At 41.7% G+C, this 144,179-nt stretch overlaps 1 protein-coding gene across 1 annotated transcript; it reads right to left on the bottom strand.

Annotated features, from left to right (window-relative positions):
- Positions 1–86,070: 86,070 nt before the first annotated feature.
- On the bottom strand, positions 86,071–131,355 carry TMEM47 (transmembrane protein 47). The gene is made up of 3 exons (XM_081950240.1): positions 130,985–131,355; positions 94,839–94,979; positions 86,071–88,118 (listed from the first exon to the last, which is right to left on the bottom strand). The coding sequence occupies exons 1-3, from the start codon at positions 131,208–131,210 to the stop codon at positions 87,940–87,942; spliced, it is 546 nt and encodes a 181-aa protein (XP_081806366.1). The 5' UTR covers positions 131,211–131,355; the 3' UTR covers positions 86,071–87,939.
- Positions 131,356–144,179: the final 12,824 nt, after the last annotated feature.

The following is a 144,179-nucleotide window of genomic DNA, read 5'->3' as shown; positions in this document are numbered from 1 at the left end:
ATTTCCTGGGTTGTTACTTTAAGGTATAGCAAAGGAAGGAAGGAAAAAAATAAAAACTTCTCTTTATTCTGTTTTTGTTGGCCAAACAAACACAAAGTAAAGATTCACGTCTCCCTTCACTCAGTTTTCTGGGCCCAACAAACTGAGCGAAGGCAATTTCTGACAGTTTACTCTTTTCTTTCTTTGAACACTTTAAAATTCTTGTCTTTTGGATTGGAGGCATCTTAGTTACAATTACCTTGAGGGTGCACAAAGACTTAGACACACATTTACACAAGGACAAGGAAAAAATAAGAGGGGGGGGGAAGTCTCAGGTTTACACAACCTAGTCATTCCCAGCACAAATCTGTTAAATTAGGGAAGGCACAAATCTTAACAAACAAACCATGTGGTCGCATAGAAGACAGAGAAAGAGACAGACAAGAGAGAAAAAAAGAAACCCAAACATTTTCCCTTTTCTTTTAAGTACCTTTATGTAGCCAAATTAGTTTTTCCTGTATCATCTTTCAGCAAAGCCCATTTCTCTACATATCTGTTTTGCTTTCCTTTTTTTTCATTCCAGCCAGGACAGGCATCTGCTTTTCGTCCCAGGCCCCCAACAGCTTCCCTAGGAGGGTTTCTGTGGACTCCCTTGAGCTATCGTTTCCCATGATCTCGCTCAGGTGTGGGGCTCACTTCGTCCTAGCCGGGCTTGCTGCTTCGTATTCCCCGCTTCAAGACCATTTCGCGCCCTTATAAAATTCTTCAACATACACTGGAGAGATGTCTTTGGGACACTCCCTCCCCCATCCATTTTCTAAAAACTCTACCACTGACCTGCGGTGCCGGACACTTGATGGTCACTCAGCAGGAACTGCAATAGTTTAACTTTCCACACAACCTAACACGAACTTCTTTAGGATCGATGTCGAGAGTCCAGGGTGGTGATCAGGCACCCTCTTCTACTCTCAAGCGGAGTAGGTACACAACACTATATTATACTCACCTGCCTGCAGGTTTTCCTCATCCTCTTGTCCTAGCCATGATTTGTTCAGATTCTCTCCTTTCCCTTCACACAAAGGGTCCTTGGACTGACTGGAGGTGCCCTCGGCGGCAGAAGGCATCCTTTCCCCGTTCCTCTGAAGCAAAAGAGCCTCGTGACACCTGAGGTACCTGGGGCTTGGATTCCTTCATCGGCACGGGGTCCTAGTTGTCGGGAGTGAAAGATAGCCTGGCAGTCCCTTCGTGTGTTGCCAGAAATGTTGCAGAAATGAGACCAAACCAGCTCTTGGTCGAAGGGAAAGGTTTATTGCGCAAGGTTAAGCAGCAATAGCTCAAGCAGAATCTGAACCCTGAAGGCAGTTTGTTACAGATTTTTATACTTTATCAGGCAGGATATTGATCATTCTTCTAAATACACATTCTTCCCATGTCACGTATGCCTTGTGCACATTAACCCTAGTGACAGGATATCTTGATTGCCTTATGAGGATAGAATAATACCAATTTCCTAGCTAGACCTAGTCAGGTAGATAAGGTATTTAATCCCCTGTGGAATGGAGAAGGCTCGTGGCATTCTTGTCCGGCTTAACTTTACATTTTATGTTAACCCTTTACTTTAGAGTCAAGCTTGAGCCAAACAGAATTGAACACATGCTGTGGTCTGAGTTAGCCTGCAATACTGCATTTTAACCCATGCACCATCAAAAATATATTTGCACTTCCATTTTCTTCATTATACAATTATTTGAATCTTTTGTGTTCTAATTTATGAAATGTAAAATATATGTGACATTTGACTTGGGAATAAATACACTACCTTGCTTTCCTATGAAAGATTTCAATAGCTACCATTTCAGAAATTTTAGCAATGAACCTTTCTATAAATAAATAAATAAATAAATAAATAAATAAATAAATAAATAAATAAATAAATAAATAAATAAATAAATAGTGTGTGTGTGTGTGTGTTGCATTTGTGCTGATAAATAAATAAAGGGAGACTAGTATAGATCTATTTCAAGATATTTAGCTCTCATCAGCTAGCCATACCCTTACTGGGATTTGAACCTGGGCTGTATTACATATTAGGCAAATGTGTTAGCCAGTAAGCCACAGGCACTCCTCCTTATCAGGGAAATAGGTTTGTATTTGTGTTACAACCCCTGGTATGCCCAAATATGGGAGGGAGCTCACTATTCCCCCTTTCTGTCCTTTGGCTCATTACAGAAGACCATCCAGGCAGAAAACCATATTTTTATTTTTAATGTTGCCTTTGCTATGTTTGTGTTGTATTTGTGCTGATAAATAAATAAAGGGAGGCTGGTATAGATCTATTTCAAGCTATTTAGCTCTCATCAGCTAGCCATACCCTTACTGGGATTTGTGGCTTAGTGGCTAACACATCTGCCTAATATGTAATACAGCCCAGGTTCAAATCCCAGTAAGGGTATGGCTAGCTGATGAAAGCTAAATAGCTTGAAATAGATCTATACTAGTCTCCCTTTATTTATTTATCAGCACAAATACAACACAAACATAGCAAAGGCAACATTAAAAATAAAAATATGGTTTTCTGCCTGGATGGTCTTCTGTAATGAGCCGAAGGATAGAAAGGGGGAGTAGTGAGCTCCTTCCCATATTTGGGCATACCAGGGGTTGTAACACAAATACATACATATGTACGTACGTGTGTGTGTGTGTGTGTGTGTGTGTGTGTGTGTGAAAAAGCTATACATTTAGCTGGGAACGGAAAGTGATTTCAGTATAGTGCTTCAAGAGAACTGTTTCCTTATGCATGTACTTTTCAGGAACTCATACCATTTCTAGTTTCATGAGGTTCAGATAACTCCTTGCATTTTCAACACAAATGTATATTGAAGAAGAACGAGAGCGTGGTTTAACTGGATGAGAGAAAAAATGTTCATAAATCATTTGCAGAACATTGAGCAGGTTGAAGTGATTAAGGAGTGGAAAAGCAATAAATATTAACAGCTGCCAAATTTAATAAGGAAAAGAATAAATTTATACAGCAATTTTTAATGTCTGGTGTGGGTGTGGATGTATGGGTATGTGGATACGTGAGAAAAAATAATTAAAAATATCGGATATCAGGAGTTTGAATGAACAAATGGTGAATATTATATATTAATTACACAGTGTATATTAGATCTAAATAAGCCTCTCTTCTGCAGACCAGATGTAGCCTACTAAGGATTAGTTTCATATAACTAAAAGGCTATGTTCTGCAAAGTGACCCAAAAGTGTGCAATTTGTGCAAAATGGCACAAATATTGCTATATTACACCAGTTCAATATCTGATTCAAAGAGAGGAAGAAAGGGAAAATATCTGTACATTCATCCATATATCTCAGAATAAAAGTATTTGATTATGTATTGTATAAATAGAAAAAATATAATTTTTTATATTCCATACATTTATTTTCCCTAAAAAATATTTACCCGGATTTCTCTTTTTTAATAGCAACCTAATTTCATTCCTTTATAGAGATTCTTGCCTATCATAATAATATAATGGTCTAAACTAAACTCATTCCAGAACTTCTAAATTCACTCATTCCTAAGATATCCGATTTACTACCCTTCATATTTCCTGTCACAATTTCAGATTTTCTTTTGTTTTATATTCTCATATTCCATGTTCTAATTGTAAAGAAATCCTCTTTCAATACTGTAACCAGGGTGAAATAGTGTCACACAGCACAGCTGATCATTGGAACCTTTTTTTCACTTTTTTAAAGCATTTTTATACTACCAGTTTGGACAAATAGATAGTAAAAAAAATGCTTTAAAAAGTGAAAAAAGGTTCCAATGATTGTGCGACACAGCTAATTGTCACAGCTGCTTATGTGTGAGATTGTGTGCATGTCAGTTGTGTAGCTTTTGTGTTATTTTGTGTAAAGTGTGATAGTTTGTTTTTGAGCTCACTGTGACTCTGTGAGGTTTCTGCTTGTTGCCCACCCGGTCACATGACCACCAAGCCACACCCACCCAATCACATGCCCACCAAGCCATGTCCACAGAACCCATAGGGAAAATTTTTGAATTTCACTACTGACTGTAACCATAAGCTATTTAGCTCTTATCAGCTAGCCATACTCTTACTGGGATTCAAACCTGGGCTGTTTTTGCATGTTAGGCAGTTGTATTAGCCTCAAAGCCACAAGCTCTCCTTCCTTATCAGCTGAGCCAAGGAAATGATTAAGTGTTATGTCAAAGCACTTGGTATAACCAAATATGGGAGGGAGCATACTGCTTCCCTTTTGCCTTTCAGCTCCACCCTAGGAGCCTTCCAGGCAGAAAACCATTTTTGTGTTGCATTTTGTGCTGATAAATAAAAAAAATGGTTTTCTGCCTGAAAGGCATGTGTGTGTGTGTGTGTGTGTGTATTGCTTTGAATTGATTCAAATTACTGAGTCCTCCCACCCTGTCAAAGTATTAATTCGTAGTAATAAGTCAAAGTGAATGAGAATTATTTTCATGACATATTTATTTTCACTCCTTTTTCTCTAACAGCCAGACATGGTGATATTTTCAATTTCAAGTTTTATCCTAATTAGCCTGTGGGCCAGGTGGCCTAATAGATATTGACTGGTTTTAGAAAACTTCCATGCCTGAGGGTTGACATGTAACTTAGTCTCCTTAGTCCTTGCTCAATATTCTATCCAATGTACCACTCTCAGTTGAAGATTTAAAAAGCGGGGGAAGAGGAGGCTTTCAGAAAAGCACTAATAGTTAAGATGGACAAAGTCAGAATGAATAACAGAACAACAGAGTTGGAAGGGATTTTGGAGGTCTTCTAGTCCAATCCCCTGCTCAAGCAGGAAACCCTGTATCATTCAGAAAAATAGTTATCTAATCTTTTCTTAACACCCTCCCCCCACCAGTGTTGGAGCACCCACAACTTCTGGAGGTAAGTCTTTCCACTGATTAATTGTTCTAGCTGTTGGGAATGGATAATATAAACATTTGTTTTCCTGGTTTCAGTATTTCCTTGTTCAACAGGTAATACATTCACATACCTACAGTAACATATTTTTCAAAACGTTTTAATAATTTACAACAGTTTCTTATGCATTGACAGTAAATAATGAATGTTTTGATTTCCAAGACTGACATTAAAATAGTTGAAATAATTATTTTTTACAAGATAGCCAATGAATAAAGAATAATGTATAAAGAATAAAATAATGAATAAAAATATTCAGGGGATGTGGTGGCTCAGTGGCTAAGACACTGAGCTTGTCGATCAGAAAGGTCAGTAGTTTGAATCCCTAGTGCCACATAATGGAGTGACCTTGTCCCAGCTTCTGCCAGCCTAGCAGTTCAAAAGCATGTAAAAATGTAAGTATAAAAATAGGGTCCACTTTGGTGGGAAGGTAAAAGCATTCTGTGTGCTTCGATGTTTAGTTATGCTGGCCACATGACCATGGAGACATCTTCAGACAGCACTGACTCTTTGGCTTTGAAATGGAGATGAGCACCACCCCCTAGATTCGGGAATGACTAGCACATATGTTCAAAGGAAACCTTTACCTTTCACTTTTTAATGAATAAAGCAAGTATGCAAAATACAAAAAAAAAATACACTGATGTGTCTTCAAAATAAAAGTGAAAGAGAACAGTGGGAGATTATTCTTTGTAAGTAATGTTATTCAGTTGATCGCAGAATTAAGCTTTTAACTCAGATCAGTTGATGAAAATTAACATATATTAATGAATTTGTATTTAAAAGTTTCATATTTATCTTTTTTCTAGATAGAATGTTATTTACAATAACATTATTTACATAAAATCAAACATATATTTATTAGCAGGCAGTGTAGGTCACTTTATATCTAATTCTAATATTCTTTAGAAAAAATTAAGTTTAATAAAATGAAAACATCCTCATTATCAAATTTTATAAGTGTGAAGTAATCTGCAGTGGACACTCAGTTGGAGCAAGCAGAATCTGAGAGAGATATCCAGTGAGATAACTGACTGGTGAAAGGAACTACAATTTTCAGAGAATTGGTCAGATGTCAATGAGGACAGGAAGAGCTGGAAATGTTATATGGAAAGAAGTCTCTTTAGCACACTCCTCATGATCTACTTTAGAATTAATAATAAATCAACTTATGTTTAAAAAAAATATCATTTACATTTTTTACAATTCTAGTATTATACTTTTAGCATTTTTGTTATTTTAATATCTAACACACACTTTTTATGACTTGACATTACTACTTTATGACTCCACTGCAGATTTATATACTTTTGATCCTTAATGCATGTAAGGGTTCCTCTCCTAACTTAAGAAAGTGAAGACTCTTGAAACAGAGTATTTCAAAAGGAACCTTTTATCAAGAAGAATGGAAAACATTAAGTTCAAAGCAACATCTGAATCCCCTTAGACAATGCAAGAAGAATTAAAGCAATAGAAACCCCTCCCATTAGTTAGAATGCAGATTTTAGCCAATACACAAGTGTGAGGATGTTTCCTTTATCAACTGCCCTGAGAGCTGAATAAACATACATTCCCATGGCTATCTTCCATTAGACATTAAAGTGAAACGTCCCACATGGCTATCATAAATCCTCCCCCAAAAGGTGTGGGGATCTCAAGGCACTTCAGCACTAGGAAACCAGTTGTAAAATATCAATTGTCACAGACACTGCTAATAAATTGACTCCAAGGCCCCCCTCCTCCCAATTCAATGGCAGTATCACTTTTAGGGATCTGACAATGCATTTTGTTGCTGCTGAAGTTAAGAGATCATTGTTTTCTTAACAGAAAAGAGGATAGGTAAAAGGAAGAAGAGAATGGAACACAACTTTTCATTAAGCCATGACAGAGTCCAGAACTGAAGAACATTTAGCACATAAGAAAGCAGCAACTTTAAGTAGTAAAAATGGTACACATACCTCAATCAGTTATGAAGCCCTGGAAAGAGATATGCTGGCAATGATTGACAGCCAACAAAAAAGAACTTTCTTCTTTTATAGGAAAAGAGAGCTTTCCTCTTTTTTTAGGAGAAGAATTGACCCCCTAGGAAGGACCTGCTGCTTTAACCTCATCCATATGTGAAACAGCCATTGAATATTTTGCAGTACTTCTCTGGAAGACCATGGGAATATAGATTCAAAAACAAGGAATACAATTGACCTTGTAATCTGACAATGCTTATTCACTGCAGTTACTGTATTTCTATTTTTGAGCAGTAATCAGAAGTAAAGGGAAAGGTGGAGTCTTAAAAACTCGCATGGTATTAATTTGCAAAAGCCCATCAAGTTCAGTTGTTAGAGGCTGTAGCAGAGGTGGGTTGCTCCTGGTTTGGCCCGGATTGAGCTAACCGGTAGTAGGAGGCTCCACCCACCCACATGTGCAGAAGTGTCATGTGAGCATGCGAGCGCACCCGAACCCGTATTTTAAAAATTGGCAACCCACCACTGGGTTGCAGAGACTCTCCTATTCCATGGCAAATGTAAGCAACTCTCCTTTAAGAAGGAGAGATCACCTCTTTCCCTAGAATAAAGGGGCAGGAGAGTACAGAAGGAGGAGAACACATCAATCAGGAGGCTGTAAAGGAGGAGAGTGAGATTAAAATAGTCACTCCCTAAGAACAAACTAATTAGATGATTTAACAAGTTACCACTAATCACACTAATAGAAGCCAATGGGGATCAGCAAGTCTATTGATCTTTCTCTGAACCAATGGCATTTTTGCTCATTTTGTCAAAACTGAATAGTAGCCAAGTAAAATGGGCTGAAACAAAAATTGTTAATGTTTAAGCATTCCACTATTTCTTATATACTATTTAAATGAAATAGTTCTTGCATACTTTTGCCATTTTTTTCCATTCTGGGTCATTCACAAAGGGACATGCTGCTGAATTTGTCCCTCCATGACTGTGTGAGCTTTTAAAATGCTAAATATGATGCATCAATGGCAGTCTCAGTGAGAGCCTCTAAACTTTGGTAGGAAACTGCTTAAATAAATATTCATTCAAGCAGGAGCAGGTAATAACCTTTTAGAAGAAGAAGCAAGGTTAATTAACTCATTCAGAGTTCTACCAAAATGTGAATAGGTGGGCATAATTAAAAACCTAGATAACTTAAGCAAGCAATATTAGCAGTTTGATTCATGTACTATCACAAGTGCTTTTGATATCTCCAACTTCGAAAATGCAGACATTTCAATATGAATCCTAATTGAGAATGACACTTTTTGACATAAAGATAATTGAAAATTTTGAGCAAAATAAAGTACAAAATGTATAGGATCAACCAGGCTTGAGTTTGGAAAAATGCCTTATATGAAATATGATTTTACTACTATTGTAACTGACAGACTTGTTGAGATCCTGGGAAACAGGGAGTTCAAGATTTTAATAATGAGTTTATTTCTATGGTCTTGATCAATGATCATGCCAGATCCAGTACATGCTACAGCAATATCCTTGATTCATATTTTGCATGCATGAAGGATCAGATGATGGAATGTATGTTCAGATGAGGCCTTGGGGATCAGAAGAAGGGCCATATGTGGCAATAGGATCCAGATGTGGATGGAATGGACATGAGAGAGAGGAATATGAATTCTGATAAAACATTTTCTATTGTCTTTATTTCTTTGCCTTGACAATTAAGAACTTTGCTCCTTTCCTGTCTTTCACTGAAGAAGGAGGGAGGTCGCGGGAGAGCTGCCTCAGATAAAACTGTTTGTTCTTTTATTCTGTTCTGCAATAGGAAGGAGGGGGAGGCTGCACATTAAAAACAAGACAAAAGCACCTTAAAACCACTAGTCAGGATGTTAGGAACAATAATAGCTCACTTATGAAACAAAACCCAAAACCCACATAGAGGTGGTACACTTTGCAAGATACAGGCGACATGAAATCCAAATAACCAATAAATATTATCTGTTATGTATACATTATTAGGGGAAGGGCAAAGGGTTAAATGCGACCATCCCTTGACTATAAAAACTGCTGTAAGATTCTAGTCTTGGACCTTGATTAGCTTTTCAAACCAGGGTCCTTATATCTTGGTACCAAAATAAAAGTACAGTTGTATTTCACCCCTTGTGTCTGGTGACTTATTGGCTTTCATACCAAGCAAGAGCCCAGTTTTGGGGACAACAATTTGGTGGAGAATGCAGACAGACTCGTTTGGATCCTCCACTGCCTGAGGGACAAATCAAAGAGGAGGCCTCCAGGTCATGTAAATTGGCAGTTGATAGGAGAGTGAATGGTTCCCAAGAATTATATCTGTCCAGGTACCTTGGCTGTGTGTTCATCCGGGGGCAGCTGCCCTTAAATCCTTGCGAACTTGTCCAAGCTGTGACTGGGGAACTTAAAATGGCAAAAGCTCCTGGAGTGGACACGCATGCCATCCTGGCCCAAAGAAAGTGTGTCTGAATGACTATAAGCTGCCTACTTTTGGACTTGGCCCTGAGATAATTCCCTGGACGGTGTGGGGCTCAAAGGTCAAAGCCCAGAAAAATCAAGGTGTGGACAATTTCATCAAAGATATTGGAAACAAATACCAGGCTTCCTCAGGTTACATAGCAGAAGTTGACCATCCAGAGGACGAGGTAAGATATGAGGGAACGCCCCCAGGGGTTGTAAGGTGTGTAGTCCTGGGTGGACAGAATACAGCACTCTTAGGAAAACCCCTGAGACATAGTCAGTCACCAGGATGGATCATAAGCCTCCAGGAGGAAGGGGGGGAAGGGTAGAATCTCAGATTGAGGCAGCAGGAGAAGACCGTACCTATGTTAGCCAGTCAACCTTTAAGTATAGTAAGCCCCTGCTTTCCCCTGAAGAATAATCAGAAAGGCAAGTAGGCATATTAATTGTAGTCAGCATATTAAAAGACTAATGACATCTTTTACTTCAGGCTTATTGCAAATTTTACTGGAAGATGTTGCAATCCACTTCTATGGAAGGACACAGGAAACTAATGTCTGTGTAAGATACAATGCGCCGGAAAAAACATATTAATAGATGATAGCATGTCTAGTTGATGATACATCCCTGCTGCTGCTGATATATCAGTTTTTCACTCCCTTTCCTGTAACTTCCCTGTAACCTTGAAAAATACAATTTCTGTATCTTCTGTAAAATGTACGTTTTGTCTACGGACAAATATGCAATGTATACTTCTTTCTTTTGATGAACAAATATCTGTTTGAACGCCCCCTCTCTAGGAGGGTATAAAACTCCTGTCCTGGACAAAGCCAGGACAGTTCAGAATTTGGTGTATGAACACGCTGAACACAGATGCATCAATAAACCTGTCTTCTCTTGCACCTTCGTGGTCTCACGTCCTGTCTTTGGAGTGCATTGGGGTCCAGGCCCCAATCCATCGCAACAAGATAGCAAATCTAAAACTGGAACAAAAAGAAAGAAAAAAAGGAGAGTCTCAACGGAATATTTAGTTCCTGTATTGCTTTAACTTGCGTGTTTGTCTTTGTTGGTGTGTTTAAGGGTTTAAAAAAGGGGAGAGATAGTCTCTGACATTAGTGCCCTCCACCTGTGTATCCTTGACATGAAGTGGTTGACACTGAAGCGGTAGGAGACCCAGGGAGACAAAAGGAGGAATCAGATATCAGTCAGGAAAAACAAACGGTCCCAGTAAGTGGGGCCGGGAGGAAGGAAACCAAAAGGGTTCCCCAAGGGACAGATCAACTGGACCACAAACCGGGTCCAAGGGAGCAGTTGAGACAGAACTCCAATTGCCCTGTAGAAAGTTAGCACCCACACCTCCCCTAGAAGAATGAAATATCCTAGAAAATATTGAAAAGGCAGAATATTACATTTCCCTTGATAAGAAATGGAGAAATGTGTTTTAGGCAGCAAGCAGACTCACTCTTAATAGCCCTACCTTTCTCAATGGGCCATTAGGGGCCCTGAGCTAGTTCACTCTGCATAACAAAGATAGGATTAGTTTTCTTAAGAAACTCACCACATGGCATCTGGGAAATCAACCAAACTTGGGACTCAAAAGACAGCCTAGAGAGTTGCCCCTGCATGGCCCCATGGGAGCTGGACAACCAATCAGACTACATTTTCTTACACAGGAACAGGAAACAGAGAGGCGGGGGTGTACAGAGAGTATAAAGCCAGGAACTTTCAGTCCTTCTCCCTCTTCTCTTCTTTTTCATCCAACATCCGGAAGCATGTGATCACCTTTTTCCCCAGGACCTCAAGCCATGTGGTCCTGTCCATCATTAAACCATTTTTCCAAGCAGTATCCATGTTTCCAGTGTCTTTTTCCCCACTTGGAGCTGAACCCAGAAGGACCTTTCTCCCAACAGCCCCTAAGGGAAATTGTTTTGCCAGGAGTTGAGGGAGAGCTACATAAGGTGTGGGTGTATGCTCCATTCTCAATGGCTGATTTATATAATTGGAAAAATCAAATTCCTAATTATAGAGAGAATCCAGATCAGATGCATGCCCTTTTGCATCCAAATTCTGAACTCAGCAGCCTACTTGGACAAAGTCTAATGGAAATGTTATTAACTCCAGCCTCACCAGCCATAAACCTCACCGCACGTCACTGGACTGCATCATGGCCTGGAACTGGCTAACCACCTTAGCTCACTGAGCCTCCAGGCACTGGTACCTGGCCTTGCACTCCCGCAGGTCTTCCCTCTGTTTGGAAAGCCTATGCTCATAGTTCTCAGTGAGGTGCTTCTGCTGAGCCTCCTTCTCAGTCAGATCCAATTTGAACTGAGCTGTTTTGCCAACTCTTTCTCATGGTGGCTGCTTAGCTCCAATAAGTGCTTCCTGTTGGGGCCCTAATGAGTGACATCGAGTTGGCCATGCCCACCCAGTCACATGACCACCTAGCCATGCCCACTCAGCTGGTCCTTAGGCAGATCATATTAGTGGTCTGTGAGATTTAAAATTATGAATTTAGTGGTCCCTGAAGTCCAAAAGGTTGGTGACCCCTGTTTTAGATATATTAGAATACTACAAAATACATCCAGGAAAACAAATGGCATTAATCTTTTTAGAGATGCTCAGAAAGCCTTTGATAACATGAGCTGCGAATTTATGACACATCACCTAAAATATATGGATTTTGGAGAAAAAAATATAAATGTAATCAAGACTATATACCATAAACAAACAACCAAATTAATTATAAATTATACAGAGAATTTCAATACAAAGAAATAAATAAAACAAGGACACCTGCTATCACCTTTACTATTTATATTGACTTTGGAAGTCTTTTTTAAAATTATTTTATTTTTTTTTAAACACAAATAATTCAAACAGTACATATACAACTGATTACAAGAAAGAAAGAAAAAAGAAAAAGAAATAGAAAAAAAACATATATTACAGTGCACCCCCCACACCATAGAGACCTCCCCCCCCTATTTCTTAGATATACAATAATCCAATTGTGCCCTTATACCCTCCAAAACAACATATATTCTTGAGTAATTTATTCCTTTTGCTTCCACCAACACTGATTTTCTAAAATCCCCCCATATTTCATTATAATTGTTTACTTTCATCATCCCTTTTTAAAGTTATTGTTAGGGTTCTAAATACCATGCAGAAATAAATCATTGTCCAAGGCAAAACATCCTTTAAGGTCCAATTTATTCCGCAGGCAATTTAGCACGGCTATGGAAATTCCAACTCTGGAAGTACATGCTCTGGTTCACCCAGTTAAAGTTCATGATCTCTCCCCATACCCACAAATCCATCACATGTTCCAATCATGATCTTCCATGCTGGCATGTACACCCATCTTCTTCCGGCCAGATGTCGAGGTGCTGAGACAAAAGATGACCTTGGCTTCTACAAAAGAATGTCAACAATCCATTCTACAATCCTACTCCTTTCTATTCCCCCCTCCCAACTACTACACTATTGAAACAGCATAGAAAATTATAAGAAAGTGTGGCAGGCCAAAGATCCTAAAAAGAACATAACTACAGGCCTGACAGGCGGCCTCTCCTCAAAAGAAAAACATTTCCTGCAAAGAGAATAACATAAAAGTTAATATAACAAAATTAACCACCTCTTCTCCACCCAGGGGAACCCTTTGACTTCTCGGGAAACTTCCCATTGAATTGCTTTACTAACTTCTCCACTTTTAGGTTCCCACTGTTCACCCAATTAGCTTCAGACCAAGGGTAACCCTTCCAATGCACTAAGTACTGTAAGCAACCCCTATTCAGCCTGAAATCTACAATTTTTTCCACCTAAGATTGTGGTTCCCCTTCCATCACTAAAGGAGGAGATTGAGCTTGGGTGGATGCTCTTCTGTTAGACCCAATTACTGGTTTCAACAAGCTACAATGAAATTCTGGGTCAATTTCCCCTAGACTTCTGGGTAGACTGAGTTGAACTGTAACTGAGTTAACTATCTTCACTATTGGGAATGGACCTAGAAATTTTGGACCCAATTCCTTGCTAAGCATTTCTAATCTTATGTATTTGGTAGATACAAAAACATTGTCCCCCACACGGTAGGGGTTTAGGAGTGAGCGACGTTGATCATCTTGCTTCTGGTAGGCTTCTGCCGCAACCGCTAGAGCCTTCTTCGTATTCTCCCATCCTTTCTTTAGCATGTCCATCCATTCACTCAAAGACATGAAAGAAGGAGGTTCTCTAGGCAACTCAGGCATGGCAACAACTTCCATGCCACTGGTAATCTGGAAACCCGCTAATCCTCTGCTGCTGTGGACTGCATCGTTGTACGCCACTTCGGCGAAGGGTAGCAAGTCCGACCAGTTGTCGTGCTGATAGTCCACAAAACACCTGATGTATCATTCCACCACCGCGTTGGCTCCCTCTGCTGCGCCGTTCATGCTGGGATGAACCTCTGAGCTCAGTTCTTGTGTGGACCCAATGGATCTCAGGACCTCTCTCCAGAACTTGGCTGTGAACTGGACTCCGCGGTCTGAAATGATCCTCTTGGGTACTCCGTGCAGGCGATAAATGTGTTTCACAAACATTTTCGCTAATTCGTTTGCGGATGGCAATCCTGAGCAAGCAATGAAGTGTGCCTGCTTAGAAAACAAATCAATAACAGTCCAAATTACTTTATGCCCACTGCTGTCTGGGAGTTCCATGATGAAGTCCATTGCGACCTCTTCCCATGGCCGTTTCGGGCTCTCTGCTGCAGGTGCTGTAGGTTCTGGGCTCTTGGATCCTATCATCCACGGCTGGCCTTGTTCCTCCTCCGAGGCCTCCCCCTTGGTAGGACTCTTCGTCACCTGAAGTTGGGGGTCCTCTTCCAGAGGTCGGTTGGGCATTTCCCCCTCCGAGGCCTCCCCCTTAGTTGGACTCTTTGTCACCTTCAGTTGGGGATCCTCCTCCGGAGATTGTTTGCCCTTTTCCTCTTCCGAGGTCTCCCCCTTGGTAGGACACTTCGTCACCTTAAGTTGGAGATCCTCTTCCAGAGGCTGTTGGCCCAGATGACTTTTCTGTGCGGGCATCTGGGGCCCTCTCTTAACCACCGTGGCAATTGGTACACACGTTTGTTCTTCGGCAATTCCCTCCTCCGAGGCCTCCCCCTTGGTAGGACTCTTTGTCACCTTAAGCTGGGGATCCTCTTCCAGAGGTCGTTTGCCCAGATGACTTTTCTGTGCTGGCATCTGGGGCCCTCTCTTTACCACCATGGCGACTGGTACATACATTTGTTCTTCGGCAATTCCCTCCTCCGAGGCCTCCCCCTTGGTAGGACTCTTCGTCACCATAAGTTGGGGATCCTCTTCCAGAGGTCGTTTAGGCTTTTCCCCCTCCGAGGCCTCCCCCTTAGTTGGACTCTTTGTCACCTTAAGTTGGGGATCCTCCTCCGGAGAATGTCTGCCCTTTTCCTCTTCCGAGGCCTCCCCCTTGGTAGGACACTTCCTCACCTTAAGTTGGGGATCCTCTTCCAGAGGTTGTTGGCCCAGATGACTCTTCTGTGGTGGCATCTGGGACCCTCTCTTTACCGCCATGGTGGTTGGTGCGCACATTTGTGGCATTGGGGCTGGAGCCAAGCACTCTGATGCTCTGTGGCCAAGTTGACAACAATGGTGGCATTTAATTGGGCCCCACGAGGAATGGAACCTAGTTACATCTCTAAACTCAGGAACCATTTCATCACACTGCCTTGCTCTAACTTGCAGCTGCCCCCTTGGTAAACCCTTCTTCCATGGTGGAGATTGCTTCTTTGTAGGAAGGACTGGTAAGAACCTTTTTGGGCCTTGCAGGGGAGACTGGAACCGGTGGGGGAGGTCAATCCCTCGGTTGGCCACTGCCCAGCTTTCTGCCATGGTGCCATCTGCTGAGGGAGGGCAGGTGCCCACTGGCATCCCTCCCATCCATGACCTGGGGTTAAGACCCATCCCGGGGTTGCCTGCTTCACAGGTTGCAGCTCAACCAATGATGGCTGGCTAAGGGGTTTTACGTGCCAAGGACCCTCCTGCTGGCTTGGAGGAGTTATGGGCCAAGTAGGTGCCCTTTGCTGGCTTGGATGAGTTATGGGCCAAGTAGGTGCCCTCTGCTGGCTTGGAGCATTTCCCCATGCTGATGGCAAAGGAGTTGCTAAGTAGCACCTCTTCCATCCAAGTCCTGGGAGGAAAGCCCAATTTACTGCCCACTTTGCTTCATTTACTGGTTGCAGCCCCATTTGTGGTGGCTTGCAAGTGACAGATGCTGGAAAAATTCCTTCTTCCTGCCTCCTTTGAAATTCCCATTTTGAAGGGGAATCCTTCTCCCAGCTAGTTACAGGGCAACAAGCCATTTCATTTATTGCCGTCTGGAAGGAGCCCAAACCTCTGTTCTAGGGGTTTTTTTTCCCCAAGCCTTGTTTCCAAGCTGGGGGGAAGGAGGGGGAGCATGCACTCACAATTTGCTGAAGAAATATTTCTGCGACCTTCCTTCGTCTTGTCGTGTCTCCTCCTGCATTCCTCCTGATGCAATTAAACTGGAAGCAGCATTCCATTGCCTTTGAAGTTCCGCACTCAGCTTCTTATCACCAAAAGCTCCTCATTTATTCTTCGCTGATATTTACGCTGTCCCGGTCAGCATTGGGAATGCCGAGACCCCATCACCAGATCTTCCATCACCAGCCCTTCCCCCTTGATAGGGGGAGGGAGCTAGTGAATTATTTTAAAGGTGCAGAGTTGGAATAATGTTAGGGTTCTAAATACCATGCAGAAATAAATCATTGTCCAAGGCAAAACATCCTTTAAGGTCCAATTTATTCCGCAGGCAATTTAGCACGGCTATGGAAATTCCAACTCTGGAAGTACATGCTCTGGGTTCACCCAGTTAAAGTTCATGATCTCTCCCCACACCCACAAATCCATCACATGTTCCAATCATCATCTTCCATGCTGGCATGTACACCCATCTTCTTCCAGCCAGATGTCGAGGTGCTGAGACAAAAGATGACCTTGGCTTCTACAAAAGAATGTCAACAATCCAGTCTACAATCCTACTCCTTTCTATTCCCCCCTCCCAACTACTACACTATTGAAACAGCATAGAAAATTATAAGAAAGTGTGGCAGGCCAAAGATCCTAAAAAGATCATAACTACAGGCCTGACAGTTATACAATATATTCCAATTGTACCCTCCCAAATAGCATATATTCTTGAGTAGGTTTATTCCCTCTTCCTTCCACCAACACTGATTTTATTTTTAAAAAACCATATTTCATTATAATTATTTACTTTCATCATCCCTTTCTTAATGAAGGACATGCTAAGCCACCTGGCAAAGGGCAAAGTGTTCACCAAGCTAGACCTAAGAGAAGCCTATTACTGCATATGATTTAGACAGGGAGATGATGGAAGACTGCATTTAACTGCCTGCTGGGTAGTTTCCAATTCAAAGTCATGCTATTTGGCCTCCAAGGAGCCCCTGCAGTCTTCATGCAGCTGATTAATTAGGTACTATATGATCACCTGTACAAGGAGTCCTAGTTTACTTGGATGACATTCTCATATTCAGTAAAACACTAGAAGAGCACGTAAAGCTAGTGTAGCAAGTGCTGAGAAAACTCCTAGATGCAAAGCTCTATGGAAAACTGTCAAAATGTGAATTCCATAAGACCTCCCTAGACTACCTAGGCTACTGAGTGTCAAGCGAAGGAGTGAAGATGGACCCAGGGAAAGTGAAAGCAGTGCTAGACTGGCAGCCTCCAGGCACCCATAAACAACTCTAAAGCTTTCTGGAGTTTGCAAACTTCTATAGACAATTCATCCCTGCATTCACAGAAGTGGCCCTGCCCTTAATGGAGCTATTAAAACAGGGCTCCCTCCCACAAACCTGCACCTGACACAACTGCTTGCCTGGTCACTGGATTGCCAAAGGACCTTTGAAAAATTAAAGCAGCTTTTTGCTGAGGAGTCAACACCTCAACACTCCAACCCTGAAAGGCAACTCATCATCATACAGAAGAACCCACAAGGTCAGCTTTTGCCCTGCATGTATGTGTCCAAAAAACTCACTGACACCAAGAGGCTGTGGGCAATTTTGGAAAGGAAGCCTATGCAGTCTGCTGGGCTCTCTTCTCCAGGAGACACTTGGAAGGGAGCAAGGTACCTTTCAAGGTTTGAGCTAATCACAAAAACATCAAAACCCTAAAGCCCCCCCAGAAAACTCTTCCTTAAGCAAGTCCACTGGGTGCAACATTTCCAACTGTTTAATTTTGAATTAAAACACATCCACGGGGTGGGGGGAGGGAAATATGCTAGCCAATGCTTTATCAAGAAAGCCACAATTTGGACTTCCAGTTTGACATCGTTTTGATACAGACACAGAGGAACGGGTCTCCACATTCCCTATGCTGAATTCTTCTTGTTTGGGGGCTCCGGAGCATGCCTAAGTCATCCTGAAGGGGTGATAAAGCAAAGGGGTGCACCCTGTGAGGTTGGGTAGAGTTGCAGTTCTCCTGTCTGGCCTGGGGTTTTCCTTCCCCTCAGCCAGAACAAGAAAAAGAAGCAGCCTAAAGATGGCCACTGCAAAACTGAGACAAACCAATGAATAATAGTAAGACTGGTGCTGAAGAGAAGAAGGTGAAAAAAAGAAAGGAAAGCCACAATTCGATAGCCAGAGGGAAGAGGTCATCCACGCCATTATCCCCCCCTCACAACAAGCAGCACAAGTCACTACTAGGGGCCAAGCTAGATGTCAAACCAATCCCATGCGGGACAAACTGACAGCTGTGCTGAAAGCAGCACTCCCAGCCGACCAATGGTTTACAGACAACAGAGATGTTCTAACTATGAAAGATGGGCTAGCTTGGAAGGGGTCTAAACTATATGTCCCTAAGGCTGAAAGTCTTATAGCGCAGCCGTGATTCATGACTGGAAGGCCACTTGAGCCTCCTGAGAACTCTTCACCTGGCCAGAAGACAGTTTTGATGGCCCAAAATGAAGGGCAATGTAGAGGACTATGTAAAAAGTTGTGCCACCTGTGCAATAATGAAGATGTGACCAGGGAAACCTCCTGGGCTCCTCCAACAAGTGGCTGACCCCAGCTGGCCCTGGGAGGAGATTGCAATGGACTTTATAGTCAAGCTCCCAGAGAGTGGAGGAAATAGCATTTTGACGATAATCTGTTTGTTTTCCAAGCAAGACCACTTTACTGCTTGCTTGGGATTACCCTCTGCAAAGAAGCTGGCTAAAATGTTTATCAAACAAATTTACTGGCTGCATGGAATGCCCCACTGGATAATCTCAGATTCAGGTGTCCACTTCACCACTAAGTTCTGGAGGGAGTTCCTGAAATTTTTCTACTCAGGGGCTTAGCTCAGCTTTCCATCCAAGCATGAACAGAGCCATGGAATGAGAGAATGCAATGGTGGAGCAATATATAAGGTGTTATGTGGATTACCAGCAAGAGAACTAGGCAGACCTAGCGCTGTTCACAGAAGTGGTTTATAATAATGCAGTACACAGCAGCACTGGATTGACCCCCTTTCAGGTCATCAGCAGCATGGACTTTGTTCTCATGCCCAAGCTGCCCAGAGAGCCACTATCCTCCATGACTCTGATTGAATGGATGGTGTCAGAGTTTGGCAGCATGACTATTATTATGAGATAAGCCCAGGAGCAAAACAAATCACACAACACATAGAGCCTTTATACAATTAATAGTGGTTTATATATACAAATATATACAGACATATATGTGGAGATAAATTCCTTACCACTCAGCTTGGACACAAGGAGAGAAACAAAGATACATGACAAGAGAGAGAGAAATACCCTCTAATGGCTACCTATATATATAGACACCTCTTTGCATCATCTTCATTGCATCAGCTTACAAATTACAATTTATAATCTTACATCAGATGGCAGCTATTAAATCCTCAGTTACCTGACACGCCTCCTATTTAAAGCTGTACAGCTGATAATCCAAATGCTTTGATATAGTCTTTGACTAGCCAGAGCATGTAAAAATGAAGTAAGGAAAGCTAAGGCTCACAATGAAAAAGGCTTGCCACAAAAGTAAAAAATAACAAAAAAAGCTTCACAACATGTTAAAAACAAGAAAAAGGTTAAGGAAACAATTGATCCATTGCTGGGAGAAAGTGGCAAGAAGGTGACAAGCAACAGGGAGAAAGCAGAACTATTTAATTCAAGTTTTGCATATGTCTTTACACAAAGGAATAAAACAGTCCAATCTATCAAAAACAGCATTACAAAAATCAGATTAGGAACACAAGTTGAAATAGGGAAGAAAATGGTAAGTGAGCACCTGTCTTCCCTAGATGAGTTCAAATTACTAGGACCAGATGGATTACACCCCAGGGTTCTGAAGGAACTGGCAGACGAGATCTCAGAACCACTGAACTATATCTTTCAGAGATCCTGGAGCACCAGGGAACTACCAGAAGACTGGAAAAGAGCTGATGTGGTTCCCATCTTCAAAAAAGGGGAAAAAAACAGATCCAGGAAACTACAGACCTATCAGCCTGACCTCGACACTAGGAAAGATTCTGGAAAAGATAATCAAGCAACGAATTAGCGAACACCTAGAAGTAAACAAAGTAATAGCCAAAAGCCAACATGGGTTTGTCAAAAAACAGATCATGCCAGACTAATCTTATTGCATTCTTTGACAAAGTGACAAAATTAGTGGTCCAGAGGAATGCCGTCGATATAGTTTACTTGGACTTCAGTAAGGCATTTGATAAGGTAGACCATAACCTACTGCTAGATAAAGTAGAAGAATGTGTGTTAGACAGCATCACCACCAGATGGATTCGTAACTGGCTGATCAACCGCACTCAACGTGTAGTCCTCAATGGAACTGCATCTACATGGAGGGAGGTATGCAGTGGAGTACCCCAAGGCTCTGTTTTGGGCCCAGTACTCTTCAACATTTTCATCAATGATTTGGATAAGGGAATAAATGGGGAACTCATCAAATTTGCAGATGACACCAAGCTGGCAGGAATAGCCAACACTCCAGAAGATAGGCTAAAGATACAGAAGGATCTTGACAAACTTGAACATTGGGCACTATCTAATAAAATGAAATTCAATGGTGAAAAGAGTAAGGTTCTACATTTAGGCAACAAAAATGAAATGCACAAGTACAGTATAGGTGGTAGTATAGGTGGTACCTTGCTCAACAGTAGTAACTGTGAAAGAGATCTTGGCATCCTAGTGGACAACTATTTAAATATGAGCCAGCAGTGTGCAGCAGCTGCCAAAAAAGCCAACACAGTTCTAGGCTGCATCGACAGAGGGATAGAATCAAGATCACGTGAAGTGTTAATACCACTTGATAATGCATTGGTAAGGCCACACTTTCCAAGTGTGCATTCAGTTTTGATCACCACGATGTAGAAAAGATGTGGAGACTCTAGAAAGTGTGCAGAGAAGAGCAACAAAGATGATTAGGGGACTGGAGACTAAAACATATGAAGAACGGTTGCAGGAACTGGGTATGTCTAGTTTAATAGAAAGAAGGACTAGGGGAGACATGATAGCAGTGTTCCAATATCTCAAGGGTGCCACAAAGAAGAGGGAGTCAAACTATTTTCTAAGGCACCTGAGGGTAGAACAAGAAGCAATGGGTGGATACTAATCAAGGAGAGAAGCAACTTAGAAGTGAGGAGAAACTTCCTGACAGTTAGAACAATTAATCAGTGGAACAGCTTGCCTCCAGAAGTTGTGAATGCCCCAACACTGGAAGTCTTTAAGAAGATGTTGGATAGCCATTTGTCTGAAACGGTATAGGGTTTCCTGCCTAGGCAGGGGGTTGGACTAGAAGACCTCCAAGGTCCCTTCCAACTCTGCTATTGTATTGTATTGTATTGTATTGTATTGTATTGTCATTATACTTTTCTACAGATAGAGATTTCATTAATGTATCAGCTATATTACAATCGCTAGAAAGAACAATGCTGTAATCTGATCAGTTTCTCCTTTACAGCTTCTCTCACGTTACAGCATTTTATGTCTATATGTTTACATTACATCAACATTGACATCTATCAGTAATTGCACATACCTTGGGTATTACCAACATTTCCTGGTACTGTTGAGGTTCATATCTAACACCGTATGCTCTGACCTCACTCCCAGTAAACCATTCATTAAGTCCTCACTTCCTGCTTTGGTTACTACTCTCCCTGATACAAACGCTACTAGTACCATTGCTATTATTGATACAGGCACTACTCCTATGTTCGTTATCTACTGCTTCTTTACACTCTGTCTCATTAATCTCCATTACATCCTGTTTACTGGATACCTTTACTTTCTCGTTTCACTAGCTCATTTTCCTCAGTTTGGTTTATCTGCCTATCTTTCTTTCTCTTTAACTTCAGCTTCCTCCATTTATCTCGTTGTTCCATAGGCAATGACCATGACCATATCTTTTGATGATTACAGGGTTCATTATGAATACCACCTACTCTAACCCTACTTGCAGTGAACCACTTAGGAGGTATACCTTTATTATACCATTCAGGTCTCCTAGGTATAACACTGTTTGCTTGCCTTGTGTTTTTCCTATTCACAGGATACACCTTGTATTATGCCTCCTTACAAACAGCACACTCTGAATAGTTCTTACACAGTTTTGTCTTTTGCTTTGTCTTATGCCACCTAGCTGGCATCTTCTTCAATATGTTAAAACTTGCATTCCCCAATCTTCTATGTAATGGGTGTATACAATTGTCATGTGTAGGACTATTTTTAAGTACATATGCACAATTATGTTTTTGCATTTTTAGAACATACAGATCATCCTTTTTAACCCCTTGTGCACATACCTGTCCGTTTTTCTTAACGGTATATATTCAAGAAGGCGTTAGCTTGGGTGGGAAATAAGCTGCATGTCCCACCTAGGGGAAGGCTGAAAACTATGCAAGCTTGTCATGACTCCAAATTAGCTGGTCAGTTTGGTTTTGCAAAAACAATACATTTACTGAAATGGCAATTGTGGTGACCCTCATTTAAAAAAGGACATAGAAAGTTATATAGCAAGCTGCCCCATTTGCGCTGCCACTAAATGCAGGCAGAGAAAAACCCCAGTCTACTGCAGCTGGTGCTGACCCTTCAGCAACATGGAGTTAGATCTCTATGGAGTTCATTGTTGAATTGCTGGAGGGTTCTAAAAACACAGTGATCTAAGTTGTCACAGGTCTTTTATCAAAACAGGTTCATTTCATCCCATGTCAAAAGATCTCTATAGCTAAAACCCTGGCTAACCTGTTTTGGGTCCACATTTACCACATGCATGGCGCCCCACAATGTATTATTTTGGATAGAGGGGTTCAAATTCACATCCAAGTTCTGGAAAGCTTTTTTGAATCTACTTGGGACTGAGCAGGGACTTAGTTCTAGTCATCTTATGCAGACAAACGGGGCCATGGAATGAACAAACTCAGTTCTGGAACAGTACCTGAACTGTTTTATTAATTTCCAGCAGGACAACTGGACCGAACTACTGCCTTTTGCAGAAGTAGACTATAATCATGTAGTTCATGCTAGCACAGGTTTTATCCCTTTCAGAGTGGCCACAGGGCAAGAATTTAATGCTATGCCTGAGTTACCCTCACATGAACCAGATAAACCCTTTTTGAAACAGTGGATCAGTCATTTGCAAACCATTTGGCCGATAGTCCACAAAGCCAGGAATGAAGCCAAGGCTGTCTATAAAGCACAAGCAGACAAGAAATGAACAGAATCTTATACCTTATAAAGTGGAAGACAAAGTTTAGCTTTCCCCAAATTTCTAAAATCTTTGCAGCAGTCTAAAAAGTTGGGTCCTAAATATTATTAACCCTGTTGTGGTGGAATTGCAACTCCCTAAGTCATTATGGCAAGTCCATCCCATTTTTCATTGTAGCTTATTGAAACCTGAAGTCACCTTTGAACTTTGTCTGGCTACTACTCGTGTTCTGCCCCCTATTATAGTAGAAGGTGAACAACATTTGGAGGTTCAGGGTTCCGGTTCCAGCGGCTAACAGTGACGGGCAACTAGTTGCTCGCTCCAGCTCCCCGGTGGGCTCCCCTACTTCTTGGGGGGCACAAGACACCCTGCAGAGGTGTCCTGCTGGAGGGACGGCACCGCAGGGGATCCCTGCATCAGCGGCAGCCGCGGGAGGTCCCCCGCCTCGCCCAAGGCACCGGGGAGCAGATCGGAGGACGCGTGGGCGTCTTCGCTAAGAAGCTGTCCGGAAAAGAAAACTGAAGGATGCGGCGGCGGAGCGGTGAGGCGTAGACTCTCTTCATTCCTACTACCAATTTAAAAACTCGTCAGTTGTGCAAACCTTTTTTTCGGTTTGACTTAAAGATGTGCGGCTGGAGGGGAGGGGGATTTCCCCCCCCCTCGGACAAGCGGCTGGAAACAAGCTCTCAGCCCCAAGGGAAGGAGGTGGGGGAGAGCCAAACCAAAGATGACACATCCTAATTAAGTGGATTTTTGGACTTAAACCTACAAAATAATGAGATCTGGAAGCTTTGGAATTTTTTGAACTTTGAAAACTTTATTTGTTGCCTCGAAACCCGAAGCTGGCAGGGCAAGATGGCACACTTCCGTTGTCTTTATGAAATGTGAAACTTGACTCCACCTTCCAAACTTCAGGCTTCCGGTCTTTGTCTCCGTGCTACTTGGATAACTCTCTTGTGGACTGTTTGCCTTTGAACTCCTTGGAGTGGAAAACTTTTGCTCATCTGCCAGGGTGATTAGAAAATTCCCCTCTGCTTGGACTCTCTGTCTCCTGGACTCTCCTGGCTGTTCTACTCTTCTGACTGATCCTTCTTTATACTGACTGGACTCTTTACTTTATAAACAATGGCATCTAAAAGACCACCTCCTGGAAAGTCAGGCTTTGCTGCCTCAGCCCCAACATCTGCAACCTCCAGTCCAAGCACACAATCAACGTTAACAGCCTTCAAGCAACCTAAATCTACGGACCTGGAGCTTCATCAAATGTTACAACAACTTCTACAGGGACAAGAGGAAATAAAGAGACAATTGAAGGAGATGAAAGAAGAAATTAAAGAGAACCAGGATAAAATTAATAAGAACTCACAGAGACTGGATCTTTTGGAAGATGGGGCAGCTGAGATGAAGGGAGGGATAGAGGGTGTGCAAAGGGGAAACAAAGAACTTGACACCCAACAAATGAAAATAGAGTTTGAGAGAATGTCTTTTTATCTTAGATTTCAGAACGTGATGGAGACAGATGATAAAAACATAAGAGACATCATGACAAACATTTTGGCTGAGTATATTCAGAAGGAGAAAGAACAGATGGGGTGGGAAATAGACCTGGCTTATAGAGTAAACTCAGCTTATGCTAGAACACACAATGTTCCCAGGGAGGTACACATTAAATTTCTTAGGAAGAGTACAAGAGATGAAATCCTGAATGCACAAAGGGGGCAAGCCTTGACATATAAAGATAAGGAGATAACCATTCTGAAACAGATCCCCAAGAAAGTGAGGGAAAAAAGAAAACAATATTCACAATTGGCGAATAAATTATACCAGAAGGGGGTGTGGTTTAGATGGTTGATGCCTGAAGGGATGTTAATATTCTGGGAGGAGACAAGAGTTAGGATTAATACACCCATAGAGGCGCAGGCCTTTATGGAGAAAAATAAACTGCTCCTAGAAAAACCAGATGATCCTTCAACAGACATACAAGACACGGGAGGGGCCGGAGCTCTGCCAGCGGGGGGAGATGGGGCGACAACAAGAAAGCTCAGATCACACAAATGAGTAAGAAAAGTCATCTGATATAAACTGATCGAAATTACCAATTGAATTTACCACACTGACTACATGTTATTATGTTATTACTTAATATTGAATTTTATGCAAATGTATACTATGAGTTTGGAGGGCGTGTACATCTACCGTACTTCGCAGCTGCCAAAATTTGTAACTTTTCCCGTACCTTTTCCCTTTGTTAAAATTAAAAAAAAACCAATAAAACTTTGTTCAAAAAAAAAACATTTGGAGGTTCAGTGGGTTCTTGATTCTAGGAAATTCCACAGGACTACTCAGTACCTGGTGGCTTGGAAACACTTCCCCTTCTCACACAATGAATGAGTTCACAAAAAAACATGTGCATGCCCCTAAATTAGTATATATTTCATCAATTGTACCCTGACAAATCTCATTTATTTTATGGTTCCTTTGTCTCCCCTTCCCTCTTTTGTTTTCTTTCAGGTGGACTTCCCCCTTTTTCTGGGGGGGGGTGCATGTCAGGTCCCAGATTTTTCTACAGGAACACTGGCATTTTGGTGGGAAGTAGTGGGGAGGAATGGAGTGATCTGTATATGAAGTTTCTGTTTCCTGCATTACTGTGCTAATTTCTCCTTTGGGGAGAGGGGGCGGTCTAGAAATCAAATCAAATAATAAATAAAATAATAATATGAAGTTTCTGTTTCTTGCATTACTATCAGTGGTGGGTTTCAAAAATTTTGGAACCTACTCTGTGGGTGTGGCCTGCTTTGTGGAAGTGGCTTGCTGGCCATGTGACCGGGTGGGAATGGCTTGCCAGCCATGTGACCGGGTGGGAGTGGCTTGCCGGCCATGTGACTGGGTGGGAGTGGCCAAGACGATGTCACTGAATTCTTTGCCCCAATGGATGATCTACAAAAAGAAGATATAAAAAAGGAAATTTATTATTTTGTGCACTTACTATTTAAATAAGATTAAAATGTCACTGTGTTAATTGGTTTGCTAGCTGTGCTGAGATTTACTGCACAGGTCACAGTTCTTATCTGCAAGTGATTTAGTATGCATGCTCCTTCACATTCCTTAACTTTCTCTTCTGATCTTCCGTTCGCCTGCCAAGAAGGTGGGCAACATAGCTCTTGCCAAAATGTAGTTAATTGAGTTAGCACTTTTGTATTTTTATTTTCTTTTATATTAAAAATGTTTTTATTAGATCTTGCTTCAGGTTTATTTTCGCTTATTCAAAAGTATGCTACAAGGAATGCCAAGATCCTCACCTCCTTAATTCAGGGCGAAATTCACACCCTAACAAATGGTAGCAGAGGATGGTTATATAATATATGGCTTTCTCCTTATTAGCTACTTCCAAGAGATAAGCATAATAGGCTAATTAGACAGGATGATTTAAGAACTGAGGAACATTTTAAATCATTTCCTAAGATGCCTAAGAAAAGAAAAGAAACAGAAAGATTTCTCTTCAAGACATTCCAAAGGCTTCCTCCCCTCTGATGGAGAAGCAAAAAGCATTTTACGCTGGCTTCCAAGCTTTCAAATGCCGATAGCTTCAGCAGCCACGCTGGATGAAGACCCTGCTATGGGAGCAAGATCTCAACAAGATGGAGCTGCTGCTCCAGAAGATGAAGCATCCAGACCAAGATCAGTGATACTGATTATGCATGCTCCCGAAATCTTACTAATTTTGAAACCCTCAGCGCCAGGCCACAGCTCTTGCGGCAGCAGGAATTTCACTCCCACACACAAGGAGATATGTATGATTCTCCCCAAACTTTTGAGCAAGCTATGAAAAGCTATGGTAATCATATAGAATTTTTTGAACGCCAACCTTTTCAGACCAAAATAGATTATGTATTACTAGAGGCAAATAAGAAGGGTTTTCCTCTCTTTCAAATTTCTGAAAATGCCATTTTGCCTTCTTCCCCAAAGCCTAAAACACACCCCCTGGAGGATATTGTGTAAGGCAAATCAGAACAGAGAGATATGCACACGTCACAATTGCCACGTGATCTCCTTTGTTCTTCAACTGTACATGCCATGCAGGCGGAAATATTACAGCCAAAAGATGTAACCACAGCACCATCTCCTGGCAGAAATAATTTACTAAAAACAGCTGACATGCAAGCCAGAATCCAAGAGCAATTCAAATCAATGCAGCAAACTCTCTCACACATGTCACTAGATTACTCAGATATTCAGGCTGCAAAATACCAAATGTCTCCAAAGGCCCAATCTTCAGCACCCATTGATGGTGCATGTGCCTTCTCACATGGAACACAACAATACTTAATGCAGCAAAGGCAGATACCTGCCACCCAAGCAAGCCATATTAATTTTGCTGACCAAACACCAGCTCCAGCTGTAACACAACAACCACAGGTTAGATTATAGCAACCCCTCATGCAACAACAAGCATTTTTACCTGCACAGCAAGCCTTTCAAATGCACATTCCTCAACAAGCATTCTTTGCTCCTCCATTGACTAGTGAGTCCAAATTAAAGATGTCAGGACAAAATTATAAAGCCTGGGTCAGTGAAATTTCAATTTTGCTTCATAGAGAAGGTACCCATTGTATGGTGTTTAATCCTCCTGCCCAGACATAGACTCCTGCAATAAGAGACTTAGAGACTAAGGCTTGCACAACATTATTAATGTCCATGGAAACTGAACTGCAGGTTATTTTTTCACCTAATGCAACAGTCCAACAAATTTGGGCCCATCTGGAAGATTGCTACAGGCCCATTTCAATTGAATCTTCATGTTTGCTCATGTCTGAGTTCCATGGTTCGAAGTTGAAACCTGGTGAACAAATTGGTGGACATTTGACCAAACTGAAAGGAATGAGAAAAGAATTGAGAGAAAGAGGCCATTTTATTGATGATGTTAAATGATCAGCATTATCATTAACTTATTGAATTATGAATGGAAAGATGCTATTGCAAATATTAACCATGTGCCTATTGCTCAATGCACAGTAGATAATGTTTGCAGGCTCTTAATTGAAGAAGGATCACTTATGTTAGCCACACCGCATTTACGAGGGCCACCAGCATCAAGAGCTCCAGCTAGACGTCCCTTCCAAGGAAGAGCCTACACTTCAAGGATGCCAAGATGCTACATCTGTAACCGTATGCGACATGACACCCGGGATTGTCCCCAACGAGTTCCAGCTCCCGTCACATACCAGCCCAGAGGAACAGACTCCAGAGGCAGAGGTATAGGCAGAAGACAAGGTCGTCGTGGTCCAAGGCATGATCCACAAGCTCCACTCACCACATTGGCCTTAACCAACGATCCACAACCTGATCCAGAGTATGACAGATGTCTTTTGTGGACTTTGGACAGTGGTGCAGCTTTACACGTTACTTACAGAAAGGAACTTTTCACAGAGATGCATGAGCCTGAATCTGATCTTCGGGAATTATATTCCTTCTCCAACCCCCTTTGTAAGGTCATGGGAAAAGGAACTGTTTATGTTGAAGAGCTCAATACATTCATCCTGATGTTTATTACATACCACCAGCAACCAGTAATTTGCTTAGTCAGTGTCACTTGTCTGGAGTGTTAAGGTTCCAGGTTCACCACCTCGAGAAAGCAAGTTACATAGTTAAATGTTCTGACCCCCCTTCCTCTGTTGCACACACAGCACACACAATCTGGAACAGTACAAGGGAACAAGGTTTATTACACGAACAGACAAGAGGTTTCGTGGCAACAAGCCACCAAGACAGAACTCACAGGGACAGAACACAAAAGCAGCTATCCAGCTTGCCAGGATCCCAGACTAGAGTTGCTGGCATAAGTCCTTTGTTGACTGCTACGCAGAGCCTCTCCAGAGTCAACCCTTTTATAACCTAAAAAGGGCGTCTCACAAACAGCACCTGAGAGCTCTTTACTGCCTATAATTACGCCCACGCTCCTTGCGTCTGTGGGCGCACCGGAAATGGGCATCTAGAAACGCCCTGCTAAGTCCTGAGTCACTGTCCTCCCCGCTGCTCCAAGGCAGGGCATCGGGAGTCCTCCTCCTCTGGCTCTCACTGCTGCTCCATGCCTCTGGCGCCACCTGGTGGCCAACCAGACTCTTGGATTCCTGCTCAGCCTCCGAATCCTGTCCAGGATCGCCCATCTCCTCTGGAGCTGACTCATATGGACTATCACTCTCGGAGTCTGGTGACAGCGGCACCGGCTGGGCCACAACACTATCCCTCACTGCAGGGCCCTTCCCCTGGGCCTGACGCTCGGGATGCGGTCGGGAGGGAAATCGTCCATGATAGGCCCGCACCAAAGCTGGAGCATGCACAGCCATCGCATCGGTCCAGGTCCCCCCGTCCGAGTCCTCATCCGCCCAGTCGACCAAATACTGGAACCGACCCTTGAGCCATCTCGAGTCACCGATCCGGGTCACTCTGTGCGATGGCCGTGCGTGCACCTCAGGCGACGACAGCAGGGGCGAAGAGGGACGTCAGAAAGGACAATCTGACCGCTCAGGGATCAGGAGCGAGCAATGGAACACCGGGTGTACTCGCATCGAGCACGGGAGGGTCAGGCGATAGGCCACCGGATTGATAACAGCCTCCACAGGAAACGGCCCCAGATACCGGTGGTCCAACTTCCTCGTAGGCCGGTGGGATGGAAGATGCCGTGTGGACAACCACACGCGATCACCCACGGCCAATTCCGGCACCGCGTGGCGAGACCTGTCCGCCACCCGCTTGTAATCCTCCTTCGCCTGATTCAAGTAGCGGCGCACCATCTGGTGAACCGCCTGAAGCTCAGAGAGGAAATCCTGCGCTGCGGGGACCGGAGAGTCCATGGGGGGTGAGAGGGAAAAAACGAGGGTGGTACCCGACGTTCGCCATGAAAGGCGTCGTCCGTGTGGAGGAGTGCTGCGAGTTGTTGAACGCAAACTCCGCCATGGCGAGGTATTCCGCCCAATTGTTCTGCTGCTGGTTCACGAAGCAGCGCAGATATTGTTCCAGAATCCCAATCACCTTCTCCGTCCCTCCATCGGTTTCGGGATGGTGCGCCGAGGACAGACAAACTTGAACGTCAAGAGCGGCCATCAGCCCTTTCCAGAACTGGGCCGTGAATTGGGTAACACGATTGGAGACGACCCGGTCAGGTAGGCCATGCAGCCGGAACACGTGCTGGATGAACATGCGGGCGGTGGCGCGGGCTGTCGGCAATCTCCGGCAGGGGATGAAATGCGCCATCTTGGTGAGCATGTCCACCACCACTAGGACCGTAGTGAAACCAGACGACGGAGGCAGTTCCATCAAGAAGTCCATGGACACAGCTCCCCAGGGTCTGTCCGGGGTCGGCAATGGCTGTAGCAAGCCTGGAGGAGCTCCCGTCGCTGATTTGGCCTGTCGACACTGCACACATGACGTGACGTACGTCTGCACGTCGTATCGCAGGCGAGGCCACCAAAACGTACGGGAAACCAGCTGCAAAGTTTTGAACAGGCCAAAGTGTCCCGCTGCCGGAGTGTCATGACATTGGGAGAGAACCAATCCACGGAGCGGTCCTGCAGGCACGTAGAGCCGATCCCAATACCTCAAAAGGTCCTCGTCAAAGGTCCATGGGGATGTCGGCCCTACCTCTGTCTGCCATTGTTCCACCCACTCATCGTTTCGCTGCGCATTCCGTATCAACGACCGTAAATCCAAGGGTTCCTGGATTGCAGCGAAGGACTCGACGGGTAGGACTGTCCGGGGGGGCAGTGAGTCAGCAGGGTCTGAGTACTCCGGCTTTCTAGACAGGGCATCCGCCCTCTGGTTCAAGGCACTGGGGATATACGTGACCTTGAAGTGGAACCAGGCAAAAAACAGAGACCACCGGATCTGGCGTTGATTCAGCTTCCGCGCTGTTGTCAAAAACTCCAAATTCCGATGGTCTGTCCGGACTTCGACCTGATGCCTGGCCCCCTCCAGGTGATGTCGCCAGGCTTCGAACGCCGCCTTGATAGCCAGCAACTCCTTCTCCCAGATGGTATAATTGCGCTCGGAAGGATTGAGTTTCCGAGAGTAATAGGCGCAAGGGAAAAGGGTGCCATCAGGGGCGTGAGCCTGCAATAACACCACCCCCACCGCGATGTCGGACGCATCCGCCTCGACTACAAAGGGGCGATGGGGATCACGGTGTTTCAAGATCGGCTCCTTTGTAAAAGCGCGCTTCAAGGCCACGAACGCTTGTTGTTCCGTGGACCCCCAGTGAAACTGCACTTTCTTTTGCAGGAGCCGAGTGAGGGGCGCGGTCAAGAAAGCAAAGCTGGGGATGAAGGACCGGTAGTAGTTGGCAAACCCGAGGAGTCTCTGAACGTCTTTCATCCGTCGAGGAGATTGCCAACTTCGTAACGCCTCCACCTTTCCTGGCTCCATCGCAATTCCTTCAGGGGATATACGGTGCCCCAGGAACTCGATGGTGGTCTGCCAGAACTGACACTTCTCCAGCTTGGCAAACAAGCGATGCTTTCGAAGGTGCTGCAAGACCTGACGCAAGTGCTGTTGATGATCCTTCCGAGACGTAGAGTAGATCAAGATGTCGTCCAGGTAGATGACGACAAACTGATCCAAAAGGTCCCGAAAGATATCGTTCATAAAATGTTGGAAGACAGCTGGGGCATTGGTCAACCCGAACGGCATGACCGTATACTCAAAATGTCCGTATCGGGTGCCAAAGGCTGTCTTCCATTCGTCCCCCGCCCTGACTTGGACCAGATTGTAAGCTCCATGTAAGTCCAGTTTTGTAAACACCGCGGCCTCCCAGAGCCGCTCCAACAACTCGGGAATCAGAGGCAACGGGTAGCGATTACGGATCGTGATGGCGTTCAAGCGCCGGTAATCACAACAAAGTCTTAGATCCCCGGTCTTCTTTTTGACGAACAAAACCGGGGCAGACAAGGGCGAAGACGAAGGCCGGATAAAACCCCGGGCAAGGTTCTTGTCAAGGAAGTCCCGCAATGCGGCCAACTCCGGTTCAGACATGGAGTATAGGCGGCCCGTCGGGAGTTTCGCATCAGGTACCAGGTCAATGGGACAGTCGTAAGGCCGGTGCGGTGGCAGTTGATCCGCCTCCTGCTCGCTAAACACGTCCGCGAACTCCGCTAAATCCGGCAGCACTGTCACCTCGGCCGAACTGGGCACCTGAGCCACGCAAACATGACGGGTGTGGTCCATGCATTGCAAGGACGGGAACGAGATGCAGTTCTGCGACCAATGGATCTGGGGATCGTGCGCCCGCAGCCAAGCCAAGCCCAACACCACGGGGAAATGCAGAGCCAAAGCTACGTAAAATTGAATGGCCTCCTCATGCTCCCCGAGGATCAGGCACAAAGGCTGCGTGGCGTTCTTGATGGGCCCAGACAGAAGCACCCGGCCGTCAATGGTCTCCACTCGCATCGGAGGGTCTACCGGGCACAGAGGGACGTGATATTTCGTGACAAACGCTGCCATCAAACTTATCCGGCATGGCCACTGGGCATTTCCTTCGTTGCTGCTGGGGGGTGGGGGGGTGGCAGGAGCAGACAGCTGCGCAACTTGCGTTGTTAGCAAGGCAAGTTGCTGTGCGAAGAGAGCATTCTCCGCCTGAAGTTGCTCCATCATAGCTGAATGGAGATACTTTTGGGGTAGCAGTCAATCTGTTCTGACCCCCCTTCCTCCGTTGCACACACAGCACACACACTCCGGAACAGTACAAGGGAACAAGGTTTATTACATGAACAGAAAAGAGGTTTCGTGGCAACAAGCCACCAAGACAGAACTCACAGGGACAGAACACAAAAGCAGCTTTCCAGATTGCCAGGATCCCAGACTAGAGTTGCTGGCATAAGTCCTTTGTTGACTGCTACGCAGAGCCTCTCCAGAGTCAACCCTTTTATAACCTAAAAAGGGCGTCTCCCAAACAGCACCTGAGAGCTCTTTACTGCCTATAATTACGCCCACGCTCCATGCGTCTGTGGGCGCGCCGGAAACGGGCATCTAGAAACGCCCTGCTAAGTCCTGAGTCACTGTCCTCCCCGCTGCTCCAAGGCAGGGCATCGGGAGTCCTCCTCCTCTGGCTCTCACCGCTGCTCCATGCCTCTGGCGCCACCTGGTGGCTGACCAGACTCTCGGATTCCTGCTCAGCCTCCGAATCCTGTCCAGGATCGCCCATCTCCTCTGGAGCTGACTCGTATGGACTATCACTCTCGGAGTCTGGTGACAGCGGCACCGGCTGGGCCACAATAGTTAAAGATGGAGATATTGTTGCTGAAACCATGCTAATTGGTGATGTTTGTTACCTAAAGCCAAAGCCTAAACTGCAAGCACAGGCAAGTATGCAAACTCCAAAAAGGGAAAGCATAGGCCCAGAGAGAGTTCGTTCAGAGAGAGATCCTGTTGTTACTCCAAAGGCTCCAAAAGCCAACAAACAGAAAATAAGGAAGGAGGTTGCTCAGAGTAAGCCCGAGGTTCCTCATGAAACTGTTAATGTTGAAAATTTACTAACTGGTAAACCTTTGCATTCCAGGTGTATCCACAAGTGGCATAGAAGATTGGGGCACGCCAGTTTCTGTGTTCTTAGAAAAATGCTGGAGTTCGCAAAAGGTTTTCATCTAAAGGGGTGTAAGGTGTTTTTGGGTTGTGCAGTTTGCAAGAAAGCTAAATTCAAAGCAGCTGCCATTCCCAAACATGCTACACACCTGTCAACACGCATTTTTGATTTGATACACACTGACATAGTGGGTCCTTTTCCACCAACAATTGGTGGTAAAAAGTATTTTCTGACAATTGTTGATAATCATTCTAGATATGGATTTGTATATCGTATGAAAGAGAAATCTGAGACCTTTCAGCTCTTTAAAGACTTTGCAGCATTTGTTTCTACCAGTGGTGGGTTCCTGCCGGATCGCACTGGATCACACGCGCTCCCTTTCGGCGCTAAACCAGGATCGCACGCTCCCTTTCGGCGCTAAACCCGGATCGCGCGCTCCCTTTCGGCGCTAAATCCGGAAGTACGGTCTTGCCCTGCCCCTGGCGACGCGACGACGCTTGCCTGCGCTCCACCAGCTCGGCTGGGAACGGAGACGTTTCTCTGCTCAACAATGTCTTCAGTGGAGTGGTGGCAGCCTGGCAGGCTGAGCCTGCGTCCCTTTCAGGCGCTCCGCTCCGCTGAGGAAATGTCTCCGTTCCCAGCCGAGCTGGTGGAGCGCAGGCAAGCGTCGTCGCGTCGCCAGGGGCGGGGCAAGAACGTACTTCTGGGTTTAGTGCCAAAAGGGAGCGCGCGATCTGGGTTTAGCGCCGAAAGGGAGCGTGCACGATCCGGTGCGATCCGGCAGGAACCCACCACTGGTTTCTACCCAATATCAAGTCCACATCGCCAGAGTCCAGAGTGACCGTGGTGCAGAATTCATGTCTCAGCGTTTCCAGGACTGGATGCGTAAGAATGGAATTCTTCATCAGACATCTGCTCCATACACACCGGCTCATAACGGAGTTGCAGAACGCAGACAAGGGGTTCTACAAACCATGATGCATTGTCTCCTAGAAGATGCCAATTTCAGTAACATATACTGGGGTGAAGCTATCAAATATACAAATTACATTGTCAACCATACTTGGAGCAGTGTAATAAATCAAACTCCTTTCTTCATGATGTATGGCTACAAGCCTGATTTCAAGAATCTCCACATTTTTGGTTCATATGCTATGGTGAACATTCCCTTAGCTCAAAGAAGAAAAGGAGGTCCAGCAGCAAAGGGACTGAGATTTATGGGTATTGATGATAATTCAAAATGGAGCAAATTTATTGACCCTAAACATGTAATTGTCATTTCACAATCTGCTAATTTTGAGGAAGATATTGACTGGTCCAGGATTCATTCCAATGATCCTGGAGTTTATTTTCCTAGAGATGATGTTGCAGATGCCACACAGCCTGATGACCAAGATTCACAGGCAGATATTCCTTCTACCAGTTCTTCACAACCTGATGTTCCGTCTTCGCAAGCCACAGATGCTGATGTTAGTGACGAAAGTGAGGATGAGGACGAAGAAGCAAAAGAAGAATGGACTGTTGTTCTGAGACGTTCCAAGAGGGTCACAAAAGGAATCCCTCCACAACGATATTCGTGGCAACTGACAAAAACACCCTTGCCTTTGATTTGCAATGTTACACTTCCTCCTGATACATTTACACAAATCAAGCAGCTTCCTGATTCAGAGCAAGAGAAATGGTATGAAGCAATGCAGGATGAAATGGACAGTTTAAAGAAACTTAATGTCTTTACACCTGCAAAACCTCCAGCAAACAAAAAAGTCATTGGCACTCGATGGGTCTACAGAATCAAGAAGAAACCGAATGGTGAGTCTTTATAAAAAGCCAGGCTCAACGTTATCCTGAGGACTACACAAACACTTACTCACCAACAGTCAAAACTGAGAGTGTAAAAATTGCTTTAACCACTGCAACTATTCTTGGTTTAGAAGTTTTCCAGTTTGATGTGGACACGGCTTATCTACATGCTGACCTAGATGAAGAGATCTACGTGAGAGGACCTCCAGGATTCCAACAGCAAGAAGGGGATACCTGGTTCGTAAACAAAAGTCTTTATGGTCTGAAACAGTCAGATTTAATGTGGTACTTATGTCTTACTGACAAACTAAATTCAATGGGCTTTATTAAGTCCGAAACTTATGAATGCATGTTCACAAAAAGATCTAACAATGCATATGAGATAATTCTTGTTTATGTTGATGATATTGTTTATATTGGTCCAAATAAGAAAATGAGTGAGATTTTTGCTAAAAGTTTACAGAGATACTTCACATTGAAATCTTTAGGTCACATTAGCACTTATTTAGTGTTCAGATTGACAAAACACAGAAGGGGTTTAGTCTTTCACAAGAGGAGAAAATTGACCACATTCTGCATCATTGCAACATGAAGGATGCTAACACAACAAAGACACCCATGCAAACAGATTTTCACAACTTAACACATGAACCAAGTCCTGAGTTTGAAGATCAAATATTTTATCGTTCAGTCATTGGGTCACTGTTGTACATTAGTAGTTGGACCAGACCTGACATTGCACTTAGTGTTAATCTCTTTTCACGACACGTAGGTAAGGCAAAACAGTTTCATTGGATATGCGTTAAGAAGTTATTGAAATACCTGAAACACGCTAAACACATGAAGTTATTGCTAGAACCAACAAATACTGATTATGCAGAATTATGTTGTTATGCAGATTCTGATTGGGCAAGCGATAAGAAATCATGCAAAAGTACTTCAGGTTACATGATGTTCCTGAATGATTATCCTGTTTACTGGCAAGTGAGAAAACAGAGTTTTGTTTCTTGTTCATCTACAGAAGCTGAATATGCTTGTGTTTCAGATGCATGTAATTCTCTAACATGGTTTGATGCTTTGATCGCAGATATCCGGACACGTCTGATTTGACCAATCACCGTGATGGAAGATAATGAATTGGTGGTTTATATTTCTGAGTCACATTTCACAGGTTCTAGGTCCAGACACATTGACGTTCATTATCAAAACACAAAGCAATTAGTTAAACAAGGTTTTGTTAAATTGCAATATGTATCTACACATGATCATGCTCAACAAACCGCTTCCAACAGCTCAACACAAGTATCTGCCGAAGAAGATGTGCCTTATTTGATGATTTGATGACATCAGCTCAACTAGCAAAAGAAGGGGTGTCACTGCATTAATTGGTTTGCTAGCTGTGCTGAGATTTACTGCGCAGGTCACAGTTCTTATCAGCAAGTGATTTAGTACACATGCTCCTTCACATTCCTTAACTTTCTCTTCTGATCTTCCATTCGCCTGCTAAGAAGGTGGGCAACATAGCTCTTGCCAAAATGTAATTAATTGAGTTAGCACTTTTGTATTTTTATTTTCTTTTATATTAAAAATGTTTTTATTAGATCTTGCTTCGGGTTTATTTTCGCTTATTCAAAGGTATGCTACAAGGAATGCCAAGATCCTCACCTCCTTAATTCAGGGCGAAATTCACACCCTAACATAAAATAAGTACACAAAACAATAAAACAGCTACTTACAGAAGGTAAGTAGCTACTACTTACTACTTGTATTTCAAAGGGAATACAATACATATTTAATTTTACACATGTTAGCAGCTGCTGGAATTGTGTTTGCACAACAGTGGAAAAACAAAGATATGAAAATGAATAAATATTAGAATGTACAGGAATGAATAAATTGACAATTAAAATCAAGAAGGCTTCAAATACTTTTTTCACGTGGAATTTGTTTTATCAATTGCTAACTAACAGAAACAGCGATTAGAAATCTAAAAGTATGAAAGAAAACACCAATTATGTAAGGAAAGGTCATTAAAATGTATAAGGAAATATTATTAGTACTTGATCATTATTAATGTGTAGATAACTGCAGGACACTACACACACACACACACACACAAACTATGACAGTGCCAGGAAAACACCAAAAATCAACAATTTCCCCCCAAAAGACTGCAGATGAAACCAGTTTTTTTCCCTAACCCGAAGGACAGGGAAGACAAAGCCACTGGAATAAAAACCATCAAGGCATTGTGGGAAATTATAAAGGACAGTGCCAGGAAGCTCACAGAACCAGCAACCACCTCACAATTACCTAAACAACCAGGTATCACACAGAAACACACAAAATCTGGCAAAGCTGCCTTGCACCAACCTGGCCTGCATAGAAAAGAAGCCACTTTGAGACACATAAACAATGCACCAACCTGTACACGTAAAAGCAACATATTGCATCACAAATAAAACATTTGCAAAAAAGAATAACATTTCTTGTAATAAACATTCTATAAGCAATAAATAAATAAGAATTCCCTAAAAATAATTTTTAAAAAAGATATTCTACACATAATAAATTAAAATAAAACAATTAAAAATATTCTATACATAAAAATTAAAATAAAACCATTAAAATATTCTATACACAATAAATTAAAATAAAACCATTAAAATATTCTATACACAATAAATAAAATTTGAGATTGTGGAGATGTAATTCTAAGGCTGGTCATTGTGGAAGGTCCTGATGAGGAGATCGTGATGACCACGAGGCAGGAGGCATATAAATTTAATAAATGAAGAAATAAATGCCCTGTGGTCTCGGTGGCTTGCTTGCAGATATTTTATTATCATTGGTGTGATATACCTAGCTGGGTCATGAAATGTCTGCAAGAAAATCACCAAGCTCAGGGAACACCAAGGACCCCACTGTCGTCTCCCTCCTTCCCCTCCTCTTCCTCCTCTCAATATATCCCACTCTTTCTAGTACTGATGATGCTACCTAGTTTGGTAATGAAATGTCTGTAAGAAAACCACCAAGCTCAGAAAGCGGCAAGGTTCCCACTTTCCCCCACCTCCTCTTTCTCCCTTTCTTTCTCCTTTTTCTCCTTTCTCCTCCTTCCCCCTCCCCCACTCCCTTCTAGCACTGATGTTACCTAGTTTGGTAATGAAATGTCTGTAAGAAAGCCACCAAGCTCAGAAAGCAGCAAGGATCCCACTTTCCCCCACCTCCTCTTTCTCCCTCTCTTTCTCCTTTTTGTCCTTTCTCCTCCCCCCTCCCTTCTAGCTCTGATGTTACCTAGTTTGGTAATGAAACGTCTGTAAGAAAACCACCAAGCCCAGAAAGCAGCAAAGATCCCACTTTCCCCCACCTCCTCTTTCTCCCTCTCTTTCTCCTTTTTGTCCTTTCTCCTCCTCCCCCCCCCACTTCCTTCTAGCACTGATGATGTTACCTAGGTTAGGGTTACTGGGCAACATGTGTGTGTGTGTGTGAGGTTGGAGTTATGCCCCCCTGTACCCTTCCTCTCGGGTGTCAAAGCGCCTCAAAGGGACAGGCAGGCTGCCACAGTTCCACTGAGAAGACATTTCTGAGAAGAAAAATCTCTCCAGTCGGGTTGCACCGGAGCTGATGGAGCACCGGCAACAGCCTGCCTGTCCCTTTCAGGATCTCTAGTGAGAAGACATTTCTGAGGAGAGAAACTTCTCCGGTCAGGCTGCAGCCGTGCAATTGGAGCAACCACGCGGCTCACCTCACACCAGGTCGGGCATGACTGGAGAAGTTTCTCTTCTCAGAAATGTCTTCTCAGTGGAGCTCCTGAAAGGGACAGGCAGGCTGCCACAGGTCCACTGAGAAGACATTTCTGAGAAGAGAAACTTCTCTGGTCGGGCTGCGCCTGTGCGATCGGAACAACCACGTGGTTCACCTCACTGACTGTCTCTCTGGCGACGGGCCGGTGGTTGCCGGTGCTCCACCAGGTTGGGCGCAACCAGAGAAGTTTCTCTTCTCAGAAATGTCTTCTCAGTGGACCTGTGGCAGCCTGCCTGTCCCTTTGAGGTGCTTCAACCCCCGGGAGGGAGGGTGCGGGGGGGAGCGTAACTCCAGCCTCACACACACACACACATTGCCCAGTAACCCTAACCTTCGCATTCTTATCTGCGCTCTCCTCGGCCCCTCACGAATGCAATAGATGTCCAGAATCAGTTTTGGGGCTAGGGTTTCCGGCTCCCTGGATGTCTATTGCTGTTGCAAGGAGCCAAAGAGAGCACGGAGAAGAGCACGAAGGTTCTTGGCACTCCAGGAAGCCGCAAAAGTGGCTGGGAGAGGTGCGCGGCTTGGTTTAGCCTCCCTGGACATCACAGCAGCAGCCCCAAGTATGCCAATCTCGGCATTTTTTGCATCGGGGCATGCTGCAAGAGGGGGGGATTGAATACCTTTTCCAGCTGGCGCAAAGGACTTCCCCGGATTTGCTTTAGTGACCACGGGCCTGCACCTCCACCACCAACAATCCGGAAAAGGTCTTTACTCCCTCTCTCTTGTAGCACATGCCGATGCAAAAAATGCCAAGGCCTTGCAAGGTGCCCGAACTTGGGCCAGCCGCGCCGCATAACCTCCCGCCACCATCCCCACCCCCGCACTTTCTGGCGGCCCTGCGGCCCTGCCCTATAAGCAAGCCCAGGATCCTTGCAAGGCCACAAAAGGTCACTGGACTCACTTATAGTGCAGGGCCATGGCAGTCCCCCCTCACCCCATGCTTAGTTGCAGCTTACTTACCTCCTCGGAGTCGGCAGGCAGCAATAGAGCGCCAAACAGGAAAAAAGGTAAGTGGGTTTAGATAGGGTTCTTAGAGGCGGGTGGGGCAATTGGTGAGGTAACCAATCAGTGAGCGGTGGGCGGGGCTAGGATAATGCAGATGGGCGGGGGGAGCGAGCAATGGAGCGGCTTCTAGACGGGCGGGGGAGAGCAAGCGAGCGAGTGAGTGACAGGGGCAGGGCAGGAACTTACTTCTGGGTTCATTGACCAACCGGCCCGCCCGAACCGGTGCAGACTGGCAGAAACCCACCACTGGTTACTATGTTAATCTCTATATTAAGTTTCTGTTTCTTTTTCCCTGCAATGATGTAGTATGGGAGGGTATGGTTAGCATTGCTTTAAATAGCTGGTTTTAAGTCAGAAGGGGAGGGACCCAAGGCGACAACAACCAGTCACGAGAATCCTATGACAGTGACAATGAGGGCAAAAATGACCCAATGGTGAGAGGACCAATTCGCACTTTCCTTTTTCCAATACACCTCACAGCCTCAGAAACAGGAAGCCTGGGGGATTTTCAAGCCCTAATAGACTCAGGCTGCACTAGATGCTTGATCAACCTGACCACAGTCCTGAAACTGGGGATCAGAGCAAAAAAAACTGGCCAATCCGGTTCGAACAGGTTGATAGGTCCCTAATGGGAGGAGCCTATGCCACCCACCTGACTGAACCAATAAGACTAGAGCTAGTGGATCACTGGGAAGTACTTCCATTCATAATAGCCCCCAAAATGACAGATGCAGTCATACTGGGACTCTCCTGGCTAGACAAGTGGAGACCGACCATCTGGTGGCAAGGGAGTACCTGCAGACTTAGGATAGAAAAGGGGCCCCAACCCCTTCACCCCAGCAAGCAGAAACACTACCCAAGCAGGGAACCCACCCCAAAAAGAGCCCACCAGAACATCTGGCAGCCACATCTGATGAAACCTCAGAGGCTGAACATATCAGGACCTCGCAGAAGTATTCAGCGAGGCTGAGTGCAACATTCTGTTCCGCCCCCACTGTGAGGCAGATTGCGCCATTGAAATCATCCCCAGGGCAAATCTACCCAAACCCAAGCTGTACGCCATGATGCCACGGGAAATGGATGATATGCACAAATATCATATTTTTTAGACTATAAGATGCACCGGAATATAAGACACCCCAAGATTTTGAAGAGGCAAATTTTTAAAAAAGTTTTTGCACTCTGCAGACTTCCCAAAAACGGCCCATTTCTTGCTAAAATGGGCCCATTTTCTTATTCAAAAAAGGGCATAAATAGCCTTTAGGAGGCTTGTAGAGTGCTCCTGGGGGTTGCCCCCCCAAATGAGCAAAAGCAGTCCTTTTTTGTGAAAACGGGCCCGTTTTTTGTCCAAAAAGGGATGTATAGCCTTTAGGAGGCTTCTAGAGTGCTCCTAGGGGCGGGGGCAAAATTGAGCAAAACATGGCCCATTTTTGCTCATTTCTGCCCTCCCCAGCCCCCAGGAGCACTCTAAAAGCTTCCTAAAAGCAATGCATGGCCATTTTGGTGAAGGGGTTGGGGTTTCAGTAGGCACGAAATGTTGTATTTAGTGTATAAGACACACCCACATTTTCAGCCTCTTTTTTGAGGGAAAAAGGTGTGTGTCTTATACTCCGAAAAATATGGTGCATAGACAAAAACCTAGCACGAGGGTTCATCAAGCCAGCCAAGCCACGGGTCGTGGTGCCAGTCCCTTTAGAGGAATCAATGCAGTGTGTATACCCAACCTACACCCCCCCCCCAATGAAGGACATGCTATGTCACCTGGCCAAGGGAAAAGTCTTCACCAAACTGGACCTCAGAGAAGCATACTACTGAATATGGATCAGGGAAGGAGGTGAGAGGAAAACAGCATTCAACTGCCGCCTAGGGAGCTTCCAATTCAAAGTGATGCCTTTTGGACTGCAGGAGCCACAGAAGTGTTCATGCAGTTAATAAACATAGTGCTGCATGAGCACCTCTACAAGGGTGTCCTCGTCTAACTGATTGACATCCTCATCTACACAGAGACCATGAATGACCATATACCCCTGGTTCGACAGGTACTGGAAAAATGTCTGGCACCCAACCTGTACGTCAAACTATCATAATGTGAATTCCACCATGCATGGCTAGACTACCTGGGCTACTAAGTGTCAAATGAGGGAATAGAGATGGACCCAGCCAAAGTACAAGCTGTCCTAGACTAACAACCCCCTCACACCCGCAGACAGCTTCCTAGGGTTCACAACATTCTATAGGCAATTCATCCCTTCCTTTGTGAAGATTGCCATGACAGACCTCTTAAAGACAGGGAGCCCAGGAACAAAACCTCGCCCGGGACAACCTCTACAGTGGGACCTAACCTGCCAAAAGGCTTTCGAAACACTAAAAGAAATGTTTGCAAAGGGACTGGTGCTGAAGCATCCTGACCCCGAGCAAGCCTTCATGATCCAAGCAGACACCAGTGATATGGCAGTGGGAGCGGTGCTACTCCAAAGAAACAGCCAAGGAAACTTACAACTCTCCCACAAGCTCACACAGAGAGATGATGGGCCGTATGGGAAAATGAGGCTTTCACGGTGAGATGGTCACTGTTAACCTGGAGACACCTGTTGGAAGTGGGCCAGAAACCGCTCAAAGTCTGAACTGACCACAAAAATCTGGAGGCTCTTAGGACTCCATGGAAACTATCACCCAAAGAAGTCTGATGGGCTCAATACTTCAACCATTTCGACTTAAAGCACATTCCAGGGAGAAGGAACTTTCTAGTTGATTCCCTCTCCAGCATGTCCCAGTACAAATGTGAATGGTAGCAAGTGGGGTATGCCATCATTCCCTCTACCTAAATAGCTGCCCAAATGACCACCAGATGACAATGCTGTGACTGGCAAGACCAACCAGCAGGCAATCTAACCATGAGACTCAAAACGGAACTGCTAGCAGACTCCTGGTTCTGAAACAACCAACACATCTTGACAAAAAGAGATGACCTCGCATGGAAGAGGACAAAACTCTATGTCCCGAAATAACTACGCACCCTAAGTCTCCCAAATTGACAAACCAGCAGGACACTTTGAATTCCTAAAGATTTTACACTTAGCCCGGAGGAAGTTCTGATGGCCCTGTCACGATGTTAAAAAGTTTGCTAGGCCTGAACTGAATGAATTGACACTCAAGAGTTAAACTAAGAAAGAGTTATTGCGCAGGTCATAAAAGTTCTTATCTGAAAGTGATTTATTGCGCATGCGTTACACATTCCAGAATTCCTTTCTTCTTTTGTCCGGCTGCCAAGCAGAGCTGGCAGACGGAGCTTTCATTATCAAAATGTAACAATTAGTTTATTTTACTTTTATTTACTTTTATTAAAGTTTGTTTATTAATTAGAATACTTGTCAAAGACTTTTATTTTATTTTTCTTAATATCTCAAAAGATATGCGGAAGGGAATCAGCCCGATCCATTGATCTCAGATATCAGGCATTTTTTTCCCCTGACAGGCCCGGCATAAAGAAAGAAGTGGATAGTTATGTGAAAAGTTGCACCATCTGCGCCACAATGAAGAGATGATCAGGAAACATCCCCCTCCCCCGGACTGCTGCAACCAATAGCAGAGCCAACAAGGCAATGGGAGGAGATGGAGTTTATAGTAGGGTTGCCAAAACTGGGGGGAAACACAGTGATTTGGACTGTATTAGACCTGTTCTCCAAACAAGCACACTTCATACCCTGCAGAGAACTACCTTTAGCTCACAAGTTGGCCAAACTGTTCCTAAAACACATCTATCACCTGCATGGAGTACCTCGAAGAATTATCTCAGACAGAGGGGTCCAGTTCATGGCTAAGCTCTGGAGGGAGTTATTGTGGTCCATTGGGTAATCCCGGGGCCTTAGCTCGGCTTTTCACCTGAGCACCAATGGGGGGGCAGAGAGACTGAATGCCATGGTAGAGCAGTACCTGAGGTGCTATGTGAACTATCAGCAGTCCAATTGGGCAGACCTTCTGTCTTTTGCTGAGGTCACGTACAATAATGCTTTTCATAGTAGCACAAGACTAACACCATTTGAATTAGTGAGTGGCATGGACTTCATCCCAATGTCTGAGTTTCCAAAGGATCCCCTTCCTCAGTCAGCTTGATTGACTGGATGTCAATGCTAAAAGCAACCTGGGAGAATGTCAAGAAAGCACTGTCTAAAGCAGCACAAACCTATAAGAGACAGGCAGATAAACACCAAGCTCTACAATGACCATTCCGGGTGGGAGAGAAGGCTTATCGCTCCACAAAATATTTGAGGTTAAAACTCCCTAGCAAGAAACTAGGACCAAGTTTTGTGGGACCATTTCCCATAGTAAAGATAATCAACCCAGTCATAGTGCAATTGAAACTGCCTCGATTGCTAGGGAAGATACACCCGGTATTCCATAGTAGCCTCTTAAAACCCATGATCAGATCCACTCTGAGACCACTACCCCAGGAGCCCCCAGGCTTTGTGGTCATAGGGGGCCAAACCCATTATGAGGTGCAATGAAGCCTTGATTCAAGGGGGCACAGGAGACAACTCCAGTACTTAATCAAGTGGAAGGGCTACCCCTTGTCAGAGGCATCTTGGGTAAATAGTAGAAATATCCAGGCTGATCGCCTTATAGAAAGATACCATGAAAAAATCCAAACAAGCCTGGGAGGAGGATGTAGCCTTGAATCCTATACTTGTACTCAAATTGTTTTTGCTTCGCACGGGTTGTTTTTGTGTGGGGAGTCGAATGTCAACTCTCAGTGTTGTCATGGAAACAGAATGAGGGGGAGGGCATTCCACACATACTGTTGGCTGGAGTCAGATCTCAGATTACTGCAGCCAGTTTGGAAGGGGTGCATTGATAAGATTTATGAAGAATGATTTCAGAAAATTACTGGCTCAACTTATCATCAGGGCTTTAAACTAAAATTGAGGGGGGAGGGTGACTGTTTTTAGGGTTTCCAGGACCCAATTCTAAGCAAAAAACCCTGAAAAACAAGGCAAATAATGAAGTAAGGGGGGGAGGGGAAGGAAGACGAACTCAAACACCAAATAGGAGGCATAGGAAACATACCCAGAGTCAGGCATAAAGCTCTCAAGTGCCTATATACAAATGCACAAAGTCTGGGGAACAACCAGGGTAAACTTGAACTATTAATACACAAAGGTAGATGCGACATAGTTGGAATAACAGAAACTTGGTGGGACAAAACCCACGACTGGAACATACTTAGAGAGGGATACAAACTCTTCAAAAAAACCAGACCCATAAAAGAGGAGGTGGAGTTGCACTGTATGTAAAAAACACTATATTGCTACAGAATTGCATGAAACCAAAGATGAAAACTTCCTAGAATGCATATGGGTCAATATCAAAGAAAAAGAATGACATGGCCATAGGTGTTTACTATAGACCACCCAATCAGGCAGAAAAAAATAGATATCCTTTTTTCCAACCAACTGACAAACATATGTAGGAAACACACTACAATACTAATAGGGAACTTCAATTACCTTGATATCAATTGGAAAACTAATTCTGCGCCAAGTGAGAAATCAAATAGCTTTCTAACCAACCTAGCTGACAACTTTGTCATCCAAAAGGTAGAGGAGGGAATTAGAGGGACAACCATATTGGACTTAAAACTTACAAACAGAGAAGAAAAAGAAAAAAAAGGGAAAAAATTAGATCCAGGAAACTACAGACCTATCAGCCTAACCTCAATACCAGGAAAGATTCTGGAAAAAATAATCAAGCAACGAATTTGTGAACACCTAGAAGCAAACAAAGTAATAGCCAAAAGTCAACATGGATTTGTCAAAAACAGATCATGCCAGACTAATCTTATTGCATTCTTTGATAATGTGACAAAATTAGTGGACCAGAGGAATGCCGTTGATATAGTTTACTTGGACTTCAGTAAGGCTTTTGATAAGGTAGACCATAACCTACTACTAGATAAAGTAGAAGAATGTGGGTTAGACAGCATCACCACCAGATGGATTGGTAACTGGCTGACCAACCGCACTCAACGTGTAGTTCTCAATGGAACTGCATCTACATGGAGGGAAGTATGCAGTGGAGTACCCCAAGGCTCTGTTTTAGGCCCAGTACTCTTCAACATCTTCATCAATGATTTGGATGAGGGAATAAATGGGGAACTCATCAAATTTGCAGATGATACCAAGCTGGCAGGAATAGCCAACACTCCAGAAGATAGGCTTAAGATACAGAAGGATCTTGACAAACTTGAACATTGGGCACTATCTAATAAAATGAAATTCAATGGTGAAAAGAGTAAGGTTCTACATTTAGGCAACAAAAACGGAATGCACAGGTACAGTATAGGTGATACCTTACTCAGTAGTAGTAACTGTGAAAGGGATCTTGGAGTCCTAGTGGACAACCATTTAAATATGAGCCAGCAGTGTGCAGCAGCTGCCAAAAAAGCCAACACAGTTCTAGGCTGCATCAACAGAGGGATAGAATCAAGATCACGTGAAGTGTTAATACCACTTTATAATGCCTTGGTAAGGCCACACTTGGAATACTGCATTCAGTTCTGGTCGCCACGATGTAAAAAAGATGTGGAGACTCTAGAAAGAGTGCAGAGAAGAGCAACAAAGATGATTAGGGGACTGGAGACTAAAACATATGAAGAACGGTTGCAGGAACTGGGTATGTTTAGCTTAAGAGAAAGAAGGACTAGGGGAGACATGATAGCATTATTCCAATATCTCAGAGGTTGCCACAAAGAAGAGGGAGTCAAACTATTCTCCAAAGCACCTGAGGGTAGAACAAGAAGCAATGGGTGGAAACTAATCAAGGAGAGAAGCAACTTAGAACTGAGGAGAAATTTCCTGACAGTGAGAACAATTAATCAGTGGAACAGCTTGCCTCCAGAAGTTGTGAATGCCCCAACACTGGAAGTCTTTAAGAAGATGTTGGATAGCTATTTGTCTGAAACGGTATAGGGTTTCCTGCCTAGGCAGGGGGTTGGACTAGAAGACCTCCAAGGTCCCTTCCAACTCTACTATTGTATTGTATTAAGAAGTGATAGAGGGAGTTGAAATTGCAAGAACTTTGGGAGAGAGTGACCATGTCACACTAGAATTCAACATAACACAAACACAAGCAATAGAACGTAATGATACTAGAGTCTTTGATTTTGTTTATCTTCTTTTTTTCTTTTTTTTCTTTTTATGAATTTTTTTTATTCTTAAAATTTTCAATAAGTTTTACAATTATTACCCCCGTTACCCTTCCCTCTTCCCCCATCCCTACCCCTCTTCCCACCCGACCTCCCCCGACCTCCCAGAGCAAAATACAGGGTATAAACATTTAATAACATACGCTAACATAAGCTAACTAATTTTAACATGTTACTATTCTTGTGCTTTAACTCCCCCTTTATTAAACTAGCTTTGAGTAAATTGTAGCATTCCTTATGCCTTCATTCATAAACTAACTGAATTTTTTTAGTCCGGTATTTGGTTTGAATATAGTCAATTCATCTTCTCCAGTCCAGCTTGTACTTCTCATCTGAGTGGTCCTTCAGATACGCTGAAATTTTGGCCATCTCTGCTAAGTTTACTACTTTTAACATCCATTCTTGGATAGTGGGCAACTCTTCCTTCTTCCAATATTGCGCCACCAACAATCTTGCTGCTGTCATTAGGTTCAAAATCAAATTAGACTCTATAACAGTCTATACAATCTGTAACTATACCTAACAAAAACAACTGGGGTGTGAGCTTTACCCTCTTTTTCAAAATATTTTGAATAACCCACCATATTTTTATCCAAAATGCTTTAACTTTTTTACAAGTCCACCAAATATGGTAATACGTGGCACCAACACATCTCCAACATTTAGATTGTAGATTCAGATACATACAGGCTAGCCTTTTTGGATCTAAATGCCATCTGTTTGGATTCCCCCCTTCTCATACCAAATCACTCCGAAACAAGGTCTCTGCAAGATGTTTTATTACAGAGAGTTTAAACCTTGGCAGCAATCCAGTCTGCCAAGGTCCAGATAGCACATTGGCAGCAATCCAGGTACAGCGAACACTTTGGCAGCAATCCAGTCTGCCGAGGTCCAGATACCACCTTGACAGCAATTCTGCCTGCCAAGGTATGACACAGATCTGAGAGCATCTCCAACTCTAATGAAATCATCTCTTGTAAATGCGTAGCTGTTATCTACGTCTATCAGCTCTCCGCTGCCTGGCATCTAGAAACCACTCCCTTGTCTCCTCCCCACTGCTCCAAGGCATGACATCAGGAGCACACTCCCTTTGGCTTTCACCACTGCTCCATGCCTCAGGCACCTCCTGGTGGCCAACCAGCCTCTCTGATCCCTGCTCAGAGTCAGAACCCTGTCCAGGGTCAAAAATTCTAAATTCCGATGGTCCATCCGGACCTCGACCTGATGCCTGGCCCCCTCCAAGTGATGCCTCCAGGGCTCGGATGTCACCTTGATAGCCAACAACTCCTTCTCCCAGATGGTGTAATTGTGCTTGGAAGGATTGAGTTTCTGAGAGTAGTAAGTGCAAGGGAAAAGGGTACCATCAGGGGCATGAGCCTGCAGTAACACCGCCCCCACCGCGACATCAGACGCGTCCACTGTCACTGCGTTAAAATTGTTTGCTAGCCTGAACTGACTGAATTGACACTAAATAGTTAAACTGAGAAAGAGTTATTGCGCAGGTCATAAGTTCTTATCTGACAGTGATGTACTGCGCATGATTCACACATTCCAGAGAGCTACTTCTGATCTTTTGTCCGGCTGCCAGGAAAACTGGGAGACGGAACTTCTTTTATCAAAATGTAACAATTAGTTAGCTTTGTTTTATTTCCATTTATTATTTTTGTATTAAAGTTTGTTTATTAATTAGAATATGTTTCTACAGAGTGTTTATTTTTTTTTCTTCGCATCTTAAAGAATATGCTGTTGGAAACAGCCCCGATCCTAGACCTCATATAGTTCAGGGTGAAATCTTCCCCTGACAATTAATGGTAGCAGAGAGATGGTTATAATTTACAGCTGTTTTCCTTCGAGCTATCTTGAGATAACTGGTTAGGCTAATTAGCCATGCCGAAGAAGAAAAAGAAGAAGAAACGTGGAACGCGCTCGGAAGGGTCCATTCTCTCAGACACAGAAATGCAAGATTTCTCACGCTGGCTTCTAACTTCCCAAAATCCAGTAACTGGACTGGATGAAGACCCTGCTGTGGAGGAAGGGGCTACAGGAGGCGAGATCTACGAACAGAGGTCAGTAGTTCCCCCTTCTCAAATACCTCCAAAAGATTATGATTTATTGGGGGCCAAGCCAAAACTTTCCACATTACCAGAGCCATTTCACTCCCAAACTCTTGGAGATTATAAAACAATTGATGAATGGCCAAAGCCTCCACGGCAACTGCCGGCAGAGGAAAAATACCCCCACGCAGAAAGCGAAATTTATGAATCCTTCTCAGGCACTGGGGAAGAAATGCAAAGCTATCATAATCAGTTAGAGCTGTTCGAAAAATACGCCAGGGAAGCCAGAGAATATTTTGAAAGAATGAAAAGAAGTAGGAGGGGTTCCCCCACTCCCAAAATGTCTGAGGACGCCATCTTGTCTTCAAAACAACAGCCTAAGACACACCCCACAGAGGACATTGTTTTAGGTGAATCAGAACAAAGAGATATGTACACGTCACCGAGGTCACGTGATCCCTTTTGTTCCACTACATTTCCGGCCACATATAGAGGTCCGATGCAGCCAAGAAGTGAAGCTGCACTGCCATCTGCTGGTGGAGAAAATTTATTAGAGCAAAAGCTAAAGCAGCTACGCCACAGTTGGAAAGATTTATCTACAAGTCTTACAGACGCCCAAGTTTTGCCTCCAAAGGTTAAGTCTTCAACGCCCCCTGGTGGTGTTGGATCCTCCCTAGATGGAAAAAGGCAAAGCCAAAGGCGAATGCAAGGAAGTCAATTTGATGTTGCCACGCAAAGGCCAATGGTGCAATCACAGCACCTCCTGGTTCAACAACCAGCTTTGCAACCTGCACAACAAGTTGTTCCAATGCATATCTCTCAGCAGGCATTTTCAGTCACTCCTTTGACTGGTGAGTCAAAATTAAAGGAGTCAGGAGAGAATTATAAAGCCTGGGTCAGTGAAATTGTGCTCTTGCTTCGCAGAGAAGGCACATACTGCATGGTTTTTAATCCTCCTGCCCAACCATGGACACCTGCAATGAGAGATTTGGAAAACAGAGCAATCACGACTTTGCTCATGTCAATGGAAATCGAGCTCCAGGGTACCTTTCCACCTGATGCAACACCCCAACAAATTTGGGCTATTTTGGAAGATTGCTACAGGCCCGTTTCAATTGAATCTTCATGTTTGCTCATGTCTGAGTTCCATGGTTCGAAGTTGAAACCTGGTGAACGAATTGGTGGACATTTGACCAAACTGAAAAGAATGAGAAGTGAATTGAGACAAAATGGCCATGTAATCGATGATATCCAAATGATTAGCATCATCATTAACTCATTGAATTATGAATGGAAAGATGCTGTTGCAAAGATTAACTAAGTGCCTATTGCTCAACGCACAGTTAACCACGTTTGCAGATTTTAGTGGAGGAGGAAGCTATCAAGTTAGCTACGCCACATCTGCAATGACCCCCAGCATCAAAGGCTCCAGCTAGACGTCCCTTCCGAGGAAGAGGCTACGCTCCAAGGATGCCAAAATGCTACACCTGCAACCGTGTGGGACATGACACCCGGGATTGTCCCCAACGAGTTCCAGCTCCCGTCACATACCAGCCCAGAGGAACAGACTCCAGAGGCAGAGGTAGAGGCGGAAGACAAGGTCGTCGTGGTCCAAGGCGTGATCCACAAGCTCCACTCGCAACACTGGCCATAACCAACGTTCCACAACCTGATCCAAAGTACGACAGACGTCTCTTGTGGACTTTAGATAGTGGAGCAGCTGTGCACGTTACCCACAGAAGGGAACTTTTCACAGAGATGGGCGAGCCAGAGCCCGAGTATCGAGAACTGTATTCCTTCACCAACCACACTTGCAAGGTTATGGGAAAAGGAACTGTTTACATTGAAGAGCTCGATACATACATCCCTGATGTTTATTACATACCTTCAGCAACCAGTAATTTGCTTAGTCAAAGTCACTTGTCTAGAGAGTTAAAGTTCCAGGTTCACCACCTCGAAAAAGCAAGTTACTTAGTTAAAGATGGTGATATTGTTGCTGAAACCATGCTGATTGGTGGTGTTTATTACTTAAAGCCAAAGCCTAAAGGGCAAGCACAGGCAAGTATGCAAACCCCAAAAAGGCACAACATGGGCCCAGAGAGAATTGGCCCAGAGAGAGAACCCATTGCTACGCCAAAGGCTCCTAAAGCCAACAAACAGAGAAAACAGAAACAGGTTGCTCAGAGCAAGCCTGAGGTTCCTCATGAAACTGTTAATGTTGAGAATTCACTAACTGGTAAACCTTTGCATTCCAGGTGTATCCACAAGTGGCACAGAAGATTGGGGCATGCCAGTTTCCGTGTTCTTAGAAAGATGCCGGAGTTCGCAAAAGGTTTGGATCTAAAGGGGTGTACGGTGTTTTTGGATTGTGCAGTTTGCAAGAAGGCTAAATCCAAGGCAACTGCAATTCCCAAACACGCTACACGCCTGTCAACACGCATTTTTGATTTGGTACACACTGACATAGTAGGTCCTTTTCCACCAACAATTGGTGGCAGAAAGTATTTTCTAACAATAGTAGATAATCATTCTAGATATGGATTTGTATATCCTATGAGAGAGAAATCTGAGACCTTTCAGATCTTTAAAGACTTTGCAGCTTTTGTTTCTACACAATACCGAGTTCGCATCGCCAGAATCCAGAGCAACCGTGGTGCAGAATTCATGTCTCAGCATTTCCAGGACTGGATGCCTAAGAATGGAATTCTTCATCAGACATCCGCTCCATATACACCGGCTCATAACGGAGTCGTAGAAAGAAGACAGGGGGTTCTACAAACCATGATGCATTGTCTTCTAGAAGATGCCAACCTCGGTAGCATATACTGGGGTGAAGCAATCAAATATGCAAATTACATTGTCAACCGTACTTGGAGCAGTGTAATCAATCAAACTCCTTTCTACATGCTGTATGGCTACAAGCCTGATCTCAAGAACGTCCACATTTTTGGTTCATATGCTATGGTCAACACTCCCTTAAGTCAAAGACCAAAGAGACTGAGATTTATGGGTATTGATGATAACTCAAAATGGTGCAAATTCATTGATACTAAACATATGATTGTCATTTCACAATCTGCTAATTTTGAGGAAGACATTGACTGGTCCAGGATTCATTCTAATGATCCTGGAGTTTATTTTCCTAGAGATGGTGTTCCAGATGCCACGCAGCCTGATGACCAAGATTCACAGGCAGATGTTCCTTCTACCAGTTCTTCACAACCTGATGTTCCGTCTTCGCAAGCCACGGATGCTGATGCTAGCGATGAACGTGAGGACGAGGATGAAGAAGAAGACTGGTCTGTTGTTCCAAGACGTTCCAAGAGGGTCACAAAAGGAATCCCCCCACAACGATATTCATGGCAACTGACAAAAACACCATTACCTTTGATTTGCAACGTTACTCTTCCTCCTGAGACATTCACACAAATCAAACAGCTTCCTGATTCAGAGCAAGACAAATGGTATGATGCAATGCAGGATGAAATGGACAGTTTAAAGAAACTTGATGTATTCACACCTGCAAAACCTCCAGCAAACAAGAAAGTCATTGGCACTCGATGGGTCTACAGAATCAAGAAGAAACCGAATGGTGAGTCTTTATACAAAGCCAGACTTGTAGCTCAGGGTTTCGCTCAATGTTATCCTGAGGACTACACAAACACTTACTCACCAACAGTCAGAACTGAAAGTGTAAAAATTGCCTTAACCACTGCAACTATTCTTGGTTTAGAAGTTTTCCAATTTGATGTGGACACGGCTTATCTACATGCAGACCTAGATGAAGAGATCTACGTGAGAAGCCCTCCAGGATTCCGAAAGCAAGAAGGGGATACCTGGTTCCTGAACAAAAGTCTTTATGGTCTGAAACAGTCAGGTTTAATGTGGTATTTATGTCTTACTGACAAACTAAATTCAATGGGCTTTATTAAGTCCGAAACTGATGAATGCGTGTTCACAAAAAGATCTAACAATGCATATGAGATAATTCTTGTTTATGTTGATGATATTGTTTACATTGGTCCAAATAAGAAAATGAGTGAGATTTTTGCCAAAAGTTTGCAGAGATACTTCACACTGAAATCTTTAGGACACATTAGCACTTATTTAGTTGTTCAGATTGAAAAGACACAGAAGGGGTTTAGTCTTTCACAAGAGGAGAAAATTGACCACATTTTGCATCATTGCAACATGAAAGATGCTAACGCAACAAAGACACCCATGCAAACAGATTTTCACAACTTGACACATGAACCAAGTCCTGAGTTCGAGGATCAAACACTTTATCGTTCAGTCATTGGTTCACTATTATACATTAGTAGTTGGACCAGACCTGACATTGCACTTAGTGTTAATCTTTTATCACGACACGTAGGTAAGGCAACACAATTTCATTGGGCATGCATTAAGAAGTTGTTGAAATACTTGAAACACACTAAACACATGAAGTTATTGCTAGAACCAACACACACTGATCATCCACAGTTAAGTTGTTATGCTGACGCCGACTGGGCAAGTGACAAGAAATCACGCAAAAGCACTTCTGGTTACATGATGTTCCTGAATGGATGTCCTGTTTACTGGCAAGTGAGAAAACAGAGTTTTGTTTCATGTTCATCTACTGAAGCTGAATATGCTTGTGTTTCAGATGCTTGTAATTCTCTAACATGGTTTGATGCTTTGATCACAGATATCTGGACACGTCCGATTCGACCAATCACCGTGATGGAAGATAATGTATCTGTGGTTTATATTTCTGAGTCACATTTCACAGGTTCTAGGTCCAGACACATTGACATTCGTTATCAAAACACAAAGCAATTAGTTAAGCAAGGTTTTGTTAAATTGCAATATGTTTCTACACATGATCAGATTGCTGATATGCTGAACAAACCACTCCCCGCAAATCAACACGAGTATCTGCGAAAGAAGATGTGCCTTAATTGATGATTTGATGACGTCAGCCCAACTAGCAAAAGAAGGGGTGTCACTGCGTTAAAATTGTTTGCTAGCCTGAACTGACTGAATTGACACTAAATAGTTAAACTGAGAAAGAGTTATTGTGCAGGTCATAAGTTCTTATCTGACAGTGATGTACTGCGCATGATTCACACATTCCAGAGAGCTACTTCTGATCTTTTGTCCGGCTGCCAGGAAAACTGGGAGACGGAACTTCTTTTATCAAAATGTAACAATTAGTTAGCTTTGTTTTATTTCCATTTATTATTTTTGTATTAAAAGTTTGTTTATTAATTAGAATATGTTTCTACAGAGTGTTTTTTTTTCTTCGCATCTTAAAGAATATGCTGTTGGAAACAGCCCCGATCCTAGACCTCATTTAGTTCAGGGTGAAATCTTCCCCTGACATCCGCCTCCACTACACATGGACGATGGGGATCAGGGTGCTTCAGGATCGGCTCCCCCATAAAAGTGCGCTTCAGGGCCATGAACGCCTGTTGCTCTGTGGGCCCCCAGCGAAACGGCACTTTCTTTTGCAGGAGCCGAGTGAGGGGCACGGTCAAGAAAGCAAAGCTGGGAATGAAGGTCTGGTAATAGTTGGCAAACCCGAGGAGTCTCTGAACATCCTTCATACATTGAGGAGGTTGCCAACTACCTAATGCCTCCACCTTGCCCGGCTCCATCGCAATTCCTTCAGGGGAGATACGGTGCCCCAGGAACTCGATGATAATCTGCCAGAACTGATACTTCTCCAGCTTGGCAAATAAACGATGTTCTCGGAGTCGCTGCAAGACCAGACGCAAGTGATGTTGATGATCCCTCCGGAACGTCGAGTAGATCAAATGTCATCCAGGTAAATGATGACAAACTGATCCAAAAGGTCCCGCAAGATGTCATTCACAAAGGGTTGGAAGACTGCCGGGGCATTAGTCAACCCGAACGGCATGACCGTGTACTCAAAATGTCCATATCAGGTGCCAAAGGCCATCTTCCATTTGCCCCCTGCCCTGACTCAGACCAGGTTGTAAGCCCCATGCAAGTCCAGTTTTGTGAACACCGTTGCCTCCCGGAGCCGCTCCAACAACTCAGGAATCAGTGACAGCAGGTAACGGTTACGTACTATGATGGCATTGAGATGCCGGTAATCGCAACAGAGTCTCAGATCCCCAGTCTTCTTTTTCATGAACAAAACTGGGGCAGACAAGGGCAAGGACGAAGGCTGGATAAACCCCTGGGTGAGGTTCTTGTCAAGAAAGTCCCGCAATGTGGCCAACTTTAATTTGTCTCTTAAGTAAAAAAAAACATTTTGATCTGGATGTATGAATTGATTAAAATTGTTTTAGTCTTTCTGTAATTATTGATGCAAATATTTTATAATTCACATTTAACAAGGATATTGGTCTGTAATTTTTTATTTGTTGCATATCTGCATCTTCTTTCAATATAAGGGTAATATATGCTTCCATTCATGAATTCAGTATCTTTGCCTCTAACAAACATTCATTAAATACTTCCAACATTGGTTTACTCAAAGTTTCTTGTAATTCTTTATATAGTTTACCTAGTAGATCATCCAGTCTAGGTGTCTTCCCATTCTTTTGCCTCTTAATTGTTTCTGTTAGTTTCATCATAGAAATACATTTATCTAGTGATGCTTTAACTGTTTTAGATATTTCCACCTTTTTAAAATATTGATGTATTTTCTCTTCTGATATTAACTCTTGCTCATATAGCTTCTCATAATAGTTCTGAATCACTTCCTTTTTCTCTTCATTTTGGTAGTGAACTTCCCCTTCATTGTCCATTCTATCAAAATTATTTCAAACATTCTGTCTATCAATTTCTTTTTTAATCTTTTTTTTATTTATACACCAGCCATTTTCATGGTTTGTTAGCATTTTCAAAAAAAATGTTTGACACTTAATTTTGTGTGCTAATTCTTCTTTATCCATTAAACTCATTTTATGTTTCATTAAGTCCATTTGATTCTTTATTTCCTTTTTTTGTGGATCCTTTTGTAATTCTATCTCTAAAGCCTTATATTCTTTGGTTTTATTTCTTTTTTCTGTTCTGGTTCCCTCTGTATGGTATAACCAATCCTCTAATATATGCTTTAGCTGTGTATCATACATTTTGTAATGATGTTTCTTCTTTTCTATTCTCTTTGAAGAAAAAATCTAGTTCTCTTTCCATAAATTGAATACATTCCTTTTCTTTTAATATTTTTTGATTCAATGTTCATCTCAATTCTTTTTTATCCTTTCTATGTAACTTTTATTGGATTATGATCCTCCCAATTGCTTGTTTCAATACTTATTTCTTGTACATTGGCTTTCAATTCTGCTGTCATACATATCATATCTATCCTTGACCAAGACATATGTCTGTTTGAGTAAAATGAATATTGATTTTCTTTGCGATGCATTTCACGCCAAACATCTTGAATAGCTAATTCTTCCACCATTCTTGAAAAGACTTTAGGGAGTGTTTTCCTTGCCTTTTTATTTACTTTTCTAGTTTTATACTCCACTTTTGTATCCAAAATTGCTTTAAAGTGTCCCAGGATAGAAATATTTTCATGTTCCAATTCTGTTATTTTTTCATGGCGTTTTATATAGAAATCTGCTTGGTTGCTATTTGGTGCATATATTGCTACCAAAAATATCAGTTTATTATTTATCATTATTTCCACCATCAAAATTCTCCCTTCCTCATCTGTAAAGACTTGTTTGGCATAAACAAGTCTGTTTATAAAACAGTATATAATTTCCCAATTTTAGGGTATTCCAATACTTTCATATGTTGTTTTTTTATGTGTACTTCTTGCAAACATGTTATCTCTAATTTTAATTTTTCTAAACTATGGAAAATATTATTCCTTTTTATTGCCGAATTCAGTCCATTTATATTGATTGACAGTAATTTAAGTTCTTCTTCCATGGTTATTTATAGATAGGTTTTGTCACTCTGGTCATTCTTTTCTCTCTTGGTTCTTTTGCTCTTGCCTGTTCTCTTAGTGCTATTTCCTCTTTCCTCTTCTTTTTCTTTTTGCATGTCCTTCTCTTCCATCTCTTCTTCTCATCATTTTGGCTCTTTATCACTTATTTTCATTTCCTCTTGTGGTCCAAAATATTGTTCATAAAATTGTTCTGCTTTCTCTTTGGAGTTCAATCTGTGTCTTTTCTCCATCCAAGTCACCAATATTCCCTCTGGATTCAGCCATCTGAAATTTACTCCATGCTAGATTAGTTGTTTTATTAAGAACTGGTATTCTCTCCTTATTTTTCCTACTCCTCAGAACCTGTTTTAATACTACAATTTCCTTCTCCTTATATTTTAACGATTCATCTCTCACTCTTTGTAAAACTTCTGTCTTCATTGCTTTTTTTGTAAATTTCACATGGACCTCTCTAGGGAGTTTATGTCTCGCTGCATATCTAATGTTGACTCTAAATATCTCATCAATATTTCCCCCAAAAAATCTTTTTCCATCTCTAGGGCTCTTGTTAGTAACTCTGCCATTTCTGCTACATTTTCTCCTTTTTCTTCCTCTATATTCTGAAATCACAGATAATAGTTGGTCATGTGTACTTCAAGTGAGATTATTATTCTTTTTTTTATCTGCCAGTCAGTCATCAACTTCATTCACTTTTTTCTCGGCAACTTTTTTTCAACTTTCTATATACATTGTTCATTACTTGTCATCATTTGTTGGACTTTCTCTAATTTATCTTCTACTTTTTCTAATTTATCATCCACTTTCCCTATTTTTTGTTTGACTTCTTTAAAATCATCACGGAGCACTTGAATCATTTCTTTCAATTCTGACTGCATTGCATTCACTTTCTCTTGTTGACCTAGAGTGGCCAAGGTCTTCTGTCCAGAGGAACTTGAAGCTGCTGAAAAGACTGATGCTGTTGAGATTGTTGATGATGGAGCTAATGCTGTTTTCCTCATCTTGGATCTTTTTATATCTTTTTAATATTTATAAACCACCACGAAGGGGGAAGAAGAAAGAAAAACTCTCCAATTGTACTCCAAAAAAGAAAGAGAATAGACAAAAAACCAAAAGCCAAAAAGACCAAAAGAAAAAAACCATGAATCACTTATAATCCAAAAATCCAAGGGTCCCAAAATTTCAATCTCTTTTTTTTAATTAAAAGAGTTTTGTACAAACAGATTTTCCCCCTTTTCACCCCCCCCCGCCATACAATGTAATAAAATTTCAATCTCTTGACCTCCCTTCTATTTGTTGTTTGTTGTTATCTTCAGGTTCTTTCAACCCTAATCTTTTAATATCCAGCCAAAAGGAATAATATGTCAATAAATTTGTAATCCACTTAGGCCCACCAAACCCAATTGTAATAATTTTGCTAAGCATGTCAATTATGTAGTTAAAAGAAAAGCAGAATCAATTTAAATTGAGTTAATTGATAACTTCCAAAGCACACAAAGTTCAGTCGTCCCCCCCACTTTTGATGATAGTGTCTGTTTCTAGGCATAAGGTTTTAAGAAGGATTTAGACAATCTACACCAGGTTCAAAGAAATGGCAATGAGGGTTATCAAAGAATTGGAGACTAAATCTTTTTAAAGAGAGAAAATAAGTGATAATGTTCAGCTTTGGGAGATTTGGGAAAGTATACAGTGCATTCTTCATATGCCTGAAAGGAAGTAAGTCAATATTTATTTTTTTATCATCCAAGTTGCAGTGCAGTTGCAATTATTGGAAAGCAGTTCCAGCTGAATACTTGAAAAAAAAAATCCTAATGGAAAAAAATTAACAAAGGAAGCAATAATCCAAAGAGATGGTGATCTTAACTAGATGTGCTTAAGTAGAGATTGAATAACTATATGTCAAGGATATTTTAATTTGGATTCTTGCCCATAGCAATGATAGGTTAAAGAACAAATATAATTCTATGACTATGAAATAATAATAACAGCAACAGTAATAGCAATGTGTCTCAAAGCCCATTTTAAGGTATAGCTTAATTATCTCTTGTTATATAAATAATTTGCATGTAGTACATAGTTCTGGGTATAGTGTCATTAAACAGTATAATTATATTATGGCATATCATTTAGTTTCCTAGTGCAATGTCCTGCAATATATCAACAAGCTATAATTGTTATGCTTACATGCAGTATATGAACTGTTTTCATTATATCTTTATGAATTTATATTAACATATAAATGATGAATTTGCTACAAAAATAATTGCTATAACTCAATGTTTGTGTTGTAGCAGGTCTGGGGTGATCTTAATGGAAAATCAAGATCATTATACAGCTTACCTTCTCTTACACACACACACCATCATATATTTTTGAAGGAAAATTGGAGGAGTACTTTCTTCTAGGAGCCCTAGAGGAAAGTAGCATATAAAATTATTAAGCGAATAAGTAAATCGGCTGTTCATCGGCTTGAGAGCGGAGGACTTTCCCACTGACCAGACGAAGGTGGGATTTATTATTAGCTTGCTCTCAGGCACAGCAGCGCGGTGGGCTACACCTTTGCTGTCTCAGCCGAGCCCCCTGCTGGACGACTTCCAGGGTTTTTGTACTCATCTTCGGCTGACGTTTGAGGATCCCATCAAGGGAAAAACAGCCACCAGACTCCTGAAAGAGTTGCACCAAGGGCGTGGTTCTTTACTGGACTACGTTAGCGAGTTCCAGCTGCTCAGTCAGGACTCTGAGTGCAATGAGCCAGCCCTTATGGATGCTTTTCAGGATGGCCTGTCAGATGACCTGCAGGATGAGCTGGTGAGAGTGGACAGGCCTCCAACGTTTGACATGTTGGTTCATTTATGCCTCTGGATTGACAGCCGGCTGCAGAGGCAGAGGCCTCGCCAAGTGTCCCGGGAGGTTATAAGAGTGCCAGTTCCACGAGAGACTCCTGTCCCACGGGAGGAGCCCATGGAGTTGGGTGCAGCCAGACCCCGCTTGTCACGCACGGAGATGGAGAGACGGCGTGCAGGGGGGTTGTGTTTTTACTGTGGGGACCCGGGACATCTGGCTACTGGTTGCCCCAAGAAGGGAGGTAGAGGGGCTGCACGGTCTACGGCCTCTCCTCAACGACGGACCTCCGTCTCGGGAAACAGGGACAGCCTGATCTGAGGGAGACTTCGAGTCGGGCACAGGCCGGAACAGAGGCGGAGGGGCCTCCACGGCATCTGATTCTAGCTGCGCACATTCTCTTGTTGGGTAGTCCGCAGGGAATTCCAGCCCATGCCTTGGTCGATTCCGGGGCTACCACGAATTTTATGGATGCAGCGTTTGCCACAAAGTATCACGTCCCTCTGTGCCCGGTAGACCCTCCGATGCGAGTGGAGACCATTGACGGTCGGGTGCTTCTGTCTGGGCCCATCAAGAACGCCACGCAACCTTTGTGCCTGATCCTCGGGGAGCATGAGGAGGCCATCCAGTTTTACGTGGCTTCGGGTCTGCATTTCCCCGTGGTGTTGGGCTTGGCTTGGCTGCGGGCGCACGATCCCCAGATCCACTGGTCGCAGAACAGGATCTCGTTCCCGTCCTTGCAATGCGTCGACCACACCCGTCATGTTTACGCGGCTCAGGTGCCCAGTTCAGCCGAGGTGACAGTGCTGCCAGGTTTAGCGGAGATCGCGGACGTGTTTAGTGAACAGGAGGCGGACCAACTTACGACTGTCCCATTGACCTGGTACCTGATGCGAAACTCCCGACGGGCCGCCTATACTCCATGTCTGAACCGGAGTTGGCCGTATTGCGGGACTTCATTGACAAGAACCTTGCCCGGGGTTTTATCCGGCCTTCGTCTTCGCCCTTGTCTGCCCCGGTTTTGTTCGTCAAAAAGAAGACCGGGGATCTAAGACTTTGTTGCAATTACCGGCGCTTGAACACCATCACGATCCGTAATCGCTATCCGTTGCCTCTGATTCCCGAGTTGTTGGAGCGGCTCCGGGGGGCCACGGTGTTTACAAAACTGGACTTACGTGGGGCTTACAATCTGGTCCGAGTCAGGGCGGGGGACGAATGGAAGACAGCCTTTGGCACCCGATACGGACATTTCGAGGATACAGTCATGCCGTTCGGGTTGACCAATGCCCCAGCTGTCTTCCAACATTTTATGAATGATATCTTTCGGGACCTTTTGGATCAGTTTGTCGTCATCTACCTGGACGACATCTTGATCTACTCTACGTCTCGGAAGGATCATCAACAGCACTTGTGTCAGGTCTTGCAGCGCCTTCGAAAGCATCGCTTATTTGCCAAGCTGGAGAAGTGTCAGTTCTGGCAGACCACCATCGAGTTCCTGGGGCACCGTATATCCCCTGAAGGAATTGCGATGGAGCCAGGCAAGGTGGAGGCGTTACGAAGTTGGCAATCTCCTCGACGGATGAAAGACGTTCAGAGACTCCTCGGGTTTGCCAACTACTACCGGTCCTTCATCCCCGGCTTTGCTTTCTTGACCGCGGCCCTCACTCGGCTCCTGCAAAAGAAAGTGCCGTTTCACTGGGGGTCCACGGAACAACAAGCGTTCGTGGCCTTGAAGCGCGCTTTTACAAAGGAGCCGATCTTGAAACACCCTGATCCACATCGCCCCTTTGTAGTCGAGGTGGATGCGTCTGACATTGCGGTGGGGGCGGTGTTATTGCAGGCTCATGCCCCTGATGGCACCCTTTTCCCTTGCGCCTATTATTCTCGGAAACTCAATCCTTCCGAGCGCAATTATACCATCTGGGAGAAGGAGTTGCTGGCTATCAAGGCAGCGTTCGAAGCTTGGCAACATCACCTGGAGGGGGCCAGGCATCAGGTCGAAGTCCGGACAGACCATCGGAATTTGGAGTTTTTGACAACAGCGCGGAAGCTGAATCAACGCCAGATCCGGTGGTCTCTGTTTTTTGCCCGGTTCCATTTCAAGGTCACGTATATCCCCAGTGCCTTGAACCAGAGGGCGGATGCCCTGTCTAGAAAGCTGGAGTACTCAGACCCTGCTGATTCACTTCCCCCCTGGACGGTCCTACCCATCGAGTCCTTCGCTGCAATCCAGGAACCCGTGGATTTACGGTCGTTGATACGGAATGCACAGTGAAACGACTAGTGGGTGGAACAACGGCGGGCAGAGGTAGGGCCGACATCCCCGTGGACCTTTGACGAGGACCTTTTGAGGGATCGGGATCGGCTCTACGTGCCTGCAGGACTGCTCCGTGGATTGGTTCTCTCCCAGTGTCATGACACTCCGGCAGCAGGACATTTTGGCCTGTTCAAAACCTTGCACCTGGTTTCCCATAAGTTTTGGTGGCCTCGCCTGCGACATGACGTGCAGACGTACGTCACGTCGTGTGTGCAGTGTCGACAGGCCAAAGCAGCGACGGGAGCTCCTCCAGGCTTGCTACAGCCATTGCCGACCCCGGACAGACCCTGGGGTGCTGTGTCCATGGACTTCTTGACGGAACTGCCTCCGTCGTCCGACAGCCCGCGCCACTGCCCGCATGTTCATCCAGCACGTTTTCCGGCTGCACGGCCTACCTGACCGGGTCGTCTCCGATCGTGGTACACAATTCACGGCCCAGTTCTGGAAAGGGCTGATGGCCGCTCTTGACGTTCACATTTGTTTGTCCTCGGCGCACCATCCCGAAACCGATGGGGGGACGGAGAAGGTGATTGGTATTCTGGAACAATATCTGCGCTGCTTCGTGAACCAGCAGCAGAACAACTGGGCGGAGTACCTTGCCGTGGCGGAGTTTGCGTTCAACAACTCGCAGCACTCCTCCACACGGACGACGCCTTTCATGGCGAACGTCGGGTACCACCCACATTTTTTCCCTCTCACCCCCGTGGACTCTCCGGTCCCCGCAGCGCAGGATTTCTTCTCTGAGCTTCAGGCGGTTCACCAGATGGTGCGCTGCTATTTGAATCAGGCGAAGGAGGATTACAAGCAGGTGGCGGACAGGTCTCGCCGCGCGGTGCCGGAATTGGCCATGGGTGTTCACGTGTGGTTGTCCACGCGGCATCTTCCATCCCACCGGCCTACGAGGAAGTTGGACCACCGGTATCTGGGGCCGTTTCCTGTGGAGGCTGTTATCAATCCGGTGGCCTATCGCCTGACCCTCCCGTGCTCGATGCGAGTACACCCGGTGTTCCATCGCTCGCTCCTGTTCCCTGAGCGGTCAGATTGTCCTCTCCGACGTCCCTCTTTGCCCCTGCCGTCGTTGCGTGAGGTGCACGCACAGCCATCGCACAGAGTGACCCGGATCCGTGACTCGAGATGGCTCAAGGGTCAGTTCCAGTATTTGGTCGACTGGGCGGACGAGGACTCGGACGGAGGGACCTGGACCGATGCGACGGCTGTGCATGCTCCAGCTTTGGTGCGGGCCTATCATGGATAATTTCCCTCCCGATTGCATCCCGAGCGTCAGGCCTGGGGGAAGGGCCCTGCAGTGAGGGATAGTGTTGTGGCCCAGCCGGTGCCGGTGCCGGTGCCGCTGCCACCAGACTCCGAGAGTGATAGTCCCTACGAGTCAGCTCCAGAGGAGATGGGCGACCCTGGACAGGATTCGGAGGCTGAGCAGGGATCCGAGAGTCTGGTCGGCTACCAGGAGGTGCCTGAGGCATGGAGCAGTGGTGAGAGCCAGAGGAGGAGGACTCCTGATGCCATGCCTTGGAGCAGCGGGGAAGAGTCACGTGACAGTGACTCAGGACTCAGCAGGGAGTTTCTGGACGCCCGTTACCGGCGCGCCCACAGACGCAAGGAGCATGGGCGTAATTATAGGCGGTAAAGAGCTCTCAGGTGCTGTTTGGGAGGCGCCCTTTTTAGGTTATAAAAGGGTTGACTTTGGATACGCCCTTCGCAGCAGTCAACAAAAGACTTATGCCAGAAGCTCTAGTCTGGGATCCTGGCAAGCTGGATAGCTGCTTGTGTGTTCTGTTCCTGTGAGTTTTGTCTTGGTGGCTTGCTGCCACGGAACCTCTTGTCTGTTTGTGCAATAAATCTTGTTCCCTTGTACTGTTCCGGAGTGTGTGTGCTGTGTGGGCAACGGAGGAAGGGGGGTCAGAACAGAGAATAATATTAAAAATGACCAGTGTGGATTTATAAGAGGCTGACAAATGTCAGATGTAGTAAGGGTATTAAATATAGGTTACTACATAAAGAATCAAAAAGTGAAGGCAGGTGTATTAGCATTAGATGTATTGATTGTGTGGAAAGGCCTACATTGAAGATATTAATAGAAAAGTTAGGTTTTGGAAAAATGTTTAGAAAAGTGATAAATCAACTATATTCAGAGAATAAAGCGAGAATACTTATAAATGATGGTGTTAGTGAGACAATAACCTTAAGCTGGGGAACGAGACAGGGCTGCCCTTATCCACAGTTTTATTTGGATTATTGATGGAGGTTTTGGCAAATGCAATCACGGAAGATTTGTTGATTGAAGGAATTGGTGTACAGAACAAAACTAAAATAAATTTATTTGCAGATAATACATTATCAACATTTCAAAATCCTGTAGTTATTATGGAGAGGATATATTTACACCTGAATGAATTTGGGAAATATAGTGGATTACAAACAAACTGGTAAAAATCAGAAATGATGTTATATAACCATAATAAAAAAGAAGTGGATGTATTGAAAGGAAAATATAAATTAAAAATTGTAGATAGTATTAAATATTTGGGTATTGACATCCCAAAAATATTTAAGAGTTAAAGAAAATAAATTATGAAAAGTTAAATAAAGATATAAAAGATAAAATAGATAAATATGAGAAAGTAAAATTATCATGGTTTGGAAGAATTGCAATAATAAAAATGAAAGTTTTACCAAAATTATTTTTTTGTTTTCGATGATCCCAATTAAAATTTCAGATTAAGAATTAAAGCAAATGCAGAGGTTGCTGGAGGTGTATTGTAATGGAGGTAAGATAGCAAGAATAAGTAAAACATTATGGTAAAAACCACTAAAACAGGTTGGGCTGTGTCTTCCAAATGTTAGAAATTATTGGGTAGTTAATCAATTAAAGGTGGTCCCAGATATTTTAGTAGTAGCTAGAGATTTAATATGGAGGGATATAGAGTTGAAAGAATTAAGCGAAATAAGTGATCATATAGAAACATATTGGTTTAAAAAGGATATTAAAAAATTGCTAGGAGTTTTCAAAAATCTATTTAAATTATTTGTATAGAACTATGGAATAAATGGATATACCGGTTTGTTCTGACCCCCCTCTGTCTGGTAAAGAATGCCGACACAGGGTTAGCTGTTTGCCACTCTTTATTTACAGCACTTATACTCCTGTTGTCTGCAAGCCCAAACACAGGCAAGAACGTTGGCAGCAACCCAGAGTCCCACAGACATGAGGCAGATCGGACAAGGAGTTCTCCAGATTACTATGAACAGTTGTGTCCTGCAAAAAGCCTCCACCAAAGTCTCTTCTTATATACACTCTTGGGAGGGGCCAAGCCACAACCACCTGGGCTTGATTATCTCTTAGGAGCTTGTCTCCGGAGCAGCTGTTGCCTTCATTTCTCCACCCTTCTTAATCTTGTGTCAGGGACAAACTCCCTTTGATCTTCCCCACTGCTCCATGCCTCAGGCACCTCCTGGTGGCCAATCAGCCTCTCTGGTCCCTGCTCTGAGTCTGAACCCTGCCCAGGGTCCTCCACATCTTCCATAGTGGACTCATAGGGTTGGTTGCTATCTGAGTCCCTCAGCAGCTCCAACAGATCCTGCTGAGCCACAACACTATCCCTCACCGCATGGCCCTTCTCCTGGGTCTGATGCTCAGGGTGTGGCCTCAAGGGATATTGTGCATGATAGGCCCACACCAAAGCAGGGGCATGTAGATCCGTCGCATTGGTCCAAGTTCCCCCATCTGACCCATCGTCCTTCCAGTCCACCAAGTACTGGAAACGTCCCTTTAGCCATCTCGAGTCTTGGATCCAGGCCACTTCATGCGGTAGTTGCATCTCTATCTCATGTGGTGATGGCTGGGGTGGAGATGGTTGGTGGAGAGGACAAGCCAACCACTCAGGGATCAAGAGCGAGTGATGGAACACCAGGTGCACTCGCATTGAGCGTGGCATGATCAGGCGATAGGCCACTGGGTTGATGACGGCCTCCATGGGGAACAGCCAAGATACCGGTGGTCCAACTTCTTAGCCAGCTGGTGTGGAAAGCCACACGCGATCTCCTACAGCCAACTTCAGCATTGCATGCTGAGACTTACCTGCCACCCTCTTGTAGTCCTCCTTCGCTTGATTCAGACAGTGGCGCACCACTTGGTGGACCGCCTGGAGCTCCGAAAGGAAGTCATGCACTGCGAGGATCGAGGAGTCGACTGGGGTCAGAGGGAAGAAGCGAGGGTGATACCCGACATTAGCCATGAAGGGCGTCGCCCGTGTGGAGGTATGCTGTGAGTGGTTAAACGCAAACTCCACCATGGCCAGGTACTCCGCCCAGTTGTTCTGCTGCTGATTCACGAAGCAGTGCAGGTACTGTTCCAAGATCCCAATCACCTTCTCCATCAGTTTCGGGATGGTGCAAACAAACCTGGACATTGAGAGCCTCCATCAGCCCTTTCCAAAACTGGGCCGTGAATTGCGCCCCACAATCTGACACGACCCGGTCGGGTAGGCTGTGCAGCCGGAAGACGTGTTGGATGAACATACGGGTGGTGGCGCGGGCTGTCGGCAATCTCCGACAGGGGATGAAATGCACCATCTTTGTAAGCATGTCCACCACCATGAGGATGGTGGTAAATCATGAAGATGGAGGAAGTTCTGTCAGGAAGTCCATGGAGACGGCATCCCAGGGTCTGTCCAGGGTCAGCAATGGCTGAAGCAGCCCTGGAAGAGCTCCCATTGCTGACTTGGCCTGCTGACACTGTACACAAGAGGTGACATATATCTGCACGTCGTGTCATAAGCAGGACCACCAGAAAGTACGGGAGACCAGGTTCAACATCTTGAAAAGGCCAAAATGTCCCGCCGCCGGATTGTCATGACACTGGGAGAGAATAAGTCCCCAGAGGGGCGCCGCGGGCACATAGAGCCAGTCCAGGTACCTCAAGAGGTCATCATTGAAGGTCCACGGGGAAGCTGGCCCTACCTCTGCCCTCCGTTGCTCCACCCACTCATCGCACTGCTGCTCATCCCATATCTGAGACCGTAAATCCACGGGCTCGTGAACTGCAACGAAGAATTTGACGGGCAGAACTATCTGGGGTGGAAGCCTGAGGAGCCTGTTCCTCCCCATCCAGATCCACACAGCCTCCAGGCATCGGGACATCACGTCGAGGGCATCGTTTGGGTGATTTGGAGTAGAGATGAAAAGTTGGGTATCATCAGCATATTGATGATACCATACCCCGAAACCACGGATGATCTTGCCCAGCAGTTTCATATATATATGTTGAACAGGAGGGGTGAGAGATTGATGAGCCTCGGGGTCGATCCCTGCCCTCCAGTCAACATGAACTGCTACCGATCTGACAGGTAGGAGGAGAACCATCGTAAAATGGTGCCCCCACTCCCAACCCCCCGAGTCGTCACAGTAGGATACCATGGTCGATGGTATCAAAAGCCTCCAAGAGGTCTAATAGGACTAGGACAGAGGAGCAGCCCCTATCACGAGCCTGCCAGAGATCATCGACCAACGTGACCAAGACTGTCTCTGTGCTGTACCTGGGCCTGAAATCCGACTGAAACGAATCCAGGTAGACAGCTTCATCCAGGTACTGGGGAAACTGACATGCTACCACACTCTCAACAACCTTTGCTACAAAGCGAAGGTTGGAGACCAGACGATAGTTGGCTAAAGAAGCTGGGTCCAGGGAAGGCTTGTTAAGGAGGTGCCTCACCACCGCCTCCATCAAGGCGGTGGAAAAGAACCCCTCTCTCAATGAAGCGTTGGTAATCACCTGGAGCCAGCCTCGTGTCACCTCCCAGGAAGCTAAAACTAACCAAGAGGGACACAGGTCCAGCACACAAGTGGCAGCACTGAGTCTCCCCATAATCCTGTCCATGCCTTGGGGGTCACAGGGTCAAACTCATCCCAGATTGTCTCCACAAGATTCATCCCCGTCGACTCGCCCAAATCTACCCAGTCAGAGTGCAAGCCTGTCCGGATCTGAGCAATTTTATCCTGCAGATACTGAACAAATTCTTCAGCCCTACCCTGCAAGGGGTCTTTCCCAGTTCCTTGGTTAAGTAAGGAGTGGGTCACCCTAAACAGGGCAGCTAGACAGTTATCTGCAGACGCATGTGGAAAAATGTTGCCGTTTTACCGCTTCTATCACCACAAAGTAGGATTTAATATGAATTCTTACTAGTGTTCGATCAGATTTGGACCAACTGGCCCTCCAGCCACTCTCTAGGCGTCTTTTCTGGCATTTCATCTCCCGGAGCTCCTCGGTAAACCAGGGAGCCACCCAGGATCAACACCAGGTCAGAGGCCGCAAAGGCACAATGCGATCCAAGGCCCCAGTGGCTGCCCTATCCCAGGCTTCCACTCAGGCTTCGGTCGAGTTGTGAGCAAGGGATTCAGGAAAAGTCCCAAGCTCCATCAGGAATCTTTCAGGGTCCATCAGGTGCCTGGGGCGGAACCATCTAGTTAGTTCCACTTCCCTGCGGTGTGGGGTAGCAGTATGGAAGTCAAGCCTGATGAGGAAATGATCAGACCATGACAAGGGTTGAATAGAAATATCCCCTAAATCTAGATCATTCATCCACTGCCCAGAGACAAAAATCAGGTCGAGCATGTGTCCCCCATTATGGGTGGGGTCTTGAATTAACTGAGTTAGGTCATTAGTTGTCATAGAAGCCATGAACTCCAAAGCTGACTCGAATGTCTCACCAATGGAAGGCAGATTGAAATCCCCCAGGACCATAAGCCTGGGGAAATCAATTGCCAATCCAGCTAACACATTTCGCAGCTCCGGCAGGGCCAATGAAATGTAGCAGGGAGACAGGTACATAACAAAAAGGCCCACCTGAACTCCAAGGCCCCATTTCACAAAAAAGGACTCACACCCACCTATCTGAGGCACAGTGACCTCCTGAGGTCCGAGACTTTCCCTAATAACCACTGCCACCACCACCCCGCCCCTGCCCTGGGCTCTCGGCTGGTGAAACACCCAGAAGCCTGGTGGGCATAGTTCACTAAGGGGAACACCCCCCTCATGGCCCAACCAGGTCTCCGTAATGCATGGGTGTGGGGATGTGGCTGAGGGTGTGGGTCATGGTGATTGGTGATGGTGGTTGGGTGTCATCTGTGTGGAGTTGTGGGTGGAGCTGGGTGGGGTAATGGTATATATATGAGTGATGGTGTTAACTTGGTTAGAACTGACTTGGATTTGCTTACCTTTGTATCATTGTCATTTAGTGCTGGTTATCACGTAATATTAGATAGAGATAAAGTTTTCACCAAACAAACTGACTCTCTGTTTGTATTCAACATGAACGCCAGAATGTGACAGAAAGTCAGTTCTCTACCATCAATACTTCACTTCGCATAGTTCCTGTTTGGTCTGAATGTTGTCTGAAGGAGTTGAGGCAGCAGCAGTGGTCCTACCTGAGGCCACTCCTTTGGTTGTTCTAAAACAGGAGGAGGAAACAGAGGTAGCTGTAAAACATAAGGAGAGACCCATGGTAGTCCAAGCCTTTGCCACTGGGGCTATTCCTACATCTCAACTGGTGGTGCCAATGAATGAGTGGTAACAGCATATGGGGTTAACAACCAGCTCAGAACTACCTGTGCATTCTCCCAGGGGGTTACCTCACTTTGTGGAGAGAAAGGAGGGTGACTGAAGATGAAGAGGGGGATTGGACCTACTCCACTGCCTTGGGTAGCCAGACAATGGATTGTCTGAGGGAGTGGTTTGGGGAGGCCAGATTGCGTGACAGTGGTTCTTGTTCTCAAGAGAACAGAGGGGATGGCCGGTTGGGTAGCAGGAACACATCACGCCCCCTCTTCCCAGTCTATCCCTCGCGTCCATCTAGCCAGTCCAAAGTTGAGGTTGGATGCATCCCAGGAATATACACAGTCCAGTGGCAGGGAGCTGGGTCCACAGTTGTCTTCGAGTCATCCACCCCAACAGCAAAGAGATCTGCTAAGTGGCAACAGAAGTCAACGTTGGCTGCCACAGGTTATATATATATATATATATATATATATATATATATATATATATATATATATATATGTGTGTGTGTGTGTGTGTGTGTGTGTGTGTGTGTGTGTGCGCGTGCGCGTGTGTGTTTGTGTGTGTGCACGTGCGCGTAAGCGCACGCGCACATACACACACACACATATATATGCTGGTTTTGTTGTATTCGGGTCTTTTCCCGTGTAAGATTGAGATTGTCTTTGCAACGTTTCAGCGAGATCTCACTCGCCATCTTCAGGCTGTGGTCTTTGGCTTAAAGTGTGACCAGAGCTGCCATCTTTCTGTATATTTTGGTGGGAGGGGATGGAGTGCTGGCTTTGTTTCAGTAGGTGGAATGATTGGTTGTGTGGTTGTATCATGATTGGGAGATTGGTGCTGATTGGTACTGGCTGTGTGTTCGTTGTTCTTTTGTATTGTAACGGCCTGGATAGTGGGTGGGGTTCGTTTGTTGACTAGGGCTGGTTTCCACATGTTTGGTAGGTGGGAGGTATCATCACGTTTATTCATGTTGTGGGGGTGTTTCTCTATTTCGATGGCTTCCATAATTATTCTCTTGATGAAGTGTTCTGTTTTGGAGATTAACCTGGATCCTTCAAAGTTGATTTCATGTCCTGTAGCTTTAAGGTGCTGGAAAAGGGAGGAAGTTTTTTCTTTTTTTCTTACTGCGTTCTTGTGTTCTGTGATGCATGCATTTATTCTCCTGTTTGTCTGTCCTATATATGTTGCCGGGCAGATTTTGCATGGTATTTCGTAGACTCCTTGGTTTTCTAGCTGGATTTTGTCTTTGGGGTTTCTTAAGATGTTGGCTATTTTTTGGTCAGTGGTGAATGCTGTCTTGATATTGTGCTTGTGGAGAATTTTGCTGATTTTATCTGTGGTGCCTTTGATGTAAGGGAGGAGGGCGATGCCATTGTCCTGTTCTGTGTCTTGGTTTTTTGGGGGAGTCTCCTTATGGATTAGGTTGGTGATTGTTTTTCATTGGAATCCGTTGGAGATAAATACATTTGTGAGTTTGTGTAATTCAATTTTCAGGTGGTCTTTGTCGGCTAGGCGTTTGGTTCTGGAGATGAGGGTCTTGGCTACAGAGTTGATCTGTGCAGGGTGGTGATGGGATTGTGCATTTAAGTAGCGGTTGGTGTGTGTGTTTTTCTGGTAGATGGTATGTCCTAGGGAGCCATTGGGTTTTTTGTAGATTAGGATATCCAGAAAGGGAAGTTGGTTGTTTGCTTCTATTTCCATGGTGAATTGTATTTTGGGGTGTAGGCTGTTGAGATGTGTGAGGAAGTTATCCAGTTTTTCTTTCCCATGTGGCCAAATCACGAAAGTGTCATCAACATATCTAAGCCAGAGTTTGGGTTTGTGTTCAGATTTGTCTAAGGCGTTGGTTTCAAAGTGTTCCAGTTTGTAATGACAGGTGAGAGGGGTGATCCCATGGGTGCTCCTTCTATCTGTTTGTATCTTTGTCCATTATGGATGAAGTATGTGTTGGTTAGGCAGTGGTTGGTCAGGTCCAGGATGTGTTTAGGGGGGTTGTGTTTGTTCTGGTTGGCTGTCAAGGCTTCTTTTATAGGCACTTGGGTGAAGAGGGATATGACATTGAAACTCACGAGTAGGTCCCTGGGTTGTAGGTTTTGTTTCTTTATTTTTTCTATGAAGTGGAGTGAGTTTTGTACATGTGAGGTGATGGATTCTGCGTAGGGTTGGAGTTGTTTGGCGAGGAATTTGGCAAGATTCTGTAGAGGTGAGCCTATGGAGCTGACTATGGGTCTGAGTGGTATCCCTTCTTTGTATATCTTGGGGAGGCCATGGAGCTTGGGGCATCTGGAAGATTTCTCTCTGGGGATGATTCTTTGCTGGATCTCTTCACTGATGGCAGAGGCTTTTATTTTGGATTTGGTGGTTTTTTTCCAGGTAGGTGGTGGGGTCTGTGTTTATAGGTTTGTAACCCCTCCCACCAAGATTTCCAGAAAGATGGCAGCTCCGATCACATTTTAAGCCCAAACCTGAAGATGGCAAGTGACATCAGGCCGAAACGTTGCCAAGACAATCTCAATCCTACACGGGAAAAGACCTGAATACAACAAAACCAGCATATATATATATATATACATACATACATACATACATACATACATACATACATACATACATACACACACCAGGGGTTGTAACACAGATATATACATACATACATACACATACATACATACATACATACATACATACATACATACATATATCCATATTAGTCTCCCTTTATTTATTTATCAGCACAAATACAACATATATATAGTGTGTCACAACCCCTGGTATGCCCAAATATGGGAGGGAACACACTGTTTCCCTTTGTCTGTCTTTTGGCTCACTCCAGGAGACCATCCAGGCAGAAAACCATATTTTTAATTTTGCCTTTGTTATATATATGTTTTATTCTCACATGAATATAGACATTTATAAAAATGTAGCTATGTAATGATAGCAGAGAATTTGAATCAACAGTGGAAAAAATAATTAATTCTACAATATTCAATTTCAAATGAAGCCTACCTAATAATACAGCAGAGAACATATAATTTAATCTGCCAAAATATTTGATTTGCAAATGCCTTTATTTCAGTTGTTGAATATTCTTCTATGACAAGTAATCAATGGCAAATACAGTCTCTATCTTTGTGCAAATGTTATAATCTATAACAACTTTTTAAGCAACAGTTTAAGCATGATATTTGGCTAAATGACTCCTTGAGCAACTCCATTCACAAATGGCCAAGGATACATAATTACTAATGAAGCAGATAATCATGTAGGAAATTATCCCTACACATAAATTAAAATTATACAAAGGGACAAACTTTGTGATTTCACAGAAACTCCTACTGTACCCAGCTACCATATTTTCCAGAGTATAATATGCACCTTTTCCCCCCAAAAAAGAGGGTGAAAATTTGGGTGCGTCTTATACACCAAATGTAGCCCCACCCACCCCCACCAGAGGCCACAAATGCAAGGAATTGAGGCAGCAATGATCTGTGGCAATCCCTGCAGCCTGGAACAGCTGATTGCAGGTATTCTGGCAGTCCAATCCGGTCGTCAATCAGCTGTGCTGAATCATGCTGCAATAAGTGCTGAAGCTGACCTGGCTGTTCAGAGTGTGCAGCAGCAATCACATTCAGAAAGCACAGTAACTGATTCAGCAGGATTCAAAATAATAATAATATACAATACATTACCAAGGTAGCAGTAAATACAAGCAAAACACAAGCAGTTTCACTTTCAGTTCTCAGCTAAACCAGGCCCTTCCTGTCTCCTTGTTGCTCATACAGCAAATTTCAGAGTCGAAATAGCCCTCATTGGCTGATTTAGTTGCTATGCCTATTCATTGGCTGACCTTGTTACCATGTGTCAGCTGAATACCATGGATGCTGGTAGGCTGAGGCAGAATTTTTCTTCTTATTTTTCTCCCCAAAAACTAAGATACGTCTTGTATTCTGGAGCGTTTTATACTCCAAAAAATATGGTAAATGAAAATGTTTATAAATCTTCCCCTCTACTTTCAAGAACTTTAGTCTTCATGTATGCATATGAGTATTTACATATGTCTTTTGATGAAAGAAACGGAACCCTTAAATATAGAAATCAAAAAGTAATTACTTAGTGTTATTTTGGCTTTCCTGACAATTTTTAAATGGAGTTTGTACATTTTTTTAACTTTAGAGGATCAAGAAACAGCCACTAGAATATAACTGAAAATCATTTGGCATCATTTCAAGCCATTTTCATTAAATCATTTTTATTATTTGGGATAGTTTTGTTACTCTGGATGTAAAATTTAACACAAGGCAAAAAGTGAATTACATTCATTTAATAGTGTTTTTTCAACATACAACTTAATGTAAGCTACAAAAGTTGTGAAATAGTAATATAATATTTATAATATTAAAAGAAATAAATACTCCATTAAGTTTTGCTTTTTAAAAAGTTCTCTTTCCATAACTTAGATACACCAAAGATTGATGTATCACTTAGTAATTCTAAAACCTTTTGGAATATGTTATAAAAATATTAATTAAACAAATGTTTTCATCAACAACATAAGGCTATTTCAGTTTTCATAATTGAGACAAAGAAATAAAATTTCTATTATTTACACATAAAGGGATAATATATTTATGTGTACTATTCTGTACAAAAATACAGTCTGGATATTATTATTTTTAAGATTAAATGTCACTTTTCAATCATTTCATTACATGTTAATAATATACAGTGCAGTTTATATGCTAATCCAGGTGTGTTTCTGTGCATATCACTTCTATTTCAAACACCTAAATCTATTTAATTGCATCTTTATAATTTACATATTGACTTTACAAAAATTAAAGGTAGTTATGCAAGAAATCCAATAAAGGTGCATTTGTCAGCATTTGATAGATATTTAAAAGCTTAAAAAATATAAATATCTAGCCTTAGCTGCAGTTTGGCTAAGTGTGTGTGTGTGCGCGCGCTTGTATGTGCAATATAAAGCAAATTATTTGTGATTCATGATATTTTTATGTTGGTGACAGGAGACCACTGAAAGTGAAGTGCTGTTGCAACATTTTAATACAATATAATTATACACAAAATATAATCTTTCACAGAAACAAATGTTTAATCAGTAGATAGAAAAATATATTTATTATGCTACATTGCGCATACTTATATTTAGTTTTTAAATTGTTGAAATAATGATCTTTAAAAGTTGTAAATGAGCAGGAAAATATGAACTAAAAGGTAATAACAAAATGAACTAAAAATAAAAAATAAGGATCTTACAATGCTTCTTATAGCTAACTTAATGGGTTTTGTCATATCCAGGTGATAAACTGCTTCTATAAATTCTAATAATATATGAATTTGTAAGTACAAGTAAAAAAAATTAGCATTGTCTTTTAAAATTGGCTGTTTTGCTAACGCTACAGGGACATGTTTTAACAGAAGTACTAAATATTATATTATTATATGAAATAATTTACAAATTAAAGCTAAAATACTTTTTTTAAATAGACTGACTTATCTAAATCAAAGTATGTGAGCCTGATTTAATGGTACACCATTAATTTTCACTGAACTGAAAAATCTTTTAGGTATTCCCATTCAGTACCTTCTTACCTTCAATTTCCACTACATGTACCATTTATCATACAAACATATGGACCATAATGTTATTTAGTACATTATGGAAAGAACACTTTATGAAGCACCTTGGTGAAAATGATTGTGATAGACAATGTTTTCTAGAAGTGTTAGTATGGCCGGTTATTTGTGTGTGATATTGTAGAGGCAATACTTCATTGGTATTATTAATGAAGTGAAATATGTACATTCACAAACATATGGAGGGAATTTGATAAAGTCTTTAAAGTAACCAAGCTACACATTTGCAAGATACCACTAATTTCAACCTTTAGATCAATGTTTGTCAACCTTAGCAAGGTTGTGTGGACTTGAACTCCCAGTTGAATTCCAGCTGGGAAATTCAAAAAAATGTTCACAGATCTTAAAGTGGACAAGAGATACTAATCTAGAGAAATGCTTCATTCATATAAATATTCTTAGAGGTTGTTCTTTCAGGTACTTTAACCAGGGAAATACAAAAGCTAATTTTAAGTAGTACCCACTGAATTAGCAGGGATGTTTCAAGATCAACTGAACAGATGCAATTATGAAATTACAGTGTTAAGGTATAAATTGTATAGAAACGTGGATTCATATGCTGAACAAAGGGTGAATTCTGTCCTAAATGGCCTCTTCCAATTTATTATTCTGGAAATATGATTTAACAAACCAGTCCCTAAACTGAAGAATAATTTATCTGTCAACCAGTTTTTATCTACATACATTCCCTCTGATCTAATTAGTTAAATGCATTCAGTAATTGTTATTTCCATTTTATTCCAATGGGGATCATATCTAAAAGTGAGCAATATTCCTAGGCTGTAGCATTGGTGAAAAAAAAATAAGATCTGTGACAACCACATAGATTAGAACACAGGTGTCAAACTTGATCATGTCACATGATGTCATGTGATGTATCATGATGTCAGATCCTAATGTGATACTGCCATTCAAATGGAGAGAGGGGGAGCATGGTGATGTTGTATTTTTATAACCTTTTCCCTGGCATCTAAGCACCTTGCAGTATTATCACCTTCTTTGAAATGTAATAAGGAGGGAGAGCCATGTGGATTGTTTCAGTTTGCTGAGAGTAGAAGAAGATCCTGGGAACGGCTCCTTATCTGTTTCTCAAGACAGCCATTACAATAAACATCTTCACACCTGTGTATTGGCTAAATCCACATTCGGACTAGAGGGAGGGATTCTAAAGCCCTATTTCTAACGGTATAGTTTGGGAGAGAATTTAGAATCTGCTTCACCTGTCCTGCTAACACTTATTCTCAATAAAAGGTTCCCTTTGAAATACCGTGTTTCAAGAGTCTATACTTTCTTGGGAAACAAGGAAAGGCAGATCCTTACAGAAAGCAGATTCTGCAAAGTTAGGTGAACCAAGAAAAGCGAATTTTTGTTCTACTGTGGGGAGCTTGCAATGATGTCTGAGCAAAACAGCAAACAAGGAGAAATTGAATGCTATGCAGATATCCCCACCATCACTCAACCTGAAGGATGCTCTCTACACCCAAATGTGGAGATGGGGATACCCTGGGATGACCCCAAGAAACCTCACTGGTTGCTTGGGATTGGGAAAAATAGAACCAGCTGGGACAGAAGAACTCGAGGAGTCACCCTAACCCAAGGCAGTCAAAAGCTCAGCTGGAAATTAGAGCTGGAAGCCCTGTCCGATCAAGAGAAAACTTTCAAAGAAACCAGGAGGGAGAACCGGCTGAAGTACCACATCAACTGGCTGGTAATAGAAAACATCAACCTGAGGAGGGAACCACCACCCAGAGCAGAAGCTGAAATTTGGGTGATTACCCCAGACCCTGCTGCAGGGGATCAAGCCATCGACGCTGAAATAGTCTGTCACTGTGTTAATTGGTTTGTTAGCTGTGCTGAAATTTACTGCGCAGATCACAGTTCTTATCTACAAGTGATAAGAACTGCTCCTTCACATTCCTTCCTTAACTTTCACTTCTTATCTTCCATTCGCCTGCTGAAGGAGACAGGCATATAACTTTGCCAAGATGTAATTAATTAAGTTAGCAAGTTTTGTATTTTTATTTTCTTTTATATTAAACATGTTTTTATTAGATCTTGCTTTGGGTTTATTTTTCGCTTATTTTCAAAAGTATGCTACAAGGGATACCAAGATCCACACCTACTTAATTCAGGGCGGAATTCACACCCTAACAAATGGTAACAGAGGTTGGTTATATAATTTATGGCTTTCTCCTTGTTAGTTACTTTCCAAGAGATAAGTGTAATAGGCTAATTAGAGAGGATGATTTATATCGATTGAAAACGATTGGATCATTTTTCTAACATGCTGAGAAAAAAAAAGAAACAGAAAGATTTCTCATCAAGATATTCAGATGTTTTATCATGCATGTACCCAAATGTTCAACCAAAATGTTGGAGATGCGGGTGCCTAGATGCTACCTTTTTTCATGTATGGTGGACTTGCAACAAGGTTAAAGCTTTTTGGATAAAAATATGGTGGGTTATGCAAAATGTATTTAAGAAAAGAATACAATTCACTCCGCAAATGTTTTTATTGGGTATAACTAAGGACTTTACTAAAGGGGAAACAAAATTGGTCTTGTATATGATCACAGCAGCTAGGTTGTTGATCGCGCAACATTGGAAAAAAGATTTTTTACCAACAATTGATCAATGGATTCAGAAGGTGGCGGGGTTCGCCGAAATGGCAAAAATTTCAGCTTTCTTAAAAGCTCAGAAGCAGAAGAATTATACACAGGAATGGGTAAAATGGATTGATTACGTACAGAATAAATACCAGACTAGGAGGTATTATGTAGCCTTTAGGTAAGAAATGTTTAGACTGATAGATGATTCGAGTAAATAATACATGGGCTGCCTGGAATTGTTAGAGTGGTGTATAGCGGAAGTCAGGGGGGGTTGAGTGGGAGGTGGGGGTGGGTTAGGGTGGAGGGTGGGGTAATATATATGCATAATTAAACTAGAAGATGGGATTAATGAAATATTGTTATTTTAAGAGAAATTTATATTATGATTTATATATGTTTAATTAACTTAGAAGATGGGATTAATGGGCTATTGTTACTTTAAGAGAAACTTATATTATGTTTGTTGGGAGGTGAGGGGGTATAATATGTGAATGAGTAATCTATTTTAAGATGGGGGAGGGGAGGGGTAAAGTATTTAGTATAATATTTGAATGAGAATTTTTTTGGGGGGTTGGGGGAGGGGAGGGGGCATAGCATCTGTATGAGATTTACATTGTATGGTGGGGGGGTTAAAAGGGGGAAAATTTGTTTGTATAAAACTTTTTCAATTAAAAAAAAGATATTCAGATGTTTTCACCCTCTCCGATGAAGAAAAGGAAAGCATTTTAAAAAGATTTACTACTCTTAATGTAACCGGCCCAGGTGAAGAACCTACTGTAGGAGAAAGATCTCAACAAGGTGGGACTGCTCCAGGAGATGAAAATCTACAACTGAGGTCAGTAGAATATCTCCCTTCTAATTATGCATGTCCCCAAATATCTCCAAGAGATTTTGAAATGCTCGGGGCTAAGCCAAAGCGTTCACTGCCGCTCGAGCAAATTCACTCCCACACACAGGAGGAAAAATATGATTCTCTCCGAAGCTCTGACCAAGCTGTGGAAAGCTATCTTGAAAAAATACAATTTTATGAAAGCCAGCTGTTTCATGCTCAAGTTAGAGAAGAGGGATTTCCACTTTTCAAACTTCTGAAAATGCCATTTTGCCTTCTTCTCCAAAGCCTAAGACACCCCCCCTGGTGGATATTGTGTCAGGCAAATCAGAACAGAGAGATGTGCACACGTCACAATTGCCACGTGATCTTCTTTGTTTTCCAATTCCACATGCCATGCAAGCAGAAATATTACCGCCAAGAGATGTGGCTGCAGCGCCATCTCCTGGCAGAAATAATCTACTAAAGAGAGCCGACATGCATTTTAAAATTAACGAGCAATTTCAGGCAATGCAACAGACTCTTTCACAAATGTCATTAGATTATTCAAATATTCAGGCTGCCAGGCCACAAATGCCTTCTCGGGCCCAATTTTCAGCACCTCCTGATGGTGCACGTGCCTTCCCAGATGGAACAAGATAGTACTCAATGCAGCCTCAAGCAAGCCATATTAATTTTGCTGCCCAAGCACCAGCACAGGTTAGATTTCAGCAACCACAGGTGCATCAACAACAAGCATTTTTACCTGCCAGCAAGCTTTTCAAAGGCACATTCCTCAACAAGCATATTTTGCTTCTCCACTGACTGGTGAGTCAAAATTAAAGATGTCAGGACAAAATTATAAAGCCTGGGTCAGTGAGATTTCAATTTTGCTTCACAGAGACGGTACCCATTGTATGGTGTTTAATCCTCCTGCCCAGCCATGGACTCCTGCGATAAGAGACTTAGAGACTAAGGCTTGCACAACATTGTTGATGTCCATGGAAACTGAACTGCAGGTTATTTTTCCACCTAATGCAACAGCCCACCAAATTTGGGCCCATTTGGAAGATTGCTACAGGCCCATTTCAATTGAATCTTCATGTTTGCTCATGTCTGAGTTCCATGGTTCAAAATTGAAACCTGGTGAACAAATTGGTGGACATGTGACCAAACTGAAAGGAATGAGAAGAGAATTAAGAGAAAGAGGCCATGTTATTGATGATGTCCAAATGATCAGCATTATCATTAACTCATTGAATTATGAATGGAGAGATGCCATTGCAAAGATTAACCATGTGCCTATTGCCCAACGCACTGTTAATAATGTATGCAGACTCTTAATTGAAGAGGAAGCTTTATTTTTAGCCATGCCACATATGCAAGGACCACCCGCATCAAGAGCTCCAGCAAGACTTCCCTTCTGAGGAAGAGCCTATGCTCCAAGGATGCCAAGATGCTACATCTGTAACCGTATGGGACATGACACCCGGGATTGTCCCCAACGAGTTCCAGGTCCCATCACTTACCAGCCCAGAGGAACAGACTCCAGAGGCAGAGGTAGAGGCGGAAGACAAGGTCGTCGTGGTCCAAGGTGTGATCCGCAAGCTCCACTCGCAACATTGGCCTTAACCAATGATCCACAATCTGATCCAGAGTACAACAGACGGCTTCTGTGGACTTTGGATAGTGGAGCAGCTTTACACATTACCTACAGAAGGAAATCTTCACAGAGATGCATGAGCCTGAACCTGAAGGAGCTTGGCCCCAATTGAAGCTCCCTGGGGTGGAGCCTGTAGCTCGGCGCTTGAGAGTTTGTTTTGGGGGGGGGAGCTCCTTTATGCAACTCACCTCTCTTTCAAGTGAACAGGAACCTCCCTCCCACCATGCAGCTGGCTGGTTGAGAATCAGGCAGTCATGGGAATTGCCTGCAATTCTTGTTACTGTAAGGCTGAACATTGCAAAGAATGGAGCAAGGCAGTGGGGGGTGGGGGTGGAGGACAAAGCAAGGCAGGAGCTGTGGAGCTGCCCCAAGGCCCCACACTGGCTTACCTGAAGGCCCTTCAGCCAGGCCACCCATGCCAAGCCTTCCCCCATCCCCAGGGGAGCCACATCCCTTCACTAACCTGCTTTCCAGCTCTGTTCTCTGCTGTGCATTCAGGACAAGAAAAATAGTCTGTGCGACCATGGTAAAAAAAATACCAGAAATTCAGACCTTCCAACTTCTCACAAAAAAAAAAGTCTCACAAAGTTGGAAGTAGTCACACAGACTATTTTTCTTGCCCTGCACATGTCAGTTGAGAATGGAACAGGTAAGCAGGTTAGTGAAAAGATGTAGTTGCCTTGGGGGGAGGTGAGGGACCTGCGTGTATTTGTGTGTGAGAGAGGGGGGGAGACAGAGAGAACATTGCTGCCAGCCCTGGATAACTCTTCTCTCTCTCTCTCTCTCTCTCTCTCTCTCTCTCTCTCTCTCTCTCTCTCTCTCTCTCTCACACACACACACACACACACACACACACACCCTTCTTTCTTTGGGTTCGCAGCACAGACACCCCTCCTAGGATCGCAAGGCTGAAGGCTTTGGATTGAGCCTTTTGGGGATGTGTTTCTAGTGCTGCAATCCCAATAAAGTTTGGCAGGAAAAGGGGGTGGATTTTCCTGCAGCCTGTCCTTTCTTTGGGATTGCAGCACAGACACTCCCTCCCAGGATTGCAAAGCTGAAGGCTTTGGATAGAGCCTTTTGGTGGGGTGGGGAGTGTCTGTGCTCCAATCCCAATAAAGAACGATTGGCAGGAGAAGGGGGGTGGATTTTCCTTCAGCTGTCCTTTCTCCCTTCTCTTTGACAGCCACCTGGTTTCCAATGGGGTGGGGGAAGGAATCCATGTTTTTCCTCCCTCTGCATGGATTTCCCCCCCTTCGTTGGAAACCAGGTGGCTGTCAAAGAAAAGGGAGAACATGCCACATGGTCTTTTCCAACTGCTGAAGAAGGAACAGACAGACACACACACACACACACACACACACACACACACACAACACCAAAAGGCTCAATCCAAAGCCTTCAGCCTTGCAATCCTGGGAGGTGGCATCTGTGCTGCGATCCCAAAGAAAGGACAGGCAACAGAAAAATCCACCCCCCAAAAGGCTTGGAGCTCCCTTCGCGCCCCTGCCAGCCAAAACCTCCCGGAAGGCTTCTGCTGACGGGCGAGCGGGGGTGGGGGAGCTACGAGCCATTTTGCCTTCAGGCAGAACTCATTCTGCACCTTCTACGTTTTCCTGGGCAGAGTCATGTGCCCACCCACCCGCCTGTCTTGCCTTACATAGGTTGGTCTGGAGTGCGGAAGGGCTGTTTCTTCTGCTCAGCTTACGCATAGTTCCACATCCACAGCTGATCTCTTCCTGGCCAAAAGGGTGCCCTTTTGGTCACAGCTGGGCTTCTGGAAGAGTGGCCAAAGTGGCTTCGCTCTCCTCCTGCCAGCCAAAGGAAAAGCCCCAGGGAGATATTGATACAAAGTCAATTGCCTCACAGCGTGGCGGGTAATTATCCTGTCAAGCATCTACAGCTCATTCAAGTTCCGATCGGAACAGAGATAAGTGCGGAAAATCAGCCTCAACACGGCGGGCTGGGCTCATGTAGCAATGGCTGGCTGGCTCACTCCCCAACAGCTGTAATCTGCGCTAAAAGCTAAGCCATTACTTTCTGGTAGAACGGACTAGGTTCCGCATGAGCCAAGCGGTACTGTTGATCGCTCCCAGATGCCAGCCTCTCCTTACCTATCTATTTTGCTACACTTAGCCAAGAGCTAGATTGTAATGCAGGACCAGCGATCCAGCCCCTCATGGGATGGCTAATGTTAGACAGCTGCCTCAATCCTTTTAATTTAGTAAGCCAATCAATGAATTTAAAATATCCAATATCTCCCCGGGGCTTTTCCTTCAGCTCCCAGGAAAACGTAGAATGCGCAAAATCAGCTCTGCTTGAAGGCAAAAAGACTTGGAGCTCACTCCGCATGCCTGCCAACCAAAACCTCCAAGAAGGCTTCTGCTGGCAGGTGAGCAGGCCAAGGGAGGGACTGTTCCAGTACAGGGTCCCGGGAAGCCCCGGTCAGGAAGGCGTGCTAAATTCTTTCAACCGGTACATGCGTACCGGACAGGACTGGCTGAAACCCACTTCTGACCCACTCCCATAATGAGGGTGAGTAACATTTTGAAATCAAAGACATCCTCGATTCTACAATCCATTGAGGGAAGACCCAATACCTAGTAGCGTGAAAACATCTACTCCCTTCCAAAAATGAATGGGTGGACAAAAAACACATCACAAACCTTGCTAAAGTATTATAATGGATCTCTTTTGTCTTTATCTCTTATAGGTGGATCTATCTTTTTTCTAAGAAGGGCAGTATGTCATATCCCTAACGTGATACTGCCATTCAAATGAAGAGAGGGGGGAGCATGGGGATAAGCTGTATTGCTATAACCTTTTTCCAGGCATCTGATACCCTGCAGTATTCTCATCTTCTTTGAAATGTAATAAGGAGGGAGAGCCACGTGGATTGTTTCAGTTTGCTGAGAGCGGAAGAAGATCCTGGGAATGGCTCCTTATCTGTTTCTCAAGATTGCCGTTACAATAAACAACTTCACACCTGTGGATTGGCTAAATCCACATTTGGACTGGAGGGAGGTGTTCTAAAGCCCTATTTCTAACTGTATAGTATGGGAGAGAATTTAGAATCAGCTTCGCCTGTCCTGCTAACACTTATTCTCAATAAAAGGTCCCCTTTGAAATACCATGTTTCAGGAGTCTATACTTTCTTGGGAAAGGAGGAGAGGCAGGTAATTATACATGACTTTTTTGCCTTCGCGGAGCGGGAGTGGCCGTGGCCTGCACATGATGCATCTGGCTGACAGTTTGACACCCCTGGATTAGAAAGTCAAAAACAAAATGATACACACTCAGAGGTGGCTGTACATAAAGAAATGAAAGTTGCATAATATCAGATCAGATCTTTGATATACTTAGCCTAGCAATATCAGTTCTGGGAGCAAGTCTCCAAGCTATCAAACTGATTTCTTTTCCATCATTTTCAGGGAATTCTGCGAGTAACTTAATCTGGGTTTTTCTTCACTACCATTCAGCAATTTCAGAAATGTGCATTAAAATGGCTCTAGCTTACAGTGTGGGCTAAGACATACCCACTTCTGGAAAATATTAGCCAACATGGAAATAAACATTGATTTCTACTTCAAATTGCATGCCATCATCTCTACAATCCTGGAATGCTAATTCTTCTTTTCTAATAGTGGACTACTATTACACATAATCTCTTCACAATACTTTGGTATCTTTAACCATCATTGGTAGCTTGGCACATTTTGGTTTTCAATCTGCTAGTTACATTTTGTCACATATGGAAAGCATTGAGTCATTCACACTTTACTTCTTAACATTCAACATACAACAGTTCCAATGGTTCAAAATGGAATTCCAATGAAATACTCCTTTTGTTTCTCAGCTACTTACCAGCCCAGTTAGCATACGTTTTAGGATAGAAAATAAATGAAAGCAGATAACACCAATGATTTGTTTTACATGGAGTACAAGGGCATGGCAGTTGTTCCTGTTCCTGAATATGCAGGCTGTTACTTCCTTCCACCTGCATATACAGCTTTTTAAAGCTTCAGTGACATAGGCTGGATGATTGGAGGTTGCCCAGAAAGTGTAAAGCATAAAAAAGTTCTAGACTGGAGCAAAAATCATATTTCAGATCTTTAAAAAAACATTTGTTTGTTAAAAATTATACATTTAAACATATTTATTAATATACTAGCTGTACCCGCCCACACGTTGCTGTGGCCCAGTCTGGTCAAATGGAAAAAAAAGAAAAGAGAAAGCGCAAGTCCCCTGGCAGAGGTGGCCCCCGCATGGAAGTGAGCCACGGTGACCCCTGCAAGAGCCGCCATGGAGGACGCTCCCACAGGCCCCGGCCTGGCTGAGGAGGAAGGAGCAGCCTCTGGCAATGCGGATGCGAGGCAGCCCCCGCTGGCCGTGGCCCCATCCAGAGATGCCGTCGCTGCCTCACAGGGCACCCAGCAGCCGCCCCAGCCCCGCTGCACCTCAGGCTGACACCGCCGCCGTCCCATCGGAGCCGCCTTGGCGAGGCCATAGCTGGCTCCCTGTGAGGGGTGGAGAGCGCGCACAGCCAGCCGGGCTGAGGAGATGCTCTGCCTCCACCTCCTCTGGAACTCCACTGGGCTGAGTGTGGGGAGGCCACCTTAAGGGTGGGAGGAGGCGGCCAAGGGATGGGGCAGGCGCTGTCCTGCCATAGACAGCAAAGGCCTGGTGGGAGGGGAGGAGAGAGAGGGGAGGGGAGGCCGATAGGCTACGGCTCCCCTTGGTGGAAATGGCGAAGCTCGTTGGAGGAGGGGCGGAAAGGGGAAAGGGTGCAGCCGCAGCCCAGCCACACATATAAAGGGACCGTCGGGACGAAGCTGGAGAGAGGCTGAACTGTTCTGAATATACTATACTCAAGAAATAAATGCTATGGTATAGCATGTGTTGCTTTTACGTCCAGCAGATGACACTGGTTTTCAAAAAAAAGATGTTTTTACAAAAAAGCATGTTTTTACCTGTCACAGGTGTGACATCTATATAATATACGTATATAGAAACATATGTGTAGTCGAATGCAACGTTGTGTCAAAATTTCAAAGCAATCGGTGAAGAACTTTCGGAGATTTGAGATTTTGAACAAACAAACATTACATTTTTATTTATATAGATTTATATTTTGCAGGATATTCCATTTTTCTTTCTGTAATTTGCAATAATTGTCTATTACTTTGAGGTTTTCAAATTAAGAAATTCTGCCTTACAGAGCAATAACACAGATCAACATTTTCATTGTTTAAAGCATTACATTTTAAAGAAGAGCCAGAGTAGGGTATGTTCTAATTTACATATAACAAAAATAATTGTTTTACAATTTGTATTAGAACCATATATATTGTATAAAAATATTTTCAGAATTAAAAAATATCAAAATAAGACATTTCTAAATAAAAATGTTATTCTGGGTAAATCAATTTCAATTTCCCATCCCAAATTAATTTTGGTTATATATATTTCCAAAGAGGGATTTGTCACATTAGCACTTTTTTCAAATAGAATGTCTAAATTGTGTTATAATTCTTTTTTCTAGTTTTACCTCAAGTGAGTTTAATAGTAATATTTTTCACCACTCCTTAATGAAATATATTTATCAGTATGGCTTTACAGCCATGGTCATATATGTTACAAAATATATCATTAAAGACTGACAATATCTTGTTAGATTAACAGCTGTTCTCAGAAATTTATACATATATTTATATTTAATTTTTAAGGATGTTTCAAATTAAAATGTTTGTTTTTAACTGCAAAATAATTTTATTTATGGCAAACAAACACTCGGCCACTATAGACATTGTGGCAAGCTATTATTTATCATCTTAAGAGCTAAGCTAGGTGAGATGCTTAAATTCTTACAGACATCTCAATCTTCCTATAGTGTTGCTCAGAGTATATTAGAACCTTTTACTTAAAGCCAAAGTAATGTCACACTTATCTAAAGTAAATGTTTATTGTTGAAAAAATGTAGTTAACATTAACTAAAATTTGTTTGCAAAAACAAGTTTCAGAATCCATAATTTTAAATTGGTTAATTGTTAAAATTTACCGCAGTTCATCAAGTTTGGATAAAATTGGAAGCTGCAATTAATCCTAAGGGGAAAAAATCCCCATGTATATCCTCTTATATAATCATGCCAGAGGAAAACATGGGAACTTGGTACCATGCATACCTGAAATTTATTGTGTCTCATTTGCCACATAATAATTCATGAATTATTGTGATGACTATAATGAAGACATCTCATCCCATTTCAAACTCTTATTTGAAAACTTTACTGTGGTGCTTAGAAATGAAATGGCATCAAGATAATAGTAGCTCGTGCATATTTTCCCCGCTCCTCCCACCTTTAAAAATTCTCAATAGATTTGTGTCATTCTCCACATTATTTCTAGAACTTGGTTACAGCTGAGGCTGAATGTCCAAACACATAAAATGAAGAATATGTTCTACGTTTTGACTTATTGACATACCACAGCTGGCTGAAAAATGTACAAACTCATCTTGTTTGAGAATTGCTGAATGCAGGTACTAATCAATTCTCTCAGTAGCTAGTCATTCAGTTGTTTATTTTATGTAAGAGTCCCAGGACCAATACCAGACAGGAGTCTAAGTTGTAAACTTCAGCATATTTCAGAATATATCATCATGTATGATATAAAGAGGAAATTGCACATTTTTGTGCTAACAGACTATAACAAATACAACTGCTTTTTCTCATATGCATTGTACTATAGCTGCCACTTCTTTCATTTCACTACAGATGTAGCAGATGTAATGTATCAGGTTTTTTTTTTTAAAGAGAGGTTGAAAAGCTATTTGCAGTAGTTATAGCCAAAAAGAATTGGCTAATAAATCAATGGAATAGACAGCTTGACACTCTACAAAAGTACTAAAAACACTTATAAAAGACAGGGCAATCCTTGTTTTATTCCTTTCCTTACAAAAGAAGAAGTTTCCTTTAATAGTAGTCTTCATAGTTCTTAGGGTTCAGACAATAAAGGATAGCACCCCCAAATGAAAATATAGTTGCACCCCAAGCCAGGCCATAGCCCCAGTTGAACTCATGGTATATTCTTAAGTTGACAGTTTCAATGAACTTGATTGGGTAAAGGACAAGACTGCATACTTGAAGAACCACTGGAAAAAAAAAGAGGAGGGTGAGAAGAAGTCAGATATAACATGCCTCAATTATCTAGTACAAATTCAACACAAAATCTTCAGGACATATTTTAAAATTAACATATGCTCCTTCCTGGACTGGATTAGAAACCATGTATTTCAATGTTCTGAATTAGAAATTTTCTTTTTACAAAGCCAGCAAAGTTGTTTTTATCAACAGCAATGAAATGTATTACCATATGACATTCTTAGTTGAAAATCATTTATAAAACTTCATATATTTGTAATATCTGTGTATTAAATCAGTTATAATTGGAAAAGGATTGCAGAAAAGAATGCATTTTAGGGAATGTTGAATATAAAAATTCTGATACATAGTAGAGCTATATAAAAATTCATATGGCATGAGAAGTTATGCCTACTTGATACAAAAATGCACAACTCTGATTATTGAAAAGTACTGAGGACTAGGGCAATACATAATTTGAAAATCCTAAATATTAATATTCAAAAATCCTAATGAATCATATGATCTGCAGTTTTATTCTTGTACATGCTACTTGTTCTGTTTTCACTAACAAATTAAAGATAGTAACTTATTTCTCAATTAATGCTAATAAAACTAATAGTAATGCAGGCTAATTACCAATCTAAAATTCCTATTTGCTAAAACACTTTTACTGCATTTTCACTGACTATTCCAAAGGGGAATTCTAATTCACCCTCCTTGTCTTGTAAGCATCTTTAGGACTTACATTTAGGACAAACATTTAGGGCACATTTGTACATAAATAGCAAGAGGGAAATTTCTACGACTTGTCTGACACAGACACACACACACACACACACACACATACACACACATCACACACTGATATATATATATATATATATATATATATATATATATATATATATATATATATATATATATATATATATATATATATATATATATATATATATATATATATATATATATATATATATAAAATCAGTGACGTGCGGTGAGGTTTATGGCTGGTGAGGCACTGACACAGTGGTGGGTTTCAAATATTTTTAGACTTGTGGACTTCAACTCCCAGAATTCCACAGCCAGGCATGCTCAGTTCCGATTTAAAATGACAGCATTTGTTTCTCTCTCCCTTCCTCCCCCCCCTCTCTCTCTCACACACACACACACAGAAGTTGGATTGGACTATCTCTCCTACCCTCTTCCCTCTCTCACTCACTCTCAAACACACACACACACACACACACACACACACACACAAGTTGGATTGGATATCTTTTCCAGTGGCTTGAAAGCAGCTCCTCTGCCATCCCCCCCATTCCCCTGCTGCCTTCCCCAAACACCTTCACCATTGCAAATGCAGCCTGCTGTCTGGATGGGAAATGCCTGGAATGCAATAAAACCCACCCACTCACCTCCTGCTGGCAGGCTGGGGTGAGAGGAGAGGCAGAGAAGCCGGAAGAGAGCCGATCCGAGCCTTCCAAAAGAAAGAGGCTGGGGGAAAGTGTGTGTGATACAGCATGGTTCTTTGCCTGGCTTCCGTGGATGACTCTGCTTAACTGTTAAAAAAAAGCCTCTAAAAAAGCGCCCTCTACTACGGGGCAGGAGAACTGCTGCCTCAACTACGTCAGGAATTTTTAGGCTTTTAACCCTTGCTTAACTCTGCTCGAGTGATCATAAAACGCCTAAAGTCAGACTAGAGTAGGCATGCAGTTCTCCTGCCTCATAGTAGAGGGCACTTATTTAGAGGCTTTTTTTAAACACTTAAGCAGAGTCATCCACGGTGAGGTAGCAACTAGCTCAGCTTTTTCCTTTTACATTTTTTTTCTTTTCATGATGAGAGCGGTGAGGCTGTGCCTCACTTGTCTCACCTGACTGCATCTCACTGATATACATACATACATACATACATACATACATACATACATACATACACACACACACACACACACACACACACACACACACACACACACACACATATATATATATATAAATAAAAATACATACACACACATTCATATACATAAAAATACAAACAATAAAAGGAACAGAAGATTTTGGCCCTATCATAAAAATACTACATAGCAGGTACAATACAGAGGTGAAAGAGAGGGAGACAGAAACAGAGAAGCACACAGAGACTAAAACACAATAAAATAATTTCAATATAGAGGTGAAAAACTCTTCAATCTGGATCCAATATGTATGGACCAAAAGCCTTACATTCCCCCTAACAACCTGTAGTTGTTGAATTTTTATGAAATAAATAGTTCATTATTTATTGTTTCATCTGCCACTTAAATTGACATATTTCAGGAAATGTAACTTGTTACTTTATAAACATTTGCTTCTTCTTTATAAACAAAACTTTTCAGGGAGTGTCTGAGAAAAAACTCAAATGGTCTCGGTTTTATGCCCAGGCTAGAAATCAGGAGACTGTGATTTCTAGTCCAACCTTAGGCATGAAAACCAGCTGGGTAACTTTGAACCAACCACACTCTCAGCCCAATCCACCTCACAGGGTTGTTGTGGAGAAAATAGGAGAAAGAAGGAGTATTAGCTATGTTTGTTGCTTTGAGTTATATATAAAAATAATAAAGGTTAAAAAAACCTCACAAGCAACCCACATTATTTAAAAAATATTGCATAGAAATCCTTTGTGAATGTGAGTTTTATTTTAAAGTAATATACAATCTAAATTTTGTTTAGCAATATTAAGTAACATTGAAATTAGATTACCACAATGAGTTATATTTAATCCACAAAAGCACATCAATCCAAATATTCAGCAGCGTATATAAATCATGTTATTAGAAAATAGCACATGAGGATTCTAAACAACAATCCCTGTCCTCCTTCCATTATTCTTTTTCTGTTTATATCATTCAGATTTTTATGATAATTGCCAAGAACACAGATGGCAAAAATAGTGATTTATTATATTTATGGTAACAGAAGGGAAGTTAATGAAATAATATAATCAAGCAAAGCTTATTTATCACATATGGCTTATTATAATATTAACTAGGACTTAAATATAATGCCTATGGAACTGTGTATATAATTAAATTGTGAATACCTATTCACAATTGGAGAGATATCTATATGTAGAAAAAGCACATAACTTCAATTATTTTAATTTGAATTATTCAATTAAAATGTGGAATATTGTTTATAACCTAAACAATTTAAGCAGATTTGTTCAGAAGATTAATAATGAAAATGTGTAGATGTTTATGTTTTTTGAAATATCCATTTTTACTAAATGTGGCTAGCAATCATCCAACCAAGACAAAAGAACTGAAGAACTTGCTGATGGTCTATCCAAACCTCCGTCCATTAATTTTGAGAAATCATGAATAGGTAAAGTATCAGATGGTTTGATGAGGACACATCCTATCCCTATCTTTGAAAGATGTGACAGAAAGAACTTGGTGAAATAAAAACCACTAATTATGATTATCAATATCTTGAAAGATTGTAGAAAAAGCATGTACATCTTGACATTTGGAAAGTGATAAAAAGGCCCATGAAATTCTGATTAGCCAGCTAGTTAAATATGTACTAGATGGCAGGTTCATTAAACAAAACATTGTACTTGAACAGTATTCTTCAATGTCTCATCAAATGATTGGGTGGATATATGTGTATTGAATGAGGTGCTGCAGAATTTCCATTATGATTTGAATTTGTATATGTATATGCATTTGTGTTACAACCCCTGGTATGCCTAAATATGGGAGGAAGGTCACTACTCCCTCTTTCTGTCCTTCGGCTTATCACAGAAGACCATGCAGGCAGAAAACCATATTTTTATTTTTAATGTTGCCTTTTTATATTTGTGTTGTATTTGTACTGATAAATAAATAAAGGCCGACCTGCCTACGATATAATACAGCCCAGGTTCAAATCCCAGTAAGGGTATGGCTAGCTGATGAGAGCTAATTAGCTCGAAATAGATCTACACTAGTCTCCCTTTATTTATTTATCAGTACAAATACAACACAAATATAAAAAGGCAACATTAAAAATAAAAATATGGTTTTCTGCCTGTGATAAGCCAAAGGACAGAAAGAGGGAGTAGTGACCTTCCTCCCATATTTAGGCATACCAGGAGTTGTAACACAAATATATATATTGCTTGAAGATGGCAGGTGAGATCCTGCCGAAACGTTGCAAAGACAATCTCAACCTTACATGGGAAAAGACCCGAATACAACAAAACCAGCATACCTACACCCGTGAAAATCTACGAAAACAAATATATATATATTTGTTTTCACAGATGTAACTGTGAAAAGGATACTAACATAAAAAGCTTATTACAATAATAGTTTAGCTAGAAAAGCAAATGTAATTTTGGGTGTAATTATATATACAGGTGGAGGAGGAAGAGGGGGCAGAAGAGGGGGAGGAGAAAAGGAGTAGGTGGAGCAGGAAGATGTCAAAAGTTCTTCTCTTATCATCATAATGCATGATACAGAAAAGTATTATTAAGTACGATACTAGGAACATAAAATAGAAATAAATAAATATTAGGAAGCACTTCCTGGTGGAAACAGCATTTGGACAATTAGTTTATCAAGGAACTTCTCTTTCTGGGTGAGCACAGTCAAAGGCTGAACAACAATCTCTTGAGGATAATTTAATTCTGATTCCTGCTCTGAATAGGGAATTAATGACTTAAATTGTCTTTTCAAATTATTTAATTCTATATCTGTAATTCATTTGATTTCCTTCACAGCAGTAGTCAGTCAAAGTTATTTTTTCTAAACCATCACAATAGACACATGTATATACTTTTTTCTAGACAGTTTTTTTGCAGGAGAAAAAAAAATATTCTCTTGATTTATAAAATGCAGCCTTTGTGTAAGAAGGTTAGTGGAAGGATTCCTGAACGTTTAGGTTTATACTAACACTTTGATGGTAAATGCAAATTTAGACATTTGAATAAATATTAGCAGAAACCCAATTATCTCAAGGCACTGAAGCATTTTTTTATTGTTAACAAATGTCTATTGTTAATGGCAGTCTCATTTATTTCTGTAGCACTTCTAAACCAAGAGAAAAGAGCAATCTAACTTCTGTTCTGATATATTCTTGACATCACTGGATCAATTTCTGTCTCTCTTTTCACTCTTAACAAATATGTGATATTAAATGATTTATTTTATTTTGTAGCTTCTGAGGCATTGTTTATTACAAGTTTTATAGTTGTTGAATGTTTAGAAGTATTTATGTTATCAATCAAATGCTTAAGAGAAGTTTACTTAAGATAGTTTTTCCTCTAGTACAGATGTCAAATTTGATCGTGTCACATGATGTATTGCGTTGTATCGTGACTTGATTTTTTTTGCCTTTGTGGAGCCAGGGTAGGCTGTATGTGACGCATCTGGTCCGTGGATCACCAGTTTGACACCCCTGTTCTAGTATAATCCTTCTCATGCTCCTTGTTCTGTCAGATACAGTAACTGAAGCTTTTTTCAAAGCACATGAGATGCAATGGCTTGAAAAAAAACAGCTGAAGAACTATAAATGTTTAAGTAAAACAACTAAAATAAAATGTTTTCAATAAACAATTCTTCCTGGTTTCTTTCCAATGAATGGAACAAAGATCAAAACAATCCTTGCAAATAGTTTTGAAAATTGGAAAGGTACAGCTTTAGTATAATAATACCTTAATGTATTCCTTTCCCTCTAACATGATCTAACTAAAATAATGGAAACTGAAGAGGGCTGTGGGATTCTTTTCCTTATAATTATATTCATCCTTGAAATACTAAGAATCTGGATTCTACATCCATTTAAATTGATTTTTTAAAATCCACAGAGCAGACTAGATAGTTGTGTCATTCTCTCTATTATGGTATATCAGACAAGCTTACTATTTCAGTGCCAGCAAAAACATGATTGACAGAAATGAAGCTGCAGCTGGAAAACTTAGCAAGAAGGAAGGGAAAACTCTATTATTAGTTAACTTGATGAATATTCAAATCCATATCAAATGGTGATTTTGTTATACAGTATATTCCACTAAAGAGCATCCTTGAGTTTTCATATGAGCCTTCAAAATAATTTCTTCATATAATCCCTTTCCTTTGAAAAATAAGAGATTTATATACTATGAAGGCTATTGAAATAAATAATAAAAGGCAAGGCTGATGCAATGAAAATAAGGCTTTCTGTGAAGCATAATATCTAAACACATTTGAGTTTAATCTTATTTATTTTTATATGAATGATTTACAAAACTAATGCTTATAAACACTGACACTGTACCTTGAACGATAAAGTATCTTAAATTTCTACAAAGACCTGAAATGGTATCTATTATAATAATTTACAATGTGTTTTAAAAATGTCAAGCAAGCAATGCCAGAGGAGATATGTTACTACTATTATCAAGTAACAATGTATGCTTTATTTCTTATAATGCTTAAGATTGAAGGGATGACATCTAGGCGGAAAAAATAGGTGCAGAAGCACTCCTTCATTTAGTTGCCACTGGGATTTTGGCCTGCTGATAAAGAATGCTCTTCAAACTTTAAATGGTAGAAAAAGTTGGCCTGGAAGGAAAATCTTGGGATTTCTTGGCCAAACAAAAGCTGAACAATCTGAAATGAAGAAATTATTTATCAATTATCAGAGATGTTTTATCTTTACTCTTGAGAAAGTAACAGCTATTTAATGTTGTACGTATTTCAGAGCAGCTGTTAACTTACCTGCCGCAAACAGCATGACAGCAACAGGCCTGTAGAACCTCCTCCGTGATCCCACACAAATAGAAATTAGTCCAACCAAAAAAGCTATAAGAATTATGGTGGCTCCACCCAACAGCATAGAAAGAGTAGCAATCTGCCAATCTATAAAGATAAAGTAACAAGATGGGAATTTAATTTTTTTTAAAAAAAATATTTTTAAATAAACAAGAACAAACAAAAATGTAAAACACATACATCCTTCTTCCATTTCATATAGTGTGTCGTTTGGTTACAAGATTTTGTGCGTCCTTTCCATGGTCACTACTTGCAATTATATATAGAGTCACAAATTGTTCATTTGGTAAACATAGATACATTAATGTTATATGTCAATTTTTCAACTATAATTATTCCTTAATTTTAAACAAGGTATTCTAAATATTGAATCCATACATACAACATCATTTTGCATCAATAATTCAACTCCAATTATTATTCCTACATTTTAAACAGAATATTCTATATATTAAAATCATACATCCATTACATCGTTCTAATCAGTTTAACAATGCTAAAGCCTTATAGTATTGCATGTATCATTCTATTATTCTTAAAATATAAAAAGTTTTCCTACTTTTCCCATGACCATGATTTTTTATCTAACCATTGATAAAACAAATCCCAAACCTTGTAAAATTGTTCATCTTCTTGTTCTCTAATTTCAAATGTCAATTTACTCATTTTCGCACATTCCATAATTTTTTGAATAATTTCCTTCTGCATTAGTATTTTCTCATTTTGTCAATTTTTTGCAAATACAATTCTAGCTGCTGTTAAAACATTTACAATCAAATATTTCAAATCCGTATTATATATTTCTAGTATAATTCCCAATTAAAAAATATCTGGTTTTAAGTCTATATGTTTTTGTGTCATTTTTTCCAACCACATGTGAATCTTAGTTCCATATCTTTTAGTGCAAGTCCACCACATATAGTAATATGAACCCGATGTCTGATGACATTTCCAACACTTTTCTGATTTATTCTTGAACATTCTTGCTATTTTCGTCAGGGGTAGATGCCACCTGTAAAACATCTTATACAAATTTTCTTTATATACTGTTGACATTGTCATTTTATAATTTTGAGACCACAATTTCTGCCACATCTTTAATTCAATCCCATACCCAAAATTTTTCACCCAAGCTATCATAATTCCATTAACTTGTTCTTCTTCTTAACTTAACCTCTACTAAGTGTCCATAAAGTTTTTAAATTACTTTTTCATCAGTACCCATCAAAATTTTACCTAACTCAGTCATTTTATAAAATTGACTAAAATTTCATAAAAACCTTCCTCTTTACGATCCTTGTCATATCTAGATTGTATTTGCACATATGAAAACCAGTTCATCTTTATATCTTCCTTTTCCAGTTCTTGCATAGATTTAAGTTCACCCTCTGCATTCAATATTTCACCATATCTAACTGTTTGTTCCTTTTTGTATATTATTGCGTATGAAAAGGCTTCAATAGTTGATAGCCAGACTGGCATTTTTAAATAATATTATCTTTTAATCTTCTCCCAATTTAGTAGCAAGGCCTCCTGTGGGTAATGTCTTCTAAAATACCCCTGCGTTTTAGTTCCCTTGTACCATAAAAAGGCATGCCATCCCAACAACAGGTCATGTCCTTCAAGGGTCAATAGTCTGGTATTCCTTAGTGTTATCCATTCTTTAACCCACATCAAACTTGCTGCCTGGTGATATAGTTCCCAATTGGGCAGGCCCAATCCTCCTCTTAGTCTTGCATCTTGTAACAATTTTAGTTTTATTCTTGCTTTCCCTCCCTGCCATATGTACTTCAACACTATTTAATTTAAGTCATCAAAATATCCCTTCCTTAGTCTAATTGGAATTGTCTGGAACAGATATAAAATTCTAGGTAAAATGTTGATTTTAATTGTAGATATTCTCCCTATCATCAAAAGTTGTAGATTTTCCCATTTCTTCAGATCCATTGCGATCTATTGTTTGAGTTTATTATAGTTGTTGTCTTTAAGAGCGCTACATCTTGCTGTTAAATATATCCCCAAATATTTAACCTTGTTCATGACTTGCATCTCCAAGGTTTCCGCCAACTCTTCTTTTTATCTTGTTGACATATTCTTTGTAAAGATCTTTGTTTTGTCTTTATTTATTTTTAATCCTGCTACTTTTCCATATTATTCTATTCTTTCTATCAATTTAGGTGCTGTTTCTAATGGATCCTCTAGGATGAAAACCAAGTCGCCTGCGAATACTTGTAGCTTGTATTCTTCTTTTTTGATTTTCATTCCCTTTATTTCTTTTCCTTCTCTGACATTTCTATTTAAGATTTCTAACATTAAGACAAAAAGTAATGGTGATAGTGGGCAGCCTTGTCTCGTCGCTTTCTTTATTTCAATAGACTCTGTCAAATCTCCATTTATCATTATCTTAGCTGTTTGTTTATAATATATAGTTTGTATGGCTTGAATAAATTTCTCACCAAAGCCCATCTGTTCCAGCTATAACAGCATAAAGCGCCAATTCACATTGTCAAATGCCTTCTGAGCACCCAAAAACATCAATGCCAATTGTTTTTCAGGGTGTGCCTCACAAAGTGTCTAAAATTATCCTCATATTATCTTTAATTTGTCTCTTTGGCAGAAACCCATTTTGATCAGAATGGATGAAACTATTTAAGTATTTTTTAAGTCACTCTGTCAATATTGAGACGAACAACTTGTAATCCAAATTTAATAGGGAGATTGGTCTATAATTCTTAATTTGTAATAAATCGGCCTTCTCCTTTGGTAAAAGTGTAATATATGCTTCTGACCATGATGTGGGTATTCTCTTCTCTGACATCACCTCATTCATAACTTCTAATAATGGAAGGGACAACGATTCCTGCAGGGTCTTATAAAATTCCACTGGTAGTCCATCTGGGCCAGGGGCCTTCCCATTCGTTTGTTTTTTAAGTGTTTCGGTTAGCTCCATCATAGTTATTTTGCCTTCTAGCATTGTTGCAGTTTCTTTGGGTATCTGGGGTAAGTTGGCTTCTGTAAGTATTGTTTCACTCCTGCCTCATCTGTATTCTCATGATCATATAGTTTACAGTAGTAGTCTTGTATAATTTTTTTCTTCTCTTCATTCCCATAACAGGTTTTCCCTTGATCATCCATTAACTGCAGTATCTTCTTTGAGTCTCTCTCTTTTCTCAGTTTGTATGCCAACCATCTGCTAGGTTTATTAGCATTTTCAAAGTAATTCTGTTTAGCACCCCTAATTTTTTGGGCTAATTCCTCTTTTTCCATTAACCCTATTTTGTGTTTAATTGTATCTATTCTAACTTTAATGTCCTTCTTTTGTGTGGAGTTCTGTAGTTCTTTTTCAAGACCCTTATATTCATTGTCAAGTCCTTTAAGTGTTTATCTTTTTTTAATATTTCTCTTCCTTGTGTAATCAATTATTAGGCCTCTGGTATAGGCCTTCATTGTATCCCAAAGGTTCTGCAATGATGTCTCCTCTTTTCTATTTTCTTTAAAGAAAAAGGCCAATTCCTTTTCAGTTTTCTGTACAAAGTCTTTTTCTTTTAATATAGTGTTGTTTAATGTCCACCTAGATCTTTTTCTTTGTCCCTTCCATTTAATTATCATTGGGTTGTGGTCTGCCCAAGAACTTATTTCAATCTCAATTGCCTGTATATTATAGGCTGATTCAATAGCTACCAATATCATATCAATTCTAGAGTAAGGTAAGTGTCTGTTTGAATAAAAAGTGTACTGTTTTTTTTAGTAGGATTTCTCTCTCTCCAAGCATCCTTTAAACCCGTCTCATCGATCATTTTAAAAAAAGGATTTGGGAGTATCTTTCTATTTAACTTTGTTGTTTTTACATTGGCCTAATATGCAATACAGCCCTGGTTCGATTCCCAGTAAGGGTATGGCTAGCTGATGAGAGCTAAATAGCTTGAAATAGATCTATACTAGTCTCCCTTTATTTATTTATCAGCACAAATACAACACACACACACACACACATACACAAACAAACATATAGTTATAGTTATAGTTATAGTTATAGTTATAGTTATATATAGTTATATATAGTTATATATAGTTATATATAGTTATATATAGTTATATATAGTTATATATAGTTACATATAGTTACATATAGTTATATATAGTTATATATAGTTATATATAGTTATATATAGTTATAGTTTCTTAAACAGTGGAACAGTAGAACTTAATTATCAAACAGTCCAAAAAGTAAAAGACAGGAAAATGAAAGGAAAAAAAACCTGCTCCATTTAACACTGCGCTGAATAGAAAGTGCAGTCAGGCTTCCGACAATAAAAAGGAGAGAAAAAAGTAAAAACTTTCACTTTGACTGTAGCCTTATATTCGCCGCTTGCTCTCTCTCATCAGTCTTTATTTTAAATTAGTTCTCTTCATTTAGGGTGTTCTTATAAATCAGAAAAAAGGGTAAAAATCTCACCATAAATGACACGCTCTCTCCTGCACTTTCACTTCCAAAGCTGTCAGCAGTTTTACCAGCCTTAATGGCTGCTTCCTAGTTGCTGGCAAAAGGGCTATTCCTGGATCACCAGGGACTTTGCGAGTGTCTCTGGGATCGGCAGGATATGCCCCTTCCTATCATCATCTCTTTGGGACGTTTTAGGTCCAGTTGGACCGTCCTGCGGCTGGAATTTTGGTGGCAATCTCGTAGCCCCGAAATTGACTGTCGTGTTACCGCGACGTCAGCTTCCGGTCTGTCAAGATGGGAATTTAATTTAGACAATAACTCAAAGAGATCTTCACTGGAATAGAAATAAATAATAAAAAGTATGAAATAAATAAACTTCTTTATTATGTGACAGCAGAACTCTAAATACAGGCTTTACAGAGCTTATAAATTTTTCATTTAAGATTGACATTTGTCTGTTTGATCTACATACCACAGGGGAAAATACAATCACATTTTAGTTTATGAAATGAAAATATATGAATTCTGCAAATTAATTAATTCCATGTTGGCTGGTCCTAACCAGTGCAACCCCAACCCTGAGCTCTTATGATAATTTTTTTTCATGAAACAGCATCTCTAAAGAAATAGGTTTTCAATAACCCAGGGCAACATAATTTGAGGTTGCAAGTCCTTCAACTAGTATGCAATTTGATTTAACCACATAATATTTCTCCCACCTTTGCTAACGTACAGACTTCAAATGTTTATTTCTGGTCTTATGTCCCCATGTACAAGGCACAAATTAAGAACTACCGTCCTTTGTATTTTCTGAGTTGTGGAAGTAAACCAGGTTTCTCTCTCTGAGAGCTAGATGAAAATTAACAATAATAAGCTACCAAATACATTTATTCTATAATCTCTATTTTGAGACTGATTTTGCATTACAGACATAAGTAAACATCTGGAGTTGTTATGAATTTTGTTAGGTTCCCACTTTTGGTAATCTGTTGGCTATTGAAGAATTCAGAAAAACTTGAGAGTTTTATCCACTATTTTGTGTCATTTTTACTATTTGTATTATAGGCGTTGTTGAGCTGGGGATTTCAATTTCTATAGAAAGAATTGGACCGACATATAATAACAATTTAAGTGATTTGCTATTGAAAAAAATGATTTAACAATGGAGATAGAGCAAAGATTGATAATTACTAGGCATCAGAGGTGAGTCACTGCCGTTTTGGCCCAGAATTGGCCGAACCGGTAGTAGCAGCAGTGGGAGGCTCTGCCCACCTGCCCAAATGCTTCTGTGCATAGAACACGCCTGAACTGGTAGAAACAAAATTGGAAACCCACCACTGCTAGACATATTATAGATTGAAGGTTATTATTGTACTTCACAAAGAAAATGTTTTTCCAACTTTCCCTTCGTTCTGGGTAGTAGGTTCCTATGGCCAACACTAGAAATATCCTTCCAATTATAAAAAAGCTTCAGCAAAATAATTTTCTGAGGACTGGTAAATATTGACATCATGGGGAAAATATGATTGCTGATAGTAAAAAAAGGTCTTGATGGAATATAATTGATTAGATTTTAACAGTATCTGTCAGACTTACAAACTGAATTTTTCCTTGATTTAATTTACATGTACTTCTGAATATTTATAATCATATTTCCTTTAAAAAGGAAATACTATTTTAAACATTTATAAAATGTTTTGAAATTCAAATATTTCATCCAAATTTTATTTCATATTCTGTTCTAATTTTACCAGATATGTTCCAATGGCAAATAGAGCTCACTAACTGCCTCTTTATAGTTGAAAATACTTTTTCTAATATTAGTGAGATCTAGAATTATTCAGTTAAGACTTCCAGGGAAGAAGTGGCAGACTGAAGATGGCTCTGCAAAAATGGACCCGAGAACCACAGCAGAATGAAGAGGCAGTGGATTGACTGGGTTTTCAATAATTCCTCTCCAGATAAGTAGAGGAGATTGCCCATAAATGCTCCAGATGGCTACTTCTTAGAAGCAGATTACAAGATAGCAGTCTCTGGCAGGTTTGGAGATCTGGTAGACAAAGGAAAAACCATCTTGCTCAAACTGTTTTCAGTACCTTTAAAAGGACACTATTTTTGCATATTTCCTTTTTAAAAATCCTTTCAAAAATTGCTTGTTAACTACTTCTCAGTTATTAAGAACCTTTGATCAACATATTTTATGTACCAGGTGAGTTTCCTTCAATCTTTAGTGAAAGAAGTTTTAAATACAAGTTTTGAAAAAATAAACAGCAAAGGGCCAATTGAAAATTTGATTTTAGAAAGTTACAAATAGACTAAGCGTCCAGGTAAATTTGAAATAAGGTTTTGGAACTAATGATAAAAAGTGCTACCCATGGGATTATGCACTCCTAGAAAGGCTCTGGAGGCAGGGGAGGGTGAAAAATGGGTCCACCGTGCCATTGTGTGCCAAAAGCAGGGGGAGCGCAGGGGGCACTCATGCGTGCATGGGAGCGTGTGCGCATATAATTATGGGTGTGGGCATGCACACGCACAGACACCCATGCTCCTCCTGCTTTTGGCACATGATGGCAAAAAGGCTAGCCATCACTGCACTTCAGATTGTGAGTCTCAAGTGCTCTGGATAGTAGAAAATTTTTTCAGACATTACCTTTACCTATTCAAGTTAATACAGGGGCACAGAATAGTTTCCTCAAGTTTTAGCTGTCTTGATAATTGATATCACAAAATACCTCTGCTTACAACAGAGATTGACCTTCTCCACTATCAAAGTTTTTTTGTATAGCTTTCTGTTGCAAATAATTATGTTCTAATCAAGGAGATTATTGTTCCCACTATTGTGAGAAGCCCCACACCCCAGAGGAATGAAATATTTTGGGAAATATTTTTTAAAAAGGCAGGATAGTATATTTCCCCTAAAGAAGAAATGGAAATAAATCTTAAGGGAGCCAGAAACCAATCCCTGCCCTAAGCAGAAACTGAGGCCAACTTTTAGAAATACAGATTTGGTAATCTATTCAGAAAGACTGGATCAAGACAGAAATTCAGATAAGCAACAAACAAAAGATTGAACAAAATTAGCTCAGACAAGCACCTAGGATTTGCATTTCCCCTTTTGTCAGGCATGATCCCATAGGAATCTGACAACACCATTAGAAAATTAAAGGACATGTTCTTGCACAGGAACAGGAAGCACAAATACAAAGTCCAAAGAAAAACAAACCCACTCTCAATTCCATTTTGTCAGCTGCCCAGAATCGCATGTGGTTGGTGGTTCATCAATAAAGGGAATCTTTTTTCCCCGATTAGTCTCCATTTTATTTCGTGTCTTTCTCCCGGCTTGGAATTGGACCTGGATATTTCTTCCAGTACTAGTATGATTAGAAGAAGGAACGGACTGCTCACCATTTCTGTATTGGATTGAAAATGCAAGGGGAATGTCTGAACAGCTTCTTAATTGAAACTCTTGGAAAATAAACATTGCTAGCTCATTTCACTAAATGCAATATAAAATTCTTATCATGAAATGACAAGTCAACAGCAATTAAAACTTCATCAAATAATTTACAATCTGAAGATCTAAGTTTGGGTTTCTGGTGCTTCAGCACATGCATGTGTTCCAGTTTGGGCACTCAGTGCTGAAAAGGTTTGCCATCAATGACCTGTATAGTCAGGATTAGGCTTTCGTATGATGTCCAATAAATTGAGAGAAGGAATTGGGTATTCTGAGTTGTAAGGAGTGCCCTTTATGAATTTTAGGGGGAAAGGGGGATCAAGGCAGCTACAGAATTTTGCCTCTGAAGGTCTTTCCAAGTGGTAACAGAGGAATTTCCGTTTTTTAAATGTTCCCTTTGACATCGATTCATTGCCCAAATTAAGATGGCCATTCTATCCTTAAAACTACAATTCTTACTGACCTATACTAACATAGCTATGGTCAAGTGATGCTGAGTCAATTTTTCCCAGCCTGTATGCACAAATTGATGTTCTGTGTAATTCTAAAGGCCCAATTCAAAAGAGTCATTTTTAATGATAGATGATAGCAACAACAACAACAACATGCATTACTCACACAAAGAAGTTCAAGGATTGTTGGCTAACTGCAGTGCTTCTTCCCCCATAAAATCTAAGCTGTCCAATATGCCCTTATTAAATATGAGTATAAGAGAGGAAGTCTGAACTGCTGGGCCTCTCTTGCAGGTAGGTTTCTTTTCTAAGATTAAAAACAAAAGATCTCTTCTGTGAAATGTTTTTTTTTTCTTTTCATGTTTTGTCCCATGATCAAAATATGGCAAGACTACTATCCCCAAAACATATGTTAATAGTTTTTATACCTCAGCTAGCTGATAACCCGGCATTGCCTGAGTATTTATTTATAGGGGGGAAATGTCCAGACCAAATGTAATTTCTAATGTTGGGTTTTCCCCCTTATCAGAGGGAGCCCCCTTGTGGAGTACTGTGAAGCCGTTATCATGGCAACTCCACTGCTCTGTACAGTAGAATCCATTTTACAGCAGTACAGTAAAAGCCATTTTAAGGCACAACAGGTTGTATCTTAACAGAACACACCCCCCAAGGGTGTTAGGGGTGTCTTATCCCACAGTATTTTTTTCCAGAGAGTAAGTCATCTGTGTACAAAGTTTGGTTGAAATTGCTTGAGGTTTTCCAGAGTTATTTTGGAACACACACACACACGCACAGCCATTTATATATATAGAGAGAGAATGAATTGAATGAATATAGCTGGATTGATTCTGCAAAAGAGAAGTGACTAGCACAGTTCAATCTAAATCAGTGTTTTTTCAAACTAGGCAACTTTAAGATGTATGAACTTCAACTTTCAGAACAGCTGGCTTGGGAATTCTGGAAGTTGAAATCTATATATCTTAAAAGTTGACAAGTTTGAAAAACACTGGCCTGAATCAAATACCTTTATCTAAATTAGCTGAATGATTCTTCTTTTTAAAAAAAACAACATAGCAGTTAATAAATCATCTGCCAGGTTTTCTACTGACCTGTAAGTACATTCTAGATTTATACACTTTTTAAAAGCTAGCTTAGATCAAAATGAAGATTTGGGAACCATTTCATTGACTTTTGTTTTTTTTTTTAAATGAACAATTAAAAATTCAGTTCAATATTTATAGTACACCTCAGTGAAGATTCATAGAATAAGGGGCAGTTAATATGTTATAAAAAGGTAAATGTTTCCCTCACATATATGTGCTAGTCATTCCCGACTCTAGGGGGCGGTGCTCATCTCTGTTTCAAAGCCGAAGAGCCAGCACTGTCCGAGGAAATCTCCATGGTCATGTGGCTGGCATGGCTAAATGCCGAAGGTGCACTGAGTGCTGTCACCTTCCCACCAAAGGTTGTTCCTATTGTTCTACTTGCATTTTTATATGCTTTCGAACTGCTAGGTTGGCAGAAGCTGGGACAAGTAATGGGAGCTCACTCCATTACATGGTGCTAGGGATTCAAACCATCAAATTGCTGACCTTTCTGATCAACAAGCTCAGTGTCTTAGCCACTGAGCCATCATGTCCCTATTAATTAATTAATATATTATAACACCACATAAATGCCATTTTACTGATTTATTTCTTTTAGAAAATGAACAAGTTATTGGGATACTTGAAGTACTAAAATATTTAGATATATAAATAAAATGAGGTAGCAGGCACAGGAAATTTACTACAAAGTAGAGATGTAGAATATGCTAAAAAAAAGGTATGGCTAATTAATTTAACTGAAATACATGGACAGAGATATGAAATTTCTAGAGATTAGATGACATGATAGCACACTTTTGAAAATGTTATTATGTTTGCCCCGAGCACTTTTGTGATTATGCAAAGGAGAAGCATTGAATTTTTATTTGCCAAGATTTGCAAGTGTAACAACATTAATCAGAAGCTTTCAAAGCAATTATGTTCCAAATTGTAAGAATACTTGGCCAAATTTTTTGCTCTCTCCTAAAAGGCTTCTAGACTTTATGGTGTGATTATCCATAATCATCCGGCAATGTGTCTTAAAACAGTTATATAATGGAGCTTCAGAACTTGATTTGCAATGGTTTAATCAAAGAATAGCCTATTTAAAAGGTTGTTTAAAATTATGTCCAAAGCATTATATTCCTATTGCCAAAGAAAAATGAAATTGCCTCTTTTGTCTTTCTTTGGCTATAAAGACTATTCAAGATGAAGTTGGTTTCTAAATTAGTCTATGTTTCCTCCATGAAAATAAACATACTATTAAAAGTATTGTCTATAACCTATATTTGGGCAAAACAGTGAATCCCAGGGCAACTATTTTTAAATCAAAGTACCTCAAATGAGATAACTTAAAGAATGTGATCAAAATCTGGAACCCATGACTTCTGTGGAATTGAAATTTGGCAAATTTTATCAAACATTTATGATATAAAATTTTGTCATAAAATATTTATGACATAAAGCAAAATGTCACAAAACATGTCTAATGATTGACTGTGCTATGGAATTCAGTATGGGCTATTCTCAAGGCAGACACATTTCTGAATTTTTTGCTGAATTTTTAAGAACTTTTCCGGAACATTAGAAGCTCTACCATTTTTTATTTATTTAAAATGTTTACATATCCACCTATTTTATAACCAATTCTGTATAATTTCAATGACTTCTTGAAAATGTGGAGGAATCTGGTAACAAAAATACTCTGAAAAGATGACACAACAGGTCACAGTTTCTCTAGTGAATCCTATTCCTCAAATTAACACTTTCCAGAAGGAAATTAGCTCTTTTAGGAATATCAGACTAAGTAGAATTTCTACAAAGCACTTTAATTTATGCAAGATGCCACATTGCATTATCTACCCATAACAGACTATAAAGATATAAACATGGCACTCCCTAGAAGTTCCAATTTTACTTTTACAAAACCCTTACATTTTCATATAACATCACTTGACAAAATCAAGCAATTAATCTTCCCAATATGACATATTTTACAGTACATGCACAATGTTTTCTGTTGTTTATACAGAGCCAGTTTGGCATAGTGGTTAAAGTTTCAGGCTAGAAACCAGGAGACTGTGAATTTTAGTTCCATCTTAAACATAGAGCCACTTGGGTGACCTTGAGCCAATCATTCCCTCAGCTCTTGGAAAGATGCAATGGCAAATCATTTCTGAAAATCTTTGCCAAGAAAACTGGGGGACTTATTCAGGTAGTCAATAGGACCAAAAAAATTGACTCAAAGGCACAAAAAAACAAATTCTCTCAATTGTTGATTTTATTTCACTTATTCTTTCTGATGCACCCAAATAATGTAAATTACACTATATATTTGGTTGTTCACTTGAACACCTACCATATTTTTCGCTCTATAAGACACACTTCCACCCCCAAAAAAGTGGGTGGAAATATCTGTGCATCTTATAAAGTGAATATTGCAGCAGGGGGAGGGGGGTTAGTGCAGCAGCGAACTATCACTGTTGCTGCCTGTCACCGCTGCCACCATTCGCTGCCGCCTGGAACACTGGAGTCTTCGCCGTCAAGCAGCTGATCGGGGGGTTGGATTGGTCTCCTGGAATACCACCAATCAGCGGCATTGCTGCAGCCGATCACTGCCACCTATTGCCACCTATTTCTGCACATCACCACCATTCCATTCCACCGCCAAATGATGGTGATTGGTGGCGGTAGAGGCAAACAGCAGTGATTGGGGGTGATAGGTGGCAGAGATCGGTGGTGGTGATGCCCACTGCCTAGAACAGCCAATCGGCAGTATTTTGGAAGACTGATCCAACCATCAATCAGCTGCTCAGCAGCGAAGCCTCCAGCATTCCCCAGTGGTGGTAGCAGCTCAAATCAGTTGACTAACAGAGTGGAGCCCTGATGAGCCACGTACTGGAGCTCTGATAATGTGCTGAAGCTGACCAGGCTGTTTGCTGTTTGTTGCAAGGACGCTAGCCAGATGAATACCAGATGGATACTAGGAGACAGAGGAAGATTTTTTTTCTTGTTTTCCTCCTCTAAAGCTGATGTTTATTTATTTATTTATTTATTTATTATTCATATTTATAGACCGCCCCCTCTCCCGAAAGGGACTCGGGGCGGTGTACAGTCACTAAAATACGTTATAAAATACATGCAAAACAGTTAAATAATTAAATAAGTAGGTAGGTGGAGGAGGTTGCAGACTGTACATGGAATAATAAATATTAAATATAATATATAGTATAATAAAAACTTTTAAAACCCCAAACCCAATTAAAATGAATAAATCCCCGGGAGGTAAAACTAAGAAAGTGCCAGGCCAGCTGATTGAAATAGGTGAGTCTTTAACTTTTGCCGGAAGGAACGGAGGTCGGTGGTAGTTCGAATGTCAGGGGGGAGGTCATTCCAGAGGGTTGGGCCCATCACAGAGAAGGACCTACTCCTAGGTGTCGCCCGCTGGCATTGACCAGCAGACGGCACCAGGAGGAGCCCCTCTCTGTGTGAGCGGATAGGCCGCAGGGACGTGTGTGGTAGGATGCGATCCTGCAGGTAACTAGGCCCACTGCCATGGAGCGCTTTAAAGATGGTGATCAATACCTTGAAACGCACCCGAAAGGCCACAGGTAGCCAGTGCAGCTCGCGCAGGAGAGGTGTTACGTGGGAGTAACGTGTACTTCCCATAATAACCCGCGCGGCTGCGTTCTGAACTAGCTGCAGTCTCCGGATGCGTCCCAAGGGAAGCCCCATGTAGAGAGCATTGCAGTAGTCCAGGCGAGACGTCACCAGCGCATGAGTGACCGTGCGCAGGGCACTCCGGTCCAGTAGGGGGCGCAATTGGCGCACCAGGCGAACCTGGTGGAACGCCCCCCTCGCCACGGCTGCCACATGGTCCTCCATTGACAGCCGGGCATCAAGGAGGACGCCCAAATTGCGCGCCCGCTCCACAGGGGACAATTGTTCGCCCCCTATGGCCAGCGATGGAGTCAGCTGGCTGAACCGAGGCGCCGGTAACCACAGCCACTCGGTCTTGGAGGGGTTGAGTTTAAGTCTGTTGTCCCCCATCCAGACCCCGACGGCTTCCAAACACCGGGACATCACTTCGACAGCCTCGTTGGGGTGGTTTGGGGTTGAAATATACAGCTGAGTATCATCAGCGTAGAGATGGTACTCAACCCCAAAACCACGGATGATCTCACCCAGCGGCTTCACATATGCGTTGAACAGGAGAGGCGAGAGGACCGACCCCTGTGGCACCCCACAAGTGAGTGGCCTCAGGGACGATCTCTGCCCCCCTGTCAACACACATTGCTTCCGGTCGGAGAGGTAGGAGCCGAACCACCGCAAAAAGGTGCCTCCGACTCCCATCCCCTCCAACCGGCGCAATAGGATACCATGGTCGATGGTATCAAAAGCCGCCGAGAGGTCTAATAGGACCAGGATAGAGGAGCAGCCCCTATCTCTGGCCCTCCAGAGATCATCGACCAACGCGACCAAGGCTGTCTCAGTGCTGTGCCCGGGTCGGAAGCCGGACTGGCGTGGGTCTAGATAGTCGGATTCGTCTAGGTGTCGCGGGAGCTGCTGCGCCACCACATTCTCGACAACCTTCGCCAGAAAGGGAAGGTTGGAGACTGGACGATAGTTAGCTAGCTCCGTTGGGTCGAGCGCGGGCCTCTTGAGCAAGGGTCTCACCACCGCCTCTTTCAAGGCGGTTGGTAAGTATCCCTCGCTCAGTGAGGCGCTCACCAGGCCCAGGAGCCAGCCTCGTGTCACCTCCCAGGCTGCCAGTACCAGCCAGGAGGGGCACGGGTCCGTTAAACAAGTGGTGGGTCGCAGCCGTCCACGCAGCCTGTCCAAATCCTCGGGGGCAACAGAGTCAAACTCCTCCCAGAATGGTGTCTCAAGACTCGCTGTTGGCGGCTCGTCTGGTCCACTGACGGAGGTCCACCCGCTCCGGATCTGATCGATTTTGTCCTGAAGATATTCCCCAAACTCCTCTGCTCTACCCTGTAAGGGTGTCTCCCGCGCCCCCTGCGATAAGAGGGAGCGCGTCACCCTAAACAGGGCGGCAGGGCGGTTATCCGCGGACGCAATAAGAGCAGCACAATGTCTACGTTTGGCCGCTCTTATTGCCACAAGGTAAGTCCGCAAATAGGCTCTTACCTGTGTTCGGTCAGATTCGGAGCGCGAGGATCTCCACCTGCTCTCTAGACGTCTCCTGTGGCGCTTCATCACCCTGAGCTCCTCAGTGAACCAAGGAGCCCGGGTGGGTCGATGCCGCAGGAGAGGTCGCAACGGCGCAACCCGGTCCAAGGCCCCAGTCGTCGCCCTATTCCAGGCAGTCACTAGGTCCTCGGAACGGGAGCGGGACAAGGCTACAGGTATTGGCCCAAGCTCCGTCAGGAATCTATCAGATTCCATCAGGTGCCTGGGGCGGTACCAGTTTATAGAGTCTGGTTCCGCCTCCTCGCGGTGGGGGATAGCGCCAGGGAAGTCGTGATGTGCATCTTATAGTGCAAAAAATACAGTTCTTTTCTTAGAAAGGTGATTTAATTTCACATTTTCACAGCTGAAATGTTGGAAAGATTTTAAACATTTTTTAAAAAACCAGGAAGAATAGTTGGTTGTAGATGTAATATGTAGATCTTCCTTGCACATTTTAGTCTCAAAAGTTGGGGAGTACACTTATAAACTGAATCTTCTAGAACACATCTGAACACTATTTCAAGTAGATTTATACCTAGTCAATACTTGAAGACACTGCATTAAAACTCAGTGCTCCTTTTCAAATTATTTTCAAATATTCAAAGGTACTACTGATCAGGCTTAATCAGGAAATAGACATGATTACTTTAAATCCCACTATTTTCAATGCACACATTGTTCTGCATGTTTGATTTAACTGTAAACATGTGTTTCATAGATAATTTTTTGAGTATTTTTTGATAACATGCAAATTAACATTGCTCAATATTTAATCATCTTGATGACTTTTATTCTTGAAGTTTACTTTATTTGATAAGCTTTACATTTTCAGAATCATTTTTGTAAGACTGATCAAATGAATCTGCTTCTGTTCTATTTTGAAGCTTTGGTTTATCAGTGCTTCAGTAATGACCTTTCTTTCCTTTTAGAAATTTAAATTGTTGGCCTCTTATCTTTTCACAGTTTTAACATTTCTTAGAATAACATGCATTATGGATTTTTCTTAAAAGCATAAATTGTGCTACTCTATTTTTCATATGGATACTTTCTATAATAAGCCATTACTTTTCTTATTGAAAAAGTTTTATTCAAACATATTTTCCCCCTTTAAGCCCCCCACCATACAGTATAAATCCCATAGAGATACTATACCCCTCCCCTCCCCCCAGCCCCCCCTAAAGAAAGGAAATTCAAATATTATACCAATTATTTTACCCCCTCCCCTCCCCCTGTCTAAAAGTAGATTACTCATACACATATTGTACCCCCTCTCTTCCCAACAATCACAATATAAATTTCTCTTGGAATAATAATAACCCATCAATCCCTTCTTCTAAACTAATTTAACATATATAAATCATAATATAAATTTCTCTTAAAATAATATTTCATTAATCCCATCTTCTAGTATATTTATACATATATATTACCCCACCCTCCCCCCTAACCCACCCCCACCTCCCACTCAACCCCCCCCTGACTTCCACTATACACCACTCTAATGATTCCAAGCATCCCATGTATTATTTACTCTAATCAACTATCAGTCTAAACAATCTTAGCTAAAGGCTACATAATACCTCCTAGTCTGATACTTATTCTGTATATAATCAATCCATTTTGCCCATTCTTGTGTATAATTCTCCTGCTTCTGATCTTTTAAAAAAGCTGAAATTTTTGCCATTTCGGCGAACCCCGCCACTTTCTGAGTCCATTGACCAATTGTCGGTAAAAAATCTTTCTTCCAATGTTGCGCAATCAGCAGCCTAGCTGCTGTGACCATATACAGAACCAATTTTGTTTCCCCTTTAGTAAGATCCTTAGCTATGCCCAGTAGAAACATTTGCGGAGTAAATTGTATTCTTTTTTTCAGTACATTTTGCATGACCCACCATATTTTTATCCAAAAAGCCTTAACCTTATTGCAGGTCCACCATACATGAAAAAAGGTAGCATCTAGGCACCCGCATCTCCAACATTTTGGTTGAATATTTGGGTACATGCATGATAATTTTTTAGGATCTAAATACCACCTGTAAAACATTTTATAAAAATTCTCCCTTAAATTCTGTGACTGTGTAAATTTAACATTCTGAACCCATATTCTTTCCCATGTTTCCAACATAACAACTTCACCAAAATTCTGAGCCCATTTAATCATACAATCCTTAATCAATTCACTTTCTGAATCTCTTTCTAACAGTACATTATATATTCTTTTAACTTGTTTTGGGCCAGTCTCTTTTATCTGCTTAATCAGATCCACTTCTTTGTCCATAAAACCGACCCTTCGATCTTCTTCCCATCTCTTCTGAAGCTGTATGTAATGTAACCAATTTAAAACAATTCCTTCTTCCAACAGTTGTTCCAAAGTTTTTAACTTCCATTCATCCCCATCAGCGATAAGCACATCTTTGTATAAACAACCCCCGAGTGACTTAATCATAATCCCCATGGTGTCTGCAAGATCCAACCAAAGCGGTATTTTATAATCCCAATTGGACGGGTGCTTCTTCCATACTCTCATCAGGGCACTTCGGAGAACGTGATTGTTGAACACTTTATCCACCCTATCTTCATAAAAAAGATATGCATGCCATCCCAGAACAAGATCATGGCCTTCTATATTCAGCAAATCCATTTTTGTTTTCCCAAACCAATCTGCTACATGCGTTAGTACCGCAGCTTCATAGTACAATCGAAGGTTTGGGAGTCTGAGGCCGCCTCTTTCACGAGTATCTTGCATAATCTTCATCTTTACTCTCGGTTTTTTCTCCTTCCAAACAAATTTATTTAATGTTGCTTGCCAATTTAACAAAGTTTTATCTGTTTTAAGCACCGGTATCATCTGGAATAAAAAGATAAATCTAGGTAGAATGTTCATTTTAATTGCTGAGATCCTTCCAAGCAAAGACAATTGTAGCTTTTTCCATACTTCAAGGTCTTTCTGGATCTTTTGCCACAACACTTCATAATTATTTGAGAAAAGTTTTGTGTTCGATTCTGCAACTTGTATTCCTAAATACTTGACCTTGGAGACTATTTCAAAGCCTGCTAAGCTTTCAAATCTCTTTCTTTGAGACTCTGTCATGTTTTTAACCATCATTTTCTTTTTGTTTTGATTTAGTCTAAACCCAGACACCATGCCAAATTCTACTATAATATTTTTCATCTGGATTATTGATTTCAAAGGGTGTGAAAGGGTAACAACCAGATCGTCGGCAAATGCTCTAGTTCTATATTCCTTTTGCCTAATAGTTATGCCATCTAAGGATTCTGAGTCCCGAATTGCGTTCAACAAGACTTCCAAAGTTAAGATAAATAACAATGGAGATAATGGGCAATCTTGTCTTGTACCTTTTTGTATCTCGAGAGTTGTTGACAAATTTCCATTAATAATAAGTTGTGCATTTTGTTGCTGATAAATTGCTCCAATCGCCTGCCGAAATCGTGGTCCCATATCCATCTTTTCCAAAGTCTTGGTTAGAAAATTCCAGTTCACTCGATCAAAGGCCTTCTCTGCATCCAAGAAGACCAGCGCTGCCGAGATCTGCTTATTCTTATCAAGATAGTCAATTAAATCTATGAGTTGCCTTACATTCTCCTTCATATGTCTGCCTTCAATAAATCCTGCTTGATCATGATGAATAATCTCTTGAATAACCGGCATCAATCTGTTGGCTAGTACCTTAGCAAATATTTTATAATCTGTATTCAGAAGAGATATCGGCCTGTAATCTTCTGGTTTCTTAGGGCCATTACTTTTCATTCCATTGCATTAAAGCAAAACAGTGTTTTTTAGCAGTTACATTTCATATAACACAATCCTAAATGGGACTGGGGAATAAAAACATTAAAATTAAAAAAAAATCTGCTTAATAGTTATCTTTGCTAACCAAGTTTGAGTTGTGTGAAGTGTGAAGCATAGTGTGAAAAGTATTGGAAGAAATTATCAAGTTACTCTTGAAATATATATATATACATATATATATATATATATATATATATATATATATATACATACATACATACATACATACATACATACATACATACATACATACATACATACATACATACATATATATATATATATATATATATATATATATATATATATATAAAATCCCAGTAAGGGTATATATATAAAATCCCAGTAAGGGTATGGCTAGCTGATGAGAGCTAATTAGCTCGAAATAGATCTATACTAGTCTCCCTTTATTTATTTATCAGTACAAATGCAACACAAATATAAAAAGGCAACATTAAAAATAAAAATAAAAATATGGTTTTCTGCCTGCATGGTCTTCTGTGATAAGCCGAAGGACAGAAAGAGGGAGTAGTGACCTTCCTCCCATATTTGGGCATACCAGGGGTTGTAACACAAATACATACCTATTTCCCTGGCTCAACTGATAAGGAGGCGAGCCTGTGGCTTAGTGGCTAAGACTCCTGCCTACGATATAATACAGCCCAGGTTCAAATCCCAGTAAGGGTATGGCTAGCTGATGAGAGCTAATTAGCTCGAAATAGATCTATACTAGTCTCCCTTTATTTATTTATCAGTACAAATACAACACAAATATAAAAAGGCAACATTAAAAATAAAAATATGGTTTTCTGCCTGCATGGTCTTCTGTGATAAGCCGAAGGACAGAAAGAGGAAGTAGTGACCTTCCTCCCATATTTGGGCATACCAGGGGTTGTATATGTGTGTGTGTGTGTGTGTGTGTGTTTGTGTTACAACCCCTGGTATGACCAAATATGGGAGGGAGCTCACTCCTCCCTCTTTCTGTCCTTTCGGCTCATCACAGAAAACCATCCAGGCAGAAACCCATATTGTTATTTTTAATGTTGCCTTTTTATATTTGTGTTGTATTTGTGCTGATAAAATAAAGGGAGACTAGTATAGATCCATTTCGAGCTATTTAGCTCTCATCAGCTAGCCATACCCTTACTGGGATTCAAGCCTGGGCTGTATTATACACTAGTCAAGAGTCTTAGCCACTATGCCACAGGCTTCTCCTCCTTTATCAGCTGAGCCAGGGAAATAAGTATGTGTTTGTGTTACATACCAGGTCATACCAGGTCATATCAGGGGTTGTAACACAAACACATACTTATTTCCCTGGCTCAGCTGATAAAGGAGGAGAAGCCTGTGGCATAGTGGCTAAGACTCTTGCCTAGTGTATAATACAGCCCAGGCTCGAATCCCAGTAAGGGTATGGCTAGCTGATGAGAGCTAAATAGCTCGAAATGGATCTATACTAGTCTCCCTTTATTTTATCAGCACAAATACAACACAAATATATATATATATAATCTTTGGTTGTTCGGGTTTTCTCCCGTGTAGAATTGGAAGTATCTTCACGACGTTTCGATGAAGTCTCATTCATCATCTTCAGGCTGGTGCTTCCAGCTTGGTGCTTCTGGCTTGGTGCTTCCAGGAGCAATGTGAAATCTCAGCGGGTTCCTCCTTTTAACTGCCAGTGGGGGTTTGTGCTGATTGGGTGGGAGCTTGGCTGCATTCTGATTGGGTGGAGGTGTATTCTGATTGGTAGGGGGTTTGGCTGTGCTCTGATTGGATGGGAGTTTGGCTGTGCTCTGATTGGATGGGGGTGTGTTCTGTTTGGGTGGGGGCCTGGTTGTGCTTGTGTTAGTCTGAGTTGCAGAGGGATTTGAGCTGGTGAGCTGCTTTACTGTTGTTTGGCTTCGCGTTTGTGGTCGTGCCACATCTCCGTGGTGGGCATCAGTTTGCTTAATGTATGGATTGGAGGGGTTTAAAGTGGCTGATAATGCAGCTGTGGTCTGGCTTCTGGTTTGTGGTCCGGCTTCTGGTTTGTGGTCATTATCGGTGTGGGTTTGGGCTTGCTTTTTGCGTGGATGTGTGATAGTGACATCCTGTGTGGTTTTCGTGAGTGTGGGTCTGGTATCATTCTTTGTGTTAGGGACTCATTTGTCAGTGAGGGCGGGTTTCCAAATGGCTGGTAGGCAGGAGGTATCATCTCGTTTATTCATGCTGTGTGGTCGTTTTTCTATCTCAATAGCTTCTCTGATTATTCTGTTGTTAAAGTGCTCAATTTTGGCAATAGTTGTGGTCTTTTTAAAGTCTATATCATGTCCTGTGGCTTTAAGGTGTTGGACCAGGGAAGAGGTTGGTTCCTCCTTTCTGACTGAGTTTTTGTGTTCTTCAATGCGTGCCTTTATTCTTCTGTTGGTTTGTCCGATGTATGTGGTGGGGCAGGTGGTGCATGGGATTTCATATATGAAAAAAAATATGGTTTCCTGCCTGCATGGTCTTCTGTGCTAAGCCGAAGGACAGAAAGAGGGAGTAGTTGTAACATATATATATATATATATATATATATATATATATATATATATATATATATATATATATATATATATATATATATATATATATATATATATATATATATATATATATACGTGTGTGTGTGTGTGTGTGTGTGTGTGTGTGTGTGTGTGTGTGTGTGTGTTACAACCCCTGGTATGCCTAAATATGGGAGGAAGGTCACTACTCCCTCTTTCTGTCCTTCGGCTCATCACAGAAGACCATGCAGGCAGAAAACCATATTTTTATTTTTAATGTTGTCTTATTTTTATATTTGTGTTGTATTTGTACTGGTAAATAAATAAATAAAGGGAGAAATAGATCTATACTAGTCTCCCTTTATTTATTTATCAGTACAAATACAACACACACACACACACACACACATATATATATGCTGGTTTTGTTGTATTCGGGTTTTTTCCCGTGTAAGGTTGAGATTGTCTTTGCAACGTTTCGGCAGGATCTCACCTGCCATCTTCAAGCGTGGGCTTAAAATGGAACGGAGCTGCCATCTTTCTGTAAGTCTTGGTGGGAGGGGATGGGGTGCTGGCTTTGTTTCAGTAAGTGGAATGATTGGTTGTGTGGTTGTATCATGATTGGTAGATTGGTGCTGATTGGTGCAGGCTGTGTGTGCATTGTTGTTTTGTATTGTAACGGCTTGGGTGGTGGGTGGTGTTCGTTTGTTGGCTAGGGCTGGTTTCCAGATGTTTGGTAGGCGGGAGGTATCATCACGTTTGTTCATGCTGTGGGGGTGTTTCTCTATTTCGATGGCTTCCATGATTATTCTCTTGTGGAGGTGTTCTGTTTTGGAGATTAACCTGGCTCCTTCAAAAAAGCCAGCACCCCATCCCCTCCCACCAAGACTTACAGAAAGACGGCAGCTCCGTTCCCATTTTAAGCCCACGCTTGAAGATGGCAGGTGAGATCCTGCCGAAATGTTGCAAAGACAATCTCAACCTTACACGGGAAAAGACCCGAATACAACAAAACCAGCATACCTACACCCGTGAAAATCTACGAAATGTATGTATGTATGTATGTATGTATGTATGTATGTATGTATGTATGTATGTATTTGTGTTACAACCCCTGGTATGCCTAAATAAGGGAGGAAGGTCACTACTTTATTTATTTATCAGTACAAATACAACATACATACATACATATACATATACATATACATATGCATATGCATATGCATATGCATATGCATATGCATATACATACATACATACATACATACATACATACATACATACATACATATATATATATATATATATATATATATGCAGAGTAGTCAATAACTGATTGCATAGAATCTGAAAATGTATCTCTATACATATATACCATTTGATATTGAAGCCCAACTTAATCTGAGGATGTAAACATAAAAATGACCTAAATAATAGGCAAGTGACATTTGAAATTTTTTAAAATATTTACAATCTTTGTGCAATAAAATAATGTTTTTGTATATATCATACTCATAGAACAATTTAACAAGAGAAATAAAGCACTGCAGCAAATTATGTAGCCTATAATTCTTCACACAAAGAATGAATGCAATATGAAATTATGTATTGCCTGTTCTAGGTACAGGAAATTGCTTCAAAGTTCAATGACTGTTTAGTGGGCATTTATTCCACAATTCATAAGAACAAGTAACCTTGAAATTATACAAAGAAAGGAGAGTTACAGCAAGTCAAATCTACTAGTACATTATCTATCCTTGAATAATATTGCCTTTAAACAGATATATTGATTTACTGAAAAATGACGTCTCCATGTGTCTTACTCCACATATTCAAATATAGACATCTTTTCCTAACTGATATTTTAGTGAAATAGATAGAAATGAACTTAACTTTTATGTTTTTTAAATATATATTTAAATATTTATTTGAAATAAATCTTTGAGAAGAATATGTTCATAATTTTTTTCTTTGAGATTTAACTGCAACTGAGAAGGGAAAAAGATACATTGGCTCTATTTATACTTCACTGATTCGAATTTCATAAAATTTTCTTCTTTACAAAAATAAAAATAAAGAGTGGTTTCTTTTCTTACAGACTGAAATGAGGATGGTGAGAAGAGAGAAAACTTTTTTGGCACAATATTATTCTAAATGGAATATGTCTTTCGCTTGATGTGAAACCTTAATCAGAAAATCTGAACAGGATAAATTACTGTTAAAAAGCAAAGCAGATGAATTTAGTTTTGAAGTTTCTTTTTGTGTGTCTTTTTAAAGTTCTGTTTACCACACATAAGTAAAGTTTCTTAATCTTTATTACTTGTATCTATATTCTTCTTCATTTAATATTAACAGAATGTAGGTCTAGGTACCTGCTGTTTTCTACCTGACATAGTGAGGCTGTTTACTATATCCCAAGACTTTGATCAAATGAGTTATAAGCAGTGGTGGGTTTCAAAAATTTTTGGAACCTACTCTGTGAGTGTGGCCTCCTTTGTGGGAGTGGCTTGCCGGCCATGTGACTGGGTGGGAGTGGCTTGCCGGCCATGTTACCGGGTGGGAGTAGCTTGCCGGCCAAGTTCAGAGAACACCAAAGGACGCCACAGTCCTCTCCCTCCTTATCTTTTTCCTTTTTGTCCTTCGACTTCTCCTCCTCCTCCTTTCCCCACAACCCCACTCCCTTCTAGCAGTGATGATGTTACCTAGTTTGGTAATGAAATGTCTGTAAGAATACCACAAAACTCAGAAAGCAGCAAGGATCCCACTATCCCCCCACCTCCTCTTTCTCCCTTTCTTTCTCCTTTTTGTCCTTTCAACTCTTCCCCCCCCCCCACAACCCCACTCCCTTCTAGCACTGATGATGTTACCTACTTTGGCAATGAAATGTCTGTAAGAAAACCACCAAGCTCAGAAAGCAGCAGGGATCCCCTATCCCCCACCTCCTCTTTCTCCCTTTCTTTCTCCTTTTTGTCCTTTCTCCTCCTTCCCCCACCCCACCCCCCCACCCCCTTCTAGCACTTCACCAGCTCAGGCGCGACCGGAGAAGTTTCTCTTCTCAGAAATGTCTTCAGTGGAGTGGTGGCAGCCTGTGTCCCTTTCAGGAGCTCCACTGAGGAAACTTCTCCGGTCGCGCCCGAGCTGGTGAAGCGCCGGCAAGCGCCGTCCCATTGCCTGGGAGACAGTGAGTGAGGTGAATCACGTGGTTGCTCAGATCACATGGGCGCAGCCCGACCGGAGAAGTTTCTCTTCTCAGAAATGTCTTCTCGGGCTGCGCCCATGTGATCTGAGCAACCACGCAATTCACCTCACTCACTATCTCCCTGGTGACAGGACGGCGCTTGCCTGCGCTCCACCAGCTTGGGCGCGACCGGAGAAGTTTCCTCAATGGAGCTCCTGAAAGGGACGCAGGCTGCCACCGCTCCACTGAAGACATTTCTGAGAAGAGAAACTTCTCCGATCGCGCCCAAGCTGGTGGAGCGCAGGCAAGCGCTGTCCCATCACCAGGGAGACAGTGCGTGCATATGTATGTGGGGGAATTAGTGCTTTGCATTATGGGTGTCGGCACACACGCGATCATGCGCACACCCTCACATTTTTGGCACCCAACAACAAAAAGGTTAGCCATCACTGCTGTAGACCCTTTACTTTTTCTTCTAGTAACTTGATTAATTTACATTTGATACATTTGTATCTTGGGTATTCTATGGGTATAAGTATATACATGGAACATGTTCTGCAGATCACAATAGTATCAGTTTCTTCTTCCATGAGTGGATTAAAAAAAATGAGAGTGAAGGTGTAGAGGGTTTTACCACAAATTTTTAAAAGGGAAAAATGACCAATTTGGAATACAGATATTCTAACAAATCATTTAAAAATTAAAATTTGGGGGACTCAAGTCTAGCTAAAAGTTTAAGGTTCTAACTTTTAAAAAATGTCTACTTTAAGGATTTAAAGTTCTATGGTTCAATTTGTCAAGTTTAAAAATCTTAGTTTCTAACAGATCATTTAGATTGTCTAATTTAATTTTTGTGTGTGTGTTGAGTGGGCTTTAGGGAGAGGTTTGTTCTTAGCCTGTACTGGAATGTTCTTTGATTGTCCCTTCGTTCTTGTGGTCCTTTCCTTCCCTTCTTTCTTGTGAGCTTGATTTATCTCTTATTTCTCTGCCTTTATATGTTCCATACTTGCTACTGTCTACTTGTGTTTGATTTTCTTTGCCTTGTGTCCTGTTTTGTCTTTTTATCCTCCCTACCTACCTGCTTTTCTCCTGCTTCTAATGGGTATTCAGCTCTCCCTGCTTTTTTCAGTCTTTGGCTTTCTCCCTCCCCCTCACCTGTTGGTTTGCCATGCTGCTCTTTTGCCATTCTCAGTCACTGCTTCACTAATCTGCTGTGCTGAAATACTCCACCAACAGCGGCAGCCTCTGGTTGCATCGATGCTTGCTCTCCCATTGCTTTCCATGCTTCTCTCAGGATCTGCTTCGTTGTGTTGCTTCTCACTGCCGGCTCTCCCCTCTGCTGCACTGCCACTGCTCCTGACTCCTCAGCCACGTGGCTCCTGTTTCTGCTGCTTCTCCCAGCAACAGGACTGCCCGGATCACCCATGGCAAGCTCACCTCTCATCTCTTCTTCCCTGCTGCTCTCCTTCTCTCACTGGCTCACCTTTTCCTTCTCTGCTGGTCATTGCTTTGCCCTCAGTTGGCTCACCTTTCTGCCTCATGGATGGTTTTCCTCCCTGCTCCACAGCTGGGCCCCACTCGCTCACCCTCTCACTTCATTGTTCTCCACCGGCCTCAGGACTCTTGGGTAGGTCTCTTGGGTGCAGCTGGGCTTCTCTCAGCAGGTCAAGTTCATTGTGGATTGTTTTCCTCCTATTTCTCCAGTCTTTCCTCTCCTTTTCCTTTCTCTTCTTTTTTTCTTTCTCTATGATTTATTCTATGATTTGTCTTTCCCTCTCCACCCCTCCTCCTATCATTTATCTTATTTTAATAGCAACTTTTATCTTCTTTTGACTTTCTGTGATGTAACTGTGCTTCTCTGTTGCTGCCATCTTGAATGCATATGCATTGATTAAATATTAAATTCATTTATGAAAAGTTGTTGGGGTTACTGCAGAATGTCACCTGTTATGTTACTGAAGAAAGCAAAGTCATATAAAATAATTTGATGCTGCAAATCTCTTTTATGACTTAATAGAATAGAAACCCTATTGCATTATCTTTTTTGCAAAAGATAAACACAATGTGATTCAAGGTTGCTATCTACTTGATTCTAAATTTAAACCTCATAAATATTTAGTCTACTTATATTATCACTAGCAGTAAAAGCATCTTATAAACTTTGTAAGTCCAATTAAAAAGTATTTAAAGGTGTAGGAAGCATTAAAATTTAAACTGCTATACAGCAGCAGTTCCAACAAAATAAATTATTGTGGTATACACTTCACTGAAGATTCCTCTATTTGTTAAAAATATACTTTCAAGTAGTTAAATTGTTTCTGAAAAAAACCCAGCCCAAACATGAACAATCTAAGGAGATGTACAACATGTGCAAGCGATACATAGTCTGAAATAATTAAAAAAGAGTAGCTGCTAATTAGGAAAGAGCAAAGGGTATTAAAACAGTAAGATGTGAATAAAAGGGAGGGGAAGCAAATTGGGTCAAATAAAAAAACATATCCAAGATTGCTAGACAATCATGCTGTAGTAGTAGAAACTACAAGATATTTTGCAATTCTTTTTTGATATATATAACTGCCATCTAAAAGGAAGAAGCTCATCTTTTCATCCAGTCTATCATCACTGTACATCTGAAGCCTAATTATTAAGTCAGTATGATAGTCATTCATAGGTTCTTGTTGCCTTTGTTAAAATGACAAAACTAGCATTACAGCATCTCACTACTAGATCCACCCTCCACCCCTCTACATTCATCACTCTGCCTTATCCTGTTACTGCAATGGGACACACAATGCAACAAGGCATTGTCCAAGAACTGTTGCATTAAAAACTGTATCTATTTTCTCTAAGGAGTTTGGTCAAAGTCATATTTGGACTGGAGTCATTGGAAATCTTGCTTCTGAAACTGAGAAATGCAAAACAATAAATCAATCAAGGATGAAAATTCACTAATGGAATTGCAAAGTATATTTCCTAAATATTCTCCTGAAAAATTAGCTCCCAAACAGACCCATAGTATATCAACAAAATGTTGAACATATTGTTTTAAATCTAATCAATCTCTTTCTTAACTAAGCAAGATTAGACAATGAGATCAAAAGTCACAATATTTTATATCTGTCAAGTTCCCTTAATTCTAAAAAATCATGCAGTTGTGTGTAAAATGATAATCTGTTATCAGAACATTATTAGATAACTATAACTGGATGGACCTTTTTACCTGCAGAGTCACATAGTGTACTCTAGGAAAATTGATGAAGATTCCAATCGTATGGTCGGAGGCCCATTGGAATACTTGGAGAAAGGCCCTTAAAACTTTAATCTGAACTGCTTCAAAGGCTTGTGTAACCAAACTGCTTTCATAATAAAATAACAATAACCATGGTTGTACATTTTCTTATGAATGCTATGAGAGAGCATTTTTCTTTATAATGGGAAAATGAAGAATAGCTTTGAACCCTGACGGACTGAGCAGTGATGGTCCTATGCTGTTCATTCTAAGGAACTGAATCTGTAAAAATAAACTTCTTAACTTGAAGAAGGTACTATTGTTGTAATTTGTTATTCATTTTTCCTTCTTAATCATTAGATTAAAATTGTGATGAGATCTTGAATTAAATGTCAACAGTTCAATGAAGGTATCAACTGTGGACATTTTTATTATAGAAAGGAGTAGAATGAGAAGCTGTATGATTGAGGTATATAAAATAATGCATGATGTGGATAAAGCAGACAAGGAAAAACTGTTTCTCCCTTTCCAGGATAATAGAGCCAATGGTCACTCAATGAATCTGACTTTGGAATTCACTGTCACAAGATATAGTGTTAGCTTCTAGCTTGATTGGTTTCAAAGAAAGGGTTGGACCAGTACATGGGTGTCATGGGAATCAATGGCTATAAACTTGATGGCAGTGTAACTAACTATGAAGACCTTCTGCTGGGAGACAAGAGGACTAGTTGGTAATCACTGTGAGAACAGATTGTTGGACTAAATAGACCTGGGATCTAGTCTAGCAAAGCACTGCTTACATTCTCTCAAAATTATGCTGGAGTTTACTTAATGTTAAAGTGCAAAAAACCACAGGAAAAGATATTAAGTTCCTGCATCTCTTACTCCTATGTGTATATACTGTATTTATTCATTGGGTCAAGAAATACAGTTATGCCACTTTTCAGAAGTTGACAATATAGTGCTCATGAATGTTATGGCATCTACATGATGTTTCTCCAAATAATAATAAAAATTACCAGAGTTTTATAAATCTGATGAGCCATGTATAATAATCGTATATAGGAAGATTCTGGCACACTTGGGCAAAATCTTGAGAGATCTTGCTGAAATGAACTTTGGGCATTGGAGATGTTGATGATCCTAATGATGACAGGGATGATTCGCTCATGTCATTGCATAACATTTCACAGTGATACTCAGGACTACAACAACTGCTGATCAGTACCTACATTCCTTAATTTACCAATAAAAGTCAAGTAATAGTTGACTCTAGAGTTTTCTAACCTTGGTTTCCTTGACTAGAGATAACAACCATTGATATTACTTTTTTTCCCCTCTGAACATTTTTTAAGCTCATCAAATAATTCCCTCTAACTGATGACACAACTGAAGTATCCTGATACTTCATAATAGAAAAACGGAAGAGACCTTGGAGTCTTCTAGTCCAACCCCCACTGAAGCAGAAAACCCTATACCATTTCAGACAAATGGTTGTCCAATCTCTTCTTAAAAACTCCAGTGTTGGAGCACCTAAAACTTTTGGAGGACAGTTGTTCCACTCATTAATTATTTTAATTGTCAGAAATTCCTCCTTAGTTCTAGGTTGATTCTGTCCTTGATTAGTTTCAGTCCATTGCTTCTTGTCCTGCCTTTTGGTGCTTTGGAGAATAGATTGACCCCTTCTTCGTGACAGCCCCTTGGATATTGGAACACTGCTATCATGTCACCCCTAATCCTTCTTTTAATTAAACTGGACATACCCAATTCCTGCAACAGTTCTTTATATGTTTTAGCCTCCAGTTCCCTAGTCATCTTTGTTGCTCTTTTCTGCACTCTTTCTAGAGTCTCAACATCTTTTCCCCAGGTGCTATATATCAGTGGCCCCCAACATTTTTGGGCACCAGGGACTGGTTCCATGGAGAAAGGTTTTTCCATGGACATAAGAGTGCATGGTTTTGTGTGCTACCTGCATCATACAGATAGGAGTTAGCTTGTTTGTGCTGCCCAGTTTCTGGCATTCCATGGACCAGAGCCCGTCCATGGACTAGAGGTTGGGGACTCCTGCTATATATAGACTTTACAACCAACTAGCTAATTGCTAAATTAAAGGTTAAAACAATTCAAAAGCCATATTTAGTTTACCTTTTGTGGACTAAACAGTGTAAACAATCTTACAAATGTTACATAATTATTTTTGTGCATGGTACAAAATTGGGATTTTTTGCAATCACAAGTTCTTTTCTAGGCCCATATACGTACATAGTTGATCACAGGAAGACATTAAAATGTCTTCACTTAAAAGAACAATTACCCTTCTGTTTAAAAAGTTGATCTAATATTCTGAACATAGGGTGGTTTGTCTGTCCATCCATCTGTATATCATCTGTCTGTCTGTCTGTCTGTGTGTCTGTCTGTCTGTCTATCTATCTATCTATCTATCTATCTATCTATCTATCTATCTATCTATCTATCTATCTATCTATCATCTATCTATCTGTGACGTGCGGTGAGGTTTATGGCTGGTGAGACACTGATGTCATCACAATCAGATTTACTGGGGAGGCAGCTTCCAACAAAACGCAGCAACCGGAGAAAAGCAGGGGCGAAGAAGCTCGTTGGGGAGAGCCATGTGCTGTTTTCACCTTAGATTCCTCTCCTCTGCGCACGCACCTTTCCTCCTGGGCTCTCTCCCGGCAACCTTACCAGCTGCTTCTTTTGCCATGATGTTTCCCAGCATGGCAAAAGACTTTTTTTCCCTTCGCCTTCCAGCCCACCAAGAAGTGCCCTATCTGAGCCGCAGCCGCCAATTGATCATTTGCAGCTTGGCCCGGACCACGGGGGAAAGCTCGCTAGAGGAAAGCACTTCCTTTCGCCTGTGGCAGAGCTCAAGCATTCTCTCTTCTCCCGTGGCACCCCACTGACTAAAGCACTTTCTTTCACCCGCTTGAGCTCGCGGCAGAGCTTAGGCGGGCGAAAGAAAGTGCTTTAGGCTCAGGCGGGTGAAAGAAAGTGCTTCACTGACTAAAGCACTTTCTTTCGCTTGCCTGAGCCTAAAGCACTTTCTTTTGCCCTCCTGAGCTCTGCCGCGAGCTCAGGTGGGCGAAAGAAAGTGCTTTAGTCAGTGGGGTGTCGCGGGAGAGGAGAGAATGCCTGAGCATTCTTTTTTAATAGTTAAGCAGAGTCATCAGCAGCTAGCTCAGCCTTGCCTCAGCTGTCGCCTGAGAGGCTGAGCTCGCTAAAGCCTCACAGCAAGCTCTCGTATGTTTTTTTCTTTTCATAAGGAGAGGTGAGGCTGTGCCTCACTTGCCTCACCTGACTGCACGTCACTGCTATCTATCTATCTATCTATCTATCTATCTATCTATCTATCTATCTATCTATCTATCTATCTAGCTAGCTATCTATCTAGCTATCTATCTAGCTATCTATCTAGCTATCTATCTTCTTTATCTATATCTATAACATTAACAAGAACCAATAGTTTGGCAGTTCTTTGTTAGACTAAAAATGGAGAGATACCAAGTCTAATCTTACTTTAAATACAGAAGCTGGCTGGACAAACTGGAGCTGTTGACTTTCCTTCAGTCCTGGACTGGGAAGCTGAGAAAAATCTACCTCACTGGACCAGCATTATAGATTACAGTCCATGGCCTTCAGTGCAGAAACCATTATACAGTGCATTTTATACCATTAAATTGTTTGATTTAGGCATGTATATGTGAATGTGTGTGTGTGTTTGTGCATTTGTATGTATGTGTGTACACACAAACACACACACATGCTATGCTCTAGAAAGCTTTAAAAAGAAATCTATAAAAATTAAAATTAAATATGGTGCTTGCTTTGGTATTTTTTATATTAACTTTTTTCCCCCTAGGTATTATATTTCAGCCTTAACAAAATTCAATTTCCATTCTTTAAGATTTTCACAGTAAACAGGAAAGAGCAATATAGAGTGACTGCCAGTCTTTCTGGGCTATTTGCAAATATCCATTGCCACAGTTCATTTAAAGCCATGGTCTACAAGCATCAAGAAGGGAGCTGCTTTGTATTGTCAGTTTTGCTTTCGTGTACTGATTCTCATGTAAAACATGCACTCCTGCTAACTATGAATGTAAAAATCAGAGTGATGTATAAATACCTACTTTATAATAGATCAGGTATTTAATATACAGTGTATAAATATATACATAAATATATACATAAATATATACATACATACATGAATACATACATACATATATACATACATACATATATTTGTTTTCGTAGATTTTCACAGGTACAGGTATGCAGGTCTTGGCATATTCGGGTCTTTTCCTGTGTAAGATTGAGAGTATCTTGGTGATCTCTCGATGAGGTCACACTCGCCATCTTCAGGCTGGTGCCTTCAGCTTCGTGCTAATGCAAGCAAAGCATGATCAGAGCTGCCGTCTTTCTATAAATATTGGTGGGGGTGTGTGGAGTGCTGGCTTTGTTGCTGTAAGTGGGTTGGTTGGCTGTGTTGTTACATCTTGATTAGTTGATGGAGTTGTTGTATGCAGATTAGTCAGCTGTCTTGTAACATCCTGTGTGGCTGAGGTACTAGCTGTGTGCCCATTAGTCTTTTGTGTTGTAACGATCTGGGCAATGGGCTGTGTGATGACATCCTGAGCTCTAGTGGAGTGATATCCTGAGTCCTGTGCTGCAACATCCTGGGAGGTTGGCCAGCAGCCAACCTCCCAGCCTGAGGATGGTGAGTAAAACCTCGCCGAAACATTGCCAAGACAATCTTACACGGCAAAAGACCTGAATACAACAAGACCAGCATACCTACGAATTATTATATCTTAGGCCTAACAAAAATACATACCTATTTCCCTGGCTCAACTGATAAGGAGGAGAGCCTGTGGCTTAGTGGCTAAGACTCCTGCCTAAGATATAATACAGCCCAGGTTCAAATCCCAGTAAGGGTATGGCTAGCTGATGAGAGCTAATTAGCTCGAAATAGATCTATACTAGTCTCCCTTTATTTATTTATCAGTACAAATACAACACACACACACACACACATACACACACACACACACATACATACACACACTAGATCTCTTTTTCATAAATACACACACAAACAGAAACTTACAGAAACTTATACCAACAGGTATAATTCATGTAGTATTATAATAACTCATGAAAGTTGAATCTGAAATATTTCACATTCCACTATTTTAAAGAAATAATTGGCTGCAATGATTGATCAAAAATAATCATTTTTTGGAAAAACCACAGTCATTGTAATTATTCTTGGTACATCAAAGTTTGGATCACTCAGGAATGTAGGATTCTGCAACGTAGGATTTGACAGTGTTACACAATTATGCTACCCAGACTACATTATGTACATTTTAAATGCTGCAAGAAAGAAAACATACTTGTACAGGCATTCAATTGTAACATAGGAATGGATCCTGTGGCCAATTTTATTGCTCTCAATTGCATCGAATCCTACTTAGTGATTTTCATTTACAGTTATAATTCATAGATATCAAGGGGCTGTTCTGATTTAAAAGATACATGATTTTCATTAAAACCTTTTGATATATTTTAAATGGTATATTGAAATGGGATTGTATTTTTTACTAATCTATCAAATATTCCTACCCACCGATGTCAGCTATAGGTCATTTTTACTCTATTTACTAGGAAAATAAACTATAACTGGTCTTTTCTTAAATCATCTAACCTTCTAAAGCATATACACAATCACCTTTTTCCTCTTCTGTATTAATAGAAATATATTGATGTTCAGTCTGCATTAAAAAAAACCTGTAAGATCAGAGTTTATTACTTAGAGAACTGCAAACCTGGACAAAGACCATTTTTGATTCAAAACAATGGATTTGCCCTCTCTGTGAGCAATTGGGGCTTCAAGTTTAATTAGAGAGGATTTTTTTTCAATTAAAGCTTTGACATGCTTTAGCAGGCTCTAGTGTATTCCTATCCTTTATAATGTCCCTTGTGCTGCTGTTTTTCAAGAGAAAACAAAGCAAATATTTTAAGGCAGTGCCCTATGCTTGTGGTTCTGTTTCTCCACTCACAATATTGTTTGATCTGGGGCCTTAGTTAAAAAGGATTTTCACAGAAAACCTCTGCTTCTTTCAAGCACATCCAATTGTTATACAACTTACAATGTCTTCCTAGAAAGAGGTTTGTTATGCAAAATAGGCTTTGCAGGAAGGGGAATGAGAAAATAGAAGATGTAATAAAGAAGAATAAGCATCAATGTAAACTAACCTAATAAAGCATAATGGACCTGAACCATTACTCACCAAGCACAATAAGAATCTTTACCAGTACATAGACAGGACTTACTGTCCTTGAAGTGTAAGCATATACGTATATGCATGTGGATGTGTCAAATGAGCAGATTCATAGATTGCAGAGAACAATCAAAGCCTGACTTTCAGCCAAAATACGAACAGTTTTGTTCAATTAGCTTCAACATTCATTCCTAATAACTTGTAAATCCTAGGATATTTTAAAAACAAAACAAAAATAAGTAAACTGATTGTACAGTATAATTTAAGAGAATTTCAGAGTCTGGAAAATTGGAATGAGCCCATAATTGTATCTACCAACCATAGCAACCACCTTCAGTTCCTCAGCTAAATAGGTGGATGCAGAAGCAGTTAGGAAATGTTTAACTCTCTATTAATCACTATTTAGCTTTTACTAATGTATTTAAAGATAAGAAAAAAACATGGGAGATGAAAAGGAATTCTAGAATTCTAGATTTGAAAATCATCCCCCCACATTTGCAACCAATTCTTTTGAAAGATTTTGTGCAATCAAGGGGGTATTATTTAGGAGAGAAAGAAATGGGGCAAAGAAGCCCTGTTGCTAAGGAGATGTCTGGGCTAACATTCCTACATAAATTTCAGTGTTGGGGTGGGGTAGGGCAAGAGAATGAGGGGGAGAGAGAGAAGAAAGAAAAGGAAAAAAAAACGTTTCATGAAAAGTTGGCTTCCCAGTAGCTGTACAAGGTCTCTTTCAAATATATGTATATTCTTAAGGACCCAATAGAAAGACCTCAGGCAAAATGTTTTAGGCACTAATGACAGGTATAAATAAAAGAAAATGACTTCCAACACAGGTTCCAAGCAAAGTTATTTAGAACAATGCAAATCATTTCCATTTGTGCCAGAACAAAATGTAAGATACACATTTGGACCAATAGAAAACCCATATTTTATTGTATAATGATCTGCTTTGATATAAAATGAGACCTAAGGTAAGTCATGAGTTAGACTTACAAAATTGTTGTATACAGTGGAAAATTAAAAACAACCCAAACTACAGTTTTGCGGACTGAGCAAACCATGTACTTGGTTGAAGGGGAGAAAAAATCAACCTTCCCCTTTGAAATGACAGAGATTTTACACTGGGACAGGTCCCCTATTTCTCCCCCCACCCATGGATACCCTGGAGAAAATACTATAAGAGAAATACCAATCAGCCAACAAAGACAGACACTTGGGAGGGGGAGAGAGAGAGAAATGAGGCATAGAAGAGGTCATACATGGACAGAAAAAAATGTGACTTTATGTTGGCTCCATAAGGAAGCTGAATGCCAAATTTTGCCATCAGTTGGTTTAGGAATTGTTAAACAGGTGCTAGGTACAAACACTGACCTGAAATGAAACAACATCCAAATATTGATTCAATCACCTGCACACTTGATTAGACAGGATTCAAACTCATTCCATAATTAAATATTCAAATGGAATCTCTCAAGTGATCACCTGATATAAAGGATTTGCAAACTTTATTTTTCTCTTCCAAATCTCTCCAACATTTTTATTTCTGAGACAAAGAGAATATGCTATATTATTAGATTATATGTTATATTAAATCTATTAAAACAGATGTTTTCCAAAAGCATCCTTTTTAAATAAATGTGGGTTTTCCCCCTTTCACTTGGGGCTACAAAAATGGGAGAACTGCTGAAAAAATAGGAAGAAGACAGAAAGCCTAAATCCAGAAGAAAGCACTAGAGGATTAGAATAGAAAATTGAGTTTAGGGAAGTTAGTTAGGAAATAAGGTAAGATTGTTTAATAATAATTAAACAAAAATAAAGTAATTGCATCATTGAAAAAAGAGCGGATACTATGTAGAATCTGGGATGAGAGAAGAATCTCAAGACTTCAGCCATAATGTCAAGAAAGGTTTGTTGGTGTCAAAGTCAAACCTAATTCTAAAGTGGCTACCCAATGAAGAAGGACTTGCCAAACAGGCGATGCTGCGCCGGTAATTTGCAAGGGTAGCAACCGAGCGCTGGCCGAATGGCGGGGCAAAGAGGAAGCTTGCAGAGGGTCATAACATACAGCGAAGCTATGGAAGCTCATCCGAGCAACGGAAAGCTTGGACATGAGATAAAAGGTGGGAGGAACAGCTCCTTGGGAAGAACGAGATTGCGAGAAGAGCGCGTGGGGGGTGGGATCATTCCTGGGGGAAGACAAGCGCAGAGATAAGGATTGGAGGCAAAAGGAAAAGAGGGGAAGAAAACGAAGATGCCGGGTGGGGCGACGGGGCTATGAGCAGCGGCTGCAGGAAAGGTGACCGTGGCCAGGCGTCGGAGGGAGAGCGCTGCTGCATTGGGTGGGGTCCGAAAGCTTGGGATGCGGAAGGGGAAGAATGGGGAACCACCCAAAGCAGTCTGGAGTTATTGGGGCCTCTCTCACCGCTGTTCAAGGTAGTTTTGCAGCGCCATGTCTCCGGGTTGCCGAGTTTGTTGCAGGACTCCCAGAGGGACAGATAAGACTGATGATCGGCCGTCACCCAGGCCGGGCTCAGTACGGCTCCCAGATCCAAACACAATGCCAGGAAGATGCATACCAGCCCCACCAACTTGAGCGGGGTCAACACTGAGACGCGCACCTCCTCCACGCCACTGCCGGTTGACGCCATGGGAAAAGCGATTCGGGGAGACTGGTGCCCTGCTGGAGCCAGATGTAAGGAGGCGGCTTCTGCTCCACCAGCCCCAGCCGATCAGGTGCGGCGACGGTGGCGGCAGAAAAGGAGGCGGCCACTCTATCTAGTCGCCACTTCGTGGATCGCGCCGCCCGGCTCGACCCACCACATCACTCCTCCCATCTTTCCTCCCCCTCTGGGGAATGGGCGGGACGAGTGGCACGAGGGCAGCCTCGAGCGGTGGACGTCATTCCCAGGGTTTCCTCCAGGGGAGAAAAGGTGAGAAGTTTCTAGCAGTCCCGAGCAGGATCTTCTTATGGCGAAGTTAAGTTTTTCTTCCCAAAAGCTCTCTCCTCGGGCCCTTCCCAAGGATGTTTGGCCAATCCCCAACTTTTGACAGCAATGCATTCCTGACTGCGCTTGACTCCTGAGAGACTAAGAGCGCCTAGGATAGCGTAGATCACTTTCCCAGGTGCTGCTCTTCTAGTGGATGTAGTTTGGTGGATTTAGAAGCACTTGCTCTCTGAAGTTCAGTCTGGGGAATCTGTTCAACCTTCTGTGAAAGCAACTCTCATTTGGAGAGGGAAGGAAGCTAATCTGATGCTTCTGATTCTTGAAATTAATTTTACATAGAATACAGTAGATCTGAAAATAGAGCATGTGTTTGTCAGTATGAAGTGCATGCCTAATATCATGGTCTTTTTATTTTCCATGACACACAAAATGATTTAAGGCAGTGGTCCCCAATCCTTGGTTCATGCCAAGGTACTAGTGTGCAGCCTGCCAGGAGCCAGGCCGCACAAACGAGCAAAGTCCCATCCCCACACACATGGGATCAGAGGGCCATACGTGAACCATGCCCCCTGGTCCACAGAAAAAACACTCTCCATGGAACCGGTCCCTGATGCCTAAAAGGTTGGGGGATGGTGCTGATTTAAGGCATTGATCCCCTTGTTTTCCCCACTGTTTTATATAGTGTCCACATGAATCCATCATTTAAACACAGATTCAAATGACAAAAGACACAAGATTGAAGATATGAGACACAGAACCTCATAGTATAGATCCAAATGAAGTTTAAACTTAGTATAAATAAAACCACCATTATATTACAGAGTTTAGCTGGCTGTGTGTAATAAGCAACCACAACCACCATCCTTATAATTTTGTGCCAAAGTATGAGGCAAAAATAGGAATTTTAGACCAAGGTCCTCATGGATTTGTACAATCACAGATTAAATCTATTTGTAACAAGAAATCATTGTAATCTGGATCCATTTTTTTTTTACTTTTGAATGGTGCAAAAGTTTCTGCAGTCTGTATACTACTATCAGATGGTGATTTTGATTTACACAACTCCCTAACTTACCATGTAAATCAGAGCAGATTTACTAAACTAAATACAACAGAAAATAAAACAAAGCATTATAAGATGTCACACAAAGACAGTTCATATATTCAGGTAATTAAATAGTCTTGCCTATCCTTCTGAAACATTACCTGGGGAAGAATCAAAAACTGAACATCTTTTTAAAGCAGAGTGAAAGGTATTTGAGGAGAATGCTGTCCAAATAGTAGGTGTGGCAACTGAAAAAACAATTGTTGGGTTCTACAAGACGACGCTGCTTATGTGATGAAATTAGAGCATATCAACTATCACGAACACCTTGAATTGCCAGAAGCCACCTAACCACTAGTTGAGTTAGAATAGTAGCAATGTCACATACCCTGTAACTGCTTGCATCAGTTCATTCTGGGCTAGTTGTAGTTTCCAAATAATTTTCAAAAGTAGACATAGATAATGTGCACAGTATGTCCAAGTTACAAGTTGAAACGGCATGAGAGGCAATGACAAGGGCTCCCAAATTCAGGTATAGGCACAAAGGATTTGTGCAAAGGTTCTTCTAGATATGATTGCCACCTATTCTTTTAGCAGAAGCCATAAATCTAGAACAGGACTATCAAACTCCTGGCCTGCAGGGCAGATACATCACATGCTGCTCACACCCATGCCCGGTTTAGCAAAGGGGGAAAAACCCAGATATGTCACATGATGACGTCGTGAGTTTGATACCCTTGGTCAAGAAGGACTCCAGATTGTGACAAATTCTGTTTTGAGCAGTGTGCCCAATCCACAAAGTTAAGTTTCCAGATCCAAGTGGCTCCAATTTCCACAAACTTCTAGTCTTGTTTAAGGTTGAGCCTAATCCAGACCCCCAAGAAGTTTTAGATACTGAGACAGAATCTTAAGAATATCATTTAGCCAGCCTAGGGTTAAATATATATAACTGAGTATAATCAGCATATTCATAATACCTAAATTCCACCATGGATAACCTCACCTAAAGGTTTCACATGGATCTTAAATACAGCAGGGAGAGAATTGACTTGTAAGACATCCCACAAACCTAGGGTCTTGGGTTGATTCTCTTCCTTCAACTACATCAATTGGAACCAGCTTTGGAGGAAGGAGGAGAACCATCACAACACAATTTCCAACTTCAGTCTAGAGGAATACCATGACTAATGGATTGACAGTCTCTCAAAATTTTGAACTTGGACAATCTGGAACTGTTCCCCCTGTGGTTGCACCCAAGCATAGTACACGAAATTGTTACAACATCCTACCTGTCAATGACTACTTCAGCTTCAACCACAATAATACACAGGCAAACAATAGATACAAACTCAAAGTAAACTGCTCCAAACTCAATTGCAGAAAATGCGACTTCAGCAACAGAATAGTCAATGCCTGGAATGCTCTACCTGACTCTATTGTTACATCCCCTAAACCTCGCAGTTTCAACCTCAAATTGTCTAATGTGAACCTCACCCCATTCCTAAGAGGTCCATAAAGGGGGCATGCCTAAGCTCACCAGCATGCCTACCATCCCTATCCTAATGTCCCCATTTATTTGTATTCCTTTCCTTTGTTCATGTCCATGTTCATACTTATACCTGCTACCTTGTATATGTTTGACAAACTAATAAATGAATAAATAAATAAACAAACAATATTCATCCTCCTCTGACCAATAAATACAATCAGTGTCATTTCGGTATGTAACCCAGGCCTAAAATCTGGCTGAAGAGATTCAAATAATTCACTTTGAAACAGCAGCCTACCACCTTCTCAACAATCTTTCTCCCAAAGTGAAAATTAGAGATAGTTAAAAAGTATTCAACACAATAATAACCGATCACTGTGCAATTCTCACAATGGTGCTTACTTTGTATTTTCAAAAATATGTAGTATTTTTGGAACACAAAAATATACATATTGTGATTGGTATTCTTGCATCAGATATAATGCATGACTTTGACTAAACCTAATCTGAAGTTTAAAAAGTTTTACCAAAAAATAGATATTTCAGGGACAGAAAAAATGATGATACATAAATATATTGTGAATTATATTATATTGGTGATAGGAATGAATTCCAGCCATTTCCACATGGAAATAAGAAGAAATATTTGGAATAATACCTCCAATAACATTAATGATTCCAGGCATAAGACTTCCAAAATCTATAAAACTCTTTATAATGAGCCTTCAAATGACCCAACAAAGAGACTTGTAACTCAACAGAAAACGTAGCAGAAATGAGAAACAATGGAATCAGACAGACAGAGACATAGATCAGTTATGATTAAATATAGAGTATATTTGAAATTACTGCACTCCTTGAACAGTTTTTTCATTACTTTTCAGTGCATTCTACACTGTTTCTTGTGATGACAGAATCAGTTGGTTGGCTCTCACCATATGGGCATAAACCATGGGAGAAGGATGGTTATATATCTAGTGCCCATGCCATGTAGGGCTTTATGGAAGATAACCATTACCCTGAATTGCATACTGGCAACTAGTGCGGCTTGCAAAGCAGTAATATCACATGCCCTATTATTTGATATGATAAAAAAATTAGCAGTCTTGTTATAAGCCAGCCTTGCATTCAGCAGCAGCCAGAGCACAGGGCTACAGAAGATCCAATAGCCAGGTATCAAGGGTGGATTTGTTTGGAATTTTACATAGTTGCTGTGGACCCTCTTTGACTATAGGGTGGATATAAATGCTATTAAAACTGTGAGCTTTGCAGAAGTGTAAAGCAAAATCTTTAGGACAAAAGTGACACTTTAAGAGGACAAGTGTATTGAGGCTGAGTGTTCAGTAAGTTCAGACTGACCATTATAGAAAAAAAACAGCTGGCTTGGAAGGAAAATGGACTTGAATAAGGTGCAGAAGGATATAGGTGATAACTTCTGAAACAATGATCAGGGGCTCTCCACAATGTAATATTTCATTGCAAGTCTTGCACATTTCTTGCCATTTTATCGCAGGTAGTGCTAATTCTGTCTAGAATGTAAAGAGAATAATTTTACTTAAGGCAATGTCTTTCTTTCTAAAATTAAAACAGACCAACAAAAGTAAATCAAAACAAAAACATTTACACCATAGTAAAGTCCAAATAGTTTGTTTCTTATGCATTATATTTCAGACATTCATTCTATCCTAATTTGTAATGCTTGTCATGCCTTTTCATCATTCCTTTTTTAATGTACCCAGGAGGCTTTTGAATCTCAAGTAGGACTTAAGTCAATTTTCAGAGTTTTGAAATCAATCCATTTTCCACTCTCCCCCAGCTTTGTTCTCTTTACTCACCCACTTTTCTTTTTCATTTGGCTGCATTCATTTCTTTAGCAATTTCTTCAGACAAAACGCCAAACTGAACACTTTCAGGAGTATGATTAAATCACAGTACTTGTTTGGGAGTGATTCCAACTTGGCTGAGAGGCATGTTAGACAGAGATGGTATTCTATTTTCTTCACTACTGGTTCGGTAGCTGGAGCACGTGCTCATAAAGCTCAGGGAACATTAGAAAATGGATTCAATTCACCTTTTAAGACTATGAGTTGACCTTCATGCACCTCATGAACTGAGATGAGAAATGAGTAAAAGCTCAGTACTGTATAATAAAATAAACCTTCATTTATTACGGAAAGAATCTGGCAAAGTAATACTTGAACAATGACATGTAATCCTTCCTTCCCTAGAATATGTCATAGCCCTGTGATGGCGAACCTATGGCATGCATGCCACAGGTTGCATGCAAAGCCCTCTCTATAGGCACATGAGCCATCGCCCCAGTTCAGCTCTACCGCATATGCACGTGCACCTCTTGCCAGCCTCCCACCAGCTTTCAGGTCTCTGCCGTGCATGCATGGGGGTGTGGCGCATGTGTGAGACACACATGAATGTGCAGGAGGCAGGGCACATGGGCGGGCATTGCACATACATGCATGGGGTGGGGCATTCACAGGGATGGGGTGCACATGGGAAGGGTTACACATGCACATGTGGGGGATGGGATGCACAGGGGGAGTCATGCACACATTGCATTATGGGTGTATGTGCACATACACACGCTTTCAGCACATGACAACAAAAAGGTTAGCAATCACTGTCATAGCCTGTTACATTCTGACAAATCATTATTTTGAAGCCAATAATGAATCTGTTTGAGCTAAGAAGAAAACATAACAGAATGACAGTGTCAGAACTGAAAGCCATCTTTTACATTTAAACTTTCAGTCCTGCCACATTTTCTACTGTGGGAAAATGGGAGGGGGGATTATATGGAATATGAGCAATACATAGTTTAAATAACATTTTTTTCTCAGAGTCAAAGCCACCTTGCCCTGCAGCTGCAATGAGGTGACTGGGAGGCATCTCCAGTTTTGGATGATGCCTGTTTGGATCATGTGATAGACATGTGGGTACTGGGCAGGGAGTTGAATTTTCTTTAGGGTGGGGAAAACCTGGAAACTTTCAGATTCGGGTTTTCCCAGATGTGCCAATATGACATCTCTAATAAAATGGAACTTTAAGGAAACTCAAGCCTCGAAGTCTTCTTTCATTGGGGGTGTTACGTAGTACCCTGACATTAACCCGAATCCTCTTTAAAGAACTTTACAGCTTCCCTGTCCAGGGTGCTGTCCAGGGTTCTGAACCCCAAGCGTCGACCAGAACCCGGGCAGCACAAAGTCTCAGGGAAGATGGAGGAAGGCAAGAAACCCACAGAGGGAGCTGCAGGAGATAGTTCAGCAACTTATGTCAAGACCATCTACTCCCCTTCCCGAGCCATGGTGGAAGCTGAGGAAGCCACAGAGAGGGAGAGCAACTGGGAGCCAGGCGCAAAGAGCCAGCACCTGAGCGAAGCTTGTAGCAGGGCCTGACCTTGCAAAGCCAAGCCGCGGGAGTCACCCCACTCCAGGGGATGCTGTTGGAACCACAGATGGGTTTGGGACAAGCATCGACCCATGAGTGGAGAGTGCCAAAGCAGATGCAACACAAGCATTCTGGAGAATGGGGATTCTCACCACCATCACGCAGCCAGTCACTGGCCGGTCTCTCAGAGCAGTTTGGCCAACTCAGCGTGAGCAGTGCTACTCAACCCTTTAGCAATGAGCAGCCCCAGTGGAATTTGACACAGCCTACGTTCACTTTTCCAGGCAAAGAAGTCACAGCGCAGCTAAGCGGAGTGTCAGCTTCCTTCCACTAGGCGCCAAGCGGCTCCGTCCACAATCTCATGCCTCAGACCAGACCTGCGGCAGCCATGGTCACTACAGGGATACAGATGACTGAACAGTCAACCCTGCTGAACCAACCCAATCAGGGAATGCAGGGCCTACAACAAGGCTTCTGGAGTCTCATTGCCCTGCCGCAACAGCCAATCTTTGGATTGCCACCAGCAGACCAGGTCCTGGATGGGCATTCTATCCTGGCCAAGGATGGGTGCTCTGGGATCAGTGGATGCTGGCCCTGGTTCCACAACCAATGCCTTTCCAACAACTTGGTCCCTTCCAGCCACCAGTCATTGCTCCACAACAGGCTCCAGTCCAACTGCAGCTGCATCTTCAGCCCCAGGCCATGATCCCTCAGCAGGTCCCAGCCCAACAACCAGTGCCTGTGATCCCGTAGCAGATTCTGGTCCAACAGCAGATGCCAGGCCAGCAACCCATGCAAGCTCAGCAACTGGTCCCACCCATTCCCATTCCCCCTCCATGGTTCCAAGCAATGTTTGATGGACTCAAACAGTTGATGGATAGCTGAGTTTACGATGAAGAAGCCCCTGAGCTAGAAGATGCTGACAAGTTCATCCAACTGATGTGGATTCAATTTGCCAACGAGGCCCATCAAGTGGAAGCTGATTCTCAGATTAAGGCACTGAAGCAGGCCGGCCAACCCCCGAAAGAATTAATTTGGGAATTTTGGAAACTATCCAGAAAGCTAAGGGACTGGCCAGAGAGCCTCCTACTACATACTTTTAAGGAGGCCCTCAACCCAGACCTCAGGCAACCCTGCAACATCAGTGGGGTACTGAATTGTATGTAAGCATGGTACAACACAGCTGTCACTTTGGACCTGGAAATCCACCCTCACAGGAAGCCATACATGGGCAAGCCACCAAGCGCAAGTGAAAAAAGCCGAGGCACCACTTCCCATACTGCCCATAATTGTCAAATGCTACTGATGTGGCCAACACGGACACTGGGCTTCAGAATGCTTGGCCTTAGCCCTATTCCCCAAGCTCTGCCTTTAGCTATGGCTGGGACAAGAAGAACCCCGCAGAAACTGCCTGATAAAGGATGACTCACCAAACAGGCTGTGAAGGTTCCACTTCTTCCCAACAAAGTTAAGGGAACACCACTCGATAGAAAGCAAGTTTGGTGGCCAAAGATGAAACCTGATGTAGAAAACTATGTGAAGAGCTGTACTGCCATGAAAATGAGACCAGGAAAGCCCCCCGGACTCCTTCCACAAGTGACAAGCCCCAGTAGACCTTGGGAAGAAATCACAATGGATTTTATAGTTGAACTTCTAGAGATGGGAAAAGCTGAATCTGAAAGTTTCCAGGTTTTCCCCACCAAAATGAAAGTTCAAGTCCCTGCACAGCACCCACATGACCATCACATGATCCAATCAGGCACCATCCAAAATTGGAGATGGTTCCAGTCACACCATTGCAGCTGCAGGACAGGATGTCCTTGGCTCTCTGAGAAAGAAATGTTACTTAGACTATATATCTACCATACTCCATATAATCCCCACTCCCATTTCCCACAGCAGAAAATGTGACAGGCTTGAAGGCCCAACATAAAAGATAGCTTCCAGGTCTGACAGGCCTCCCCCACTCAGCAGAAAATAATGTCCTGTAACTAAGGTGACCAACTTTTTTACAATGAAAAGGAGGACAAAACACGTTCTATTGTCCAAAATGCTAAGGTGACCAACTTTTTTACAATGAAAAGGAGGACAAATAAATTGGGGAAAAAATATCGTAAATAAAAGATTTATTCATTGCAACAATAATACACTAAAATATGATATATGCATAATAAAAACATTTGCAACATTTTATATTGTAATTATGCCTGTTAATTATTATTTAAATGAGTACTTTTCCATTGAATTAATATTTTTTGTCAATGTATCATCTTCTAACAATATATGGGAAATATCTGAACAAGAAATATCCTTCATATTGAATTTTACGGCAAGTGCTGCAGCTAGAGAATCAACATTCAATCTCGATTTCTCACTTGTCGAAAAATCATTGGCAATTGAAAAAAAACTCTTTCAACTGCTGCATTAGTTCCAGGGCAGCACAACGTAAATTGAACAAGTATAAATAAATGTTCACATGGAATATGTTCATTTTTGAAATGGCTGAAAATATCCACCCATCTTTTATCAATTTCAACATGTTGATTTTCCCATTATATTAATTTTTCAGAATTTAAATATACATTCTTCTAATTTCTTCAAAGAGACAATTGTCATCTATTTTAATGTCTAGCATTTCTTTAGATAAAAATTCAACACAAGATTCAATATCTGTTCAATATACTTGCGATGAAGTAAAAAAACACCATTAAAAACTGTTTAATAAAACGTGAATTGTGTTTATTTCTGTATAATTGAATATTCACTGAGAAAGAAATAATTACCGTGAGTCATTCAATTGCCGACGTGCCGTGAGTCTACCGCGTGCGTATGTGCCATGTTGTGTTTAGGTAAGAAGTAAACAAAGCCACTTGCACGTGGCGCTCTCACTCAAGGTCTCCTGTGCGGAGCGCATGCATCTCATAATCGCGTCTTATACCGCACTATACCGAGTCTTGATGAATTGTCATGTCAAATACAAATACGTCACATAACGCGCAACAGATTAGTCTTCAAATATCGAAAAGGAGGACGTGTAGGAGGACACTTTTCGAGGGAGGACAGAACTTACAAAAGAAAGACTGTCCTCCCTAAAGGAGGACGGTTGGTCACCTTACTGTAACGAGAGTAACATGGGGGGTTACAATCATATACCTAACCACCTCCTCCCCTTCAGGGGGATCCTTTGGCATATCATGATACTTGTCATGGAATTGCTGAACCAGTCTATATGCCTTTACATTCCAACTTTTAACCCAGGTAGATTCAGACAAAGGATACCCTTTCCAATGAACTAAATCTTGTAAATAACTTCTATATAACCTAGAGTTTAAAAAATTCACTTTATAATGGGTTTATCCTTGCATTAGTATAGGTGGAGGGGGTGGCTGAGTCTTAATCTAGATCCAACGACTGGTTTCAGCAGGCTATAATGAAAGACAGGATGCACTTTCCCTACAATGCAGGGGAAGCTAAGCTGAACTGTCATTGGGTTAATTACTTTCACTATTGGAAATGCAGAGGAGGCTAAGCTGAACTGTCACTGGGTTAGTTACTTTCACTATTGAAATGGACCTAAAAACTTAGGTCCCAGGTTTTTTTTAAACAGTCTCAGTTGTATGAATTTGGTTGATAGGAAAACTCTGTCTCCCACTTGGAAGGGTGTCTCCCACTTGGAAGGGTGTCTCCCACTTGGAAGGGTGAAGAGAAGGGTGCTTGTACACCTGTTTTTTATATTCCTCACCAGCGTCTGCCAGTGCTTTCTTCATACTCTCCCACCCCTTCCTCAGAGACTCCATCCACTCTGTCAAAGTCATTGAAGAGGGGGGTTTCTCTAGGCAGCTCAAGAATGGGTACGAATTCCATGCCGTTGGTAACTTGGAAAGGGGTCAAACAGGTGCTGCTATGCACAGCATTGTTGTAAGCCACTTCTGCATATGGCAATAGGTCTGCCCAGTTCTCTTGTTGGTAATCCACATAGCATCTTATGTATTGTTCCACCATTGCATTCACTTGTTCTGCAGCGCCATTCATACTTGGATGAAAAGCCAAGCTAAGTCCTTGCATGGATCCCATGGATCTCAGAAACTCCCTCCAAAACTTGGCCATGAATTAGACTCCTCGGTCTGAGATGATTCAGTGGAATATTCCATGCAGTTGGTAGATGTGTTTGATTAACAGTTTAACTAGCTTCTTCACAGAAGGCAGTCAGGAGCAAGCAATAAAGTGGGCATGCTTGGAAAATAAGTGGGTAGATCTTGTTGGTTTGATCCAGAATGCCAGTGACTGGAAAAAAAATGAAGGCAGCCATGAGGCTCACCCAGAGGAATCCTACTGCTCATATACAAGCTGAGATGTTGCGCACAAGAAGGGAATATAAAAGAATTATAACATTAAGGAAAAAACATTTTGCCATTTCAATCTGGTCAGAACTCGAGTTGGTTGCCAGAAGTCATAACTCAGCAATATTTTGCACTCTGCAGCAGGTGTCCTGAAGGAATGGAGATTTGCGTTTGACATACCAATCTCTGCTGAGGACTGGGAGAATTATCAGTGTTTGTTTGCTTCCATGGATTGACTTTAAACAATGATCTAGTAAACTCTAGACCCCCACCCCCTTGGCCACCAGTCTCAGAAAAGGAGATACAATCCATAATTGAAAGCTTAAAGAGCAATAAAGCCCAAGGTGAGGATTTTTTACCAGCAGAATTATTAAAGAAATTTCCCAATTGGTGGGGTCCAGTATTGGCAGGTCTTTGTACACATATAAATAATACCTGCCATATACCAGATGGGTAGAAGATGACAATATAAAATATATAAAAAATGAAATAAAAAGGATCCCAGTAATTATAGGCCCATTAGCCTGATTGACATTGCAGCAAAACTATATGCTAGGTTCCTTTTGAATAGAATTGAAATCTGGGTAGAGGAAAACAATATCTACACAGGAGAACAAGCAGGTTTTAGACAAAGCCAATCTACTATGGATAACTGCTTTGTCTGGAACCCATTAATTGCCAGATATGCCTATAAGAGGAGACCCCTGTTTGCTGCTTTTATAGACCTTACAGCAGCATTTAATATGGTAAACAGAGAAGTACTGTGGAGTAAACTGACATCTCTCAAAACAGAACCTAGACGCCTGGCTTTAATTAAAGCCTTTTACACAAGTATCTGTTTGAGGGTATGGTATGGGGTTAATGGGACTCTGACTAACAAGATTTACACAAATAAAGTGGTAAGGCAAGAGTGTATCCTGACCCCATTATTGTTTAGTTTATATATCAACGACTTGCCAGGGTTAATGAAGGATCACATGCCGATGATCCTAAATACTTACTGTAACAGCATGCTTTATGCTGATGATATGATTTTATTACCATATTCACTAGTAGGTTTACATAGGCTATTAAGAAGATTCAGCTCTTATTGCCAGGATAACTCCCTAATCATTAGTAAATCTAAATCAAAAATAATGGTGTTTGGAAAACATCATCAGAGACATAGATGTCAATTAGATGGTGAACTAATTGAACAGGTTAACACCTTTGTATATGTAGGTGCAACTTCTTCAAAGACTGGATCTTAGGTTTGCCATCATCAATGGAGTACATTTAGAGCAAAAGCCCGTTTGAATTTATTGCTTAAACTAAAGAACCATAGTTACACAGAGTCCCTAGCCCCATTAATTAAGGTTTATAAAGCTAAAGTTACCCCTATGCCAGTGATGGCGAACCTATGGCACTCGTGCCACAGGTGGCACGCGGAGCCATTTGTCAGGGCACGCGAGGCGCTGCCCTGTCAGCTGGCCAGCGTGCATGCGCGTGCTGGCCAGCTGAGTTCATCCTTTTTAAAAGCCATTTTTCACCCTCCCCAGGCTCCAGAGGCTTTATAGGAGCCTGGGGAGGGCGAAAACAGCCTCCCCTGCCCCCCGGAAGCCCTCTGGAGGCGTCAGGGAAGCCTCAGGACAGTCCCTGAAGCCTTTGGAGCGCTCAAAATGACCCTCTTTATAGGAGCCTGGGGAGGGCGAAAACAGCCTCCCCTGCCCCCCCGGACGCCCTCCGGAGGCGTCAGCGAAGCCTCCGGGCAGTCCCTGAAGCCTTCGGAGCGCTCAAAACGACCCTCTGAGCAAACCGGAAGTGACCTTCGGTTTGCTCAGAGAGTCGTTTTGAGCGCTCCGAAGGCGGACGGTCCCTGAAGCCTTCGGAGCGCTCAAAATGACCCTCCGAGCAAACCGGAAGCCACTTCCGGTTTGCTCAGAGGGTCATTTTGAGCGCTCCAAAGGCTTCAAGGACTGCCCGGAGGCTTGGCTAACGTCACCAGAGGGCGTCCGGGGGGACAGGGGAGGCTGTTTTCGCCCTCCCCAGGCTCCTATAAAGCCTCTGGAGCCTGGGGAGGGCGAAAAAAGCATCTAAAATGGGAGGGGGAGCGCCCGTAGTGCACGCATGCGCACTTGGGGTTGCGCACTGCATTATGGGTGCGGCACGCCTGCACATGACCTCCCTGCGCTCCCCCCACTTATGGCACGCGAGCCAAAAAAGGTTCGCCATCGCTGCCCTATGCTATTGTATGGAGCAGAAGTTTGGGGTCTATACCCAACCATGGTCCTAGAACAAACACAGTCCCAGCACTTGAGATGTATTTTGGGTGTGGATGCAAGAACATCTGCAGCAGTTAGAGCTGAATTGGGGATTAATACAATTCATGCACTATCCAAAATTAAAGCATATAACTA

Source organism: Natrix helvetica (genome assembly GCF_964273705.1).
Source record: "Natrix helvetica genome assembly, chromosome: 4".
NCBI lineage: Eukaryota > Metazoa > Chordata > Lepidosauria > Squamata > Natricidae > Natrix > Natrix helvetica.
This window is presented reverse-complemented; position numbering and strand designations above follow the sequence as displayed.

What these genes read in the sequence shown, in the direction of transcription:
- TMEM47 (XM_081950240.1), bottom strand. Translation starts at nt 131,210, where the DNA reads ATGGCGTCAACCGGCAGTGGCGTGGAGGAGGTGCGCGTCTCAGTGTTG. An exon ending in CAAAACTACCTTGAACAGCG is followed by an intron (nt 94,980 to 130,984) that starts GTGAGAGAGGCC and finishes TTATCTTTATAG; the next exon opens with ATTGGCAGATTGCTACTCTT. An exon ending in TGTCATGCTGTTTGCGGCAG is followed by an intron (nt 88,119 to 94,838) that starts GTAAGTTAACAG and finishes TTTTTTTTCCAG; the next exon opens with TGGTTCTTCAAGTATGCAGT.